The following is a 123,111-nucleotide window of genomic DNA, read 5'->3' on the forward strand; positions in this document are numbered from 1 at the left end:
ACAGTTTTTCATATTCAAGTGACTCCAAAACCAAGGGGAATCTTTAAAACTTAACTTTTTTTCATAGGAAAGTCAATGTGGTCACAGGAGAAATAATCAGAATTCCAGTATTGTGTAGAACAGCAACCTCAGTAGATATTTTCTTACAATTTTACTGCTGACTTCCTCAAAGACTCACATAATTCAATATCAAGCTCAGAGCTTTCCTCCAAATCATAGCACAATTAGCATCCAACTGACACTATTTAAATGACTCCATCATAGCAGAGCCCAAGCAAAACTAACTTCTTTGTACTTCTAAACTTTTTTTCACAGAGATACTCTGCACCTGTGATGTCTGGTCCCTTCTTCCTGAAGTACCACTCATGCTTTGCTCTCACTCCTGGTTACCTACAGTCTCAAAACCACCAAATTTCAGTGCTGCCTGAATTTACACCTTTGTACAGATGTGGGAGGGGATGGAGACAAAAGCAATACTGCTTAAACAGTGGCTCACCTGAGCACAATAAACCCAGCATACACACAGTAGCACTATTTTGGCTATATTTAGGCCCACAGAAATTGCTGTTTCTTTACATACAAGTCCATGAAGAAGGTAAGGCCCCAGGTATGTGATACAGGCATTGGCCCAAATCTTAAACTGGAGAACTGGGGGTCATCTTAGACAACTTGCATTTTCAAAAGCAATAAAAATAATAATGGAAAAATACTGAAAAAAAAGCTAAAAAACCAAAATGCATATTGGGAAAATAAAAAAACAAACCAACCAAACAAACAAACAAAAAAAAAACAACAAAAAAAGAAGAAAAACCTCCAAGCCATTCAGATTTTATATATGCTCTGCAAGGAGCTCCACACCCTTTATGCATTCTCTACCTTCTCTACCTCTTCACAGCCTCAGCGTTCCCATGCACCCTTCATATCTCCCAACCTCCCCAGCTGGCCTGCAGACCTCCCTGTTCCCTCTGCTAGGGCCTCGCATGGCTGTGCCCTGGGGACCATCCCTCTCGGCATCCCTCCCTCCCTTCCACAAACCCCCTGGAGCAGCAGGACCTCTGGCTCACCCACTGGCCCAGGAGGCACTGCTGTCTTCAGAAAGCAGCCCTGCTCCCAGAGCAGCATCTACAAACAGATAATTTTTTAGCCAATTTAAATGTGAAACAAATATTTCATAAAAGAGGGTAATGCAGTTTGTCCATGGGGTCAAACAAGTTGACCAGTCCAATGCAGCTGCAAGACCACAGTCCATTTAGTAACACTCCTGTTGCCCTAACACATAAAAACCCCTTTCAGAGTCATTAAATATTTAAGATATTTGCCAGCAGAAGTGTAAAACTGATTTCCCATAGAGGCCATTCCTGACACTGGAAAAGAAACAAAAAACAAGCTAAGTCACTGGAGCCATAGAAAGAAGGGATCAGTCCCTCGACACCAAGAGCACAGGCACATGCTCCTGAGACAACAGTCAGAATTACTAGCAAAAATTACTTCTGTTGCTCATTCACGCTTTAACCATTTCTGTTTCCTCCTAATATTTAATTAAACTTTAATCTTTCTCTGAGGGGGCTCCCACAGAGCCTGACAAACTGGAGTTTAAAACTCTGTTTCAGGAAATGGAAAAACAGTTTCTGGAACTGGAAAAGTTGCTTGGCAACTGTCAAGAATTAAGCTTCTGAGAAAGCCTTTGAGCAAGACCCATCTATAATTTTTAAAGCGACTTGGTGGCAGGAATAGGATTCCTATGGAGGCACTGAACAGTGAGGAGAAATACTCTGAAGTCTGAAGTGGGATTGTGCTGGGAGAGAAGGTAGTTACATTATACCAAGGAGCATTCAAGGTGTGACTGTGCAGCACCAGCTCCTCTTCATTAACTTCAGTTGCAGATGCTGCTTTTCAGTAGCATAAGGCAGGTAAAAACTGCAGTTTGGCTTTTAGACCAGACTCGGTTTGTATCACTGGCTGTTAACTGTCCCTTAGCTTGTAAACCTCGCTATGTGTATTACTACAGACAGCTGTAGGATAAGAGCTGACATATAGCATGCTATTGCTGCAGGACCAGCAATCACAAGTGACAGATGCAGACTCTTCTCATGTACCAGAACCAGGAGAACCACTAGCTGTGGCTGACACCTGAGCCCCGATACTTCGAGTCCCAGAGCCAGTATGGATTGCTGGTGCTAGGTAATGCAAGGGCTTTTTATGTTTCCAATGGTCAATACGAGCAACTTCCACTCCCACATGAATATAGCTGTATTTTTTCCTAAGGTGTCTCTGATTTTACCTGCAGCCTTGATCAAATACATCCTTCCTTCTGCATAGTACTGACCATGAAAAATTAGGGTAATTCCCACAACAAGCCTTGAAGTTACAGCCAAACCACCAGTACCTTGAAATATCACAGGATCAAACATACTCCTTGCCAATCTGTTCCAAAGGCAAATACCTTTGCTGAAAAAGAATTAAAATTGAACTTCATTGCTAATATCTGGCATTATGTTCCAGCCACTAGACCTCCATTATATTTCCCTCTGATAGATTAAGCAATACTGTAGCAGCAGATTTGTTCATTTTCTACATTTATGGCCCAAGATCAAATTGCTTTTTTGCCTGGGGCTAAAAATAAGGCAGGTATCTTCATTTATCTGAAACACTGATATAACATCTTTTTGGCTGCTTCCCCTTTCCTCTGGGTGTTATTTTACTTTTATCTGGTCAAGCCACTCATCCATAACTCAGCTTCCATTAAACATTCAGTATGTGGCTCACTCACATCAGTGGGGTCAACTGCAGCAAGGAACAATGGCCTGGTGATGCCTTCCAGGACATCTCAGCAAGGAGACACATATTTGCTTTTCTGTACATATCACACAAATGCAGAACATGATTGAATGGTTGGTCACAACAGTAAACTCAATAGAAAACAGAAATAGAAAGATTTTGCAGGAGCATTTACCCAGCAGCAGAGGAAAAGATAATGAATCCACCCTTAGAAAGACTTCAGGTCCAGTTTGTTGTGAAGCAATGTAATCACCCAGGAGTAGATTCAGCAGCTATACCATACATCCAGGTGTGGCCATTCCTGTCTTCAAACACACTCCTATCCCAGCCTTGGAAACAAGAGAAGCTGCTCAATGCCCTGTCCTTTGGCTCATAGCACTCCAGGACTGCATTCTTTTCCAACTGTGCAAAACCAGCCAAATCTTAACTGAATTGTCTGGCCATGTGATTCTGTCATCCCTATGCTTTGACTGGGTGCGCAAACATGACCTTACCAGTCCTGACAGCTAACCCAACCTTGGACATTCAGCTCAATTAACAGCACCAGAGAGAGGATGCAGATCCTCCCCCTTACTGCTCAGCAGCCACTGTGCTTCCTGGAGCACAAAGGATCACTACCCCACCATGTTTCTGTTGGGCGACAAAGCAACAGCCACCAGAAGGATGACTATTCAGAGCAATCCCTCTCAGACACTATGCAAAGTGCTGCTTGTCTAATAGGAAACATTTCAGTTTAATTTTAAACTCTCTGTGAGCAGCTCCCAAATTTCACTCTATCATCAGCTAACCTGGCAACTGTGGAATGCCTCTAAGGCAGCTGAAACCCTTGCCAAATCAAGTTCATATCACTCTATCTCTCAGCTGGACTTGGACACTATGCAGAACTCAGAAGTTCAATTGTTATGAAATTTGAAATAGATTTGAAGAAAATCTATTAAAAAAAAAAAAGCCAACTAAACAAAAACAGTAGAATAAAGACAGTAGAGGAAATTCTGTTTTGAAGAAATGGTGGCCAAACACTCTAGGGCTAAGCAAGCAAGTTTCTGTTGCAAGTTAACCTAGCTTGCGAAGTGCAATCCATTTCCTTAACGCAAACCAAACCCCCACTTTCTGCATCTGGTCATCTGAAGTGAACATCTCCACACACCTGACTTTGAGCTTTTTTTCTTGTTGGTGTCCAGTATATTATCTTGACTGCAGCACTTGTCTTGACTCTTTCCCAAGGCTGCAGTATTGAAGCTCATCATCTGTCCTGTTTATCTGCTCCAACAGCCTTTAAAAACTGCCAGGTAGGATCACTGCCCAAAGGTTTTTCTACAGATGTGGGACAGAGGCTGCCTCTTCTGCACCCTCGCTTAGTGGCTGCAGTGAGCAATGCTTCACTGGGGCTGTGAGGAAAGCACAGCTTCTGAAGCACAGGGGAAGGTGGCAATAGTGTCAGCAGCAGCTCTGTGGTGTGTACATCTGTCCAGCAACTGAAATGAAAGCATCTCAGTTCACATAGACTGACACAAAAACTTCTAGGTAAAATACTGAATTTTAGGACAGCTCAGTTATTCAGATCTTCAGCTCCTTACAGCCTTCAGAACCTGATTCAGTTGTTTTGGTTTCAAATGAGGACAAGGCACAGAGGACAAGAAGACATGCTGCCTGTGTCTGTTGCCAAAATATAGGTACAGAGTTTTAAAATAAATCTTCATGTAAGAAAACCGTAAGAGAGAATTCCAAGATTCTTCAGCCAATGAAAACAACACAGATAATACAATTTGTTGGCTGGGCTTGAAAACTGTAATGCTGATGTGCTCTAATGAAATAAAACAGAGAGAGTATTTGATCTGCCAGCTGAGCGGGCCAACTCCAGCTCGGTTTCTGGAGGCAGCTCTGTCCTCAGGGGCTGTGTTGTCCAATTACTTGTATGCTGACGGCCTGATGATTTTCTGGTTCTGCTTTACCTTAGGGAAAGTCTGGAATCCAAGGCGTGGCAAAGAAATAAACCATCTAAACCTGCTCGTGTTTTCACAGGGTACAACAACAGGGCAAAGAAGAGAGATGAAGCTTTACCAATTCCAGGCATTCACACATCAGTTGAGCAAAAGTTTGGAAATAAGAGTGCATTTCTAAGAACATTATTAGCAATACAAAAGTCAGAGAAGTGACTTGCCAACTGGCTGTAATAACAGCTGTATATATTTTATCCCTGCTCATTCCCAGCATCATCTGCTTTTTCAATTACTTGAAATTACTTTCCCAAACCAATTTGGTGGTTTGTTTTTTTTTCCCTGTTTTGGTGATGTACATAATTCAACTCCTTTGGATGTATCTTTCTATCACAGCTTTTTATATAGAGCCTGTACCAAGCAGAATTCAAGTGAAGAGGAAGAAGTTTGGCATAAGAACAAAGAATACCTTTGATCATTTTTTCTTGAAATACAAGTGGAGTAAGATATGGATAATCTCCTAGTGATGGAAGCTCCTAACTGTTGTACCAGTTCAGGTGCAGGGTGGCTGAGCACATGCACATGTTCTGCTAAAGCAAATTAAATGGAAATTTAGCCATGACACATGGTGATTGTATTAAGAACCCTTAGACCTGCTACAGCACAGGAAACAACTTCTGGACTCCAAATCAGATTAGTATAAATGACAGATAAGTGATAAAATTTAGTTGACGTGGGTATCTTAAGGCCATAAAGGACTTGGAAGTGCTGTATTAGACGGTAAGAAATAATTGCAGGAAACAAAAGCAAGCATAAAATTTCTTGGAGAAAATGGTATGTTGCCTTCAATTCTGCTGCTTTGAACTTCTAACAATGAGGAGTTCTACATTTATGCTAACTGAAAGGTCTTTCAATTCATCTACAGCTAATTTTTCCAGGTATTAGATAAAAATGAACATACCACCTGTATTTTCATCCTACTTTCTATGGCCCCTAGCAGTTTAGTTCTAAAATATTTGCATGTAGTTATTTCCAACTGCATGATTTCCAATTCCTATTATGTCTATGAATAAATGGTGAATTGAAGCTCTACAGTGTAAGATGCAGTGATTCTTGTTTTCCAGTTGTTATGCTATGATGCTAATGCCACCTGCAGCATCTCTGTATACCCTCTAATCTTCTCATCGCCCCAGGTAAAGCTTAGACTTGCCAACTTTTCAATCTCAGAGAACAAACTCAGGCAGAGAAAAGAGGCTCAGCAATAGAAAAGCTGCTGCCTTTAATTAAATCACAATGAAGTCTCTAATTGTAGCCCAGGGAAGAGTCTTTTAAATAAACTCATGTGTTCTATCAAACACTTGAGAAGCGAGGTGGAAGTCAGTCACTAGTGTTCCAAATCAGCACATCTTTAAATCAATTTCTACAAATAACAAAGAAACCATCATTAAAAAACTTTCACCTGCCTTGAGCAAAAAAAGCCCAGAGACTCCTTCCGCCCCCTCTAAGGCAATCAGCACAGCCTCCTGAGCCTTTCTGTAATACCCTAGTAAAGCTGCAGTGAAGTTTCAGTATCTTTCAGAGCACCTGCTTTTTAGAAGAGAAACTGACGCGGGCTCTGGGTGCTTCTTTTCCTTAATGACGCTTTTCTCAAAATGTACTAACTCAAGTCTAGTTTACCTCAATCAGAGATGGCAGCAGCAGCAGCCATACTATGTGCAAGCATTTCCACTTGAGCAAGTCTCTTCTAAGACATGTACATGGCAGCTTTGTATCAAGGAAAAGTATTGTCCCTGTCTCCCTTTATAATATACCATCTGGCTCCTTCCTGTATGTGGTGAGTTGACCCTGGCTGGACACCACGTGCCCACCAAAGTTGCTCTGTCACTCCTTTTCCTCAGCTGGACAGGGTGAGAAAATATGTTGAAAGGCTCATGGGCTGATTTAAGGACAGTGAGAGATCACTCACTGGTTACTGCCACAGGCAAAATAGACTTGAACTGGGGAAGTAAATTTATTACCAATCAAATCAGAGTAGGATTATGAGAAATACAATAAAATCTTAAAAAAATAACAACCAACCAACAAAACCACAAAAAAACCCAGAACAAATGAAAAACAAAACCCAAACATCTTCCCCTTACCCTTCTCTTCTTCCTGGGCTTAAGTTCATTCCCAATTTTCTCTACCTCCTCCCTACAAGGAGAGCAGGGAGACAGAGAATGGAGGTTGCAGTCAGTTCATCACATGCTGCTTCTGCCACTCCTTCCTCCTCAGGGGGAGGACTGCTCACACTCTTTGCCTTGGCCAGCAATGGATCCACTCTGTAGCCAGCTGGTACTATCTCTGGCAGACATGGGGGAAGCTTCTAGCAGCTTCTCACAGAAGCCACACCTATAGGCCCCCTGTACCAAAATGTTGCACACAAACCCAATACGCTGTCTCATTTGAGAAAATGCCTCATCCAAAGTTTCACGGGTTTTGCGTTCTCCCTTTTTTAAGAAGGATTGGAACTATAACACTATCATACTGTCACCACAGGAAAACCAAAGAGCCCAGTAGTTTTGGGAAAAAAAAAAAAAGCAGGATAGAATATTCAGCTATCAGCTTGATATTTACCAAAAGCACTGGGGTGCTTTCAGTATGGATTTACCACATCTTACTAACAGATCACATTGTTCTGAAGTATCATTTGTATGTGAGTGGAAATTATCACCACCAAGAATGATGCAAGTTCTGTAAAAACACCAAATAGGAGCAGACTATTATACCTGAACTAAAATTCAAGGTCACACTGTAAACACACGCTAGTGTGCAACATACAAACCAGTATTTGGGCAGAAAATGTGGAGTCCTCATGTTTATACATTCTGCTTCAAATGCCACAGTAATGACACAGCAGCCCTAGAAATGCTCAACAGGCCAAGTCTGTTTTAATTACAATTACAGATTAGGTGTCTAATTTCTAGTCTTTCCTGTCACATCCTTTTATTCCAATGTCAAAGAAAATAGTATCGAGGCATTTATGTTTGTATATACTATCCTTCTGACTACACGTCCAGCCTAATAAAGTCATCAGCTAGACAAGTTCTACGTATGTTGTCTCTGCATCTCTTTCATAAAAGCTCACTATGTCCTTTAATTCCTTACTTGATGTTGCTGTGTCAGAATGCATTCAATGTTTCTACTGTTTTCCGCCATCAACAGAACAGTGTGCTGGACCTTTGCACAAGAGCTGACAGCCAGGAACACCACTGACACCCTGCCCACACATTCTTCCTGAGCAGGAAAATAAGGTTAATGGATAGTCCAAATGCTCCATACAGCCAGCACAGGGCAGGATGGATGGAAGAAAGCCAGCATGGGGCTTCTTCAGCTAAACAAAGCCAGTGGAAACCATCCAATATGTGCAAATGTATGTGCATTTCAAATTTGTAAAATAGCTTAGAAGAGGTAAGCTACTTTTTCAGAAGTGAGGAATGGGAAGAGGAGGGGAAGAAAGGCATGTCTGAACTTTAGTAAGGAAAAGAAAAAAAAATCTGTGTAAAAGCAGAATGGCAGATAACTATAATCTAAGTTCCAGCCTAAATACAACTGTGCATTTGCTTTGCTATAAATTGTGTTCAGCCACTTTTCTCACAGAGGGAAAGGGGTTTGTGGATCATGCCACAGGTCCATTTTCAGCAAAGAAAGACCTACCTGTGTAAAGATCAAAGGTGAAGAAGTCAAAGCTATAAAATGAAATTGTTACCCACCCCTGTAGCCTAATCGCTTCAGTATGACGCAGACATCAGTATGGCATCTGCACTGCTGGACACAAAGACAGAAAAAGATAAAATCACTCAAAAGTTAAGGAACTTATGATTTGGCTGCTTCTTTTCCTGGACTCTTTGGAAAATGTTGCTGCAGAACGCTGCAGCATAATCCTCCTTAGAGATCTGCAAGACTCCCTGGGACAAAGCCCAAGAAACCCAGCCAAAGTTTAGTGTGAATCCTGTTGTAAGTGGGAGGTTCAGTTAGATGACCTTCCAGCCTCAGTGATCTATGATTTTTGTTAATTGCCTTTCTACAGGCTTGAATAGTCTTTAACATTACCTTCAAAACCCAGAAATCCTATTATTCATTAGAAAATAAGCACTTCATAAAGTTGCAACTGTGCCTATGCAATTAGTACTTCCCCAGCTACCAAACGTGCCATTGTAATGGGTGATGCTGTTCTATACGGTGCCAACTCCACATTCACTTCTTCACTACTTTGGAAGCATAAGCTGCCTTATTTCAAACTAGTTAAATTACAAGTATCATTTAACCCAATTCAGTTAAGTTGTATACTGATTAAAATTATTTATTTCAGTTAAGTTTAATGGGCTGATGGGTAATTTTTATGTTTATGGCAGAGCAAACCTCTCAAACACAAATGGGAATGTGCCTACATATATCATACCCAAGCAGCAATCAATCCATTTCAGGTGACTCCCCCCAGCTTCTTTACTGAGCATGACATGCTGTGGTATGGAATACCCCTTTGGCTAGTTTGGGTCAGGTCTTTGCTTTCTCCCGGCTTCTTATGCCCCTCCCCACTGGCAGAGTGTGAGAGACTGAAAAGTCCTTGATCAGGGTAAGCATAATTTAGCAACAACTAAAACAGGAGTGTGTTCCCAGCATTGTTCTCAGACTAAAGCCAAAACACAGCACTGCAGCAGCTAACAGGAAGAAAATTAACTTTATCCCAGCTGAAACCAGGACAATATACATACATTAAGCCAGTTTAACTGAATAAAAAATTATAAATGTATGATTAAATATCAATTTATGTGTACAGAAGGCTGTGGCTTAGCCCTCTGGAATCTTACCTTCACCTTCTATTAACCTTTTACCACATGGGGATGTGGTAAAAGGTTAATGTACTGATGTATGAATCTGTAAATACTGTCAACATTTCATTTTCTACAAAGTATCTATAAAACACATCAAGTCAGGACAGCTCTGGGCAGACACAGCAAGTCACTGAAGTAAGCAACATGTACTTTAAAAATAATCCCCATTTATTCCAGAAAGAATACATCAAAGAAACACTTGACCTGTGTTTCCACAGACTCCATAAATAGCTTGATAAGCAATTAATACAGTGCAACCAACCCACACCACCCACAGGTTTAGAAGTGCTTAGCAATGTAACAGAACATCGCTGTTCCTATTTTACAGCTGGAAGAGCTGAAACAGGAAACTTGCATGGCTTGTCTGAGGTGAATGAGGAAAAATGCACACAACTCCCAACTCTCAAACCCAATCTTCAGCCACAGATGACCATGACTAAATTTATGAATGAAAACTGAGCCTGAGACCAAAAAGTTACTTGGTTCTTCTAACTCAAACAAGAAACAAAGGTGTGAGAAATCGTTGTTACTGCACAAATTGATGAATCGATAAGACCAGATTCCCAGAGTTATTAATGGAAAGAGGCCCCTTAATAAAACCCAGATGGGTACAAAGTGGACAGTGGCACAGAGCAAGCTGTAACCCAGGGACCACTGGGAACACTGAAACCAAATATGTGGCACAGCAACATCCCAAAGAAACTTCCAAAATGCCAAGGGGCATTTCTGAGCGGCAAGGGTTTCTACAGAGACCCCTGCACTAACAAACATTTCCCTCACACTGTAGCATGGGGAGTCCAGCTGCATGGAGTCTCCTGGGTTGCTCCATTACCAGGAGGCCTGGCAGAGCCATGGGAAGCAGAGGCTGTTGGAGGCCGGCTGCTCTACAGCTGAACCAGGGCCTGCTCAGCAACCTGTCAGCCTGGGTTTCTGGTGGTGGCCATGAGACTTGAATAGCAAGACACTGCTAGAAAGGGTCTTCATTTCTGCAATACGGCTATTCTTATGCTTACCGTCTAACTTCGCATGCTTTGCATTTTAACCCAGCAACAATTAGAAATATCACTTGTTAACCACTGTGTGTAGACATACTGTCTCAAGAAGACTACCCTGGATTTGGAGAAGTTCTTCATGACTTCTTTGCCTCAGTCTTCACTGGCAAATGCTCTGACCACACCACCCAAGTCTTGGAAGGCAGACGCAGGGACTGGGAGAATGAAGACCTTGGGTCCACTGTAGGAGAGGATCTGGTTCAAGACCATCTTTAGAACCTAATCGTACACAAGTCCATGGGACCTGATGAAATCCATCTGTGGGTCCTGAAGGAGCTGGTGAATGAAGTTGCTAAGCCACTGGCCATCATATTGGAAAAACTATGGCAGTCAGGTGAAGTTCCCGATGACTGGGAAAAGGGAAATATAACCCCCATTTTCAAGAAGGGGGAAATGGATGACCCAGGGAATTACAGACCAGTCAGTCTCACCTCTGTGCCTGACAAAATGTTGGAGCAGATTCTCCTGGAAGGCATGCTAAGGCACATGAAAAACAACAAGGTGCTTGGTGACAGCCAGCATGGCTTCACTAAGGGGAAATCCTGCCTGACCAATTTGGTGACCTTCTATGATGGAGCTACAGAACTGATGGCCAGGGGTAGAGCAGTTGATGTCATCTACCTGGACTTGTGTAAAGTGTTCAACACTGTCCCACACGACATCCTTGTCTCTAAACTGGAGAGACATCAATTTGATGGATGGACCACTCGGTGGATAAAGAACTGGCTGGATGGCTGCACACAAAGAGTTGTGGTCAATGGCTCAATGTCCAGCTGGAGACCAGTAACGAGTGGTGTCCCTCAGGGATCGGTGTTGGGACCAGTCTTGTTCAACATCTTCGTCGGTGATGTGGACAGTGGGATTGAGTGCACCCTCAGCAAGTTTGCCGATGACACCAAGCTGTGTGGTTCGGTTGATAGGCTGGAGGGAAGGAATGCCATCCAGAGGGACCTCAACACGCTTGTGAGGTGGGCTGATGCCAACCTTATGAAGTTTAACCATGCCAAGTGCAAGGTCCTACACCTGGGTGGGAGCAATCCCAGGCACAGCTACAGCTTGGGCAGAGAAGAGATTCAGAGCAGCCCTGCGGAGAAGGACTTGGGGTGTTGGTCAATGAGAAACTGAACATGAGCCAGCTGCAGTGTGCACTCGCAGCCCAGAAAGCCAACCGTATCCTGGGCTGCATCAAAAGGAGCGTGACCAGCAGGTCAAAGGAGGTGATCCTGCCCCTCTACTCTGCTCTCGTGAGACCTCACTTGGAGTAGCGTGTGCAGTTCTGGTGTCCTCAACATAAAAAGGACATGGAGGTGTTGGAACAAGTCCAGAGGAGGGCCATGAGGATGATCAGGGGACTGGAGCACCTCCTGTATGAAGACAGGCTAAGAAAGTTGGGGCTGTTCAGCCTGGAGAAGAGAAGGGTGCGTGGAGACCTCATCGCAGCCTTCCAGTATCTGAAGGGGGCCTGTAAGGATGCTGGGCAGGGACTCTTCATTAGGGACTCTTAACTGTAGTGATAGGACAAGGGATAACGTGTTAAAACTTAAACAGGGGAAGTTTAGATTGGATATAAGGAACAAGTTCTTTACTGTGAGGGTGGTGAGGCACTGGAATGGGTTGCCCAAGGAAGTTGTGAATTCTCCATCCCTGGTGGTGTTCAAGGCCAGGTTGGGCAGAGCCTTGGGTGATGTGGTTCAGTGTGAGGTGTCCCTGCCCATGGCAGGGGGGTTGGAACTAGGTGATCTTAAGGTCCTTTCCAACCCTAACTATTCTATGATTCTATGACTGGGATTTCACAGGAGGCTATTTCTATGGGCAAAGATAGAAATGAAGATTGACCTCCTTTGGGCATGGTTATCTACTCTATGGAGATGCAGTGACTGCCCTTAGGGCACGCTTGTAAAAGCCTTTGAAGAATAAGAGCACATAATTCTGTTTCAACCACCACCAGTTTCATAGGCAAGGCATAGCACCCAAGCACGTGCTTCACAGAAGGAAAAGCAATGCACAAATGCGCTGGGATAACAACACTATGGACACTGTGGTATCTAAGGATCTTTCCCTTATATTGTCCAGTCATATTCACATTGCAAAGATCTTTGTTAGCTCCCACAGATGGGAAGTTTGGGACTTCAGATAAGGGCACATGGCTCATTTGGTGTCATGCTGACCTCTTGGTTTTGTCCATGAGGTGGGCACTTCCAGTTTTCCTGAGGTAGCAGATAGAGAGGTCTTTGTTTCATACCTTTAGGAAAAACAAAAGTGAAGAAAAATGAACCAGGCAGGCAGATGTGTTGGAGTTTCCCAGAAAAACACAAACACACTTGATGCAAAACACGTCTCTGAAATATTCTACTGGGACAGACAGCACCAGAGCCTCCAAAAGCAAACCTCACCCTCTCAGAATCACCCTGAAGAACAGTTACAGAACTATTGTGGCAATCTACAACACAGTTAATCAGAGAGGCATGACTTTTTATAAATAAATGGCCAGGCGCCTTTCTCTCCAGGGCCCTGAACTTCAGGCAGAACAGATGTCGCTTGTCCATAATCTGCAGCAGGTCAAGGCAGAGGAACTTCATGTGCTGTGCCATAACAGCACACAGTACTGACAGCAGGGAAGACAGTGCTGCTTATAGAGAGGCATTCATAGAATTCATGTGCAGAAAGTATTTATCAGACGACAAATATACCCACTCTTTCTGTTGTTCTGCCAGCTTTTCTGCCAAGCATTTTACCAGGACAGGGTCCACTTTGGAGTCAAACTTGTTGGCAAACCAGTGTCCATATTTCAGAAGCCATCTTAATTCTGCAGCCCCATAGATGCAGACACTGCGAAGGTGGGTACCAGTGCAGGGGGGATACAAATGTTCTTCGAGATAATTCCATTTCACCAGACGAGTTTTGCTTTGTAGGTCTGTTATGTCCTGGGCCGACCTTGGAACTTCCCCAGGGACCCCAGGAACACGTACAAGAGTGGCCCAGAAATGTTCATCTGGAGAGTATGTATCCCTTGACCACTCAAAAAAATCCTTTGCAAGAGAGCTTCTAAGAGTATATTGAATAAATTCTCTGCTTAAAACAAAATAAGCACTGCCTACAAATACCTCGATATTATGAGGTGGCAGATCCTTGGAAATGTTGGTTTTTACAGGCATCTGCACATATTCATAAGGCACTTTCATAAGTTCATAGTGATAAGTAAATCGTTCTTTTTTGCTACTACTCGGCTTTATAGTTTCCAGCATGTTTCCTCCACGGAGTTTCTTCAGTTCAACCACCAACTCAAAATTTGACCTCAAAGGGAAATCTTGGCCACACAAATTAATAACATACTTCCAGGGAACTGGAGAATCCATCAAATCAGACAAACAATTGAAGTCAGCTTGCAGCCGTGAAATATGTGCATAGTCCACTGTCTCCAATTTCGATGCAATGAAAATATTGGGGAAACATTTAGCTAGATTGTTCACAGCAGATTTGAAACTTTTTGCTGCTTTTTGGTCATAATGGATGCAGTAAATATTTTGATGACTGTACAGTGAATGTATGAGTCTTTCTACCATTACTGCATCTTTGTGAACAACCAAAGAGTAGGCAATTGGAAAACTCTCCTCCTCTGGAGAAACAGGTTTTAGGTCATATTTCCTAAGAGAACGATACACATGGCAAGCACTTGTCATTGCGACAACATCTTCATCAGTTAAATCTATTATCTCCTTTCTTCTTATCTCTAAACTCTTGCCAATTTCATGGGGATCTTGTTCAAATATAGACGAGCAATTAATTTCATACTGGAACTCATTTCTTAGGTAGGAATACCTGTTCCTAACATAAGAAGAAGTGCTTAAGAAGGGCTCAACCAAATAAATGCCCTTAAAAGGAAGAAAGTGTCTTTCAACATGGAGGAGTTTCAGCAGTGCTATCAGCCACCCCGTAACACACAGGATCAGGATCTTCCTTCGTGAGGGACATTTGCAGGGACACTTGTGTCTCTTCATCCTGCAAGTAAACACAGACGTGATGGTATTTTAAATCAGAAGCAAAGCATCAGAGGTAGTTCCAGGTTCTAACAAAGCCATGTGCACTCTGGTCTGTCTACGGGATAAACAACATCCTAGCAGGACAGGCCACTGGAAATACACAGTTTCTTCTTAATCATCATGTTAATTGAGAGTCAGACTTTACCATAGTAATAGTCAAAGATTTCATTTGCCTGAATTAGCTGACTGAAGGCAATAAACCAACTTGGATTTCAGATAATTTCCAGCTAAACAACAGTGTTGGAACAAGACTCCCACTGTTTATTTTCCAAACCTTTTTTTTTCATTTCTTATGAGTCACGAACTGAAGTACAACAACCCCTGCATTGGCAGAAACATGACTGTCCTCCAAGTGAGTAGGAAGGATTGTTTACTTTCCCGAGTAACTCCAGGGGATTCAATGGGAGCAGCAAGGGGAGCTCTTGTGAGTCTGCAAAGAATGCATGCTTAAGGATAGATATTAGTATTTTAAACAGAAAACTTTAGAATTCAGTTAGAGCATCCTCATTGTCTCCAACACTGGAGCTGGCCTGTGAAGATGTCCAAGGGGAAATCAGTTTCCTTCCTGTCCTCTCCCCAAAGGGTCTGACAAGCCCAACATCCTCCCTCTGTCCAGATTTGTTCTGGAAAACATTGCTAACCTACCCTGAACAGAGAGATGGATGAAGACTTCCATACACTGGAATCACTACATAGTGTAACCTTTGAGGGCAGGAAGGGTAGTAATGAGAAATAGCACAGCCATCCTGTTCTCTCCCGTGTGACACATTCTCAGATTCAACTGCAAAAACGCACACAGCCCTTTTTTATGCAGCAGTGTATTTAGTTACATTTCTGTATAGCAACTTAGCAGTTGAGGTGTTACCACAATAAAAACTAAACACAGTGATCATCTTTCCATATAGCTTTACCAGCTGAGTGCAAGCAGCACTGTAGCGATTCTCAAATTAAAATTAGACCGGAGCCCACACTCATGTGCAGCACTAAACTTAGCTCTGATTAGCTTAAACTAACTCTACTTTGCCTCTAGATTGAACAGCTCACAGTATTTTCTCTTGAGAAGAAGTTGTTCCGGAATGCTTCAGAGTGAATAAAATGGTGGGGTCACCAGAAGTTGCTCAGATGTCTGCAGATCCCATTGTAAAATTAAGTATAGAGATGCACATGCAACACTTGCTGCAAGACTAACTCAGGCATCTTTACCATTCCCACCAATGTCAGGTCTCGCAAGCTGTAGCTTCAGTTAAAATGCAGCCTGTTAAGGTACAGCTGCTTCATTATTATGTTCTCCTTGACTTTCCCTGCGCATCTTTCTCTTTGATATTTCTCTTCTGGGGGCAACAGAAAGGATAAGGAAATGCCACATCCCTATCTCACCTGGGGGCACCAGGTGTAGACCAGGAAAGGAAGCAGGGTAAGCCAACACCTACCTATGTTGCAGAAGACAGCTCAGCAGGTCTCTACAGGTTTTACAAGCAACCTCCAGGTACAAACAAAGAGAAAAACAGACCTATCCCCCCACAAAGCCAAGAAATCCCACCTTCTCCCTTGGCCAGCAGGTGTTTTCCTTCACTTCTTTTCCAAACTAATCCCAGCTCGATGTCTAATCCAGGTGTCCCCTTTACGTGTATCCTTCCTGTACCTATGTTCCTGGAGAAAAGTCACTCTCAGAAGCTGCCTCTAACCAAATCCAGGCTTCCAGCCATGTGCTGGAAGCCCTGCAGAGAGAAACACAGCTAATCTGCCCCTGTTTTTTCTTTGGAGTGAGAAGACCTGTGCGGTAAGACCTCCTTGTGAAGCCCACTCTGTGCCTTTGTCTGGTGGTCTCCCTAGTTACCAAGGACAAACCTTACCACTCCTGGCTGAACAGGGCTCACCTCATTCAGGGACCAAATCTTCCTTTTCCCTCTGCCTTCTTCCCAAAGGCAAAAAGAGAGCCAGGACAAACAAAAGGGAGTGCAAAGGGAAAGCACATCCTCCACTGCTCCAAACCGCTCTATCTATGGTAGCCCTGGCCAGCTTCCACCCAGTGCCAAATATTCTGTTGCTAGGCAAAACAACAAAAACGCTATAGCGCCACACCTCCCTGCCTGAAACTAGTAATCCAGACTGCTGGAGCCCAGTGTGGTCTGGACTTGGACCAGGATGTGCAAGAAATCACCTGCACAGCACTGAGGACTTGCTCTTTGCAGGTGATGAGCAAAGGATCCACACTGAGTTACCAGAACATTCCTAAGGTTGTTGGCACTGCCAACCAAAAGACACTATTATGCCATAAAAGGAGGTCAAGAAATCCAGAAAATTTGAACATGGCTCAAATTCCCTGTGGAGGAAGGAATTAAGGATCATCGGTGAGAAATGTCAGCTCCTCCACCAAATCCCATGTTTAGGGAGGATCTCCCACTGATCTGGGCCAGTGTCCGGTCAGATGAGAGGATCAGGAGCCAGCAATTACATCCCCCACTCCATCCGTTTGCTTTGTTGTGGTTTGGTTTTGGTTTGGTTTTTCATAACACACATTATATCACCATCACCAGCAGTGGTCCACACAGAATCAGGCCACGTGTGATCCCAACCACTCCTAGGCACACCTTAAGGAACATCTGTCCAGAAGCGTAGTTAACCACTACCTATATCCTGCTGTTGCTCCTGCTCCATCTGTATTAAATTCATACTTTCTTGTTGTAACTGCCAATGCAATCCACAGCCAGGCTTGGTACATTAATACGAGGGCAACAGCCTTGCTCTTTAGGCACAGGTCATTTGCCTTTAAACAGTATAAAGTTAGCCCCTACAAAAGACTGAGGTTTCATGAGGTACAATATAAGACCAGGGAATAAAATCCTGTGGGACATAAGAGCCACCACAAATCTCATCAGGTTTTGATTCAAGCACCAAACTCTTATTTCTTACCACATGCAGCATTCAAAGCCCCTCCTAGGCATAGCAATGTACTGTACTTGCAGTCTTCTTTGGAGGAGGAAATGAATGACATGTGGCAGACAGCAACAGGCACCTAGAATCACCTGAAACACCCACCTAGGTAGCACTGACCAGATGCCACCTCTGGTTATCTTGCTCATGAGTATTCTTTTTCTCCAGTGCTACCATAGTATAGACAGAACCGAGGTTCCATTTTTTTGCACAAAGACTTTATACTAGGAAGGAAGCTTGGCATTGCCATTGTGCCTGGTTTTGTAAATTGTTTGCATTTTCTCTTTTACATGCAAGAAGACTCCTGAGAAAATTAATGGAAATTGATCTCATCTTGCAACCAACACATACTACACAGCTGGGCTATACAGACACATACACAGCATTTAACCTGGTCAGGGTGCTTACTGGCTGGCATACAAAGTACTGAATGATTCAGAAAAAGTAAATGGGTGTTTTTATTTATCCTTTGCTTCTGTAAAGCAAGGGATGTTCTGATTAAAAAGACATGCAACAAATAGAAGGGAAACACATTTGTGTTGTGTAAGAAAACACGTTATTACACAACACAATTGTAGTTTGTAATAAGGTACCTTAAAGACCTTGAGCTCAGCAAGATTCAAAAAGAAATTAGGCAATCAGCTGGTTATTGAGAGTTTCCAGAGTTGCCTTTGCCGATACATAAATATGGACAGAAAGCTGAATTCCCTGGAATCACAACATCAGGAAATTACCAGCTGCCAAGACTTCTGACAGGAAATTTTTACCAATAAAAATGTTTCTTGTGACCTTCGCTCTGTTCTCTGAATCTGCTTTTATCTACTGCTGGACCAGAAGAGGGATTGCTAGTTAGATCCATGACAGCAACACTTGTATCCCACCCAGAAAACAGCTGGGGTTTCCACTGATGTATTTCACTGCCTGTTTTTCATAGTTTTCTCCCTGCAAGAAGAGCTGTTTTGGGCAGTTTTACACCTTCAAACACTTAGCATAGTTTGCTTTTGGCAACTCAGCAAGCTGAGCAATGACGCAAAAGAAGGAACAAGGTGGTGGGAGAATTTCACACCCTTCTAAAAAGTTGAGCCGCAGATCAAGTCGTCCTTCCGCTGAACTCTGTGCTGCATTAGCCAGCAGGACAAACCCTCCCAGGAGAACAGGGCAGAGGCTGACCTGTGTCACTCTCAAATTGAGGTTCTCAGACCTCACCTCCAAGGCAGTCTTCAGCCAGGCTCTGCTGTTTGTGTGATGTTGCACTTGCAGGAGGACCAGAAAATAACATGGCACTCTTCAAATGGGCAGCGGAGCTCCACTCCTTGCTCTGTGCTTCAACCCAGTGTGCATGTCTTGTCTATAAGGAGGCTGCAGAAGAATTCTGCAGCTCTCCTGTGGCTCACATAGCACTCATAAAACCCTACAAAACCCACAGAATCAGAGGATAAGCTTTCTCCCTTGTGTACTCAAAGTGTTGAAAGTTATGAACCAAGCTATGGCCAGCTAAAGGAAGCACTAGAAAAGAAGACCAAGCTGAAGGAAAAAATGTGCTAGAAAATGCATGTAAGGATATATACTATAATTACCCATTGGTTTCTATTGACTTGAGGCAACTGGGGAAGAGAGAGAGAATAGAGAAATAAGAACAGAGGAAATAACACATATCTGACTATGGACATTTGTATATGTATTATGAGTAACACAGCAAAAGTTCGGGGAAGTGAAGTATGGTCTGATCACAGGGAATACCTGTGAAGACTGCTGCCTCAATGGTCACTTCCAGCTGCTATCAGCCAGATGTGCAGAACTTTATCTTCCTGAGAAAAGCTGCTGCTCCTGTTGGCAATCTATAAAGATAAATCAACAGCCAGCGAAGCTGCAGAGTACCCAAAAGTGTACAAACCCCTACAGTGGGCACATTACAGGCATGAAAAGCAGTGTTTGCACCTGTACACTATCCATAGGCAACATGCTTGGACAAATCATCTGAGCTCATACTGTCACGGAATTAAAAGTAAAGTGTACCTATAATGGCCAGAGAAGCAATTTGAACCAGTAGATATTTCCCTTGGCTTTTACAATACAGATTACAACAACACAGAAATGTTGAATTCCTACTGAAAGGCTGTAATTGCTTGAAATGTTAAATCTTGCAAGGTGAAACCAAAGGAAAGGCTCATTAAGGCTCATTAATTAAAGCCTGGTTCTAGGGCTTCTTTTGGGAGGGTGGGAAAAAACCCGAAAAACAATTCTAATTATAGCTCCACTGACTGAAATAATTTCTACAAACCACCAGGCACTTACCCTGTGGACTTCCCCAAGCGTATCCTTGAAGCATTGCTAGTCTGGAGTTTTTGCGAGCAGACTGCAGCATGTCATACTTGTATTCAACTAGGCACCTCTCTATTGGAAGGAAGCAACACCCACAGCACCCCATTCCTTCTCCTCTCCTTCCCACATGGACCCCAGTGCAGCCTGGGCTGTGGGACTTTGCTGTTGGGTGTTGAGAGGGGAATGGGGCAGATCCATCATGAGAGCCTGGGACTTTCTCCCATGCCTGCCCTTCCCCTTCCCACCCCTCTGGGAGTCACCCCAGCTCCTGCAAACAGGAATCAAGGTGAGTTTTCACAGCCAAGGAAGGCAGGAGCCCTAGATCTTCACCGTGCATAGGTCTTCTGTCCAGATCCTCCCTGAGTTATACAGCCCCTGCATAAACCCTGGCTCTCAGGGATATCCTCCTCTCCTTTCTCTGCACTGAAGAAGAGTAATTGTGATGGGTGACTCCCTTCTGAGGGGCACAGAAGGGCCCATTTGTCGACCTGATCCATGCCACAGGGAAGTCTGCTGCCTACCTGGGGCTCAGATTAGAGATGTTAAAAGGAAACTCTCTGATCTGGTGCAGCCTCTGACTACTATTCACTGCTGTTTTTTCAGGTTGGCAGTGATGAAATTATTACAAGGAGGGCAAGGGCAATGAAGAGAGACTTCAGGGCCCTGGGACAGCTGGTTAGAGGGTCTAGAGAGCAAGTGGTGTTTGCCTCCATACCTGTTAGAAGCAAGGGTGAAGAGATAAATAGGAAGAGTCTGCAGATTAATGTATGGCTACGGGACTGGTGCCAAAGGCAGGGGTTTGGGTTTTTCAATCATAGGCTGCTATATGAGACACCTGGTTTGCTGGTGGCAGGTGGGATACACTAGTCCCAGAGGGGGAAAAGGTTTTTGGGGCAGGAGTTAGCTGGGCTCATTGACAGGGCTTTAAACAAGATATGAAGGGGGAAGGGGAGATAACTGGGCCTGTTAGGGACAAGCCCAAGAGAAACATGGTAGGGCTTGAAGGATGGCGGACTAGGGAGGACTCTCAATCTATTGTTCCATCTGAGGGAAAGGGTAGTTGTATAGGCCCTGTCCCTAACCCTAACCCTAAAAGGTACCAGGGCAAGAGTTAGCAGAGCTCACTCACAGAGCTTCAGGTTAGATTCAAAGTGCAAGGGGGTTGTAGCTGGGTTTGAACTAGTGGGGCATTGTTCTAGTATTAATGAAGACCAGAAGACCTCCCGCCTCCCAAGGGTGCCAGTAGCGTGCTCTGCTCGCTCCCTGAAATGCCTGTACACCAATGCACGCAGCATGGGGAATAAACAGGAGGAGTTAGAAATCTGTGTGCGGTCTAAAGGTTATGATCTGGTGGCAATTACAGAGACATGGTGGGACAGCTCACGTGACTGGAATGTGGTCATGGATGGCTATGTCCTTTTTGGGAAAGATAGGTCAGCAAAGCGAGGTGCTGGAGTTGCTCTTTATGTGAGAGAGAGACTACAACGTATTGAGTTCTGTCCAGGGGCAGATGAGGAGCAAGTGGAAAGTCTGTGGGTGCGAATTAAGAGACAGGCTGGTACGGGTGATACAGTTGTGGGGGTCTATTATAGACCTCCTGATCAGGATGAAGGAGTTGATGAGGCTTTCTACAGGCAACTGGAAGCAGCCTCACGACTACATGCCTTGGTCCTCATGGGGGATTTTAGCTACCCCGATATTTGCTGGAAGACTTACACAGCCAGTCATTCACAGTCTAGGAGGTTCCTCCAGTGCACTGCTGATAAATTCTTAATGCAAATGGTGGACAAACCAACTAGGAGAGGAGCGCTGCTGGATCACCAACAAGGAGGGTCTGTTCGAAGCGGTGATGGTCAATGGCAGCCTGGGCTGCAGTGACCATGAGATGGTGGAGTTTAGGATCTTGTGTGGGAGGAATAGAATACCTAGCAAGGCCACAATTCTGGATTTCCAAAGGGCCAACTTTGGCCTCTTCAATCAATTGCTAAGGGAAGTCTCATGGGAAAGGGAACTAGGTGGTAAAGGGGCTCAAGATAGTTGGTCAGCATTCAAGGACCACTTCTTCAAAGCTCAGGATCAGAGTGTCCCAATGAGTGGGAAGTCAAGTAGGGGAGCCAGGAGACCAGCATGGTTAAACAAGGAACTGCTGGGCAAACTCATATGGAAAAAGAGAATCTATGGATTATGGAAGGAGGGGCTGGGCACTTGGGAGGAATATAGGACAGCTGTTAGAGGATGTAGGGAAGCAATTAGGACAGCTAAGGCCTCCTTGGAACTTAATCTTGCAAGTCGGGTCAAGGACAATAGAAAGGGCTTCTTCAAATACCTAGCGAGTAAAACTAACACAAGAAGCAGTATAGGCCCACTGCTGAACGAGGTGGGTGCCCTGGAGACAGAGGATATAAACAAGGCAGAGGTGCTGAATGCCTTCTTTGCCTCTGTCTTTACTCCTGCAGACTCTCCCTGGGGGACCCAGATTCCTATAGCCCCAGAAGGAGTCAGGATAAAGCAGGAGTTTGCTTTGGTGGATGAGGATTGGGTTAGGGATCAGTTAAGTAATCTGGACATCTATAAATCGATGGGTCCGGATGGAATACACCTGTGGGTGCTGAGGGAGCTGGCGGAGGTCATTGCTGGGCCACTCTCCATCATCTTTGGTAAGTCGTGGGAAACAGGAGAGGTGCCTGAGGATTGGAGGATAGCAAATGTCACACCAGTCTATAAGAAGGGCAAGAAGGAGGACCCGGGTAATTATAGACCAGTCAGCCTTACCTCCATCCCTGGAAAGGTGATGGAACAACTTATTCTTGACACCATCTCTAGACATATCAAGGATGAGGGGGTCATTAAGAGCAGCCAACATGGCTTTACCAAGGGGAAGTCATGTTTGACCAACCTTACAGCCTTCTATGAGCAAGTAACTAGGTGGATGGATGATGGTAGAGCGGTAGATGTGGTTTTTCTTGATTTCAGTAAGGCATCTGATACTGTCTCCCACAGCATCCTCATAGATAAGCTAAGGAAGTGTGGGCTTGATGATCAGGTAGTGAGGTGGATCAAGAACTGGTTGAAAGGAAGAAGGCAGAAAGTTGTGGTCAATGGGGCAGAATCTAGCTGGAGGTCTGTGACTAGTGGAGTCCCTCAAGGGTCGGTGCTGGGACCAGTGATGTTTAGTATTTTCATCAACGACCTGGATGAGGGAACTGAGTGTACCCTCAGCAAGTTTGCTGATGATGCTAAACTGGGAGGAGTGGCTGACACACCAGAGGGCTGTGTTGCCATTCAGCGAGACCTGGACAGGCTGGAGAGTTGGGCCCAGAGGAACTTGATGAAATTCAACAAGGGCAAGTGTAGAGTCTTGCATGTGGGGAAGAACAACCCCATGTACCAGTACAGGTTGGGGGCTGACCTGCTGGACAGTAGTGAAGGGGAAAGGGACCTGGGGGTCCTGGTGGATAGGAGGATGACCATGAGCCAACAATGTGCCCTTGTGGCCAAGAAGGCCAATGGCATCCTAGGGTGCATTAGAAAGGGTGTGGTTAGTAGGTCAAGAGAGGTTCTCCTCCCCCTCTACTCTGCCTTGGTGAGGCCGCATCTGGAATATTGTGTCCAGTTCTGGGCCCCACAGTTCAAGACGGACAGGGACCTGCTGGAGAGAGTCCAGTGCAGAGCTACAAAGATGATTAAGTGAATGGAACATCTCTCTTATGAGGAGAGGCTGAGGGAGCTGGGTCTCTTTAGCTTGGAGAAGAGGAGACTGAGGGGTGACCTCATCAATATCTACAAATATGTAAAGGGTGAGTGTCAGGATGATGGAGCTGGGTTTTTTTCAGTGATGCCCAGTGATAGGACAAGGGGCAATGGGTGTAAACTGGAGCATAGGAGGTTCCATGTGAACATCAGGAAAAATTTCTTTACTGTGAGAGTGACAGATCACTGGAACAGGTTGCCCAGGGGGGTTGTGGGGTCTCCTACATTGGAGATATTCAAGGCCCACCTGGACAAGTTCCTGTGTGGTGTACTCTAGGTTACCCTGCTCTTGCAGGGGGGTTGGACTAGATGATCTTTTGAGGTCCCTTCCAACCCTTGGGATTCTGTGATTCTGTAATTTTGCTTAAAAAAAAACGTGGATTTTACCCTCTCCATGTTGGCCAAGAATAAACACCTGCATCAGTCTGATTAACAGACCCATTATCTATTTGTCACATTAGAGTCTAAGTCACAGCTAGACTGTGAAGATTTCCATTGGAGAAATCTGCATTTCGCTTAGTTCGCCAGACTAAATTATCTGAGGCCTCTCCACAGCTGGTGGAAAGACATAAGGAACTGCAAAGGGCCATCAGTTTGTCCCAGAGCACAGGGTGCAAGATGGGCTGGATGAAGCATTCCCCAGGAAGTCACTGCCCCAACAAACAGGAGCCAGGACAAAAGCCCAGCATCGTGAGCTCTGCCAGCTCCGCTTGCAATGATGTAGCCTTGGTGATGTGAAGCTTTTGGTGGGTAGCAGCATTGCACCTGACCCTGATCCTCTGCCAGCAGCACCGACTATCTCCTCCCTGCCAGAGAGGTGCTCGGGAGCAGTGGAGAAAAGCCAGCCTGGAAGCTGCTCTGGTCAGCACAAGCCTGATCCCGCCCAGAGAAACAAGCTCTTGCTCAGGCTGACCTCCAGTGGCTCATATCCACCAGGGTTACAGTGGATTCAGCTCTCTTTTAGGATGCCCCTTTATAAAGGGTTAAGGAAGGATTTGAGCAACCCAGAGAAACAAACAGGTTTCCTTCAGCAGTGCAGAGAAATTGGCAGGCTTTGGGCTCATGCTGCCGCTCTGAAGGCATGTTTCCACTTTACTAAGACCCTAATGAATTACATATGGAGAGCCCTGGATCCTTACAGAGCCCAGGGCTTTACTGCTGCTGCTCACATATTTATTTCTGCTGTTTGCATAAACCCAATGTATCTGGACTAACAGCAGCTCCCAGTCTGCGCAACATAGTGATGCCAATGTCAGGAATATGCAGCTACTTTCACCCTCAGCAAACCAAACTACCAACTCTCACACTTCTCTTGCTCTGCACAGCAAGTCTTACCTGCAGTCCACATAGTCAACAACCTCTTGCACCGCTGTTACCAGCAGTATAAATCACCTATCATGAAAGCTGACTGCCTTGGGGCAAAATAGATAGTGGATCCCCCTGGCACTGAAGAATCAGCCCCAACCCCTCCAGAAGACTGTTCTTATTTCTCAAATGACTAATCTATGGCTATGGGAAACAGCCTTCTTGGGAATAAAGCAATTTCCAAAAAGCTGTCTTTTAAAGTAATAGCTGCATTATTCAAGGTTATTTTTCTGTAACTCTAAAGTCAAAGACCTATGGGTATTTACATTTTAACATCTACTCTTTTTTCCTTCTTCCCACTTAGCAAAAGCTCCCATAGGGTAAACTCAACCATGAAGAATAGTGAAGGCTCAGACAAGATACTTTTAATAGAGACCATCTGTAACTAAAAAGTACCCAAGTAAGAGTTTGCTGTAACTGGTCCAAAAAGGGGCAAATGTGCCATTGGCCTCATCAAAATCTATGGTCTTCTTTCAACCTTTCCTATGCACTGCAGAGGTGTTCCCAGTTTGTTTTCAGATCACACTGATTTATTAACAGCTTGTCAACCACTTTGAGACTACAAAGGCTTTTGCAGCTCCCAGTACTTCATTCCCTTTCCTTTGTGTCTTTTCTGATGTAGCTTGTGCTCTGCTAAACATGAGCACTTGAGTGATTAAAGGCAGAAGCTGCCAGGTGGATCTACAGAGCCTGTGAGCTCCCCAGATGCTGCCTGAAGGGTGGAGCTGTCATGAACCAGCCTGGTCCATCACAGGAAGACCAGAGCCTGGTGGAGCCAAGATGCATCAGAAGCCTTCCTGAAGGTGTAAGTATGAAAATCCCACTTTGAAGGTTGGGTTTTATCAAGGGACGCAGGAGGGATCTTTGCTCAGAGCAGGCTGATCTGACCCGTTAAGATGGAAAGGCACTCCAGGCAGCACTGAAAGCAACAGGTTCAGCAGCAGGACATGCAGGCAGGGGTACCTGAGTAAGCTTGTACCCTGCCTGCAACAGCAACAGCAAACATTGCAACTTCCCTGAGGAACACAAGGTATGTACCAGGCAATGTCCACTGGCCCCTCTCGTCTGCCCTCTGCCAGCCCTCCCTGAAGGACCTGTTGAGTAGATAGCAAAAGCTCAAGCTCAACCACTAACTACATTGAGCTACAGAAATACGAAAGCTGTGATCTCCCTTATGTGTAGCCCTATTGAATTTATACTACTTTTCTACTTTAGTATTACCCATCAAAGAGGTCTGTGACTCTCAACAGTTGCCATAAATGATTTTGGTGTCCTGCACAGATGGCCAGCTGGTGGGAATCATCTCATTCTCTGTCATCACACCTGCTTGTCACACCACACAACCAGCCTGAGAGTGGGTAACCTGAAGTGGGAAGTGACAAGACACACTGGCTGCTATCCGAATAAGGATTCTTGGAAAATTCAGGCTGTGAGTAGGCAGTACTCCCTCCCAGTGGACTGGAAATATATAGTACTCTATATGAATGCTGTCGTGGAGCAACCTGCTTGTGTGCTTGCCATAGAGCAAGAGTTCGATGAGAAGGACAAGTCTGAATGCAAGTCTGTGGAAGGAGAGAAAACAGAGAGAGCAGGTGCAGAGGAGCAGGAGTGCTTCTGCCCTACTATGTTGTTCTCTCCCCTATGGAGAAACCCTTCTGCTGATACACAGCACAAACCAGGCTCCTTGCATATCACTTAGGTTAAAAAAATAAAAAGGGAATAGGTCCTGAGAATAGGAGCAGCAGAACTGAGGCTGGAAAATAATGAAAGAGAAGAATGGAGAGAGGGATCAATGCATGTAAGTGCTTTCATGTCAGCAGCTTTAACAACAACCAAAAAAAAAAAAAATCAAAGAGAGCAGTAAAACAGGGGCTTTCTCTCACTTGTTACTTACTTCCCTCAGAGGCATTGGAGGCAAAAACAGTGTCTATGCCTTTCCTTGGAAACCAGGTCATGGTGTATTTGCAACCAACACTATTACCATATGATAGCAGGAGCTATGGGAACAATTCCCTCTCCTCCAGGCAAAAACACTCTGGGAAAAGTTCTCCCTGATAAAGTATCTTTGCCTAATACACACCCGCTCACACAGCAATGCAAATTTGATCGAGTTGTTTGCAGGACCAACTCTGCAAACACAGTTAATTCCTTCTGGTTTTCTCTCTACTCTACACAAATCAAGTCAGTTCGTGGATCTCTAGGGAAGGTAGAGGGGACGGTGTTCCTGGGAAGCTAAGGAAGGAGAAAAGTAATGAAGTGATTGAGTTTTTTTGTCTGTCTGAATTAAACTTTAAACTACTTGTTTATTCAATGCTGCTAGCTGGGAAAGTTAATTTATTCATGTGCTAGTGTTTACTGCTGATAGCTGGTTAGTTCCATTGCAAAATTATCTACTGATAGGGATCATGCAGCTTCTGTAGGAGTAATTTTTATTGGCATTAAAGCTAGATCAGTTGATCCTATCGAGTTTGTCTGGTTTTCCACCCACTTTCCCTACACTGGAGCCTCAGCCCATGCCCCTGCAACAGAGCAGCACCCACTACCAGCCTCAGTCCACACAGCTCGCTCTCTTGTTTTGGCCTGCCTAATGTAATACTTAGATTTCCTCTAAATGATGGGCAACTAAAGAGCTAAGTAACTACAATTACTTACATGCTGCCTTATGGACCTCTAATTAAAACATGTGGAAAAATACGTCATTACTTCTAGACCCAAGCCTAATTAAATTATAAGCCTGCCAATTTTAAGACTCTGAAGACTTAACACAGTGCCCTAAGGAAAAACAACAAAAATCTACAGTTTACCACAGCCTGTTTTGTGCTTCTGCAAGAGGAAAGGCAGCTTCTCACCACATTCATGGGAAACACAGGCTCTGCAAAGATTTGGCAATTATGGTTATCACATATGACTTTGTCCCAGTGCTTAACATGACTCCTCATTGCCTGGGATACATAGATCTGTGTTTCCTAACAGAACCTGCTCTGCTGACTGCAAGTTGTTTTGTTTGCCTGCCACTCAGTCCCAACTCTATCTTTAGAGAAGGCTGGATGCCTTTTTCTAGTTGCCTTCGGTACATCAGTGATCCCCACAACTGCAGTAAAATATCTGACATTAAATCCTGCATATCTATGTCCCACAGACAGATATGTTGAGGTAAAGGAAGTCTATCTCTCTGATCTCTGGACAGGAAAAGAGGCAGGTGACTTCTGCAGGGTCACACAAGAAGACAGCAGCACATGAGAGAAGTGAACCTGGCTCCTCTGCATCCCTGACTAAACCTAACTGCTTTACAATAACTTTTGATGGAAGCTGTTCTGGTGGAGGCCTGGAAAGAAAAATCTCTCAGAAAATCCCTTGGTACATCCCAAACTATTTTGTCCTGCTAGTCAGAGGATCTGCAGCTCTGTTAAAGCAGGAACTTTGTGGAAAGTCCAGGGATAGTCGGCCATGAAAATTCTCAAGCCCAATTGCTTGTATGTTGAATGTTTAAATTCTCTGACTTCAAGAGATGGGAGTATCAATGTTTGGAAAGGACATAATGTACCATAAAGGCATAAGTCAAGACAAAAACAATGTAAATAAAAATATATAGTAAATTATTAAAAAAATAATTAAGAAAACCCAGCAAACACAACCAAACAAAACCAACCAGTAAACAGAGTTTACTCTCTTCTAATATGGAGCCATCTAGAGTTTAACAGCTTCATTCCAACTGATATGAGAGTTTGAAATAATACAACTACCACGGTGGAGAGAGGGTTAACCTTTACCCCCAGACTACCGCAAAACGTAAATATCAGCCCTGAAGGGCCAGCAGTTGTGTACATTGGCAAGGAGCAGCACTGTAAAATGGGGTGGAAGTTTCCTGTTAGACAGGGAGGCAGGAAAGACTGCACAGCGCTGCAGAAAAGCTCCCATTAACAGCTCAGAATATTCCTCCATTTCCTTCACCTCTCCACCACACTGTCTGCAGACTCCTGCCTGCAAGCCCCTACTGTAAATTACCCCCTTCCAGTCAAAGTCTTCACTGCCAAAGTCACCTTGTGAAATGATGATCAACAAGACCATTTCAAGTGGAGCTACAAACATACCTCCTGGGCTTTGCTGTGGTCTCTTCTCCTTGCAGAGCTCTTCAAGATGCTCTGTCCAAGATCAACCCAGGCACAACCAGCTTGATGGCCAAACAAAGTCCTGGTGACTGCTGCATCCTGCTGGGGTGCCCACAGTCTTCACCTTTACGGGTGCTTCAAGATCATATGGAGTCAGCTGTACAGAAGTGGCAGGGACAACGTTACTCCTTGCACAGATTACAAAAGAAAAGAGGAAAATGTTAGCTGAAAAACAGGAAGCAGCTTGTGTGATAAGCTGCAGAAGCCATTATCTGTATAATAAACCTATACCTTTGTCTACTTGCATAGCATTTCAAAGTGCCATGATGGGGAGAAGAAAACATCATAAAAAGAAGAGATTACATCAAAGCAACCTAATTTCCTTCTACAGCAGACCTGGGGAGAGACAGAAAAGTGCCCAAATACAAGGAGTCTCTCTCAAAAGCCTCACCAAGTTCAAAACTCACACAGTACTTCAGGTACTGAGGCTTCAGGTCTGGGAGGCTTTGTTCCCTTCACAGGTAAAATAGCTCTGCCAGAGAGCCAAGGCCCAAAATTTGGACTGCTGGTGTGACTCCCGTGGTCCTGGTGACGCTTTCTGAAACTCTGTTGAGACATGACACTCCGCATTGCAAGTTCACCTGTATGTAACTATCTCATGTAGTATACGATGTCTCTTATACAGCAAGAAATATATTTTGGTGCTATTTTACCTAAGCCTCCTGTGTGTGACGGTTACAAGGAAATTTGGGGAACTAAACAATGTACTGTTTGGCATATGTAGCATTCTCCTCCTCTCCACCTGCATTTTGACCACAGTGCTGTGCACACCAACCTCCTCCTCATCATCAACCTTCCAGCTCATATGGATTTATAAACCACACATCTCTGTACTATGGAGCTTGTTATCTGTGGTCTCTCCTCCAGTGTGGCAGGAGCAAGCTGATTTCATAGGCTCCAAAGAGAGGTCTGAGTGCTACAGATCCATGGGATCCTCCAGTCCTGCCTTAGCTCAATGTGCCCAGCACATCATTTTCATACAGTGGAAACAGTTTCTGAATTCCCTCAATATTTGGCACTCCCTGTATGCACACGATGCAATGTAGCATGAGAGTAGCTGAGTTCACTTCACCCCTTTTCAGGGTGGTGGGAGGGGTACAGTGGTAGAAAATGTTAATTGGTAAAATTATGTTGCAGAAATGAGCTTTTTGTGACTCATCTGCTGCTTCTCTTAGTTCCTTTACATATTTCCTGGGAGAATTCAAAAGCTGGAGTCACTGTATGACTCCAGATGCCTTCGTGTAGCTGTAACAGCTACACAAATGCCATAAGCTCCTGCTAGAGTTCTCTTAAGCATCATTTGTTGGTGAGACAAAACTCACTTCCTCAGCATGCATCAGGACAGCTCATGCTCCCTACCCACTTCCTACATGAAGTCACTTTGTCACGTAGGTACACAGTAACCCCCAAGACTAATGGCCAAGCAGGTACATCAGCACCCCTCTGGTGCTCCACTCCCTGCTTTGATCAACAGCTAATGTGCTTACAAAATCCCCACATCGCCCTCTCCTGAAGTCTTTCTGCTGATCTCTGAAAATGCTATGCTCTGCTCTGCCCCGTTGGTGGACACAAAGCCTCTTGAAATCATACTGTACATTGTGGATGCCTGCTGAGGCCCCCATCCATATCTGGCCAGGCTAAGAGCTGCCAGGCTGACAAGATCCATGTGAGAAAGAATCTCTAAATTTACCTGTTTGCTCTCAACCAACGTTTCAACATGTTCTGGGATTCCCTGAATCCTGTGCATCAGCACTCAGTGTTTTCTTTTACCTAATGATGGCACACGACGGGACAAAGCTTCGACTCTGTGCTTTTTAATTTTAACTTTGGTTAATTCTTCCCAGCTTACCTGAACTGCTTCGGAAGAATTTCAGGGATCTGCTCTCAGCCACTAGGGCATTTTATGATCATCATAGACAGCCTATTGGCTGACTAGAATAATTTGCATATTAGGCCAGAAAATAGCATGCTCAGTATAGGCTGTCATCCACAAAATGTATACAGCCCAGTACACAAACATGTTTAGTGCCTAGTCCCTTTCCTGCGTTCCCAGTGTAATCCCAGCACAAGGGTTATGTCAGTACAAGCAATTCAAACCGGAATGTACCCCCTATCACACCATTGCTGCTTTCCAAAAAGTTACAGACCTTAGGAATTGTTCATTTATAAGACTCACGTCAGAAAGCATTAGCCAGGGCTCTTAGTGATCTTCAAATGCTTTTACAGCTGGGTAGCATATAGAGGATACACAGGAACTGGAACAAAACCCATCAATATCAGATGTATAGGACCAAAACCCCCAGGTGCACAAATGCAGCACAATTTCACTTCCCTTTCTACAACCATCTCAGAAAAGCTATCTGCATGGAAGAACAGACACATCAAACCCATCGGGCCCATGCAGTCCAGGAATTTGTCTCAAAGTACCTGAAAGCAGGTGGTTGGAAAGAGGAGGAAAAACATAACAAGTATCCTCCACCATCTTCTCCACGTTCTTTCTTTTTCTATTCTCTCACAGCTCAGCAGCACCCAAAGCAGGTGGTTACAACTTTCTACTTCTCTTGAAATTTCGATTTCTTCCACCCGGTTGCTTTTGAACCCACATGAGTTTTATGGCATCCAGTAGAGTAGGGGCAGAGCCAAAACACTCTACAGCTGACCTGAGTATGATGCACAAAACCCCACTTTCACTTGTTTCATTTTTTTGCCTTTCAGTATCACTTGACTGTTGTAGTTCTTGCCTGAAAGAGTGCAAGAAGCTCTTTCTGTTCACCATGTCCGCTCCAATCACAAGTCTATCTACCATATCTACCCTTCAGCTGTTTCTCTCTCAGGCTATCAAATGCAAAAATATTATCATTAAGGAAACGTATTTATTTTGAAAGGTTGTTATGAGGGAAATTTGCCTAAGACAAAATGAAACAAGCTGGTTTGTGAACTAGATCTCTGGAATAACTCAGAGGGTGTTAGTGGAGCAGATCCTCAAGTGGGACACAGTAAGTTAACCTCAAGGGAAGCTCACCTTAAGGTCTCCTTCCATAAGCCTCGCTCTAACACTATGAGCCTGTTCACTCTGTAATGAGAGAGAAGCTGCCACTGCCTCTCCTCGAGGAAAAAAAAAATAAGTTTCTGACAGATCTTTGCTGTTCTGTGACTTTTTGTTTCCTCACAAGGAAAAAAGCCTCTTTCTTTCCATACTGAAGAAATAAGTAAATACACTTGGCACATTAAAACACGACTCCAGACTAACGGGTATGGTTTCAGCAATTTACTCAGAGACAAAAAACACCAACCAAAACACGACAGAGTTCAGCCAGCTCCACAACCACCTGGTTCCTGTTACCAAACCGCACGGTAAGTTGGTGTAACTGCTGCTCCCCAGGAAAAGCTCTTGGGGTTGCAGCAGCGGGGCACACCTTCTGCGAGCCGGGCTGTGGCCAGGCTGTGAGCCTTCACTTCCAACGCCGGTAGCCTCGTACCCGACCTACGGCCGCCAGTTTCTGCTCCCGACACGTAAAATTCCCCCGTCATTAACTTTCAAAGCGCACGGAGCGTTCTTACCGGAGCTCCCGCCAGCACCCACCTTCCTTGTACTCCGGCCGCCGCTAGCTCCGCGCCCGGCCCGGCCCGGCCCCGCTCAGCGCCGCCCCGCACACCCACCGCCCCTTCCTCCTCCTCCTTCTCATCTCCTCCCCTCCAAACTCCGCCGCGGCTGCCGAGCCCCCAAGTTTGCGCCTATGGCAGAGCCGCCGGGAGGAGGCGGGAGCTGCTGCGGCCCCAGCGCGCAGCTACGAGTGGAAAGTTGCAGCCGTGCTCTGCGGCGTGGCCGCGCTCCCACCGCCCTGTCCCGGGACGTCCCCGTCGGCACCGCACTCACCGGAGCGGGGTGGAACGGAACGGAGCGGAGCGGTGAGGGGACTGCGCGGAGCTGCCGTTCCGGGCGCGCTCGTCTGATTGGAGACGCGTGTGCGTACGTGTGTGTACAGTGTGGGTGTACGGGGTGTGTGTACAGTGTGGGTGTACGATGGGTGTATACAGTGTGGATGCCCGGTGTGTTTGTACGATGTGTGCAATGTGTGTGCAGGGGCATGTGTGCGATACCGCACACTGTGACGTGAAGGAAAAAGGAGGAGCCGCCGCCCGCCCCGCAACCTGGCGGGCAGGAGGAGGAGGATGGGGAGCCAGGGGGACCCGCAGCGAGGTGCCCGGGAGCGGAGCCGGCACCTGGGCTCGGAGAAGTCCCGGGATGGCAAGGCGAGGAGAAGGAGGCGGGAGCGCAGGTCCACGCTGCGGCTTTGCCGTCACTGTGGCGCGGAGGGAGCCCGCTCGGCCGGAGGAAGCGACGGGGCTCGGACGCGCCCCGGTGCCGCCGGCCTGGCTGCCGGAGCGGCCCTAATGGATGGGCTTCTGCCTCCCTGGAAGGGCCCGCCCGCGGCCCGGGCTCCTGCGGAGCTCCTCGCCCTCCTCTCGGGGCGGCCGCGGCCTCTGCTCGGCAGCCCGCGGAACGCACAGACGTGCCAAGGGCCGGGGCGAGCGGCGGGTGGGCGCGGGGCAACCGCCTTGAACCTCTGCCAACAGCGAATGACCTGCCCTCGTACTCGGATACCGCGGTCCCCCTGCGACGTGCCGGCAAAGACTGGTGTTTTAAGGTCAGGTTGAGAGGCTGGGCTCTGCTCTCCGAGGCACCGCTCGCCTGCTGCACCGGTTCGGTCGGCAATTTAGAAGACGCCGCCAGAGCGGAAAGCATGTCTGCTCCCGCAGCGCAGACCTCGCAGCTGGGCACTGTTGTGACAGCTCCGGCTGAAGGCTGCTAATTGCTTAAGCCACTGTAACCGAGTTGTATGTAACCGTATGCCTCGGCTCCTTTCACAGAAACACAAGTGAAATCAGGACACTACTGCTGGACAACTCACCTGCAGGTTAATCTGCTGTATAATGCTGGTGTAAGTGGTAGAACTTTCTCCGAGAGACAGTCAAAGCCTCAGCAACACCATCACCTTCCAACACCAGAAAAAAAAATAATAGAAAACTTGTGTTTGAATCCTGTTCTACCTTTGAAAGGTTATGCTCCCTTCCCGAGTCGCATTCTTTTCTTGATAGCCTGCAAATGTAGTCATTCGAATTCCAAATCAACTGGTTACTTGACTACTGGTGGCCAGAAGAAAAGCCTGAATCTGATGTATGTGAATGTTCATTCTCTTGATAATTTAAACGTGTTTTCTCCAGTTAACATCAAGGTTTGAAAAACAAGTCTTTGCCTCTGTGCATAATGACAAAACACTTGCCAACTGCAACTGCTCCAATAATTTATACAAATTCTTAAGGCAACATGATTCTAGTATCACGTCAGTGTGCCCTTTCCCACCCCACAGCTGCATTTCCCCATCAAAGCCCCAGGGAGTATTTGTGCCTCGCAGTACGTCAAATCCCTTTCCAAAGCTGGCCTTCATTCGTATGTTTCTCTTACCTTAACTGCTGTTACTGGTTATAGTTCAGTTTGCCTGCAAGAAGGTGCAATGTTTTGTGCTGATCCTCTGCCTAGAGTGAATTTAGCTGTATCTTTGCCTTTATTTCTTTTCCCTGTGTCTCCCTTGCTTATACCTTCTCATAACCTCTGGCCTGTGTTATTCAGGAGGTCAGCTTATCACACTGGACCTTGCTGGCCTTAAAACTTATGAATCGCGCGTTGCACTGTCTGCCTCCCGGCTGCTTATCATCCTTCCCACTCTCATTATTTTGTTTTCTGCCTCGCATTCTTTCTCACTGGTATTAATCTTCCTACCGATTTTTTTAAACTCCATCTCAGCAATAAATAAATAAATCAATCCATGCAAATATGAATCTGAATTCATGGCTTTTGTTCACTGCATCACCTCTTTCTCCTCTTACTCCCCATCTGAATATAAATAGCAGCCAGAATGCCAGGAGTTTTGTATTCTTTGCATTTTATGTCCTTTCTACTTTAACCTTCACCACAGAAAGTATGTGCTAACTCACGGCCTAGGAGTGAAGAAGGGCTTTACTAAATGAAAGACCTGAACAATCAAAGGAGCAGGAGGGGCTGCTGTTTGTGAGTAGAAGCTTTATCACTCTGCTGTAGTTAGGAACACCAACAGCTGCCTGTCCTTGACATGCGATAACAGCTTATATTTTTATGCACAAGTACACTTAGCAGAAATTTAAGCAGAGAAAACAAAACACCCTCTTCAAGACTTTCAGCCACCTCTTAATGGATCTTTACATTAAGATTCCAGAAGGGAGAACAGAGAAAGTTCAGCTGTGAGAAGACTTGGGAAGCAGAATTCTACATTTGTTAGTCATATTAAAACATATGCTGTCAAACTAACACCTTTCTCAACATGCTTATATACAATATTGGGAAAAAAAGCACCCCAAACTGGTAGCTTATTTTTACATATAGCATCAGCAAGAGACGGTGGTTTTCTTGTAACACTTTGCACTTTTACCTCTTTGCCCAGCTTGAATCAGATTTACTGTCCCTGTATTTTAGGGCTGCCTTAGGTCATGTGATCACGTTAATATAATGGACTACAAGCATTAATGTCAAATCTTCCCAGTTTTTATACATTAATTTTATTAGACATCTTGTAACAAAGAAAACACATCAAACAAAAGACTAATTCAGTAATTAACAGTCAAAAGTCTTTCACTTTTCAGTGAAAGTGGAATTTGAATTAACACTTCCTTCAAACCAGTATGCCTTTAGGTTTGTTTTGCTGCTGCAGCTGTGAGACTGCTCAATTTTCTCTGTGTGCAAAGTGACCTTTATGAAATACCTGCCACTCAGTAGCCTTTAACTTCTTTTTTGACTTCCAGGCAACCTGCATTTCTTTATCCTTGCAGCCCATCAAGCTGTGTTTGCTTATGCATTCCAGGGCACAGTATTAGCTCTCTGCACATCAGACCCCTCTCCCTTACCTAGAACACCTTCTGTTTAAAGCACTAATCAAATCTCCCCTGAACAGCTCTTCAAACTCCAGCTAGTGAGCTCAGATGGTTATGTAGTGACAGGAGATACTTCTCATCCCATACACTTTAGTTAGTGTATGCAGGTGCTATTAGCACCTGCTAGAGTAGCAGGTGCTATTATTTCATCTCTTCTTTTAATTCAGAGAATGAAAGAGCAAGAATGCAGATATCTCTCGTGGCTGTCAGATGTGTTATAAATACACTACTGAGGCAGTCACACATTGTAAAATTAAAGCAACTAGAAATCCTCCAGAGATCCGTGTGAGTAGCTAAGATATTGTTAGATGGAAAGAACCGTGTTTCGCAAACAGGCTGACTGTATTTCCTGCCATATGCCAGCACATTTTCTATCAGAAAGACTTGGCTGGAACATGAATGGAATTTCCCTGAGCACTTCTAATGGCTAGGACTCCTCTTTTAACCTCTCTCAGCACCCACCCCCTTCTCAAACATTTGTATTCATCCACACCACATAAAGCAAAGCTGCTGGTGATTTTCAAAGCTGTCCATCCTGATTTTTCACCTAACCTAACAGCTTATGCTATTACACAAACAGGTGCAAACATTTCTGACAGCACATTCTCAAGCAGAGGGGTTCCAAGTTTAGGTGTAGGAAGTGACTATCAGTACTGATACCCATCTGGTTCTGTACAGCCCCATCAAGCATGGGCAGCTGCTGAAATCAGTGGATTTTCATACAGAGATATCAAGTTGTAATATAAATCACAATGAGCACCACTACATAACAGTCCCTGTCTACTTCCCCATTTCTTAATCTTACAGGACAAAATTTAACATTGACAGTTATCCTCATCTGCTACAAAGTACTCCCTTGTTCCTCATTTACCCAAACAACCTTTCAGTTAATTCCAAGCGCTGGTCAAATTATTTATCAACATGACAATAACAAAGCACTTAGTTTTAAAACCTCAAATGTTTACTTTCAACTGACAGTGAAGAAAAAAAATGCTAGCACTGAAGAAGTCTTCAGAATCCAAAATCTTTACATCCTTTGTAGAAATTCCAGTACTTTTCCATTGCAGTGCATGGTAGAAATTCCTCTTTGGGTACCATTATTATGTCATGGAATTGAAGAAAATGTGCCAGACTTTCCACTGAGTTGAACTGGACAGAAGAGCCTATTGAAAATGAATGCAAATGATTACAGACTGTATATTAAAGTAATGGAAAGCAATCAATCACTGGCCCTATTATCTAGAAAGGTGTTCATATCTTGTTAGAACCACTTAAGCATTAGCCATCTGCAATGGAATCTGTAATGTGTCCTAGGAATCTTGTAGTGTTAAGACCCCGGCCATCTTATCAGTATCTCTCACTTGCACTCAGACTTCAGTGAGATAGCGGCCATACTACATGGTGCTCAGGATGAGAATTCAACCATCTTGGTCATTTTCACCTATGTATCAGGAAAATGCAGTTGTTCTTCAGCATTGCTTGAAATTCACGTATTACATCCACAACAGGTAAGTTTAGTCTACTTTCCCAAAATTAAGGAATCATTCTAACAGGGAATGCACTTGTACAGTCTCCAAAAGACTATATATAAAGGAAGGTGTACATCTGTATGCAAGAAATTGCAGGACTGAACAATGGTTATCTGCAATATTTAAATATCTGCTGGACTGAAACAACTATTGCAATGCACAAACTTAAAGCCCTTGTGTCAGTGCAGGAAAAGCTGAACTTTTACTTTTCATTGTTAAAATCAGTAACAAAGTGACCACTGTAAAGATCCAGCCGGAAGAAATTTTACTAGACATTTTCTCCTTTTCTCATTTGAAACTTTTCTTCATTTTCTCAAATGAAAAATTTCTCATTTACTAGACATAACAGCACCGACTCCAAAAGACACTGGACTGTAGTTTTCAGTTACTTGCTTTTCTTTCATCATTCATCCACACTTTCTCCCCTTGGTACCCTTGCACAAAATATCAGAGCTCCTGAGCTGCCATAACCAGCCTAACACAGAAACCGCCAGTCAGGGTAGAATGTAGATGTAGCAGATGTTATCAAGAGAGGAAAGGCTGTCATGAAAGTAAGGACAGGTTCTGATTGTTGTGTTAGTTTTGGTTTGTTGTTTGGGTGTTTTTTTCAAACACAACAGTGTTCAGATGCCAGACTGTAAGCAGTGGAGAAAGGCCTCATTGTAGTGCCTTGGTTTACAGAAGTAAATTTAGTAAGGTAAGGAGCACACAGGAAGGGTCTTTCTCTGCTTTCCTACCCTTGCTGTCTTCTTAGGTGCTCTCAGTTTTCTGCCATCTTCATGAACTACAAGATCAGGTATCAATCAGTACCAATAACTGAATGAGCTTTTTTCCCATAAATCTGGGAAAAACACATGTCACCTCTTAGTACTTTTTCCATGATGCTTGTCAAGGCTTTTCTGTCTCTGTTGGCATCTATTTTAGCATTATAGTTTTGAAACTATCCTAAACTGTGTTTCCATTTTGTTACAGTCTTACAAGACCTTGTCTCTGTGGCTGCTAAGAGCCTGAAAATTGTATTTACAAAGAATTCCTGTTAGTGGTGAAACTTTATAAATGTCAGACCAAAATCTCCAGTTGCACTAAGGTTAGTCACCAGAAGTCACACTTCTGTGCAGAGTCACCATTTTATGATCATTAAAATAGCCCTTTAAAGATCACTTTTTAAAAATAGCTTTCCTCCATGTTTTTCCAAGCAAGAAAGTGCTGGAACTACACAGAAATTAAGCATTTTATAACTATTTTACTTGTATAAAATGAATTTAAATGCTTTTGCAGTTTAAGCAACATATTTGAGTCAATTTACAGGTATGAGTTAATCCAGTTTCAATATTTCTGTGAAACAAGAATATTATATCTGAGGGAAAGAAGAACTGATTTGCAGTATCAGTTTGTATCAGCAAAGTCAGAGTAGTATCGGCAAAGTCAGAGGAGATTTTATTCTGACTCAAATGGATCTGGTTCAGTGCAGGTAGTCTAGACGTGGGCTACAGATGAGTAAGCAAAGAGAATGACACACTTAAAGGTAACAGCATTTGATCTAGAGTAAAATACAAGGGAGTATTTAGAACAAAAAGCTACCTTAAGAGTTTTCAAGTTTCTTGGAAATTATCCACCCTCCTCTCAAGAACTTACAAACAAAGATTAGTCACAATCCAGACTCTCAATAGTCCTTATCCATTCAAACCAAGTAAGGTCTTGTAAACGACAGCCAGTGTCTCGCATGAATATTTTTGGATCCTCTCATTCGTTAAAAACCTGCTGCTGAATTGAAGCACATGAGTTCTGCCCATGCTGGTGGTAATTTTGAAAATAACTTTTCTGTCAGCTGATCAGGACCTGGTACCTTGGAAAAAGAGATGTCTGTGGACAGACTGGTACTGTAAGTCTAGGTTCTGACAAAGTACTATGCTTTCCTGTCTTGTTTTAGTTTTTTATTTCTCCCTGCTCCCCTCCTCCCTCCAAAATGCCTTTATTTTTCTCTGGGTCTCTCCACAGTTTTTGATTCACTTCATGTGATACAGATCTTTATTCTTTTTCCTCCTCTTGGAGGAATATGTTGGAGGACAAGGTCTCTGCCTTTACAAAACCAATCAGTATGGAGTGCTCTTTTTCTAATACTCACACATATCATGTCAGTCAAACACCTGAAGTTAAGGTGTCCATCCCCTGAAAAATACAAGCCAGCAGGGATTTTGGCTAATTGCTTTGTGATCATCTGTGTCCACCTCTATCCGATTTCAAAAGCACTTTTTTCCCCCTGAGAATTAATTTATCAAGTGATCCTAAATTATGCATGATGCATATTTTTTGCACTGAAAAAAATCAAAGGTTATTTATAACATCTTACTAAATAAATAAATCATTTGAGTTTGGAAGCTACCTAATGGACTATAATGACCAGATACTTCATAGCACAGCTGTAATAGTGCCAGAAGAATTTAGAGCACCTTCTGATAGTACCTTAGCATACAGTTCATTCCTTCACATATCAGACACGAGTCACCATGAAAGATCTGTAGGCTTAGTTGATCATTTGCTTGCAACTAGAGCTTGCATAGCAATAATGCGGAACTTAATTCCAATTTCTACAATTCACTATTCTGTTGCTTCTAGATAACATGCTAGATTTGAAAAAGTAACATGTATATAGTGGAGGAAGAATAGTATTCCTCAGAAGTTCATTCTGCTGTCCTTCAGTGAGACTGGCAAAACCGACGTCATAAAGCAGAAAAAAAGATTAGGTATATAGACTCATTCTTTGAAAGTATTTAATAACAATGGCCTTTCTTGTTAAACTCTGTATCTGCATGGAAAAAGGACTTGTGGGTATGATTAAAGATTAAGAATTTATGCATTTTATTCTAAAGCATCAGTTTCAAGGTTTATGCTGAAATATCTGATTATTTTATGTTTCATGTATCAGAAAGTATTGTTCCCACAACACAGATCTGAAGATCTTATACTTTTGTGAGAGACAGGGTTAGGAAATCTTTGATTCTAAATGTCTGAAAAACTAACAATATTAATAATGCTTTATAGCTTTCTTGCAAGCGTTGCCTACATAAGTGATATAAATACAATATATTATTCCCCATTAAAATGTACAGATACATAATAATTTTATACAGTAACTGTTTTGTCTCTTCTCCTAGATACATCTGGTATATGCCTGTTAGACAGTAATAAATACGTTATATAATAGAATACGTTCTGAATTATTCTTCTTCAGGGTCCTTGAATCAGTGTATTAAGATGTGGTTAAGTTTTTTATTTAGCAATGTGGGGAACTCAAAACTTCCAGTCTCTTACAGAAATCCATCAATGTTGCAGTATTCTATCAGCAAACATGAGAACAATTTAAATCTCAGTGACTCCTACTTTCCTCAGTATAGCTGTAACATGATTTTTCCTTAGAAGGTGAGAGAGGTATGATTGACGTATATGTAAAATACCAATCAGGAAATGTATACATCCTCCCACAAAAGAATCTACATTCAACACTGAATTTATACAGAAATAAAATATTATAAGTACTTTTAAAAAGCCCCATAGTAGCTTATTCCATTTTTCTCACACAAATATTTTTATACAGCTTTTTGAGAAGCCTTTCAGTTTCTCAATGAAGTCAGTCACTCTATTTAAATATCAAATACAGAGTTGGAATTCAACAACAACAAATGCATACACTAGTAGCCTTTATTAAAAGGCACTAAGATTGCTTTAAAATGATTCATAGGAGATTATTTCCTGGTATGACTAGCAGGGTGCACATTCACACCATACATATAACTTATTATTTTGAGTTATTATTGTATACTTGATACACTTGTACAATCTTTGGAAGTAAAATGCCTGGGTCTCTGAAATTATTTCTAACCATTTTATAAAACATGAACTTAATGTGCCAAAATAGTGGATAAAAAGCAATTCCAGGGCCAACCTGGAGTAATTAAAACCAGAACAGTTTAAATTTTTTGCAGTTTATAGCACACTGGCATGCAGACTGGAAGAAACAGAAGACAAAGTCTAAATTAAGTTTCAGCTCAGGTCAGAACAGCTATTTGATAGAAAAAACAATAGCTCATGTTTTTCATGCACTGATAAAATCTACAGGAGCTGTGACTCATTCAGTGGGTTTTATGTACAGCTTCAGAAAAACTTCTAGAGCTTTCTCCTAGACTGTTATCATGTGTTGAATTAAAGACAGAATTGTTTTGTTTAGAAGATTTGTCCCAACTTTGCTGTAAGTCACTCCTGAAAAAAATCCCCCAAAGATGTGTAACATAATCTGAATGCTCACCAAGGAAGATCATCAGGTAACCTCTTAAATGCTTTCATTTGACATGACATTACCAGTGTGGTGTCAAAAAAGTCTCTCTTCTCTGTTTCAACTGAAGCAGTAGCTGAAGCCACTGCCTCTGAAGCTTGCTGCTCATCACACTGCCTTTCTTTTATTGCTTTCGTAAGTCAGATAAGAAAAGATAGATGTATTCTAGGAAGATTATCTACAACAGTTCTGTTTGTCTTAGTCTTCTCTTGGTCTCCATGGGAACAGCAAAGCAGATAAAAAATGTTACAGTGCAGCTGATGAGTTAGGAAGATGGGTCAGTTATAAAAATGTTTCTTTTACAACTTGCTCCACAAAGTAAAAAGCCCAGAAAGCCAGTGTTTAAGGTTCTTGACTAGGAGTTGGTTTACTTTTAGCCAGGCTTCTTCAGGAAACATGGTTTCTGTGTGCAACAAAAAGAAGCAATGGTTACAAGTTTTAACAAGTAAGATTCCAACTAGATATGTGGGAAAAAAAATCACCATGATCATGCTTAAGCACACGTATACCTTGTATGGACATGTTAAGGAATGTCCACCCTTGAAGATACTCAGATCTTGACTGGACAAGGCACTTAAGCAACCCTATCGAACTTGGAAGTTTGTCTACTTCCAAACAGAGGTTGGACTAAAGACCTTCAAAGGCCCCACCTAACCTACATTAGTCTACGGTTCAGTACAGTCACACTGTCATTTTTCAAGTAGTTCCCCAGTTTCACAGAAACCTGACTGATAGATAAGAAACTGAAATGAAATTCTTAGAACTGGCTTCCATGGCATGTAGTCCTCAAGAGCTGCTCTTTTTTTCTTTTTTTTTAAACTTTTTTGCCTCCTAAAAAGTGAATTTTATGTGGCTGTTACTGGCCACATAGCTGAACTCTGAATCAGTCATGCATCATTCTACCTCATACCTTGCTGACAGTCAAATAAGAGTAGGTGAAAGAGTTTGGAAAGGAAAAGTGTGCAGATGGAGGAAGCCTATACTTCAGTTATGGCATTCAGAGTTACTGGAAAATACATCTTCATAAATTCTGCTGACAAACTATGTGTTGCTTTTTAAAGTATGTAAGTACCTAAAGGTAATGCCTGGAACTTTGAAGTCCTGGAAGATACTTACAAATATTTTGTCTGCAAGACATGAAGGTGGGAAAACAGTATAACAGCTGCTGCAATTTGAGATACCTCAGAGAAGGAGAAAGATTACGGATTGAGTCTTTGCCTACAATCTCACTTTGCTTCCAAAGTGAAAATACAAGGAAAATGCAGGTCATCTCTGTCTTCTACAGTCACATAAATGGGGGCATTGTGTAGCTGATGAGTATTCTGCTAAAGGTAACAGGGAAAACATTATTAGATGCCAGTGCTTTGGTTTTGTGCTCTTTGTTGTTGTTGGTTTGTTGTTTGCTTGGTTTGGTTTGTTGGGGGTTTGTGTGGCTTGTATGATGTTTTGTTTTGTTTGTTTTTTAACATGTCCAAGTAATTCTCCCATATTATTACCACCATTATTGATGGTGATGATGTAATTCTCAAAAAAAGAAAAAAATCAGATATACAGAATCGAGCTCTTTTAAGGCATCCCATTTCGTTAGAGAAAAAGAAAATAAAATTAACCTTGGTGTTCTTAGTTTGAATCTTGCTTTTCAATCTCTAAACTACATTAATCATATTTTCCAACATGAAAGTAAGAATAGTAAAGATTTCTAGTGAAAGTAGTTTCTTACATAATGTCTGAGCCTGAGCAGAATCTGGGGCTCTGAATTGAAGTACTATACATATCACAAAATATATTGCAAGTTTTCAAGAACAGGTAATATTTCTTTGCGTTGCAATTACATGGAGTTTTATACATATTGCAGGAAAAATATACTACAATGGGTTAGGTTTGTTGCTTGGACTAGTACCAAAGTAATATCTTCATCCAGTTCAAAGATACACATGAGATCCCTCTTCTGAGGAGTTTACAATTCGAAGTCTAATGGCAGATTCTTGCAAATACATACACGTGATGCTTGCTAGTGGCCCAATTTTACACCTATCTAGGAGGTATTGAAATACTGAATAGCTTGGTTTCATTCTACTGAAGCAATTCATTTGGATTTAAATATTCTCCTGCCAAGTCAGAAGTTTCAGCATCACAACTTTGTACTGGTGCGCAAGATGAGAAGTTAAGACTGATTGGCAAGAAAGCTGAAATTTAATTACTCTTGTAACATTTTCAGGACTAGTGAAGGCCAGAAAGTAAAGTAGTTAAAAGCCAATTTATATACCTGAGTTTTATAGTCAGAATTTATTTAGTGTGAAGTAAAGCGGCAATGCCATTGTGTATCTGACTGGTTCTTTGGAAACAATTGTAGAAGGCAAACAAATACAGCAAACCCATTTATGGGCTATGGGGCTTCTCATAGCATTTCCAAAGCTTCATTTAGAAGATTTCACTTTCTTCACTTCATTAAGGACACTCAATGAAATAATCACCCTGAGGCACTTACTTTAACAGGAATTCCCTTCTTAAGTAGGAGTTTGCTTTTCAGAGTTTGCTTTCAAAAATATTTTGGTCAGACTGTGAAACCTGAAAAGCTTCTCCTCAGAACTGAATGAGAAAGGTTTAGGATCTGTAAGACAGAGATGTAGAAACTGGACTGGTGGTTTTTAAAGGTTATACAGCATGTTTAGCTCTTCCTTCCTTCAATTAACAGGGTAATTGTAATAGTATAAACGAAAATGTATATATGGAAAAACATTCGTGTATATTTCCAATGTACTAATTTTTGTCTTATTATGAATCTCTAATTTTGCATAATCCCCGCTGTCAGTGGTTACCTTTGCTACAAAATGGATTTGCTATACAGGCTTATGATAGCAAGGGCCATATGTCTACAAAACCGTTACCTTGGTAAGCAGAACTAAACCTAGTAACTATTTTAGAAAACATGAATGTGGCTGTTCATCTCTTCAGCAGAGAAACACAATTCCTATGAGTTTTAATCTTTCCAATTCATTTAAATCTGGGTTGATACATAGATTTGAACATCATCTACTATACGATCTATTTTTTGTAACTCCAAATACCACCTCCCTCCAAATATTCTGCCCTGGCATTTAAGACACTAAGTCTACTTGCTTCTATTATAAAAAAAAAAAAGAACAAAAAAAAAAAAACCCAAACAAAACAACCAACCACAAAAAAAAAACAACCAAAAGTGGCATAACAAAGTATTTTTTGCAGAGGATTCACAGATTCAGAGTTTACTTAAGTTTACTTAATCCTTTGTACTGTAGCTGCAGGGATAGACATACAGAAGCATAAAGAGTTGCCTTATAGCGTGGCTACACTTCCAGTTTGCAATGGCTGACACCATTACTGTCTCCCACAGCAGATCCAACTCAGCACTTGTTAGCCACTTCAGTGTAGAGTGTTACCCAACACTGGGCACAGTGGGGGTTTGAGCTGACTCCTCTGATTTTGCAAAGTGGTCAAACAGGTCATCCCTCTGCGATGTAATTAAAGGTGGTAGAGGCAAAAATCCTGGGTCGTAGTGCAGTAAGCATGGTTCACATTGTACAAATATTACAGATAGGGTTTAACGTGCAATCAACATAAAAATGTAACACTGAAACCACAAAGTTACAAGCTCAGTCAACTCCAAAAAGATCACAGCATCTTCAGGAATGGTTTCACTCTTCCCTTTAAATTAGATTACATGATATTATTCAGCAATGCTTTTGTATCATATTTCTCCATCTAAATCCAGAAGACATTTGTCTATGCTATTATTTTGTGGAGATATTTAACCAAGTATTTAAAATAATATGCAGTCATTTTGTTGACTACATCAAAACAACAAAATGTTTCTCGTTTGGACACAGGAGAGTTGAACATATTAAGCTCTGAAAAATGTAATTCAGATGACCCATGAGCAGAGTTGTAATTTCTCCCCAGCTCTCTTTCTCTCCCACACACAAATCAATTCCACACCACCTACTTTCTTTTTCCTTCTGTATCTCTCACATAGCCCTTGCACCCACCATTAGGATTTTTAGGCAGATAAAAACAGCCTTAAATTCCCTGGTAACAGCTGCTTCTCTTTCAGTGCATGTTTGCGCAACTTCTGCTTGTGGTAAAGATGGGGGTTTTGGCTGCGTATTGCTTAGGTCAAAAGTCCCAAGAGGCTGAGCAATGGAGACAGTACCAGGACCCTGATGGTGCTGGTTGTGGTTGCTGGGATCCTTCGTGATAAAATTCTTTCCTGAGAGCATAAGAAGATCAAGACAAATTTGTTCTAAGAACAAACAGTACTGTTTAACGCTGATGGTTTCATGGCTTAATACAGAGAGGAGTTTGGGGTTTTATTTTTCTTAAAGGTAAATACTTACGTTTTCGCTTAGATTTATGCCACCTAACACATGTAAAGGCAGACTTTCTTCTGTTCCTTTACCAGTCCAGCCATAGCTGCTATAAGATGACTGCTTCTCTCTTTTTTTAAAATATATGTCATCATTGATAAAATTACATTAGATGCCACAAAAAATGAACTTGAAAAGTAGCCTACTAAATATATGTGTTTCGCTGCTTGTCTCAAGGAAAACAGAAACATATAATAACACATATGATCACAGCAAAACTATTCGTACTTGCTTTCATGCAACCTTATTGAGTTCAGCTACGCACTTTATCCGATACCTGAAAAAACATTAACATAAACCTTCTGAAACAGGCCCCGTAGTTCAGCCATTAAGAAATCATCTGGATTCCCTTGAAAACACTCTTTATTCCACGTAACTTTGGGGTCTTCCATGAAATAAAGGTGAGCAAGAGTTGTTCTAATCTTTACAGGTGGCTAACAATTACTAAAGGCAGCAAGAGACTGCCAGAGCACAAGAATTGCACTAGTTATGCTGTTTCCCAAAGACCATCTTCCTGAAATAGCAATGTGCAAAACGAATGTACAGATTACACTTTTTGTAACAACTGGATGTGGTTTTAGTTCAAGTAACTTTGCTGGAATTTCAATATGAAATATCTAATGCCAATATCTGCTCTGCAACTTACAACTGTTTTTCAGCTGACATCCGCATATTAACATGGCTTGTTATTCTTGGTCCTTTTTAGCAAACATTACGTCATCATTACATGTACCAGAAAGCACAGAGGAATAAATTCCAAGCCACATAATCACTGTTTCTTCTTCTTTTCTATATACAGATAGTCTAAAAGTATGTTTACTTTCTTAATGTTTAGTTCTCTCTCGGGCTTGAATGCAGTAATTCCTGCTTTCTGCTAGTGTGATCCTAGAAGAGACTAAAGGCTCAGACTCAAACATGGGGCATAAAGTGAAATTTAGTTAGGATTTAGGTGACTAATTCCAAAACTGCAATCTTTAAAGCTTCAGTTACATACCTGCATTTGTCTGGGACTACTTTACTTAATGTGCTCTTCAAGTTTTTTGTGTTAACGTTCCTCAGGTATCTAAAAATCTGCTGCTACACTAACCTTGAAGCACCTTAATCTCAACCAAGCTGAAAAGCTAGGACTAGGACACTTCTTATGCTGGCAGCCACAGAAGAGCAATTCCTTAACCTGTTTTTGCCTAGGGACCTTGATTTGGTCAAGGTTCTTAAAACATGCTTCCTAAACTGGGCTCTATACAAAGTTCAGTGGTAGCTGCTTCTTTTTTGAAAAAGATCACTGGACACAGCCGCTGCCTGTATCATTTTCTTACCTCTTCATACAGCAGCTCAATGAACACTAAGTTAAGATATGGGAAACTGGAAAGAATGTGTGAAAGGGGTATTTAAAATAATAGGTTATTTAAAATAATAGCATTCTCCTCCAAAAATGCTCAAATTATCAGGCCCCAGTCTTCTTTTTAAATGATGTTCTGGGATACATAGAAAAATTTCAATTCAACAACACAGTAAAAAATAAAAATAAAAATTGATTTTCCACAAAAGGAGGATGAATAAAATACACACACATTTTAAGTACATTATAGAGATAAAAGAGTGCCTCAGAATGTCCCCAGGCAAGTGGAACAGAATAGCTCACATCCACACCAGCAAATTTTCCTGTGCTTTCAAGCAGAATGGCTATAGGCAAAGTGCCTGTTGGGAACTGCCCCTGGAACAATCTAACTCCTGAACAGGGCCTGGAAGCCATCTGGGAGCTACCTGATTCCTGTAACTGTTCTCACAATACAACAGTGCAGGTTAATCTTCTTCTGGAATGACTTAAGGCACTGTTTGATTTATCTGTCCACACAGTACCTGGAACAGAACTGAAACTGAGAAAAGAGAAACTTTGGCTTTCTCTCCCTCATTTTCTCACCTAGGGCTAATGGTTAGGCATTACTGTGATCTTAAATTACATCTGACAAAAAAAAAACTTCTTTAACTACTTTTCCCAGATTACACTGGACTGTTTGTGAAAAGCAGGAAAAAAACCCCACCAACTTACTGATATTCAGGCTGATTTTTGTCTGTCAAGAGTATTTTTTGAATAAATGAATTTCTGTGTTTTAGAAGTTACAGTATTTATCGTAAATTTTCCACTATAAGAATAATTTTCAAGAACTAGTGGAGTACTCAAAAACCTATTAAGCAGTTAAAAGACTAAATACATTTTAAGTCACTTACAACTGGTATAAACTTAGGTTATGAAGCAGGGCAAGGTAAACTCATCATCTGGATGCTCTTAGCCTGAAGCAAATTCCAGTCGAACATGGTACTTTGAATACCAAATCAGTTATTTTAAATTATTATTTTTTAATATTTCAATTTATTTCAATTTATTTTAATTTATTTCTAGCATGATAACAACAAATCAAGCCTGGTATTCCAGTTCATGTGAGTGAGGTGCAGTGTCCCAGCAGTTAAAGGACCCAACCACAAAAGCCCAAAAACTTTTCAGATTTGAAACGCAACAAGCAGTCAAAGGGACTCGAGTTTCCCTGGAAACACATGACATATCAAAATTAGGCTGAAGTTCTAAAGTCTGCTGGGCCATTCTAAAGAAAATGTTCAACATAATTTTGTCATATCAATGCACTCTGCTTCTTATGGCTGTTTGTTTTTGGAGAATAAACCCCCTAGTTATTCCTGTTGCTTGGGCATACCAGGATCTCCACCAACAAAGAATATTTAATATGATTTTAAGATGTACATATAATTAAAACTTACACTAGTGTATATGAGTTTTCAACACAATAAAAGAAGTATTAAATTAGCTTATTAAAACGTCAGCATACATAAAATATTTATAATGTAAATTGCTACCTAAATATTATTTACATAGCAACTGAGTCGTTAGTATTTATTTTCTTCACACAACCAATTTATGGAGGAAAAGAAACATTCTTCTTTAGAAACCATGTGTAAGTTCTGGCATTATCTATATTTCAAACTCAAGATCTGTGATAAGCACATAGCTCAGGAAAAAAAAAAAAATCAGGAGGCAACTGAGGAATTTTTGAATTTAAGCTCTTTAGAAATCACTTTCTGATGCTTCTGTCATGGTGAATAGTAGATTTTAAGTGGTACATACCCAAAGGCATTCTTTCTTGTGATGGTAATTCTGCGTCTTCAGAAACTGATACTCCTTCATCAAGAAATTTTGACAACTGTGTCCCAAGATATTTAACCTGTAAAAATATACCTAAATGGATGCCTGGTGATTTTAATTAGTGCATTTTTGTCTGATAGGTGTAAAAATTCCACTTTTCTTATAAAACTGAGTTTATGCACTTAACAGTTTAATCTGTGTCTGTCAAGGTCAAGCAGAAATTCTGCTAATTTGAATTCTGAATGAAAAAAAGCATAATACAACACATCTGCAAAGCCCTCTTAAACTCCACCAGCATTTTTGCAACATTTGTCCCTGACACACTGACATTTCTGTAAATTTGGTCCTTTCCATTCTAACTACCTTTTAGCTTTTTCTGTAAATTTGGTCCTTTCCATTCTAACTACCTTTTAGCTTTTTCTGTCAGCCTCTTAATCATCTTTAAAACTACTCTTTCAAAGCACTGATAGCTTACAGAGTGGGCATTCCACATTCTCTCAGCGTTTGTGCTAGTTCATCACTGTACAGCTACAGCTATGTAGCTTTTTCTTTGCTGCTTATTCATTAAGAGTAAAAAGATGTTTTAAAAATTGAGGCTTGTATCCTCTTTTGAGAGATCCAGATTAGTGATGTATTGCTATTTTTGGAGTAAATTCAGGCCTACCTTATTCCATGCATACTTCCATGTCACATAAATATCATTTCCTAGTAGGTCTTTAACCCAATGAACTGGATTCTGCATTACTTGTCCCTTACTGGTTCTGATCTTGCCATTGTTTAAGAGCGCAGCTTTATGACTAAATTCCTAAAAAATGAAAGTCAGGAAGTAGTTTTCAATTTATAAATCAACAAATCTGAATTAATATCCTTAAAACATGAAAAAAAAAACTGAAGAACAATATAGCTGAAAATAGCTAATTCTGTTTCTCTCTGAAAAATAAAGAAAAAAAAAGCCACTATCAAAAACTGTAAATGTAAAATAACGTGATTTATTTCACCAGAATAAGATGTTTTAGCCACACTAATACCACTGCTGGAGGACAAATCTCCCTACTTGTCTTTATCAGAACTGTATTTGCATCTTAGATCCTCTTAGAGAAAATATGGCTGTGAATAAATTAATTTGCAACAGTGAACCCAGGAATTGACAAGAGGCAATTCTGTGCAACCAGAAACTGTTACACAAATGCAATCTTCCTTACACTTGTGGAACATGTCACAGTGAAATTCCAGCAATGATTCAAAAATGAAATATATTTGCATATAAACTTATGTCAAGGGACAACAATTACATGTTTTAGGAGGAACCTGATAGCCTTATCTTATGCAAAATAAAGTATAATATGTATTTATTGTTGTTGCCTCTTTGATAGTGCTAACACAGCCCAACTCTGCAAACATACAAGCATGGCTTATACTATTTATAGTTCAGTATATTATGATTATGATATGATATGATATGATATGATATGATATGATATGATATATTATATGATGTTAACCTAACTGGTCTCAGTTAAGCTAACACAGCTAAATAATGCAAAAAATTAGTTGTTGATAAACTAAGCTACAACGTAGTAAGGTTGCTTAACCTGCCTAAGGTTAAACAATCAGAGTAAGAGGAAATGATCCACCAGTAAACACTGACTGGCCTCCTATGATATCCACTGGCTTGGAGTGTCTATAAGAATCTAAATTAAGATGTCTGATGAACACTCCAAACACTATTTTGATGAACACTCAATCCAGTTCATTGTTTCACAGCTTAGGTGAAACATTCAAAAACTGCATTATGCCTGCCAAAAGCTAACCTTAAGTAAGGACTGTGTACCAGCTCTATGCTGTTATTTAGTACATCTCTACAATGATAAAGAAGGAAACTTTACTGGTCATCTCTTTGCAACACAACAGACACTGGCTTCTAAACTTCTATCTTATAGCACTGTTTTCCAAGACATAAATGAGGGTCATTTTCATTCTTGTAAAAATTGTTGACTTCTCCATACTCCAAAACATCAACATTTCAATATAGGGTTGTAATTCTTTAAGATCCACATGCATCATGCCAGTATCACAGATAACAGCCTTGATAAATCACAGTAAACATACTGAATTCTTCATCCTTTCACTTAATCATCTTGAGGTTCAGAGGAATATTACATGTCCTTTAAAGAAAAGAAGCATGTGTATATACCTATGACACAGCCCAATGTAGAAGCTTGTGACTTACTCAGCTGCCTTGTATTACAAAACACAAGACCACAAGAAATGGCCACTCTTAGCAGAAAAGCATTCCTGAGCAGATTATAGGTGCAGAAAACAGAGTCTTTTCCACATTAACTACACCTGGTGCTTTGGCTGAAAAGACCCCTTCATATTTTAATCAATATGTTGCCCTGGAAATTAACAAGCTCATAGCTGGGAATTCAGTAAATAATTCTATCATTTGCTCAATACTAAGCCAGTCCCTTGGCAGCTGTCTCACAAATCTTCTCTGTATTTGCAGGCACAGGGATGTACTTTTGTAGCAAAAGAAAAAGAGGTATTTTTTTGGTTGTGGGGTTTTTTTACATATGCTTTATACCAGACTGTAAACTATGGAACCAGCTGGCATGTAAGGAATTTTGCATATATTTGTGTCTAACGCAGCGCTATGAAATCCTTGATGTAACATTTCTTTATTTGAGGGACTTGACAGTTGCTTCCAAGAATCGCATTAAGTCATAAAAACCTTAATGTTCCTGCTACTTCCAATATGAAAATCAGGTATTACGCAATGTAGACCAACCACTCTGGTTTTAGCAACAGGAAACGTTAAGAAGCTGGTAATGCAAAGTTAAGAAATAAACTCTACATATGCAATATTCTGGGTGTTAAAATTATAGGCTAACAGAAGATGCCATTCATAGCATTTCCCTTCCAAACTCATAACAAGTTATATGTAACCAATGAGTAAAAATTTTCAATACTAAGTGCTGAAGATGCAGACTAAAACATGAGAACTGCTCTTTCCCCATTTCAGTGTTTTGCTTTGTTTGTTATTGTGGTTTTTTTCATTATATGCTAATATTAACATTATTATATTAACATTATTATATCTCAGTAATTACCTGCAGTTTGAATTCTAAAACATTTTCTCCTGGCTTAATCTTTCCCAATTCAAGTAGATCTATCAGCTGAAGCTTCTTCTTATTTCTTCGTCTACACCTCACTTGGATTTGTTCACGTTCTTGATTACTATAGCTCTGGGAAGCTTTCTCACTGAGATTTACTGGATAATCTGTATTTGAGGTATGATTTGAAAGTACCAAGTTGGCATTAAACGAGTTCTCAGCACTCTGGAAGATCATTTGCTGCAAAGTATTAGGGAAGTTCTTTGTAGATTTTGACAAAATTATTCGCTGTTGCTGCTGGTGGAAAGCTTCTTTCTCATTTATGTATCTCTGTAGACCCTCAACTGTAAGAACCTGCTGGCAGTCACTGCCTGGCTGACAGACATTGTTATTGACAACAGTGCTTCGGGGTTCTACAATATTGAATACCTTTGTCACTGAAGTGGGATTTAAAGACTTGTTTCCTTGTTCTGCAATTGCCACACAATCAATGTCTGTCTGCTGTAAGTACTTTGATTTAGCAGTGGAAATAGTAGGTTCTGAAGGCAATGTCACCACTTCTAGAGCATTTGTCAGTTTTGACTTGTTGTCGAAGGGATATTCTCTTACTCTGCTTTCATATGCCAAAGCATGATCAAAAGCCTCTTTGCTTCTAATTGCTTCTTTATTTGCTCCTGTCTCATTCAAGCAGATGTGTGGATGTTGGCTGCAGTCCTGAGCTGGAAATCTATATCCTAAAGGGAGATGGGCTTCTACTCTGTTTCCATCAGGCATGCTGGCACCAAGCCCCATGCTAAATGTAACTACATCAGGACACACGATTTCATCAGCAGTTAAACTTTGTCTTTCATCATTTCCACAGGAAATAACAGAGTTTGAGATCTGCTTCTCTGAACATGGTGCACTGAACACTTGCTTTGTTTTTCTGTAATTCTGTATTTTCTGGACTAATTTTTCCTGGTTTTGGGCAACAGTCAACAGACTCTTTTGCCTAGAAGCAAGGTTAACTAATTGTTTCCTCAGTGCTCCTTTTTTAAAAGATTCTACTGAAGCCCTGTAGAAATTGAAAACAGAAACAGCTTAACACATGTAATCCATTAAGAACAGGAATATGTTTCAGAGGATTCTGCCAACACCTGAAATTTGAACAATCTCTTTATCATGCATGAAGTTTACAGTTCCAATCCCAGGCTTATGCCCAACAAACTGCAGAATCCTGCCTAGAAGCAGGATGCAAAGCATCAGAAGTTCAGTGATAGCCTTGTCCTTCTATACCACCATTCATTCACAGAATCAAAATTGTCCGTTCACACCGGCTGCTCTTTTACCACTACAAATCACAACAGTTCATTGAATTCAATGCCTTTGCAGCTCTCATTTCGAGCCTTTTAAAATGAACTCAGGATGAGCTACTGAAGGATGACACTACCACGAAGTTTTTATGAGGTACACAACAAAACATTTTATGAAGCCGCAACTGTAACACCCCATGATCCTGCTCTCTACCTGAGCTCATCTGCCTCTGAGACTCCTTCACCACAGGACCTCCCCCCTTTCCTGCTGGAAGGGAATTCTTTATTTTCCTCACTTCCTTTGGCATAACAGCCACCAGAACAGTATAATACTATTTCCTCCTAACTTCCCCTGAGATAAGTGATTGCATCACCACTCTGGCACCACGCTGGAAAGACAGAGGAGTACCACATGGTGTGGGAAAAGGGATAGCAGCATGGTTTGCTTTTAACTTCACTCACAGCAGAAGTGCCATGCAAGTAACACCATCCTAGTGAGAGAGAGGTACAGCAAGACTAATCAGTGCAGAACAAGGACACCCAAACCATAGTGTGACAGTATTGGTGTCTATGTTGTGATATTGCTTACTATCACATGTGTTTAGAATCTGTGATATGATCAACATATCAGCATATAGTTTATCAATGATATGCAACTATGGACTCCTACACAGGCCAGTTAGGCTCCACAGTTTTCTAGCATTGTTTCTTCAGGAAATTATTGTCGCTTTATTCCTATACAGATACAGAAGAACCTGCTACTGAAAAGGCAAAGATAGTGTGACTAAAATGATAAAGGCAAAGTAACTTAATAGCCACTGACAAATAGGATGCTTTTTTCCCCATTTTTCTTAGGTGAGAGATACAACTTAATATCTTCAAATGAATGAACAGAAATGGAAAAGTGTTAGCAGGCTAACTAACTGAGCAACAGAAAGATGGAAAATGTTATGATGGCTCCTGATTTTCTGTACATTTATGTATTGTGTGACAAAAGCTTAGATGCTAGTTAGTTAAGAAAATGTTCAAGATATAATGAAAAGGAAATTTAATGTAATTTGGCATGTACCTCATTGCTGTTAAATAGATGTTGCATTAGCTGCAAGGTACCTGCAATACCAAGAAATATTTATCATTTTGCTCTGGAACGGTTTCACTTTCAATATCAGAAGGCAGGTAAGTTTGTGTAGGCATTAGTTTTACTATTCTTGTTTCTTAATTTAGTCACTCGTTTGTTCACAAGGATGATGTGGAACCCTAACTTCTCTTCTTTTTTTTTTATTATCTGTGTAACCTATGTATCTTACATTTTATAGTTGGCAAAATGGTCTGTGACTGAAACATTTCAGACTCTTTGCTCAACCAGCCTATATGTTTTGTCATGTAACTACCTGAAAGCTGTGAACTGTTGCTTTTACATGACCAAATGAATACTGCTTGCACAAACAACATGCAGACATGCTCATCAGAGGGCTTCAAAGCATCCACTGAATACAATGCTACATTGTTAGCTGAGCACTCACCACATGACCAGCATTTAGGCAGTCTCCCTTAGAAGGAAGTATAAAGAGGCTTTGTGAGAGCCGGCAGCAGGAACGTGAAAATTCACAGTCCATGCTCACACTGAGGTGAGCATGCCCAGCTCACATTTGAGGTGTCCTTACAGAAAAGGAACATCTGCAAGCACGCTTTAAGCCATTGCTTTACACGGCTCTTGGGGGCTCTTGGTTGATCACTCCCAGTGTAAGGGTGCTAAAGAAACAAAACCGGAGGCAGGGATGCTACAAGTAGTGCTACGGCTTTCCTCCATGATGTTACAAATGTACTCCAATTGCTCAGTACTTCCATTTCCTCATTTCTGCTTAGGAATTTTCCACACCTTTTTTATGTTTACTACCTAATTTCAGTTTTCATTGTATGGACAGCCACTGATTAGTATACATGAGCTCTTCCTTGATGTAAACTCTTAATGGGGATAAGAGAAGCCAATACACATCATGCTTCCACAAAATGTGAATGAGAACCACATAGTTTTACTTGCATGCTACTGTATGCTCACCTTCTAACAATTTCTATCACTACTGCTGTTAAGAATAGCTTCCTTTAAATACAGTCCTTTTATTTTAATTACCTGTATTTTTTAGCAAGGGTATCCCTTTCTGCTTTCTGTTTTGCAAGCATTTCATTCAAAGTATCTTGCAACTGAGACAGCCTTTGGATATATGTATCTGTCCAACAATTTGATACAATCAAAATTATGACAATAAGAGGTGGAAAATAATTACATTAATAACATTTTTAATGTAGCTATATTTTTCTAAAATGACAGAAGCAATTACAGATTCTTCTTCATATGCCCTGTCTCTTAGCCATGTAACATATGGGAGAGAGAGTTCAGAAGTCATGACCAGTGAATGCCACTAGGATAACATGCTAGACATTTAATCTAATTCCTGAAACTCTAAACCAGGAAAACCAAGCTTTCCATAATAATGAAAAATGGGAAATTACAGGATTAAAAATGTCATTCATAAAATGTTTCCCCAGACTTGTTTCATAGTATGTACAAGTATTTATTTACTTAGTAAATTACAAAAGTATAAAAATATCACTTTTATTAAGGCAGCTTAATAGGGAATTTTAATCTACTATTTACAATAGGTTTTACCGCGTGCAAATACCTTCAGTATTTTATTCTACATTCTAAGTTCGTCAATGTACTTCTATGTTCTTGTTCAGTCTTGTGCTTCTTCACAAGTAATAACTATAATTTAGTTTAAGAGGTGCCTTTGTCAGTAGTGGTAACAGTCATCATGCTCATTTCTCTTACTCCCCTAACAGGGGAAGTTTGATAGTTCTGTTTTGCTTATTTGTGAAATTGTACTGATCTCTGCCTATAGGCTTATCTATTGTATCATCTAAACCACAATTTTCAAGAAAACACATCAATTTTAATTAACAGTTCATAAACACAAATTTCAGTTGGAAGACATAAATCAGCATTAAGTCTGCATTTATTTTTAAAATTAACTAGTTTAAGTACAGTTTGAAAGCTCCAACCTATATTCAGGAAAATAAATTTAAAACCCCCTTCCTTTCTGTGAGTAAGGAAACCTGTTCCATGGGCATGAGATGCTAGGCATGCGTAAACAGCCCTGCCTGGATAGCAAGGGCAGCTTCGGTCAAAGGTATTCTTGCAGCAAGCTTTGCCACTTGAACAGTCACAGCACAGACACAATAGACTTAAACTGCTATGCAGCACCAGCATCGAGATCTCCAAGAAAGTCACTGTCACTTAGTAAACTCTTGAGATTAATCTGAACTGAGATTTGATAGCCTAAAACAATCATAGGGATATAGAATGGTTTGGGTTGGAAAGGACCTTAAGATCATCTAGTTCCAAACCCCCCTACCATGGGCAGGGACACATCCCACTAAACCAGGTCACTCAAAGCTCTGTCCAACCTGGCCTTGAGCACCACCAGGGATGAAGCATTCATAACTTCTTTGGGCAACCCATTCCAGTGCCTCACCCCCCTCACAGTAAAGAACTTCTTCCTTATATCCAATGTAAACTTCCCCTGTTTAAGTTTTAACCAGTTACCCCTCGTCCTATCACTACAGTTAAGAGTCCCTCCCCAGCATCCTTATAGGCCCCCTTCAGATAACTGGAAGGCTGCTATGAGGTCTTCACAAAGCCTTCTCTTCTCCAGGATGAACAGCCCCAACCTTCTCAGCCTGTCTTCATATGGGAGGTGCTCCAGTCCCCTCATGGCCCTCCTCTGGACTTGTTCCAACAGTTCCATGTCCTTTTTACGTTGAGGACATAGACCTGTACACAATACTCCAAGTGAGGTCTCACAAGAGCAGAGTAGAGGGGCAGGATCACCTCCTTTGACCTGCTGGTCACGCTCCTTTTCATGCAGCCTAGGATACAGTTGGCCTTCTGGCCTGCAAGCACATACTGCAGCTGGCTCATGTTCAGTTTCTCTTAGACCAATAGCCCCAAGTCCTTCTCTGCAGGGCTGCTCTGAATCTCTTCTCTGCCCAACCTGTAGCTGAGCCTGGGATTGCTCTGACCCAGGTGTAGGACCTTGCACTTGGCATGGTTAAACTTCATAAGGTAGGCATCAGCCCACCTTACAAGCATGTCAAGGTCCTTCTGGATGGAATCCCTTCCCTTCAGCATATCAAACGAACCACACAGCTTGGTGTCATCAAACTTGCTGAGGGTGCACTCAATCCCACTGTCCATGCCACCGACAAAGATACTGAATGAGACTGATCCCCACATTGATCTCTGAGAGTCATCACTCGTTACTGGTCTCCAACTGGACACTGAGCCATTGACCACAATTCTTTGCATGCAGCCATCCAGCCAGTTCTTTATCCACCAAGTGGTCCACCTATCAAATTGATGTCTCTCCAATTTAGAGACAAGGATGTCATGTGGGACAGTGTTGAACACTGCGCAATTCCAGGCAGGTGATGTAAACTGCTCTGTCCCTGTCCACCAGTTCTGTATCCCCATCATAGAAGGTCACCAAATTGGTCTGGCAGGATTTCCCCTTAGTGAAGCCATGCTGGCTGTCACCAACCACCTTGTTGTCTTTAATGCACCTTAGGATGCTTTCCAGGAGAATCTGCTCCACAATTTTGCCAGGCACAGAGGTGAGACTGACTGGTCTGTAGTTCCCTGGGTTGTATATTTTCCCCTTCTTGAATATGGGGGTTATATTTCCCTTCTTCCAGTCATCAGCAAGTTCACCTGACTGCCAATCATCATATTTGAAAAATCATGGCAGTCAGGTGAATTTCCCGACAAGGTGGTTGGTGACAGCCAGCATGGCTTCACTAAGGGGCCCTGCAGACAAGTATTTAGGGGTGTTGGTTGATAAGAAACTTAAATAATGAGCCAGCTGCAGTGTGTGCTTGCAGGCCACTGTATCCTGGGCTGCAACAAAAGGAGCATGACCAGCAGGTCAAAGGAGGTGATCCTGCCCCTCTACTCTGCTCTTGTGAGACCTCACTTGGAGTATTGTGTGCAGTTCTGGTGTCCTCAACATAAAAAGGACATGGAACTGTTGGAACAAGTCCAGAGAAGGGCCACGAGGATGATCAGGGGACTGGAGCATCTCCCATATGAAGACAGGCTGAGAAGGTTGGGGCTGTTCAGCCTGGAGAAGAGAAGGCTTTGTGAAGACCTCATAGCAGCCTTCCAGTTATCTGAAGGGGGCCTATAAGGATGCTGGGGAGGGACTCTTAACTGTAGTGATAGGACAAGGGGTAACTGGTTAAAACTTAAACAGGGGAAGTTTACATTGGATATAAGGAAGAAGTTCTTTACTGTGAGGGGGGTGAGGCACTGGAATGGGTTGCCCAAGGAAGTTGTGAATTCTCCATCCCTGGTGGTGTTCAAGGCCAGGTTGGACAGAGCCTTGGGTGACATGGTTTAGTGTGAGGTGTCCCTGCCCACATCAGGGGGGTTGGAACTAGATGATCTTAAGGTCCTTTCCAACCCTAACTATTCTATGATTCTATGGACAGTGGCTTAGCAACTTCATTTGCCAGCTCCTTCAGGACCTGCGGATAGATTTCATCAGGTCCCAGGGACTTACACATGTTCAGGTTCTTAAGGTGCTCTCAAACCAGATCCTCTCCTACAGTGGGCCCAAGATCTTCATTCTCACAGTCCCTGCATCTGCCTTCTGAGACTTGGGTGGTGTGATCTGAGCATTTGCCAGTGAAGACTGAGTCAAAGAATTCATTAAGAACCTCAGCCTTCTCCAAATCCAGGGTAGCCAGTTATCCTGTTTCCTTCCAGAGAAAGCCCACATTGTCCCTAGTCTGTATTTTATTCGCAACATACCTACAGAATCCCTTCCTGTTATCTTCCACATCCCTAGCCAAGTTTAATTCTAACTGGGCCTTAGCTTTTCTAACTTGGTCCCTAGCTTCCTGGACAACATCCTTGTTTTCTTCCCAGGCCACCTGTCCTTGCTTCCACCAAATTACACCTCTGGACAACAATACTTCTGAAACTGCCCATCATCCACAGTGCCTGCCTTAAAGTTTTCTCTTTTTTTCCCTTATAGATTATTTTAGGATCTTGAAAGTCCAGCCACATTAGAATCAAAATGATGCATATGTTACTTTACATATAGGCAGAGTATTCTTCACCATGAAGGGGCTCATGTATTTATCACTGAATAATGTTGCTAACAGTGTGCATTCTTATCTATTATACATCTAATATACCTAATATATCTAATATATATCAACTATACTACAACCAATATTATTTTTAAAATAATTATATTACCAATGATAATTATTCGTGACTTCCCGCCCTGAAAAAAAAAAAAAAGTGAAAAAACTGAAATTTATGTCTACCCGCATCTTTGGAAGTTCTCAATTCAAGCAGCAACAGTTCTTTTTGCCTCTTTTCTGCATCTTGTATGGCAGCAACAGGCTCCTGTTGATAAATATAGAAATGATGTTAAGAAATAGAGCCAAATGCACCATACAAAACATGCCATGACGAATGGCCTGTAGGTTAAGTACTGATGGACTCAAGTAATACCAGGCAGGGGATAGCAGTAATGGGAGCACTGGTAACATAGACATATGTATTACCCAATGTATGCTCTGCAAGGGGCTGTCACATCCTGGTTTTGCCTAGGCATTCAAACTAGTCCATGTTCAGGGTCCCACCCCTGAGCACACTACAGGGATTAGACAGTGAATCTCACCATGATAGCATCACCTAGACAATGTAGACAGACTACAGATACCAGCAAGAGCTGTCTTAACATACAACTTATGCAAAAATATTCCTGTCTGTTTTGAATTAAGATTAAACAATTTCTAAATACCTTAATTATCATGAAGAAAAATCATTACTCTTTCAAAGAGCCATTTTGGAAATGTGATGAAAAGCCTCAGGATTCCTGACCTTTTTTCTATTCATATAGGCAATAAGAAATATATATAAGTATTACCACTGTTTGCACAACAAATAGAAGTGCAAAGGAATCATGAACAGAGAGAAGTGATAACATACACACTTGCACACTGTAAACCACAGTTTATATACTGTAAGCCTCTGCATGATGATGTTTTCTACATACATTCTAAAGGGTTAATTATTTAAATTATATTTTCATGTTATTCAGTCAGCAAATAACACTGCAATAATACACTGTAAAGCAGCTTAACAAAATTCTGTTATCTATACTTACCACACTGTATTTCTCACATTGTGGCTCCAAATCTGCATTATCATTTTCACAGTTGCTGTAACAAGGATATTTTGATCTTCTTGATCTAGAAGGATCTCTCATTCCTATGCAATTAAGAAAAAATAAATAGAATTTAAAATGATTTTGCATGAGCATAATAGGTTAGATTAGCTAATGTAGGTTACAAAGACACAATGGCAGATAACATCATTAAAAATATCTTGTAGATGCAAATGAGATTGAATTTAGGTAGCACAAGGAAATAAGTCTTTAAAGCTACTCCATTCTAAAACACAACACTCCTGTGAAGGGAAACATGGCTAATAACAAAAATCTGAAGAGATAAGTATGTATGTCATTGTATATCATTCTCTCAGGAAATAAAAAAAAAACAAAGCAAACCAAACTCATGTATCCTATTTTCTGAAAATAAATAAAATTCAGTAGTTAACTGAATTAAAAGTATCAGTGTTGGGCAATATGCCATGAATCAGCAGCATTCTAATGTACTGATTTTCCTTAAGACTCAGGGTAATCCTATGATTTACATTATAAACCCAACATACCTGTCACTTCAATAGTGTCAACAGGAGGTAGCGAGTCCATAGCACAGAAGGACCTCAGCAGTTCACTCATTCCATCATCATGAGCTTCATCCAAAGCACTTTTCCCTGAATTACTTCTCTCACAGGGATTTGCTCCATGCTGTAGGAGAACCCTGACGGCCTGTTACAGATTATTATGATGTGTATTGTGGTAATTCTTGTTGTAAACTTATAATACAACTATATGTGTTGTATGTATCATAAATCATAACTAATAAAGGTACAAATAAGATACTCTAAAACCTGTTACAGTTGCAATCCCAATTAAACAAACAAGCTCAATTGGCTATTATCAACCGACTTGTACTTTAACAGTTCTAATTTTCCATTAAAATACACAAATAATTCACAACTTGTCATTAAACCTATCATGTTTATGGTATTGTTATAGAGAGCAACCAAAAACCTTCATATATCTAAAATAAAAGGAACCAGTCAATTGCGTTAAGATTGAAGGGCAGAAAAGAAGCTGATTTTTTTCCTTTAAGTATTTAATAGTGGGTTTGTTTTTTGGTTACATGCACTGACTATTTTTTTCCAAATTCCAAGTCTCTTGCAAGTCTTTATTGTAAAATGTGGAAATGAGATTAGTGGCATCAGTGGAATCATCTACCCCCCTAAAATTCAGATCACACAGAAGTGTTGACAAACTCAGCTTTGATAGTAAAGAATTTTCATATATATGAAATTTCTAAGAATATATTAAAGAATTTATAAAAATATTAAAGAATTTTCATATATATGAAATTTAGCATTTCTTCTTTTTTTCTCATATTCAGAGTGCTGTTAAGTATCAAAAAGTATTTGTCAGTTTCTCTCCACAGTACTGAATAATAGCTTACATGTGTGCAAGAACCATACTGATATTTTGGCACAAGGACTGTGAATAACCCCTTTCATTGTCTTTGCTCACAGAAAATATAAATGTAATGAAATATCAGCTCTTCTTACAGGAATAGCAGTTGTATGTTTGAACCAATCTGGCATCACCATTTTACGCTCAGTTCCCTGGAACACACTGCGCCAAACCATTTTATTTATTTTTGCGCAGTTATGTGCCCCACAATCTAAAAAGGATGTGAAAGTCCTTGAATGCATCCAGAGCAGGGCAACAACCCTGGTGAAAGGCCTGAAAGGCATTTCCTGCAACATATCCATGCTAAGGACTCTGGGCTTGTTTAGTTTAGAGAAAAGGAGGCTGAAAGGGCAACCTCACTGTTATCTGCAGCTTCCTGAGGAAGACAAGCGGAGAGGGAGGTGCTGAGGTCTTCTCCAGGGTATCCAGTAATACGATGTGTGGAAATGGTTCAAAGCTGCACCAGGGGAGGTTTAGGGTAGACAGACATGAGGAAGCATTTCTTTACTGAGAGGGTGGTCAAACCCTGGAACAGCCTTCCTAGAGATGGTCAATACCCCAGGTCTGTAAGTATTGAAGAGGCATTTGGACAATGCCCTTAATAACATGCTTTAACTTTTGGTCAGCCCTGAATTGGTCAGGCAGTTAGACTAGATGATTATTTTCGGTTCCCTCCAACTGAAACAGGCTAGTCTATTCTATAGAAGCATAGAATGGTTTGGGTTGGAAGGGACCAGACAGTGAAAAATGACTGTTGAGTTTTAACCAGCAGCCCTAGAGTTTTTTTCTTTACAAAAAAACCAATCTTTTACAATGAGGGTGGTGAGAGATTGGAACAGGCTGCCCAGAAAGTTGAGGATGCCCCATCACTGGAAGTGTTCAGTGTCAGACTGGATGGGACTTTGGGCAACTTGGCCTAACGAACGATGTCCCTGCCTGTGGCAGGAGAGCTGGACTAGATGATCAAACTGATAATGCTCTATTTGATTGTTATTTTTTAAAAGCCCAATATGTGGGAAACAACCATGGGGAGCTTCTGAATTTTTCTGATTTGTCTGCTAGACTGAAAAAGTCAACTAACTGTACAATTTGAACTGTCACTACTGCAGAAAATTTCTTTCTCTAATTTTGGTAGTTTTAAATAATATTAGTTTATTTCTTAAATGCAAATCTACATTAAAATTGTATTAGTAACTTTGACTTTCCTTATTTAAACAAAGATTTTGCTTTGCTGACCCTCTGCTGGAAATCAGTCACAGGAAATCTAATGTAAATGTACCTCCAAATAATTGCCAGAAACAGCATAATGTATTGGCAAAATACCATCCAGACTTCTGCTGTTAACATTCGCACCGGCTTTCAGTAATTCTAAGATCACTTCAGTAAATCCCCTATTGGAAGCTTCATGAATTGCTGTCCAACCTAATAAAAGCAAGATGACACATACAGCATGCACCTGATTTGGAAAACTCCACATAGATCACTAATTAATGATTACACATTTTGCTGCATGTGCTGTACTGTAAGCAACAGACTACTCTTTTTAGGACAAATATTATACAACCATCTTCAAATGCCAAGGTAAATTTGTAATTCTGTTTACTTTAGAGAAAAATGCATCCAATATTAAGCAGAAAAATACTGTTTACTTTTCTACTACACTGCTAAAAATAATGAAAAAGCCCAACAGAGTAGAAGATTCCAAAAATTCAGAAGCATAGTATTAATAGTCTGATTTCTAATGCCACTGCAATTTTACAACATCAAGTCAGCCAGGCATCCAGAATAGAATACCATCCATTCTGAGACTATAAAACCAGAAAGGCATTATACATGCAGGTAGAAAAAAGAAGAAATGATCTTGTAATCTGATTTTTGTCCTTGTTTCCTAAGGAAGTAAAACTTGTATGAATGTGCTTCACACATGTATATATTCATGTATGTCAGCATTAATTCTCCCGCCAAACTTTCAAGTTCACTTTCCACATACATCTCTGAAGATATGGTCTTCAGCAGAGGAGGAAGACACGATTAATGCCCCTGCTGAGAAAAAGGCTGCATTACCTGCATGCTAAGACACAAAATCCAGGGATTCACTTACTTTGCTTGCACTTGCTGAATGACTTCCTTTCCTCCTCACAATTATATTTTAAATCAAGAGTCCATAATTATATTAAAATTACACAAATTATGTAAAACCATATATACTATAAATTATATAGAATTGTACCATAAAACAAGCCCATCAGAATTTTCAAACCTGCGGAGTCCTGTTCATTGACAGAAATTCCAGATGATATTAGCGTTTTCACCAAAGACAAATTTCCTCTCCTAGCAGCAACATGCAGCTGAGTTTCCCCTTTTGCAGTTCTCTTATTTGTTAACTTTCTCCCAGCTCCTATAATTTCATAATGTAAAATTATATATTCTTTTCTGGTAGATAGGGAGGATTCTAAACACATACTGGGTGTTCATTAAGAACAACAAAAAACATTTCATTATAAACAAACAATTAAGCTTCATAACTCATATGAATGAATGTAAATGTGTGCAGTACAGTTGCCTTAGTTATTCAACATTAATTCACTATAACAAAAGGTTAGAAGACACTGCTTAACAGTACATTGTCAACTGCTTCAGATAACAAACAGACCCTATGCGAAAGCATTTACAGTTCAGTTCTAGGTGACTTAACAGGGATCCAGTGAATTAGGGATCAACCAAAAAGGTAACAAGGATGAACTTTTATATTGTATAGAGGTAGGGAGTATGATACATTTCTCCATGGGCTGCTTTAAAGTTACCAGACATGGCTGCTAAATATATAAAACGCTTTCATGAAGCTATTTAAGAAACTATATAAAAGTGAAGATTTGACCATTGCCTCTTTTCCGTTCCTAAGTCTGTATCAGGGAAGAAACAGGTTTCTAGATAAGGTATTTTTACACTTGTGAGTGCAAATGTCCTATAAACTAATTACAAATCTTTGTTAATGCCTAGTGACACAGCTGAAGTGCCTTTTAATAACACATGTGCAGCATTGGACACATAAGTCCAAATAACCTTGATTTAATTCTTTTCCTGTTGGTTTACAAATCAAACAACATGCACGTTATATTTTCACATGTGATCATCAGACACATCCTAAAGCTGAGGCTCCTGATAACAGACATATTGAATGGGAAGAGATACAAAGAAAAAAACAGGTTTTAAAAGTTCTGATTCTGCATATAAACACAAGCTCCTCCCTGAACTGCTACCAAAAAGACAGTGTGTGTGAATCTTCCAAAGCTATAGCATGCATGTTAGCTTTTTTAAAATTCCTATTCCTGCTGTTGCAATACTGTGCTATCAGATTATTGTAAAAGTTCATGGTGTTCTTTTGCCAATTTCTTGAAAATCTGTAATTTGTCCAAAAAAAGGAAAAGTGTAAGGTTTCAAATAAGCATTTTGCAACTCTTGTACATGTTTTCTTAATTATTCCTATGAACAATTAGTGCTGTATTCCAAGCATTTCCTCTTCTTATCAGACAAGCTGTCTTCTCAAAAATTTTCAGTTATCATTATCTATTGCTATCAAATATCTTCCATGATTTGACAGCTGCTTTTCTTCAGGCTCCTCCTGCCTTCTGGAAAATTTGATTTTCCAAGGTTTCCTTTAAGGTAAACTACTGAACTTGTAATCCAAGTCTGTTTGGAAAAACATGAAAGACATACTGCAACTACAGTGAAGACAGATACATAGCGTGGATATATGCATACCAGTTTTAAACTAGATTGTTCAGCCAATGTGGCAGACATACTATGGCAGAAAAGGAGCTCAACATAGGGTATTTTAACCTGTCAGAAAGCATTCAGGAAGTCCTTTGTGCACTGGGGATGCTTGGCTCACAGAGCCTGGCAACCAGAAGAGCTAAAGTGCTTCATTTTTTCTAAATGAAAACTGAGATTCTAGAGCACATAGAAGTGTCACATTACTGTAATACTCCTCCAATCTGAGACCTACTTTTCTGTAAAATAAGGTATTGTGTTTTGTCTAAAAGCTTCTGGGTATGAACTCCCAAAGCAATCGTCTGCTTTCTGGTTCTTCCTTTTCTTCCCCTTTGATTCATAGGAGTATGTCCTAGGGACTTTTTAGAGATGAAGGAAATAAAAAAAGGTGCACAACAGACCATTAAGCTAATGACCCTTAGCAATATTGGCTGCAAGTGAACAGAAATAATTGCAAAGTTTTCCAGTTAAGTTGTCATGCACAACTTTTTTTTGTGGTTGCTATGAAACATTTGCAAAAGTATAATGGGACATTGGTATGTGAATCACAAAATACTGGTTCTCCATGGAATGCATTGTCAGGTGGGTCATAAGCAGGAAAGATCAGGTACTTGGCAAACACAAAATCCAGTCAGAGCGAGGTATAAAGATTAAATGGAGAGATTACAGTAACCAGCAATCAGATTAGATTAGGCTGCCACACCTCAAAAACTTCAAGGACATCCTCCTTCAAAAAGACATTTGAACTTTGGTCAATGAGCAACTCCTTCCACAAATTGAACTGTCAGATAAGAAGTGAGCTGTTTGTACCTTCCTTCTGTATAAACAGATTAGGAATGTTGGGAGCCTAGTGTGGTTGGGAGCTGAAGTGACTGACTGTAGATGAAATTGACAATGTGTCATTTAGGAAGAAAAGGTTTTTACTGAAGAACAGAATAGTATCAGGAAGACCACTAGGACACAGAAACAATCAGGTAAGATACAAAAGCCACTTAATGAAGGAAAAGCATGAGACAGCAAAAAAATCTGAAAACCCCACAATGTCAGAAAATATCCCATATTCCATTTTTTTTCTGCTGCAATCTGAATGCCATTGTCCCAGTCTCCAAAGCTATTAATGCTTTCAACTGCACAGAGAGCTACGCTTTCTCGCAGCAGCTCTCAAACCACCACATACTCCTGAGATGAAGGAAATAATTCAATTTTACATAAATCTCTTATGAATCTCTCTGGGGGGAAAATTAATCTGTGAAATGAAGTTCCAGAGGTAACCAGAATGTTAGACACATGTATGGAATAAAGCTTTTCAAAATCAAAATTGGAGGCAAAAAATATAAAGGAAAAAATTAAAAACATGTATTAATGCACATGGACCTTAGAAAGATTAAGCAGGAATATAAGAGCTACAAAAAGAATTGCTGAAGGGAAAGGAATCATTTCTATGTTGAATGTTTATTCTTCCAATAATTAGCAGTGGATGATGGAAGGCATCTATACCATGGATTCCCCCCCACCTCCTCCCCAAATGAAATAAAAAGACATTCCTACAATAGGAGGAACCAATCTGGAAATAGGGAAGCCTCATGCCAACACTGCCAGGTATTGGAGAGCACTAGGTAACATGAAGCGCCTACTCCTTTCTTTCTTTTCAAAAAGAAAATACAAGCTTCCAGGCCAAAAACTCAAGATAGCAGTAACTAAAGATGGATTGAAAGTTCACAAATACCTGAGACTGAAAAAGGAAACAGCATTCTGTACAGCTTCATGTGAAAAAGATAAGAAGACTGTGACTATCAAAGAGAAAGAAAAGGATCAGTATGATCCTGAATGTTTCTTCTCATGTATTACATGACATTGCATAGACTGGCTGATGACTCCTTAATTCAATTTATAAGACTCGTGAGGATCCAAAGTCCCCAAAGAGAAGGAGAGTAACTAAGCAAACAACAAAAAGAGATTAACAACTATGTTGACAGTATGTGTGTGGATGTATTCGTCCATGCTCTGTGTGTGTATGGGTGAGCAAGTATATTTGTTACATGTATTAAGTAGGCATGCTGTTACATACTCTGGTTTTAAAAGCATTTTGTGGACATAGGAGCATGAATGCCATTGATTTTCAAAATATATACAATATACTCAATGGTAGCAGTTTCCCACTTAAGACAACTTCAGTTCGACCAACAGACCCCAGCAATACATAACTGCTGTCCAAGGAAGAAAATTATTTTATTATTATTTTATTATTATTTATTATTTGGGAAAAGTAAATCAAATGCTATATCCACACACAAATACACAGGCATTCATACATGCTTCTATAAACCTACAGATATGAAAAAAACCTTTTCCTATGTATGTGTATACAAAGCTTACATTTACACTGACACAGTAGTTATTCGAAAGGCAAAGTTTCACAGAGCTAGAAGTAAGTTTGAAGAAAAAAAAAAAGCCAGCAGAAAAATATGAATAATAGCTAGGAAGTATTTCATAACGTACCACACGTTCAACATGAACACCTGCACTGATTCAAAAACTGACCTGGTGTATGAAGGGAATTAGGAAGCAACAGTAAATGCAAAATTAAAAATGGGAAGTGAATGGTAATAAGAATAAATAAGCAGTTGTAGAAAATGGCTGTGGGAAACAAAAGAATACAGGGAGATAGTCACGGACAGCTAAGATCCTAAGAAGGCAGATTTAAAATCCATCAAACCCAGAAAAAATGATTCCCAAACTCCTAATTACAAGACAGAAACCATAGAATTATCTAAGACAATCAGAAAATAACCGAAGTACACAAGATCACTGCCAGCTTTACTGAAAAAGCAGTATGGGGCTATGAGGAGCCATCAGTTGTAAATGAGCAATCAGGGCCCTATTGTGACAGTAAGGCTACAAGATAAATGCTCATCTTAGACATGAGATGAAACTGCTAAACAGAAAACAACAGGTTGCAGGCAGAAATGAATATAATCACTGGAGGTTGCTAGATCCTTATCCTCACATAAGTAGATTTGTTTCTATACTACAACTAAAACCAATTGTAACAGTACACTTAGCACCTACGCTGATTTGTGCCTGATGAAGGTGTAGTCTATAAAATACAATTTGGTACATATTCCAAATATACAGAGAGCCAGGTTTTCTGCCTTGATCTGTGATATGTACAATAGTTCACTGAGGACCAATTTAGTGTTATTTTAAACTATCGTTTATATAACAGAGTTAAGTAAGGATCAATTTAATGCTATTTTAAAGCTCTTGATTATGAGCCTGCATCCCCTCAACCACAATCCTGAAAGATTGATGAATGTAACAATAAAACAGAATGAATACATGCATTCTATAAAATGAAGGACTGAACTCCCTGAGTATTTGCTTAACATGTTACATAATTTTTCCAAACTTTCCCTTATGTACTACAAAAAGCTTTCTCCATGTAGGTCTGAAAGAAACCTCCACTATTTTTACAAAATGCTATTAACTTTTCACCTGATTTCTTGGATGTCTGCGGTTCTGCTGCTTGACTGAATTGTGATTGCTTAGATGAAAGATTTGTTTTGCTGCTACTGGAATATGAGGCTGCTTTTTTGTTTGTCTCCCGAGGGTCTAATCTTATTCTTTTACTTTGGATTCCTGTTTCAGTAAACTCCAAAAGCATGCTGATCTTTGCGTTTACTTTGTCTCCATTCTTTTCAGAGCCTTTTGTCCCACTCATTTGAGCAAACACTTCATCTGTTGGTTTAACAAAAGAATTTACAAGTAACTATGGCATAACACTCATCAATTTCAGAAATTTAACTGATATTAAAATGAATGTCAAAATTATCATCTAGTAGTAGATTAAAAATGCCTGCAATAACTCACTCCATTTTGAAAATACTTCAACATAATAAATCCTTTATCCACTAGTCATCATAGTCATTAACGTACTGAGACTGAATACAAAACAATTCAAAGATCTTTTTTTGTGAAAATATGACTTTTACTGATTCTTAGATAGTAAAAGAAGAAGGTATTTTAGAATTTCCTCTTAGTTATTCTAATGACCATTGTGCTCACATTTTAGTAAATACAATAAGGACTTGGATATAAAACAATCAAGAAAATTCAAAGCAAAAATTGCTAACTAGTTAATCTGGCATAACTGTACCACAAGACATTCCATGTGTCTGCTATTTATTAATGGCAAAACAAAGTCTCTGGGGACCAACAGCTAGGTTTTTATAATAAAATACACAGAATGCTCACAGCAAACTCATAAAAAAATTATTTTAAAATAAAACATTGTACCTGTTTTCTGGGAGGTTTCTTTCTGCATGTTTTCCACAATCTGAACTGAGTAAGAAGACCTGCTATCTGCATTAACACCAAAATGCAAATCTGCTTTTGAACTGGTCTCATGAGGTCTCTTTTGAATAATTTGAAGTGTGTCCTTTTCAAGGAGTTGTAAAACTATAGGCTCAATCTCTAAAGTACTAACATTTTCAGTATCAATGCGGCATCCTTCAACACTTTCTTCTGCATTAAACAGGATCCTTCCTCCTCCCTCTGATTGTGAAGCCTTCAGTTCAGCATTGCTTAGTACACTACTGGTAGAATTATAAGAATTTCCAGAAACACTTCCTCCATTAGTAGCTGCTAAACACTCTTGAGCTAACAGTGTTTCATGATTTGCTTGAACTGTCTGTTCAGTACAGCTGGTTCCATCTCCAGATATATCAGTATAAATGTTTTGAACCTCATTTACAATAGTCTGTTGCAGTATGTCCCTGCTGTCCGAATGCAGACAATTTGCACACGCTGGTTCTGACTCATCTGTCTGTAAGGAAATTTTCTCAAACAAAGGCAAGGAGAGTTTTAAATTTAGAGCTTATCCATTAATTTTGTTTCCATCAACATCAGAATTAACTTGATTGTCAAGTTTTGCAAAGAAATAAACCATTCTGAAATTACACATTCACAAGAAGTTGCAAGTTGCTCAGTTTAAAAAAAACAACAAACAAACAACTGCTATAAAACAGTGGTTGAGCAGCACAAGTTTATTCACAAGTCTTTGGCAAGATAAATTATCTAAGTAATCTAAATTTATTTGGTAAAATTAAGAAATTTAAAAAAGAAAGAATGGAAATTTTATCAAAAGCAATATAGCATTAGCTCTGGTTCTAAATTGAGGGGGTTTTGTCTGTGTATTGAAGGAAATTAAGAACAGGTTGGATGGGGCTTTGACCAACCTCGTCAGTGGACTGGAAGGCGTCCCAGCCCATGGCAGGGGGGGGTGAGAACTAGATGATCTTTAAGGTCCCTTCCAACCCAAACCATTCTATGATTCTATTATCAGATCGGTATTTAGATTCCTGTCACTCAAACTACTACTGTTACTCTGCTTGAGACTAGGTTTATCACTGTCATAACTCTTGACTACCTGCAGTAACTTTAGAACAGGTACATTGTGAGAGGAAGTCAAAGCAAGTTTTGACTGAAAATCAAGTTCTGCTAAATCAGCAGTCTGAGAATGCTGTTCAGACACTTTTTCTCCAGAAACCACTGATGTGGGGCAGTGTAACCTGATAATCTCCTCCCCTGTTACAACAGAAGTCACTGAACCTTCACCAGTTCTACCCTGTTCTTCTGTAAAGAGATGTTCATTGTCACCAGTATTGAATTCGTGTTCCTGTTGCAATTTTGTCTCACTTAGCTCATTTTTCCTACAAATTAACGGGGATACAACAGTTATGATGAGAAATGTCAAGACTGTGGCCTGTTTCATTATGTCCAGCATCAGGGAAATATATTTTCTGCAATTTAACTGTTCCTTGGTTTGTACTTGGATACATGAGGTCCCTCTAACATGAGACACTATTTGTGAATAGTTTAACGCTTGGCTGTAGTCTCTGCTGTAACAATAGCAGATCTGCCCTTTTTAAACTTTTTTTTTTTTTCCCATTTGGTTTCTACCTTCAGAATCCTAAAGAACTTTATTGGTTTTATATTTCACCAAATTTGTTTTTCTGCTTTGCTCATTTTTAGCAGAACTTCCTTTGATGCTTTAGTATTATCATAGAATCACAGAATAGTTAAGGTTGGAAAGGACCTTAAGATCACCTAGTTCCAACCCCCCTGCCATGGGCAGGGACACCTCACACTAAACCGCGTCACCCAAGGCTCTGCCCAACCTGGCCTTGAACACCACCAGGGATAGAGCATTCACAATTTCCTTGGGCAACCCATTCCAGTGCCTCACCACCCTCACAGTAAAGAACTTCTTTCTTATATCCAATGTAAACTTCCCCTGTTTAAGTTTTAACCAGTTACCCCTTGTCCTATCACTACAGTCCCTAATGAAGAATCCCTCCATCACGTTGAATCTGTATTTAATTCTATCTACAAAACAGGCCATATACTTAATTTCATTTTCTAATAAATTGCTTTATTATATTCTAAAACTGTGCTATTATAAAATTAACTGATTTCCTCTGTCTATGTAACTTCCTAAGACAGCAGGACAAGGAAATTAAGCAACTAAGAAATATGAGTATAAAAGGGTAAAAATTAATGTGTGAAATCCAATAATAAATGTTACTGAAGTGCTTTACACTTCTATTTATTTCTGAAAACTGGACCAATTTCAAATTAATGCTCTGCCTTTAAAGAATTAAAACGACGTTGCCTCTCTGGTCGTACACCAGGGTCATATTGCTGGCAAACCTACCTACAATATTTCTAGGAAATCATAAAGAAAGTGAAATAACACAGCAAAACCCTGCAGAATTAACTCATGGCAATCTCAGAAGAAAACTGCTCCAAAGGCCAATGACTACATAGAATTATCCTGTTGATTACTTCGTATCTGGAGATAGAACCAGAACATAAACACTGCAACAGCTCACAGAACTACTGAAATCATTAGTTACACAGCCACAGCAATAGGACTCCCAATTAAATGTTTACAACACCTTCTTCATCAATCAACTAATGTTTCAAATTGTAATCTAAGTCTATACACCAGGAATAATCTTACAACATTTCTAAAGACACTGTAGGCTGCATTACTAAGAATAACAAGGACAGTTTTCATCACTACATAAAATTTCAGAAAGCAAGAATTATGTGACTGTGCACACTTGCACACTACATTATATGTTTCAGATATTACCAGGTATCATTGTTCAAAGAAGAGAAAATGAGAAGAGTACAGCTTTTAATGCAAAAAACTGTTGTGCTATATGCAAACAAACGATGACTCATGTGACTGATCATAGTGTCTTGTCTTCCTGTGAGGCACTAGCTCACACACAGGTCTCATGGCGTAACTGTGAAACCCCTCTGCAAGAACAGTGGCTCCCTAATCTTTTCCTGTTGAAATCCAACACAACCTACTACACAGAGACAAGCTGCAGCTATACTACTGCTTCAAGACAGGCAACATCTTGCAGTTTCAGTCAGGTTTCTGCAAGTACCAGGAGACACTGACATACCATGCTTACTGTAAATTACCTCTGCAGCACCCTCAAAAACTCAGCAAGAACCACTGTCCATGAGAGGCAGCTTATGGTCTCTGCTTTGCATTTTCATAAGGCTGCAGCTTATCCCAAATACAAGTGAGGATCACCAACTGCTTGCCAAATAATTCATGTAGCACTGAATATCACTCTGTTTCAGCCCCGCTGGGTATGAAGCATCTAGTACATTATGTACTAATTTCAAAACACATTTGAGAAACAGTCATCTCCTTTAGTTTACTGAAGACTGCTAGCAAGCCACTAACAGTTCAGCTGTTCAAATTGACAGTTCAACAGTTCAAACTGACATCAGGATTCTTTGTAAAGATGTACCTGATGCAGGTTTATATCCTCTACACTTTCAGCATTTAACATATTCTTTGGATCATCTCCACCTGAAATGAAATATGGAAAGAAACCAGAATTGAAAAGACTAATTCTTTACTTTACATATGTACCATCTTCTGTCCACAGTCCTGTGTGTAACTTAGCACATTTAGCTATCAAAAAAAAAAAAAAAATCAAGCTGTAAAGGTTCTATTAGAACCTAAAAGGTCAGGGAAAGGTACAAAGAAGTGCCACAAGATGAGTCTTGATTAGAGAAGACTGTTGGACACCAGTGGGTCAGTGTGGGCTGTGACAGGTTTAAGTCTAAAAGGAATCCCCAGCCCTCAGACTATTACACACTATTGCTCATCCATGTGGGTGGTTATGAAGCTGCAATGTATCATACCAGGGCCCTGGGACAGTTGGTAGGGGAACTTGGTGCACAGGTAGATTTCCCCTTTATCCTTCCAGTTGTGGGCAGTGACACTGGAAGAAACAGATGAACTCAGTTCATTAATACATGGCCCTGTCACTGGTGTCACTGCCACAGTTTTAGGTTTTTTGATAATGGGATGGTCTGCATGGCAGCAGGCCTGCCAGTGTCAGATGGACCTTTGTCAAAGCAGTACGGGGGTCTTTGCTCATGAGCTAGTGGGGCTCACTGACAACTTTAAATTAGACTTGATAGGGGAGTGGGATAGTATCAGATTTGCCCATGAGAAGCTGTACGATGTCACACCAAGATTAGAGGGATGGGCCTCCCCCTGCTGCTCTGACATGTGCTGAATACAATGGAGCACACCTGAAGTCTTACAGAGATGAGCCAGGGGCTCCTGAGGTAATAGGAGCTAACAGGGAAACACTGGGGAAATACCTTAGGGGAATTAAAGTGTGTTCCTCTAAAAAGGTTACACAGCCTTCAGCAGCTGAAGTGCCTCTATACAAAGCGCAAGCAACAAAAAGGTGGAGTTGAAACCTACTGTGCTGCCAGAAAGCTATGACCTAGTTGCCATTACTGAAACTTGGTGGTATAAATCCTACAACTGGAGTGTGGCTACTGATGGCTACAGGTTGTTCAGAATGAACAGGTGGGGAATGAGGGGTGGAGGGGATGCCCTGGGTTCTGAAGAATAGCCAGAAGCAGGTTGAAAGTTTATGGGTAAGAATTCAAGTCCAATGAAACAAATGGAACCTTGTGTATGTTGTTTATGCCACAAAATCAAGGGGAGCCTATTGACAAAGCCTTTGTATTCCAGCTACAGGAGGGATAACACTCACAAGCCCTCATCCTGCTGGAGGACTTCAGACACCCTGGCATCTGCTGAAAAAGCAGAGTAGCGAGCTGTAGGCAATCCAGTAGATTCCTGGAGTGCACTGAGGATAACTTCCTCAGCCAAGTAATAGGTCTACCACGGAGCATGCAGTACTGCATCTGATGGTCATCAACACAAGTGAGCTAATCAGTAATGTCAAGATTGGAGGCAGCCTGGGTTGCAGAGTTGGAGTGACCATGTACTGGCAGAGTTTGCAGTCCTGGGGAATAAGGGTCAAGAGAAGTGTAAAGTCAGGACTCTTACATTTTATGAAAGAAAAATTCTAGCTGTTCAAGGAGTTAGTCAGTAGGACTAACCTCAGGAAACTGCCTTCGGGGACAAAGGAGCAGAACACAGCTGGCAGATCTTTAAGTATGCTTTCCATAGTGCACAAGAGCTCACAATTCCCAGGTGTAAGAAATCAAGGAGGGATGGCAAGAGACCGGCATGGATAAGTCAAGACCTGCTGGTCAAACTAGAAGGCAAAAAGGAGATGCACAGGCAGCAGATGAAATGACAGGTATTCTCGGAAGAGCACAGGGACACTGCCTGGTTGTGTAGGCGGTCTCTTCTGAACCTTCTTCTCAACTTAGTTCCTAAGACTGTACAAAATCAAACTCTCTCCTTAACCAAAATGTTCACCTACCAACCCCTCACAAAATCATTAGCTATTACCTACAGCAATATTACTCTTGTCCCAGTCCCAAGACTAGCACTTAAGGATAAGCAGTTAAGGCTTGGCAACACCCAAGATCTTGATCTAATCCTATATCCATTTTTTACTTTATGGATCCTTCAAAATTCAGCCTCTATAACAGTTTAGAACCAAATTTTATCTCTACCTGTAAAGCCATACCTCAACAATCAACAAGTCACCATTTTACATTTAGATAGATAACAGCTATTTTGCTTGATATCTTCATTTCAAATTTTAAGGTAGCTCCAGCCCAAGAAAAAGCTCTACCTCTTTATCTGTTTTACTTTGCCAATGTACAGCAACTGTTCTGGGTAACGAGCGCTCACCGGTACTCAGGCATGAGACAGTAAAGCCCATGAAACTACTAGAAGTAATTAAGGAAATACAGTGCAACAGTTGTTCTGAATTTCTCCATTTAGAATGTGGTATGTGAGAATAACTCTATCCTACCTGCTACTGAATTTATTCTGTATTTTGCTACACAGCTTTTAAGCAGTTTCCTCATAGCTGGGTCAGAAGCTTCTTCCAATGCACATTTTCCCACCTCATTTTTTAATAAGGGATCAGCTCCATAAAAAAGTAATAACTTTGCCATCTGGAAAAGGATTTTTTTCAGGTTGTTTATTTTCTGACAGTATTTTCCATACTTCTTCCTTATAAGGGCTTATCTCTCTTGTTGCTCGACAACATGAGCAACTAAAACCAAATCTAAGGCCTAGGACAAATAATGCCTCCCTATTCTAGTTAACAGACCCCCAAGCATTCCCCTAGATGCACCATTATCTTATCATCTTACTATTTTCATGTTTAAAAATTCATTCCAGTTTTTAATATGAAGTTTTCGCAATACATACATGCTAAGAACAGATCAAATAAAAAAGTGTTCAATCCACAGCAAAATCCCTATTAGGCTTCACAGGTTGTCTCAAATCTCGATTTTTTTCAATAAGTAATGTTGAGAACTCTTCCTCCTTAATGAGATCTTTAGCTACACATCACACTTATATGCTCTCCCCCTTAACTATACTATTAGAAAGTCTCTCATACACTTACGATTTTTCTGAAATAAGAAATTAATTTTGCCATATTGTAGGTGCAGAAACAAATAAAGCAGTCAAAAGGTGTATTTCCAGTATACAGTAATAACTTTACTCATAGAAGGCAGCATTGAAAAAAACAGTTCCAAATACCATGTTACCAAAAGCTGTATTAATGAATCACTATCACTATTTTGTTGCTAGTCAGAAGCAATAAAAATTAAGTCTGACAGACCACTGCAGTGATACAGCTATACTGGTTCTGAGGAAATATAGTGCCACCATGTACTACCATTCCCTGTGGATATACCAGCTCATATAACTGTAACACAGCTCTGTGTTGAATGATGTTGGTGCACCCCAAGTGACACAGCTGAGACCAGTGCAAGGACAAAACTTACTACACCCCATCAAAAAAAAAAAAAACCTAACAAAAAGAAAAACCTAAAAAATCTTGGAAATTGGTAAGTATTAGGCAGCATATGAGCACTTCTAGTGCAAGAAACAGCAAGCAGGTGAAAGGGACATGCAGAACTCCTACATAAATCTAGGCCACCTGAGGAACCTCCACAAACAGGCAGAAGCAAACAGTTACAGTCTGAAAGAGGATCCACAATGCAGACACAGGCTTATGAAACCACAGCATTTGGCAACAAAACTCATACTTAATTCAAATTGACTACTCAGTTGACTTCATGTTTAAGACCATACAAAATACAAAGTCATGCCTTCATAACTCTCCATACTATGTGATAATAGACAAAACATGTCTGTGCATGGCTGTGGCTGCATACCATACATGCATGTTTATCAAATAATGAAAAAGTAATTAAAACTTCAGAGGACTGCTCAGGTCATAAATTATTCTGTAAGGTGATTACAGAACAAGTGAAATATTATTAAACAGGAACAATCTATTCCTCAGTGCTTCACCTGTTGTCCCAGACAGTTAGAAAACCAATTGATTTCAGCTTTTGGACAAATCTTGTAAAGCACAGAATGATTTGAACAGAAATTGGGCAGAAAGGACTTGCAAGCTCCTGAATTTATCCATAATCTGAAAAGATCAGCTACGTGTAAAAGGATTACGTGACCTTTTAAGCCCAACAACAATAATTTATACCCCTAAACCATAATTCATGTTCAGTTTGGAATATACCTCATAATGGCCTTCCTTAGCTGCATCTTGCAATGGTGTTACTTGTTCATATCCTCTAGCATCAACATCAGCTCCTGCTTTCAAAAGCTCATTTGCAATCCTGTAGGAGCCTTCCACACTTGCTGTATGTAGTGCAGTCCAGCCTACAAAAAAGAAAAACCTGTATTTCATATTTGTGTGAAATAATTTATAAAAATTTATGTCAGTTTTAGGTTGTCTATTTGATAAATATTTGAGAGAGTATACTGAAAAGGTAAAAACTGTTGTAGGACGACGTGTTTATGAAAAAGTCACAAGGTTTGGTAGATCTCATTCTTTTGTTAAAATTTGCACTTACTGAAGAACCACATGCTGCTGTAACAATATTAGTTTTAGATTTGACAGTTTTGTTATGAAAGAAGAGAATAAAAATTATTTCACCCACATCTTAGTAATTTCTCCCCCAATAAAACATAAGTTCTAAGAAAAGGGAATTTTTTTTTGATAGCACCCTTTTATTTACATAGCCATGCTGAAGAGGGTAAGTGAGACAAAATAATGACCTGGACTCTTTACTGTCAAACAAAAATGTTTTCTAAGTCTACCCAAGAACAGTATGAGTGCCCAAAGAAAGCAATGAAAAATCCTTACTGAAATTCCATATCCATTCCCAGCTATATATAATAAGCCAAGGTATGAGCTTCATGACACACACAACAATTCTATTCCATGAAGGATGGAGTGGATGGATGGATAAAAGATGTAATGTAAGTCTCTGAACTGGGTTATCATAGCCTTGCATCAGCTCCTTAAACATTCACTATGTGACAGTTTTTTGTATGGTGAGAAAAGTAAGGGGAAAAGACAGAAAATTTTCTACGTCCTACCTTCCAGCTCTCAAACCACCATGCCCTCCAGAAGACCATTTTGATTGGCGGACTTACTCTTCAATCATCTCCCATCATCAGAAGGTTGTCTGGGCCTAATTCACATACTAAATATGTTAATTAGTACGTGAATCTGGCTTATTAAGACTGTTTTGCTCCCACTGTGCAAAATTATCTTAATTTCAAACTCCTGAGGATTTTTTATACACCACCCAACTCAGAATATTGTATATATGTATAGAATTGCATTTGTTATGGCCACAGGATGTTGCACCAAGTTGTTAAAAAATCTTGTGCTTTTAGGCTTTGTTCCCAAATGCTTGAAACTCGACGACTAAATTTTAACTACATTGCCTAATGCTGACAGTGCTTCAAGATGAATGGTTTTATAACCGTATAATCTGTAAAACACTTAACTTCCATTTTACAGAGTCTATTTCATTAAAAAACTCTACCAACTCTATGCTCCAGAGCAAAAGCTTGATATGTGTTAAGCAAAGAATAAAAAAGTTTCACTTAGAAGAAAGTACCTATTTCTTCTTCAGTAAAAAAACTATCCTATGTCTGAGATAATAAACGGAAAAATTGAACCTGCAACATGTACAACTGATAGAGTTTAGCAACATCATTCTCTGAGGATACTTTGCGTGCTCCAGACAAAGGCAAAACACAAGTTTCATTGCGACTGTTTTTCAGCTCCCTTAAGTCACTGTGAATTACAACTCAAACTGAGAGCACAGACAGTATGTCCTCCATGTTGTCCATATCCTATGCGCTGATGTCTAGGAAATAAAACAGAGGGAAAAAAACCAACCCAACCCAAAACACAAAAGAACCCAAGAACTCAGTAAGTTACTGTAGCACAAGAATAAGGAAAAATACGAGGCTAAGATATGCACAATCACTGGTGGAGTACTTTCAAGGAAGAGAAAAGGCACAGAAGCAGAATATAATGATCAGAACAATGATTCACAAAGAGCCCAAGATGAAAGTACATTTCAAAGTGGCACAGGTCTGGCAACTCCTGAAGGTATACAAGTTCATGAGACCTGACAAGATGCCTCCATGGGTCTTGTGGGAACCGATGGATGTAGTCGCCAAGCCATCTTCTATCATATTTGAGAAACTGTGGCAGTCTGGTGAAGTTCCTGCTGATTGGAAAAGGGGAAATATAACCCCCATTTTGAAAAAAAAAGTTAAAAATGAACACTCAGGGAACTACAGGCTGGTCAGTCTCACCTCAGTGCCCAGCAAGATCATGGAGTAGATCCTCATGGAAACTACATTAAGGTTTATGGACAATAAGAGGGCAATCGGTGACAGTCAACATGGTTCTACTAAGAGCAAATCATACCTGAACATTTGGTGGCATTCTATGGAATTACTGGATAAGGAAAGAGAGACTGACATCATCTACCTGGATGTGCAAGGCATTTCACACTGTCCTGCACAGCATCCTTGTCTCTAAATTGGAGAGGCATGGATTTGATGGATGGAGCACCCAGTAGATAAAGAATTGGCTGGATGGTCGCACTCAAAGAGTTATGGTCAACAGCTCAATGTCCAAGTGGAGATCAGTGATGAGTGGTATTCCTCAGGGGTAGGTACTGAACTGGTGCTTTTCAGCATCTTTGTTGGTAACATGGACAGTGGGATTGAGTGCACCCTCAGCCAGCTTGCCGATGACACCAAGCCGTGTGGTTCAGTTGATACACTGAAGGGAAGTGATGGGATACAGAGGGACCCTGACAGGCTTAAGAAATGGGCCAATGCCAACCTCATGAAGTTCAACAAGGCCAAGTGAATGGTCCTGCACCTGCGTTGGGAAAATCCCAGGCACAACTTCAGACTGGGCGTGGACTGGATTGACAGCAGCCCTGAGGAGATGGACTTGGGGGTGCTGGTTGACAAGAAGCTCAACACGACCCAGCAACATGCACTTGCAGCCCAGAAAGCCAACCATGTGTTGGGCTGCAGCAAAAGGATCGTGACATTAGGGAGAAATGAGGGTGGTGAAACACCAAAACAGGTTGCCTAGAAAAGCTGCGGCTGCCCTATCCCTGGCAGTGTTCAAAGCCAGGCTTGATGGTACTTTGACCAACCTAGTCTAGTGGAAGGTGTCCCCTGCCTGTGGCAGAAGGGTTGGAAGCAGATGAGCTTTAAGGTCCTTTCCAACACAAACCATTCTATGATTCTGTGGTTCTGTACTTCTTTCTGACTACACCTTCTATACTAACAAAAGAAGTTGGGCTAGGTCAGCCTCTCACCTTTTCAAGGAGTTCAACTAAAACAAATTTTGCACAGTTGTGCTCCTTTTGCACCAAAAAGTAACTGCCAGAGTCTGGGCAATGAAGAAAAAGTGGCCTGGCAAAATGTGCAAAGGCAAAAAAGGAAGTATCTGTGAGGCCAAAAACTGAAACCAGTGCACTTTAGTACACTTGACCACAGAGGCTGCAACTTAACCCACACTAGCAACGCTTCTCTGACATCAGCAGGTGGCTTTGAAACCATTACAAAAATACTTTCTTATCTACATTCTAGCACAAGTTAACACACATTACCAGTCACTTTTAGCTTTAATGCCTGAGACCTATGCTGCTACCCAATCCATCTCAATATTTTCCAAAAGACAAAGATTTTCTATCTTAATTTTGGTCTGTTATATGCCCACATTATGCAACAGCATTCAACTGCAGAACACTTTTTTGTTGTTGCTGTTCCCACAGAACAGTTGTGAAATCCTAGCCACTGCACTAGATGGAAACATTCTCAGAATGACTCAAAAGTTTTCTACCAAATGAGCCAACTGTCTGTGAATCCATTTTCTCTATTGTTATGGAAGTTTAGAGAGCATAAAGGATGAGACATGGAACTGCAAAAGAAGGAACAACAGTTTTACATTTGAAACAATCAGTTGATACTTTAGGGTCTGGCAATGTCTTTGACAGAGTATCACAAGTGAAGCCAGATAAAGTGAACTGCTTCAACCAAATGTTCACAGCTGGCCACTACTTGTCATTCTTTTTTTTCTTTTTTGTGCCAAAGATGAAGTAAAAATGCAAAATTCCAACTACTCAGAACTTTACAAGATCAAAGCAGTGTGAAATTCTGAAGCTACAACTTCCTTTAAGATCCAAGGAACAAAATCACAGACTCTGAAAAAGTAAACTGGAAAACTAAAATCTTGGCATTTCAAGTTGCCACTGAAAAGGACAAAAAAAAATTAAAAACATTACACTGATTATTTAACTAAGGGACTGTTTTGTGATAAAAATGAACAGGATTGTTGAATGAAGGCTATATAAACTCAACTGCATCACTTTGTAATTTTTTTAAGTGCTTACTTTCTCCATGAACTTTTTTTTAAATATACTTTTATACATAGGTCAATTACCAAGTTAAACTAATAAAAATTTAATAATCTACTGACTAGCCACAAACCTAGTGTCTTGTCTGCTGCAAAGATTCATAATACGCACTTTTTACTGGTAGGTACTTGTTTTGAAATAGTATTTTGACACAACTGCAACTTACCAGCATAATCCTGAATGTTTACATTTCCACCGGCTTTTATTATGTTATGTACAAGGTCTACATCCTGATGAAAAACAGCCCTATGCAGTAAGGTTTCACCATATAGATTCCTCCTATGGATGACTGAAAGTGATGTGGGGCAAACTGGATTTACAGAATTCCTACCAAAGGCTTCTTGTCCTGAAAAATAATGCAAAAGATCTGTGAAACAGAAAAATATCTTTCCTCTCTTGTTTTCAGCTTGCATTAAAGTTAGTAAATGAGCCTTCTGGAGAAAAAAATGGTCCCTCAATCTAGTAGAAACAAGTATCTCAAAAAAATATTATCAGTTAAATAGTAATACTATTCAATAAAAGATGTCATAGTGAATTTCACAACAAAACAACTGAAATTCAATGCACAGAAATATGACTTTGTAGAAGTGTGTCCCTTTTAATGACATTTTCTCAAAGTGCATTGTTTCCCACTGGATAATAAAATTGCTATTCTAGGTTACAATTAATTACAAGACATGTATTTCAATAGCTAGTAAGTTATTCAGTATTTCTTCTTTTCTTAAATACAATTTTTATCAGCCATTTTTTGGTATTCATTTCTATTTCAAAACCTCCACTTTGCGAGCAAGGAATATTTACACTATGATAGTGATTGAGATTAGCTTCCTCGGATTATTTTTACCCATTACTGAACAACCAGTTCAGCCATTTCTGCAATGAGCAAAAGCAACAGTTGTTTGGGAATATGAGGTCTAAATGCAAAAAAACCAAAATGTAGAAAGATACTATTTTTAATTTTCAGCTTATTGTTTTACAAACAAATATGATTTCCCATTATGCACTCATTACAGTTTTTTAGCTTGGGTTAAATTATTTCCAATACATATATGAGCTGTTCTCTATTGCACCAGCAGTGCTATCCCAGCATACCCTCATGCTGTGGAGAAGAGCATCCTGGCTACTTCCTCTTCTGAAAAATAGAGAGGGAAGAAAGAAGGGAGGAAAGAAAGAACAATGCATAGTCTAGGCCATTAATTCATTTACTAATGAAAAAACTTGGGACAGTAGGCTATATATACTGCTTCTCTCCACTTCTGTAGATCTGGCTCACTAGCCCTAATACTCCATCTTCTGGGTGTCAGAAACAGCCGTCTTAAGTATGACCTTACAAACTCACAGTTTTCCTTGAGCTGTAACTCAGAAAGCCTGATGTCTCTGCTGGTTTGCACATCGTCATATACTGTGAGCTCAGATTAAGTTCTTGTCTCTGTGTAGATTTTTAGATTCTAATAGGTATGAGTTTATCGAGGACCTTTCCTCAGTTAACCACATGGACAGTCCTCCTCTCCTCTACCTGTCCAGCTTTGCACGACCTTAATCATTTAAGATACTGCATTCCCTAGTCAAAGCTGGTCAAAACCTGCCAAGCAGCTCAGGAGGCATTAAACCACAGGCATATTCAGAACAAGGCAGAGTTGTGTGTTACACTCAATCTAATTTAACCTGTTACTTTGCCAGGACCTATTTCCCATCACTTCTGCCCTGCCTTCCTGATGTCTGACTGTGCAAAACAAGTGGAGCTTGCTGATCCAAACTGACCTTTTTCATGGGGTTGGTTTTTCCTCAGTGAATGACCAAATTAAGACGACTCACAAACTTGACTGCTAGATCTGATGTGAAAGGAAGGTAAACTTGCTAGACTGGATTAGTATGAAGCTACCTCTACAGGCAGTGCAACTCCTTTTGTAGAAATCATGCTAAAAACCCAACAGCTTGTTTTCTGAGTGGGAATTAGTAAGTCAATTTGAAATAGATGAGCAGTTAGTCATACAACTTTAAATCTCATAAAAACAGTGCTTCCACTGGGAGTAATTAACACCCTGTAAAAGAAAAGGTTTGTCAATTTGAGGTAGAATTACTCATATGCTGTAAGATCCAAGATGTAGCTGTTACGGTTCAAATACTTCCAAACTTTGCAAGCTGTTTAAATGATTGCAGGTGCACAGACAAATCTAGACTGAGTGGGCTTAAAAAAAAAACAAACACCTTCTAAGACCCCAGTCTTAAAGGCTCTGGAATGAGCACTTAAGTGAGAAAATTCTGTATTCTGCTACACACTTCCTCTCTGAGGCAATGAATTTCTCTGCATGCATCTTCAAAGGATGAAAAATTGCAATCTTTCTCTCTGAGAAAGCACACTGTAAGGAAAAATACTTCAAAAGAGTGCTCCGTGATTGTTGTAGTGAAGTCCTTATAATGCTATATTTGAAACAGACAACGTAACATCAGGCATTCAAAATAGGAAGAATTGGTTTGAATAGGTCAGTTCTTGAGTATGGCAATGCCCTCAGAATGATGTCGCACACAGAACACTAGATTTCAGAAGGATTTATAAACGTATATTAGGATCTACATTTTCACTCTGCATGAAAACATTTCTCCTCTGCTTTTCAGAATACATCATTTTTTTTCATATAAAAAGCTGTGATAAAAACTGCATCCTGAAAAAGACTCATGATTCTTAAGGAGTTTAATAATAAACTCCTTAAGAAAAAACTGTTAGGTTGCCAATATGTAGATTTAAATGACAGAGAGAAATTATCAATAATTTTAATTATTAAAATGAATTTTTATACCATCCTTTTAAAATAAACCCATGTCCCAATATATTGGAAATTTTATGAATTATATTTGATTCAGTATAGTTGTTCAAATAAAAAATCAACAGATATCTTACTCAGTTTGTTTTCGATTCTCTTGCTCCTTCTTCTCTGCTTAACTTCACTATCCTCATTCAGAGTTATTTCTCGGTATACGTTTGTTTCTAGATCCTGCTTATCTTCAGTAGATTCATGAATTTCACTGACAAGAGATTTGCTTAGAATCAACAAAAACATATAATTCTCCATACAAATCTATATTCTCTATATAAATCTATATATGAGAGATAAAAACATCAATATATTTGATTTTTAAAGGAAGTCTGTAATAGCATGCAAGTGTACAGGCTAACCTAGGTACTACTGAAAAAAGGAGAAAGAAAAGAACTTCCAGATCTCCAAATAAAAAGGTACCTTTTACCTTTTCATCATTTATAGTCACTTACATGAGGAATGAGTACTCTGTATGTTACATTAATTTAAAAAACGAATTTAAGAATATTATGCACAATTTTGTCATACTCAAAATCCTTAGCTTTGTTTCTTCTGATACTGCCACTGTGAGACATTCTCTGCTGAGTTTCTTCAAGCATTTGGCAGTGACTGGAAATAGGAGCTCTGCACTCTCTTGAGGAGGTCTCGCCCAACTGTATTGCTTTCCTTGATGTTGTTTGGGCTGCTTCTGCACATGCGGCAGCATTCGCAGAATGTGCACTTCCCTGAACAGTTTGCTTTTCACTAGAGGTGGCACCCCAGTAATTTGAAGTTACTTCTTTCTCTCTTTGCTGATCACCCACAGGCTATAACAAAAAGTAAACGTTACAAGGAACTGGTAGCACGCAGTTAGAGCAAGGGTGGTATATACAGGAGCTCCAAGAACATTGTCTTATACATATACTCACAAAACCCAGAGGGGTTGCTTAACCAAATAACTGGAATTCTACAGAGACAACAGAGAGAGGCTGCCAAAGGAGAAGCACTCCTAAAGTAGTATGTGCCCCTGGCAGAATTAGGCAAGAAAATCTGGATACTCAGAATGAAAACTTGAGCAACAAATCTAGACTGGCTGACAGTAAACAAAAGCTGTTACTATCTGAAAGATATTTGGTTGGACGTATGAAATGACTTAACAGATTCATTTCACCTTCCTACGGACATGAGCTCCTGTCCTAAAAAATAAAGTGATATTTAAGATGTCTTAAACTAGCCCATTTTATCTCACTCTTGCACAAACCTAGATATGTGCACAAGATCAGGAACTATGTCTCACTTAAGGTTCAGTAACTTCCACCTAAGATGTTACTTCTAAAGTCATACCATACCTGAGCGACAGCCACCACAGATGAGATTCACTTCACTTACCTTCAGCCTTCTAAAAGCCAGGTATCTAGACAACACTAACATCCTTGTTACCCCTACCACTAGTGAAGAGGAAGAGTTACTTTCAGATATGATGGTAATTCACATTGTCCTTAGTTGTGCAAAGGGGAGCCTAAATGACTGGTATACACCAGAGGCTTATCTTTAATAGTCAGGAAGAGAAAGCCCACCCTGAAGATCACATGGCAGCTAATTTGAGTATATTCACTGTTTTAGTCAGCAGAGTGTGACGTGCTGCAAAGTATCACTCAAGCTGCTGAAACCTGTGTACTCATTAGCTCATTACACACTTCAGTAATGCTGAAAGCTCTTAGCACACACCCTCAGCAAACATGCATACTAGCTCTTTCACGTGATGTGGGAGAACTTGTTAGTCCTTTCTTGAGACATAGATGAAAATGGAGGATTTGATGATTAATTCTTTTAAATGACACATTCTACAGATGTGGTCCCTCCAGGTCCAGAGATGATATGGGTCTTTGGAACTTTCCTTCTAGAGAACATGAGATACGGAACAGGTACAGAGGCACCAGGAGGTTTTGAAACTTTTATGCTGATTATAGATTTCCACATCAGTCACTGAATTAACTTTTCTGGGATTTCCCATCCCAGCAAGCTCAGACATTTTTGTAACATCAATATCAAAACAAGAAAAATGCTACTGGATTTTTAAACAAAAAAAAAATTCAAATGTATTTAACATGTAAATTACTGATGCTAGTTTATTCTTTACTGATTCACAACCCCAAGTAATCTGGCTGTTCTATATTTCATGATAAACATGTTTTTTCAAGCATTAATTAAACTGTGTATATACTTGCTCATTTGTTGTCCTCTGCAAGTCAGATCCTCTTACGGCTTTTATTTCTTCCATCTGAATTTTAGCAAGTTGAGGCTCAGTCCTGTTTGTTATTTGCGTACAGTCATCACCTAATTGGAGAATACTAGGTTCTGAATTTAACTGCTCTTCCTCTGTGTTAAGCTGTGTCTCATTTGGCAGTACAGGAGATCCTGACATGGCATTCAGAGCCATTACAAGTTCTACTGGCAGTGCACCACTGCTCTCATCTGGTGATGAATCAATGGAACAGAAATGACCTAAATCGTCAGGCAATGGGTTTATCATTTTAAGATTCTCAGAATCACTGAGGGATCCCAACAAATCAGTAATTTCAAGATCACTAGTGTCTATATTCAGTTCAGTGAATGCTTCCATGAAAATCTTCCCTACAGATGTCAATGAAAGATGTGTATCATCATCATGGGAATGTTCTTTTACTGTGTTATCCATGTCAGAAGTGGTCATGGAGGTTCCCTGGCAATCTTCTGAAATATATGGAAATGTATGTTGTGATGTCTGCTCGTTTGGAACCCTTATCATATCCTCCAGGACATCTAGACAAACGCTTACTTCTGGAGGGAGATCTTCATTTAATTTCTGTGAAATCTAAACATTTAAAAAAATGTTTATAAAAAGCAATGGAACAAATCTTTCTGAAAAGCATGTCATTAACATTCACTTGAGAAGTAATCCATATAAATACATGTATTTTGTTTGCAATTTTTGTGCAAACTACAAGACTTATAGCCTTCCTCAGAATTCATACAATTTCTCAACAAGGGTCAGAATGAGGTCTCAGTTTCAAAAGTAGAGCACCTTAGCTGTTTACTTCCCTAGCAGTGAAAATCCAGAGTAAGAGAGACTAAATCTTTCATAAAACCAAAGATATTATGTCATTGCCAATGACCCGAGGGTATTAAAGGGCTTCAAAAAAAGGCATTATGTGTCACCCAGAAATAATGAAAGTTAACATATTCACAATAATATAAAAAGCATGGTTAGTAAAACACAATGTATGAGTTTTGAGTATGTGATTATGTGGATCCCACACAGGTATGGAGCATTTCTGCTTCACAAGCTTGAGTTCAAAACTTTAGGTATATGTTTGGAGGCTGCACATTTGAGTTTCCACAATACAGAATTGTGAAATACAATTACAGAATACAGAACCACAAAACCATACCTGCTCTTGGAAAAGTAATACCACTACTGTTTTTCTTAATACTCTGAGCTGCTTTCAACAGGTTCATCCATTTTTAAACCAATTAGTAGCTTTTTTGACTTTTTCTTATCCCTGGTCCAAATACTTCTGCAGAAAATCAGATGCCTCAGCAGAACTAAACTGTATTTTTTTCTAGATAACATTTGTATATAATAGTGCTGTTGTTTAGTAATATTTGATCTTAAGGAAATCTATTTCAATACATTTTTAGACTCTTGCTGCCAGCAAGTGGCAATACTGGTCACTGCAAGAATCCTTTAACCACTGATAATGTAATTTTGATAAAGCTCACACACAGTAGAACAGAAAGGGCAGAAATCTGACAGCACTAACTCACATTCAGTTTGTAAGCCATTGTAAACTCCTGACTCTTGTTGAAAATTATTTCCTAGTTTTCTATTTCCTAACTTGCACCTGTGCAGCTAATTGTTCTTTTTTTAAGTACTGATTACTTCTTACTTCATTGTATTGAATTATAGTCTTTTTGGACTACATCTCTAATTTGTGCAGGCTTTAGACAACTGGGAAAAAAAAACAACCCACTGGCATGACTTTCTGTACTTGGAGAACCATGGTATAAACAGCATGTATGTACATCACAAATCTCCTAAGAAAAGGGTTCAACACATTTGCTGAAGGGCAGGTGAAACATACATTTATATTAATGCAGAAGTATCACACAGGCATAAATGAAATCCAACACTTAAAATGTGACTGGCGTTCACAAAACCCCCGCTATCCTCACATGTTAATTATTCCCTTAATCCAGGCACAGATCCTACTGACCTTCTGGCATCGGTCCAGAATCTCTTATTTCTTCATCTTACCCAGTTAGCATACACTGGTAACAGCTGAGCATGGCCACAGTCAATGCCAGCCTCAGCTGATGCAGAATAACACACTAGACGAAGCATGTGGACAGAGAAGTCAAACACAGCTTTCATAAAAAAAAAAAAAATTTTACTTGTCTGTGAATATAAAAAGTGTGTGTTAATAAACTCACTGCAACGAAGGCCAGCGAGCAAGCCAGGCTTACCCAAGCCTTAGATATCCACCTCTCCTTGCGCACTGCAGGAGCAAGCTTCAATGTGGCCTGTCAGTTCCAGCAGATGTCACTGTATTCACATCAATGCAAGGAACTTTTTTTCCATGTGTTTTGAGAACAATTAAAAAGTTAATCGAGAAATCAGTGGCTGTTTAGCGTCACAGACTGTGGCTTTCAAATGTTACTGGACTGACTAATACTGAAGCATAAATAATAAGGATGTAGTGGAAATGTTAAGTGGACTCTATCTGCCAGCTTGGAGTCAAAACAGCAGAGGAATTTAGCCTTTCAATACACAGATGTAAGAGAATCAGTGTAAGAGTTAAGGTGTCAGAAAGATCAACATTATCATCTGAGCTGAAGATTACTTCTATATAGTGGGACATGAGGGATGCACAGAGAACCACAGAACTGTTAAGGCTGGAAAGGACCTCTTGAGATCATCTAGTCCAGCCCTGCTGCCCAAGCAGTGCCAGCTGCAGCAGGTTGCATAGGACCACATCCAGTCAGGTTCTGAGTATCTATGGAAGATGGAAATGCACAAGGTTTCTGTGCAACCTGTTTCAGTGTCTGGCTACCCTCACAATTAAAAAGTGGGTTTTTTTTGGTTTGGGTTTTTTTTTTTTTTTCAGATGGTATTTCTTTCTTTTTTGTTTCCATTGATTGTTCTCTCTGGGCAGTACTGAGAAGTCCAGCTCTCTCATCTTCATTCTTTCCTGTCAGGTGTTCATACATATTGGCAAGATCTCCTTGAGCCCACTCTCTTCCAGCATGAACAGTTCTAGCTTTCTTGGCCTGTCCTCATACAAAAGATCATAGAATGGTTTGGGTTAGAAGAGACCTTCAAAGGTCATCTAGTCCAAACCCTCTGCAATGATCAGGAACGTCTTCAACTAGAGCAGACTGCTCAGAGCCCTGTCCAATCTGACCTTCAGTGTTTTCAGGGATGAGGCATCAGCCAGTTCTCTGGGCAATCTGTTCCAATGTTTCATCACCTTCATTGTAAAAAACATCTTCATTATATCTAGTCTGGATCTACTTTCCTTTCGTTTAAAACTGGACCCTGCAACAGGCCCTACTAAAAACTCTGTCCCATCTTTCCTATCAGCCCCCTTCGAATACTCTGTAACATGCTCCTGGAGCCTTCTCTTCTGCCGGCTGAACAATCCCAGCTTCCTCAGCCTGCCTTCACAGGAGAGCTGTTCCACCCCTCTTCATCTCTGTGGCCCTCCTCTGGACTCAGTCCAACAGGTCCATGTCTTTCCTGGGCTGAGGACTCCAGAATTGAACACAGCACTCCAGGTGAGGTCTTACAAGTACTAGTACTCCCAAGCCCTCCTCCCCAGGGCTGCTCTAAATCCCTTCATCCCCCAGCCTGTACTGGTGCCAGAGGTCACCTCAAGCATCACGCAGGACCTTGCACCTGGCCTTGTTAAACCTCATGGAGGTCACATGGATTCACTTCTCAAGGTTGTCCAAGTCCCTCTGGATGGCGTCCTATCCCTCAGATCCCAACCTCACCACTTAGCTTGGTGTCATCTGCAAACTTGCTGAGGGTCCGCTCAATTCCACTGTCCATGTCACTGATAAAGGTATTAAACAGTACTGCTCCCAGTACAGAGCCCTGAGTCTCTACTGATCTCCATCTGGACATGAAGGCATTGATCACCACCTTCTGGATGTGACCACTCAACCAATTTCTCATCCACCAAACAGTCCACCCATCAAACCCATACCTCTCCGATTTAAAGAGAAGGATGTTGTTGGGAACCCTGTCAAAGGCCTTAGAGAACCAGATGCACCAGTCTTTTAATTCTCTTCATAGTTCTGCACTGTATGCAGTCCAGTGTGTCTGTATCTTTCTTGTACTGAGGACCCAGAACTAGACATATTTTGCTGCGGATGGCCTTACCAGTTCTGAGGAGATAATCACCTCCCTCGACTTGCTGGCAACACTCTTCCTTATGCAGTCCAGGATATTATTCACCTTTGCTACACCAGTGTGTCACTGGCTCATGGTCTGCTTATTTTCCCCCCTTATTTTCTTCCTCTGCAGAGCTGCTTTCCAGCCAATTGGTCCACAGCACATACTCATGTCCAAGGTTATTCCTCCCCAGATGTAGAACTTCGTGTTTTCCCTTGAGGAATTTCATGAGATTTCTCTCTGCTCAGTTCTCCACCCTGTTCCAAGTCTCTTTGAGTAGCAACACAACTACCTGGTATATCAGTCACTCAGTACCATCTCTGAACTTGAAGAAGGTGCATTCTGTTCCTTTTTCCAGACCATTAATGAAGATATTGAACAGTACTGGACCTACTAGTAACAGACTAACCACAACACATATCAGAGCTGATACATTGCCAAAATCAAGACAAGTCCTGCTGTCAGGACTTCTATGTAGAGATTATTAGTTTATTAAATTCTCTTGTAAGTACACAAAACTAACATGCAGGGACTCACTGCCTGGTTGTCGAGGCGGCTGTCTTGTCCCTTCTTCAAATTAGGATACACAAACCTATGATAGCCATTAGTTCCTCTCACAAGATGTCTTCCTGCAGCACTTAGATCTTGCCAACATCAACCAATATGCAAAAAGAATAATTCACTGCAGTGATCATTTCCAACCTTTTTAGTCCAGGCTCCTAACATATCCCCTCTGGAGGATGCACCTAATCTGCCTGTTCTACAGAGGCTGTTAACTGTAGATAATCTTTGCTCTAAGGCATTTTGATATTGTTCTATTTAACTAATTCTGTACAATGAATGTTTGATTTAATAAACTTGGTATTATAGTTGTATACTTGTAGTGTAATTTTCAAAAAAGGAATAGCCTAGAGGATTTCATTTTTGTCCTTTGCTCCAAGACAAGGGATACTCAACCACGTAATCAATCATATTTGCTACAAGACAGGGACAATTAGCCATAGTGGTCTTAAATTTCTCTTTAGTGAATTTTAGCAAGTACTGTTTTTCCCACAAACTTAACCAGACTGCCTGAAAAAAAGGAAAGTAAATTAGATTTATATACAATTCTAACTTTTTATTTTTAGATACAAAACTATGGGACTAGCCAGAACAGTCATAATGCTATGATTTCAGCAGAAAATTACACTGCATATTGTAAATTGCTTCACGCTGGAATGTCAAAGAAAACATAATGGAACTGGTATCCTCTCTAAGTTAATGGGAGGTTTCCTAAGAAGCTGCAGATAGCAGCATTACATGTACCCAGTAAGATCCCCTCGTTTCTCTAGCACCCATGCAGCTGATGCCACTAGTGGTCAGAAATTCTCAAAACTGCCCATGACACTGCAGTAGGACTTGGTAATAGCAGTTACTTTTTGCTGCAAAAATAGCAACAAAGTAAATTTCAACTATTTTCTCTGTCCATCACAAATAGAGCTGAAAGCAATGAACCGGTCAGAGTGAACTGAGACTAGAAATCAAAAAGCACAGAGAGCATTGAGTCTCAGAGGAGCAACAGGAGGTAACAATGCAGAGGTTGCAAAGCAGATACAAGTAACATCACAGAGTTGAAAAATGAGGGAAAAGATAGATTCAAAGCTATTCCCTCACTTTTACCTTATCAGCAGTGAAATCCGTCACTCATGAGCAGCTTTAGTGTTACCAAAGAGGTGTATGAAATAGACTGGTACCACCTGTTTTTGGCCACAAGTGATCACTCCCTAAAAGAAGGACAGTTACAGATAATCTGTTCCTCCTCAAAGACTTTCCTAATATCTCTCCCATAACTTTCATTGATGGAAAATATGGTTTTAGTGACTAAAAGTCTTCATTACTTTAGTTTCCTTATAGATTCTGGGTCATGGTGATGTCTTTCCTACTTCCCTGTCACTGCTATGCTTCTATCCTTGTGCCCTGCAAACTTAATAACTGCAATTCCTACCCAAAAAGCAGGAAATAAAAATTAGCTCTCAAGTTGTTTTCACCCAGTACACTCGGTGTCAGTTTCTACAGCTGTGTGCTTGCTTTTTAAAATGAAAGAACCAGGATTTTTTCAGTAAAATATGGTCTATATTAATTCAGTAAATTATGGCCTAAATAAACTGATTAAGCTAAATGGTATTTTATATACATTTAGTTGTAAAAATACACTAACCTTTTCTTCTGAATCTTTCTGACATCCATTCAATTCAATATCTAAATTTAGGAGAGTAAAATATTTCAGTTGTATTTTCCACATCTGAAAGTTATCATCTCTAATAAAGCAGCCTCATTTCCTGACTGAGGCTGAAGTTCTAAACTTTAAAAATTAATACAGTCATGTTCCCTAACTGAATTGACAACAAGGTTTCTAGTTAGGCTCTGTTAGCCAGCAGAATACATTCTAGGGCTCTTTTGTCATGTATCTTCACCGCAGCTTAGAGGCCCATGTTTCCAAAAACAGTCAGCAGATGGAATTGCTGTCCATTCCCCAAGATGAGACCTATTCCCTGCTCTCTGTAATTACAATGCAATTAGACAATAAAACTAAAACAACCCAATAATTTACTGCCTCTGAAAAGGGCTGATCCCAATCCCTGTGCTTCAATCACCATGTTTTGACATACATGTAACTCCCTGGGAATTTCCTAATCAGAAATGAAGTGAATGATTTTCTACTGGGTTTCCAAAATTAGCTCAAACAGGGAGACTACAAAACAGATAGGTCAATCTTGCACTGTTGGGAGCATAGAGGAACAAACAGAAGTACAACTGAAGTAGCAGCAGGTGACAGACAGATCAGGGGAATCACCATTAGTTTTTTTGTTTCTCCTTTCTTACAGATGCCTTTGATTTTGGATATGTCAGTAAGAAGCATGTAAGAACCTTAATGACTGTTACATCCATGTTTACCTTACATATCCATAGAGCATTTGAGTACCATGTGGCTTGTAACTTCAGTCAGAAAAGCAACAAAATAGTTTTAAACTGAAAATATACCACTGGCTTGGAAAAAACATTTATTTCTTCAAACAATCCCAACAGAATACTTACAAGTGTGCAACTTGTAGTCCAAGACAAGAGTGAAAACTAAACAACTGCTGTAAAGGCCATATATAGTCAGATCGTAAATAAACCTACAGGGTTAGGGTTCAGCTTCTCAAATTATTTTGTCACAGCTAGAGCAACTTTCAGTTTTGTGCAAAACACAACATACCTACAGAATTATTTTGGTGTCCCTCTACTGCAGCATTCAGTGAAAAACGAGACTTAGAAATATTTTCAGTAAGTGATGGATACTTTATCCAACCCCTGGAATTATATAATAAAAAGTTTTTCTTCAGAAATAATTGTAATCTGTTCAGTTTAGGACAATTTTTACAATACTTTAGAGTTTATGCAGTTTTGTACTTACAATTACTTGTGGAAACTACTGCAATTATTTTAAAGGCATACTTCTCTTTACAAGCACATATAGCAACTAAGACTTTCAGATTTCCTAAAAGGCGCTAACTATGTTTGTACATAAGTGAAAAAATGGTCATTCCTATTTTTATTACTTCTTCCTGCATTTCTATTTTAAATTTATCTGCTGCTGAAATCATTCCATAGCTTCTAAGAGTGAAAGTTCTAATTTATTTGTTGCAATTTTTTTGTTTATTTGTCTAACGTCTAATCCCCGAGTAGTTCACAGTCATTCCTGCTGCTTACACCCCTATATCTTTGAAGGAAATATCACCAATGAAAACAAGTACAGTTTGACCCATATTGGAAACAGAATTGCCACTGACATAAATATAGATGTTTCACTAAGCAAACAAGGAAACTACTTTACAATAGAGTATTTATAATAGAGTAATGTAAAAGGTAATTAGAATTTAATTGTTTAATTATAGTCCACCTGACTGGACTTCCTGTGTGACCTATAATACTCACTGCAGGAGAGACTGAGACTGGTCAGATGTGTATGCCTCTTGAAATATCTGAATGAAAAAAAAAAATTAGCAACTTAGTAAACAAAGTACTTCATTATTTATTTTCTCAGCTTCATTACATGCTTATACTTCTGTAATTGAGTTGGAAAATGGAAATTTTTGATCCAGTCTTTACATACATACTTATAAGATAAAAATCCACTTAAATCTTTCTTTTTTTCTTTGTGCTGTTTGAGAAAAATGCTGAAAAATAGATCAAGACTGTGAAAGACAGCACTCACCCAGAAGGAAAACATACCTACGCAAGTACAACATGAATGCTTTAAATGTTGGGTGTTTCATACATCAAAAGACCAAAAAACAAGGTATTTTTATTTCAACTCCCAGTTTTAATCCTCTTTTTGTAACAATTGCCTTTTTTCATTAAGACAGGATGCTACTTGAGAGACTGTGGAGTTTCAGTATATAACTCTCAATATCCGTGGAAAAACCAGAATTAAAGAACTTAGCTGACAACTTGTCCCATCAGCAAGCTGTGACAGAGGTGCCACATGCAGAGGCATGAAAGGTCATGTGGGTAAGGTGAGTGCGAATATCACAGCAAGAACCGAATTGGAACTCTTCAGTAAAAGGAACTCGGATCTTTTTTTTTGTCTCTGTACATAATGGCAAGTTCTCCCCTAGCCTGGGACAAGAAGTAAAGATGTAAAGTCTAAGGCAACCAAGGAATGATTAAGACAGGCAAGTGAACTGCAGAACACTTCTGATCCAGATGAGCCGAAGACTGGGTATTACTAGTGGACTATCAGCTTAACAGCTGCAATTTTAAACACATCACTGACATACAATGGAGAATATTCACAGCACCAGGAAACCTCTGGGAAAGAATCTGTTAGTGTGGACACAAAATGATGACTTATTTGGCTTGCACAAGATATTAGCAACACAGCAAGAACAACTATCTTAGCAATGACATGAAGAGCAACAGGAGGAGTTAGCCCAGTAAGGACTGCTAAAAGGCTCAGATTCTGGTACAGGACAGATTCTGTAGAAACAGCCTGTGCAACAATTACAGACTGATCTAGTTTAAAAATACTGCAATAGTAGAGTTGGCAGAAAGTTACCGACTTTGCTAAATACACCCTTTGTACAAATCAGCCCTGGTATTTACACAGAACATTATCCAGAGATCAAGCAAGGTCAGCAGGTTAGCTGACTAAATCTCTTTGACTAGCTAACACTGCTCAGTCAGACACTTAAAGCTCAATGGTATACCTCAGAAGAAGTAGGAGCTATTTTGTCTGCTAAAAAATTAGGTTCTAAGCAAAATCAGTGCATTGTTGGTATGTTGCGAGGCCTTTTCACATCATGAAAGTTACACAAATAGAATTTGTGGCCATGGACTGCAAGTACTTGGAACAGCCTTTTGTCCTGTTCTCTTGCTTTTGGCAAGAAAATCCATGCAAAACTCAAACTATTTTTCTCATTTTAACACTTACTAATAGGGCCAACTATCTGAGGGGACTCCAGATGTGCTCCAAAAAAGACTGACTCCTAAAAGCTCTAAGTGCCGCCAAACAACTTCCGGTGCACTTGGCCAAACTGGGCAATAAAAAAAAAGGCCCCGAAAAACATGAAAAGCACAAACCTGCATCATGGGGCCTGCCTGAACAAGCCATGGAATAGGGGGTTAGTAGATAACAGCAACAATCTGTCAGCTGGAAAGAACCTGAATCCTAGAAAATCTGTCTGCATATCTACTGCATCTCTGGTGGAAGAGAAGTCTTACTTACAATCTCTTACATAGAATCACAGAATAATTTAGGCTGGAAAAGACCTTTATGATCACTGAGTTCAACCATAAACATAACACAGCCAAGTCCACCACGGAACCATGTCCCTAAATGCCACATCTACATGTCTTTTAAATACCTTCAGGGATAGTCACTCAACCACTTCCCTGGGCATCCTGTTCCAGAGCTTGACAACCCTTTTAGTGAAGAAATTTTTTCCTAATATCCAATCTAAACCTCCCCTGGCACAACTTGAGGCCATTTCCTCTTATCCTTTGCTTGGGGGAAGAGACTGATTCCCACATCACTATATCCTCCTTTCAGGTAGTTGTAGAGTGGGTGAGGTTCCCCCTGAGCTTCCTTTTTTCCAGGCTAACCCACTCCAGTTCCCTCAAGCCATTCCTCATCAGACTTGTGCTCAGCATTCACCAGCTTCACTGCCCTTTTCTGGACCCACTCCAGCAACTCAATGTCTCTCGTGTAGTGAGGGGCCCAGAACACAGGATTTCAGGTGCGGGCACAATCACTTCCCTGGCCCTTCTGGCCACACTATTTCTGATACAGGCCAGGATGACATTGGCCTTCTTGGCTGCCTGGGTACAAGCTGGCTCATGTTCAGCCAGTTGTCAACCAGCACCCCCGGGTCCTTTCCTGTGAAGAGCCACACTGGTGCAATCTATGCATGCAAGTATCAGGGATGAAAGGCTAATATGGTTCCTTACAACATTCAGTGAAGATTTAAATTTTATATTGTCCCCATGCTGTGCATAACCAAGCTGCTAGTGGCATGCTATATAGCTCTCCCAGGAAAAAAAAAAACAAAACCAAAACAAATAAAACTGTGAGTTTCCCAAACTATTCGGTGAAAAGTACAAGGTTTCTTTGCTTTTATGACTTTTCCTTTGGCAGACAGGGGATTTATCCTTAGACTTGGAAGAATCCCTTTCTGGGATTGCAAACTGACTACTCCGGTGAGACACATAAAGCCAAAGACTTAGGTCAGGCAGCAGGTAGTCATCCCTGCTCTCAGAGGAGAAAGGGAGAGCATAAATGGGCACTTCCCTCACTCCCTCTGTCCTTAGAAAACCATGATAAATTTCAGTCAAGACAATCCTGGGACATGCAAGCAGCAAAACAGACTTACAGAAAAAAAGTCTTTGAAATAATAGCTTCTTTTTTCTTTCTATTTCCCATGCTGTCACTTGAGAGAAATTTATTTGTAATTCTATAATGCCCTGTAAAAACATTTACTTCAGTAGGAGTGTCTTTATTCAATGTAGTTTCTATTCTCTAGAAAGCAGTTTAGTTCTTCTAAAAACTCTTCTCATAATGGATACATAGTGGTCTTTGGACTGGTGAATCCACAACACTAAAGACAGTCTAACAGTTACAGGTTTTAAAATAATCTCAGTTAGAGAGTAGAAACCTGTTTGTTTCTAATTGTTTCATGAGTGTGTCCTATGCAGATGGCAAACTGATTGCTCAACTGAACAACAGTTTATTGATTAGATACCAAATGTGGCAAACATATTGAAAGGCAGGCTAATTAGCAGAATAGGGAATGCAAAATTATCCATAGAGTAGAATAATTAGCCCACCATTATGCAAGCATTCTATTCTGCATTTGACATTATTATCTTTTTTAAAGAAACAATTGTCCAATCAATGGATCACAGCTAATCTCATAATGAGTAACTGAAGGGTGTATTCTCGTATGGTTAACCCTGATAGTTGTCCTTCAGCTTCTGAAGGGAACATATTAAAAACTCTGTCCTCCACAGCTTCTTTATCTTTGTCATGGTCTTGTTCCTCACATACACCCTCATGAAATACCAGGGAAGAGACCCTGATACATTCCTGGAGAGAACGTGCTACCCATGTGACAACTGTCATGACGTAAAATTCATTTCAGCTACAAACCACCAGGTTCCTTTGCACATAAAGAATGTGAGCCCCAGTGAGTTTATTAACAATTATTAGCTATGTATGTATAGCAGGGTACACACAATTTCTATGCTTACTGGATTTATCTGTTGTTGCTTCTGCCTATACGTGTGATCACAAAATTTCGGTATAAAACAGATTTCTGGAGAAGCAATTCCTAGGAAAACAAACAAACAAACAAGAAAATTACAGTAATTGTAGGAATGAGACTGTGCCATATGTGGTGAAGGGATTATACTTAAAGGAAGTTTTGATTGCCTTAATTCCTATATAACATTCCATAACTCCACAAATTTCTACATAATCCAGTAACTGAGGTATAAGCATCAAAGCTTCTGATATGCAATGGACTTAAGTGGATTAAGTAGATTTTAAAACTACAATATAGGAGAGGTCAGAAATTAATAAAACCAGCTGGGGAGGAATTTATTTCAGTTAGTGTTCTGGCACCCTCCCTGAGTGTGTATTGGAGTGTGTACCTTTCCTAATTTTTTTTTTTTTAAACTAAAAACTGTAATTTTGGTGAGCTGCCTGATCCACTTGACTAAGAAATATTTGTAGTCCTCTATGGAATACTTTAATGACTATGCAAAGGAAGAACTTCTCTATGGAAATGAAAAAAAAAAAGAAAACCCCTAGGTTTCCAAACTAAAATGTTGCTACTGAGATTAACAAAATATACAGAAAATTAATCTTTGTTATGTGTCTCATCACCCAATTGCTACTATAGGAGTATGCACAAATATATGAGCAATGAATATTAATTCCAATTTACTGAATGTAAATTGCCACAGGCAGAATGCTAAAAATATCATAATCTATTACATTTACAGAGACCAAAAAAACCCACCCAGCCCTCAGACAAATCCCCAGTACAAAACCTGAACACTGAGTCAAATAAACATGCCTTAAACCACGCGTGTTGAATGTTGCAAGGTTTTAATTCCAGTGAATAACCACAGACAAATTCAAAATGGGATGATGCGTCTTTCCTCAGACAAAACTACTGAGCAACTATGAAAGGTTCAGCATCAGGAAATCACAGTGATGTGAAAAGTTTCTGTGGATTTCAATGGGCTTTATGTAAGACTTATATTAACTCAGAGCAGGCTGATTAAAAAAAACAATAGCCTGCCCAGGTCTTCAACCTGACAAAAAGACAACCCAAAAAAAGAAATCTGGGGGAATACTAAGTACACCTTGCGCCACTTACAGAATGGGTAGTCACTGTATTGCTGCAATAAAATGTACAGGATACAAGTCAAATGGATTACATGAAAATGCTGAGGAGGTACCCATAAAACTATTATGTAACTGCAACATGATTGCTTATGCAACCTGCTCTAAGGGAGTTACTAGGGAGAATTTTAAGACTTTAAATTAGTGTGCACATATTCATGTTAAAAGTAATAATACACTTAAAATAATGCACTTAAATATTCCTACCCAAATTTGTGTTAAAAAGAATGGATATATTAACAATATTAAAGCTTTTTTAAAAAATTACCATGTGCAACTATAGTAACGACAACTATTATATGTATAGTAACTACAAGTATTGTATGTATAGATTCCATTTATAAACCTTCTATGTGTTTAGATTCCATTTATTCTATTCTGCTCAAACACAATACACATACCCAAATAAAAAAGGATATCCCTACACATAGTTCAAGCACTTCTCAAGCCAGATATTCTCAGTTATTAGTACCTACAAAAAATGGAGAAATGAAGAGCAAGCCTTTTTTTTCATATATTGAAAATGTGCTGAACAGTCTTCTAGAACGAGAGTTAAATCCATGAATATAATTAGGGAGCACATACAGTTCATGAAAATGAACTCCATGTAACGCTTATGTTGAAGTAACACGGACTTGGGCAACACTCACAGCAGCAATTCACTGGAAAAAACAACACAGGCTGAAAGAACCTGTCTTACCTTTATGAAATCTTGTTTCTGCTCTTAAATGCACATCCTCACTAAGAAAAGGCAACCTTTGCAAAATAAAATAAAACACCATTAAACAGTTGCATGCTCTGCTTTTCACTCCTACAAACTCCAAGGAGAGTTGAGGCAACCAAGGGCATCATCTTGGCCTCCCCTGGGGACACTGCTAACAGCATATTGGCTGAGTGCACCTCTCAAGCTAACACCAACAGTAAAGAACCCCCAGACTGTGAAGATACACCTGATACTCTGCACAGAAAACCTGCGGTAGGGAGGCGCATCACTGGTTTACAGATTTCCAAGCAATACTGGGTCGCGAGGACAGCACAAAGTGCAACCACTTGGTAACTTCAACTCTGCCATGTCTTAAGACGATATAAGAGAGAATGTCATGAAAATAGTATCAAGTTAAAGTTGTGGAGAAGTTAACATCAGTAGCAAAATCAGTAGCAAACATATTCAGTAATGTGTTTTTTATTTTCTCTGAGTTGGGTTCTGATACATTTCACGTCTGCTAACTAAAATGTTACCTGGGAGGTCTGGAGGTTACAAACTCGGAGGCCCACAAGGTGTGTTGTGGAAAATGCACAGGGCCATTTGCAGAGGTGAGAACTACGGTGACTAGGGGCATAAAAAAAAAACAGAGGGAAAAAAAACAAACCATAAACCAAAACTAAACAAAATATATTAAATATTCGAGAAGAGCCTCCCGTGAGGCTCAGGAGGGAGGGTTCAAGTGTCTGGCTGTTCCTTGCCAGGGTGAAGCGCGGCGCGGGGGAGCCAGAGGTCAGCAGTCCGCTTCTCCTCATGGCTGCGCGGGAGCGGACCCTCAGCCCGCCGCCACACCTGCCGTCTCGCTCTCACAGGTACTTGCGGTGCAGAGCAAGACCGCGTTACCTCCTCCTCCAGAGGAGCTCCTCTTCATCCACATCGCTTTCCGGCACGGAAGCCTCCACGATGGTCTCGTCGCTGCTGCTGTCCTCACCGCTGCCGCCGCTCATGCCTGCTCCGCTTCCTGCTGCTCTCCCTGGCTGCCGTCTCTGGCCCCTGCGTGCCGCGCTGCTCCCCTCAGCGCAGGAGGCGGCCTCCATCTTGTGCAGCCTTAGCCCCGCGTTGCATCAGACTAGCCGAGAGCGGGCTGGGAGAGGCAGAGCTGGAGGGGAGAGCCTGGCCGCGACCAGCGCTGCCTACTGCGCGGGCAGGACCAGAGGGGCTGGCGGCGGGAGATAAAAGCAGGTCTCCCTGCTGAGAGATGATCTGAGTCTCCTTCAGCAGCACCAGCCTTGGCCTGCTTGGGGCGGCCCTTTGGCGGGGTTTGCACCTCCTTGCTAGCATTGGGCCGCTGATCCAGGGCCTGTTGTACACAGCTTTTCAGCAAAGCCACAAAGTGCTCAACATTCTCATACACGTGTCATCGAAAATTGCTCTCTTTTCCTAATTTTTGTATTTCCATGGCCACATTTTAAGCAGCTAACTTAATCTGCTGCCCTGAGCAGCGTGAGTGGGCAGTGGTTGAGCTTGAAGGCCTTAAAAGGTCTTTTCCAACCTAGCTGATGCTGTGATTTGGTGTTTTAAGTGTAGGAACGTATCTGAGAGAACCAAATTACATCCTGCCAGTACTGTCACAGTATTCGCAGTAGCGTTCTTATACATAACCCAGCAATCACCTGTTACCCACAGCAATGTTTATCCTCAAGCAGACAGATTCTGCCCCAGCTCTGCCTTCTGCAGCTGCACCCAGGACCCGTGTGGAGCCCAACTGTGGACAGGCCACTGCAAGAGCTGCAGGCATAAAAGCTTGGTGGTAGAAAATGTGTTTTCATCATGCAAATTTCAAATCATCATCATGACTCCTGCTCCTGGTGAACTTGATGATAAAATTGGCCTTTTGGTACTTGCCAAATCATATTCATCACCTACTGCTATGGGAAAAGTGGGGGACACAGAACAAGATGCTGAAGGATATTTAAACTTTGTATCAATTGCTCGTAATTATTGCAGCTGTGTACAAGTTGCTGTTTTGCTTGGAGTTACCCATATCTACATGCCATTATAGCAATTGCTGTGCATATTATCAAATGACTCCAGAAATCTCACTGGCCATACTTCACTCTTTTCAGGTAATACAGGTGAGGTATTCAAGAAAACATGAGTGTTAAGAGAGAAACTGGCAGAGACAATGGACGCTGTGGGAAGTTAGTAGGATTTGTAAGCGTCACATTGAAGATGAGAATGAAAAGTGTATTTACGCATTGAAAGACTGAGCTGACAGCAGCTGCTTTGGGTGGAGTTCCCAGGAAACCTTTCCATTGGCATGTGAGATTTTTTGAGGATCCCATTAATGCTGGAGCTACCAAAAATACTTCCAAATGAAACAGCTCGTGTAAGAAGTGGGTTTGTAGACTCTGGGCTGTATATCACCCACAGCAAAATCGTTGTGGATTGTATTTTGGGTTGTATTTGAACACATTAACCTGCAAGCTCAGACGCAGCAGCACAGAGGACGGGCGGAATGGGAGCAACGTATTGCTGTTACCGAGGGCGCGTTACACCTAACTAGGTGCGCTAAGAGAGTAAGGGGGGGCCTTCTGTATTTCGTGAGCCAAACCCAGTACTGCCCCTTGGGCAGCGGGCGACCAGCGGGCACAGATGGAGTCTTCCTCTGAATGCCGGGCACCGCCGCTCCCCACAAGCGCGACGGCACCGCGGCCCAGCGCGCCGGGCTCCCACGGGCGGCACCGCGGGAAGGGTGGGTTGGGCCAAGGCCGTCGGTCGATCGCCATATGTAAACGAGTCGCCTCCTGCCGCCCAATCAGGACTCACAGAGCGACCAGCGCGGCGGCCCATTGGCGGGCAGCCCGTGGCGAGATGGCGTGTTCCCCACTCCTGATCGAGTCTGGGGCTGTGCGGCGTTCGCCTGGATGTTGCCCCGGCGACGCAGGGAGTGACGCGGCACGGGCTGGGCGTACCGGGCGCACGCCATTGGCTGCTCGATCGGGCGATGGCGGCGGCTGGCGTGCCGCGCCCCGGGTGTCCTTGCTCGGGGAGGAGCAGCAGGCTCAGTCCGCGGCGCGGCGGAAGCGTGGGGAGCGTTGCTGGGTACGGTGGTGCGGCGCTGGCGCCAGGGCGGTGAGCAGCGAGCAGTGGCAGGGGTGGCAGGAGTGGCAGGAGGGCCACGTTTAGTCAGGAGCGGTGCGGGGCAGCGGCAGGGGTCCTCGTGGTCTAGGGACGGGCCGCGGCTCCGGGCGGCCACTCGGGGATCAGCCGTCTGGATAACCGCGGGGCAGGGCGCTGCCGTCACCGGTGCCGCACCGGAGCGGCGGCCATCCAGCGTCACAGCTCCGGGTGGCGAGCGAGGGAGGCCAGAACCGCTGTTGCGGTGCCTCCTTGACGCCGGAGGGTGCGGCCCCGCGGCGTGGGCCCCGGAAGGCTTACCGCGGCACCGGCTTTCGCAGCGTTGCTGTTGCGCGGAGCCTCCGCGGCTGCAGGGAAAAAGCCCGTCGTTTTCCGTGCAGACCGAGCCTCGGTCACAGTGCACAGCTGTGCTTTGGCACGGGGCTGGTGGGGGGCGTGCGGGAGGGTGATGGCCCTCACTGAAAAAAAGCCTCTGCGTCTGTGGGGTGTCATGTGCTGTGCAGGTGAGCTCTGCGCAGGCTTTCGCTCAGCTGTTTTTGCCACTCGCTACCTTTATAACGCCGTAGCTATTGCTGCATCAGCCAGCGAGAGGTGGGAGATTTGTGCTGATCTAATAGATGGTGTTGCAGATGATTGCTCTGAGGTTAGTGAGAACTGTGTGTCAGACCGAAGGTATTTCATTCAGTTACGTGGCACATAAATTATGTAAATTATTCATGTAAACATACAGCCAGTCTAGTTTGCAATTTACGGTTTTGTACCTTTTAAAGAAGTTGCAGTTATTTTTTGCTTCTGTTTTGTTTTGATTCCCAGAATGGATTGCTTTGCATTATAGTCTGGAAATTTTTGGTTGAAAACAAAGGGAAATAGGAAATTGTGAAATCATAGCATTATTTGCGTTCGAAAGGACCTTAAAGATACCTAGTTACGTGTCCGTCCCCGTCCGTCCGTCCGTCCGTCCGTCCGTCCCCCCAGTGGATAGGGATTTTTGAAGCATACTTTGAATCACCATTTGAAATTAATAAAATTATATTAATGTTAAATATTAATTTATATTTAACATTGTCTTGCTAATGTCAAGCTATGAGTCATTGTAACTATAGAAATAATTTTAAACAGAATTAGAAATATAAGCTGATCATTTTACAGCACTCAGTAATGTAGGATCAGTGTATGAAATCTTGATTGATATTTTCTAGAATGGTAACTGCATAGCAAAAAGCCCCGTGCACTTCAGGCGGGTTAAATAAACATGAAGGCTTTAAAGAATCTTTTCTAGGTTGAGAGTTACTAAACCCCAAGATCAGCAGTGAGGCATCCCGTATTTTGTAGCAGCAGTTAATGATAAAAGGTTGTCTAGTGATAGGTATTATGAATAATTATTTTCATAATCAAATTAATGCAGCTTTTCCTAATTGATTTATGCAAAGCCATTTCACACTTACTGGTTTTGCTTAGAAATGTGGAAAATAATAGCTGAAGAAATACTTTAAAATCGTTGTAGCTCTACTTGTTCATTGACAAGGTAGTAATTCCAACTAATTTAAGAGTTGTAGCTTTAGGACTAGTAGGACACTATGTTATATAGTCATGTAGTCAGTACTAATTTTATTTGTTCTGAAACAGTGTGCTATTCAGAAGTATTTGTATTTTCATAGGCCATTGCTATGCCTTTCTTATTCTTGGCCTTGCTTCAGAATCTGTGGTACCAAGATATATTCCTCTCGCTATGTCTTATTTTAGTTTTCCTGATTAAAAGATACCTTGTGTTCTGCTGAAGAAAATCGACAATGCCCCTTTGGAATAGCTTTGCAAGAACATAAATTTACAAAACCATACATAGATTATATTACACAGGGAAAAACAAATTACGATGTTGACTTTGAAAGGAGTGGTTATGCTGTATTTGTTTTTTAATAAAAGCTTTCTGTCAGGAAAAAGTCTATTTACAATGAAAGCAGTCCTTGGTGAGTGGTTCCATGAGCCAAAAAGTCCTGCTATGTCTTCACTGTGAAGGGTAGAGAGAAACAGACTGGTGTTGTTAGTGCTCCCATGATTGAGATTGGCTTCAGTAGGAAACCAATATGATTCTGGTATCTTCAGAAACACTAAGCAGATAAATTTGCCCTCTCTGTTATTTTCTCCATTGAACAACAGCTTCATTTTTGATGTCCAAGAAAAAAAAAAAAAAGAAAATTAATAGAAGACTCCATTCCCAGAAGCCTGATGGAGGGATTGTTACTTTTAAGGCAACATGATGAGGTTTTTAATCGACTTTGAAATGTCACTGTGTAGAGCCCTCAATCCTGTATGGAAATCTAGTTGGAAATCAGTGCTAGGTTTGTACATGTAAATAGTGAATTACAGATTGTCTCTGCTAGCCAGGCTACTATTTAAGCATCTTCTGAACTTTATCATATAGTTACGTAATTTTTCATCACACGAGTTTTATAAGATGTTGATCGTGTGTGGTAAGTCCCAGTACTAATGTATTTGAAAGAATTTTTTGGCATTTTGTTCCTGTGTTAAAAGCCATAAGGAAACATTCTTGATGAACTTGTCTAAAGGCACATCACAGAGCAAATTGACCAGGATGCAGTTTTTGTAACTGAAGGTTGTACCATCCACGTTCTCAGTTATGTGAAAGAGGTGTGAGAATTTCTGTTGGATATTTGTTACCTGTTGAAAGGGGATGATGAAATGGAGCAGTAACCTGGGAATTAGTTATGGGTAAAAGAGCAGTGTCACAAAATACTGAATGTGAGAAGGACTTGGGCTTGAGGTGAAGAAGGAACCATTTTGAATGTGATTAACTTGAATCACTGCAGAGTATTGAGCAGAAAATACAGAAGACAGAGATAAAATTACAGTTCCTGCTGTTGAAGTCAAGCATTACCAACAATGGTTAGTTGGTAATTTTATATAGTTAAAATGAAGTTAGTATTTTAACTAAAGAAGAGTGAGTAGAAAAGGAAGAGTGAGTAGAAAAAAGTTACAGAATTTAGTAAGTACTTATGTAGGTGGGAAAAACAAGAAGTTTGAGCCAAAGTGAATCAAAACTGTATGACAGAGATGTGAGTGGTGGAGACATATTAGCAAGACCTTGAAGAAACAAGGTAGATGTGTATTAAAAAAAAAAAAAGATATTGAGAAGGCAAGAGCAGATCATCTTACATTTCAGAGGTTTATATATAAATGTGTTTTACATGAAAGGTTGAAAGCCAGAGATTCTTACTTATCTGTTAATAAACTGGTTTTGCGGGTATTTGGGGGGGGGGGGGGGGACGGGGGAGAGTGTTCATTTCAGTTTGGTTTTGGTTTGGCTCTTCTGAGAGATGACTTTCAGAAATTTTTAGATCTCTATTTTTTCCATGAATCCTATACTTGCTTATATGAAATACTCTTTTGTTGCAGGTTTGCTAAGGGTAGAAAGAGACTCTTGAAAATGTTGTCCAGACTCTTTCGAATGCATGGGCTTTTTGTGGCCTCCCATCCGTGGGAAGTCATTGTGGGGACCGTGACTCTCACCATCTGTATGATGTCCATGAAGATGTTCACTGGGAATGATAAGATCTGTGGCTGGAATTATGAGTGCCCGAAACTTGAAGAAGTAAAGATTTAAATTCATGTTATAATACTTACTGTCAATCAGTAGATCCAGGGTTTTCAGTAGAACAACATCAGATAGTGATATATTAGGAGGAATGTAGCTATGCAGAAATTTCTTTATTGCCTTCTTTTCCTGTTATGGATATTAAAGCTGTATGCAAGCAGTGATGTGTTACAGGTGGTTTTCATTAAATCTGGTTTTCAGTTGCACAGTATCTAGTGAACAAGGAGTTTATATTGTTTGCAATATTTTAATTTTTTAAGACTGACAAGCAATGATACCAGCAGTGAAACTTCCTTTTTAGTGCAGGTTCACAATGGACTTTTTTTATTACTGAAACTTAAGAAGTTACTACTTTATGAGCTAACAAAATTGCTTTGTATTTCAAACAGGATGTTCTGAGCAGTGACATCATCATCCTGACAATCACACGCTGTATAGCAATCCTTTATATATATTTCCAGTTCCAGAACCTAAGGCAGCTTGGATCAAAATATATTTTGGGTACTGTATGTGAATTTTGTATTTGCTGTATGCATTTTAATTGGGTTTGAGTGTAAACTGGTAACAGATATTCAAGTTCAAATACTTACACAGGGGGTTATTTCAGTTACTTGCTTGATAGCAGAATTTTTGGCATGTATCAAAGTGCAATTTTTTAAAGGATTTTGTGTAGGTATATGAACAATGGGAATGTAATTCTTGAAATAGTTATTGTGTGAAACACTTAAAAATACAGAGCTGTTTATAAGCCAGTTTTCAGTTTTGCTGATAATGAATGAGAAGGATCGTGGTTTTTTTTTTTCTTAGAGTCTTACTTTGAATACATTACAGATTTTAGATTTAAATATCTGCATAAAAATAGCACCCACTTCAGTTTGTATCTTACCTGCTATTACTGCAGTCTGAGAGATGAGAATTGTCATTTGGTTGCTTCAGGACTAATCTAAAGGTATAGATTTTGTATTTTCCTCATATATAAAACAAAATCTTTAAATTCTCTTCTCTCTTTTTTTTTTTTTTTTTAAGGTATTGCTGGCCTCTTCACAATATTCTCAAGTTTTGTTTTTAGTACAGTGGTAATTCACTTCTTGGATAAAGAGCTGACAGGTCTGAAGTAAGTAATGAATTGTCTTTCCTGATTTCTTGCTTGAATTTTTGTTCCTCTACAATAGACCTTGAATTTTAACGTATGCCTCTCTTTTTTCAGTGAAGCTTTACCCTTCTTCCTGCTTCTGATTGATCTGTCAAGAGCAAGCGCATTAGCCAAATTTGCGCTCAGTTCCAACTCACAGGTTAGGGGGGGGTTGTTGTTTTTTTTTTTCCGGCAGTTTGGCTGTGTTTTTCTGGATTTGGGTTTTTTTATTTTGCAATGGAGCTCTTGAATTTAATGTTCAAATAGGTACATAATCCTATTGCAGGGGAGGGGGTGGGACTAGATGCAAACCATTCTATGATTCCACCAATGAAATAGCTGCAACAGACCACCTAGAGTTTGCCATGCTTGACTTCTGGAGGAAATACCTCTGCCCCTATTGGAAAGGCTTAATGTCTTTTACGTCTTCTTTCTGTCATCTAAGTCTAGAGAGTTAAATAATGGAATAATAAAAATTAGGGTATACAGCCATAGGCAGCAGTGGTTGCAAGAACTTTTGAAATGCCATGACACAAGTAGCTTTTATTTTATGTCTTAAGGTGTAGAAGTCCTGTAATTAAAGTCTGTGCCCATTAGTGTTTTAGGAGCTTAGAACAGTGGTGAACCAATGGTGGAGAAATTAATAAAAATTAAATCATTTTATGTAAATAAAGACTGTCAAACTTATGGGAACTAAAGCAATTAAAGAATATATGGTCTCGTAGTAGTTCATTTGCAATATATGCTTTGTAAGGACTTAATCACCATGCTACTACTCAATTTACTAATCAGGTACTAATCATGTTATGTGTACTCCCTTAATTTGATTTCTGTCTTTATATTAATGTACAGAAATTTTTCTTTTTAGGATGAAGTTAGAGAAAATATTTCACGTGGAATGGCAATTTTAGGCCCTACGTTTACACTGGATGCACTTGTGGAGTGTCTTGTGATTGGTGTTGGTACTATGTCAGGTGAGCGATACAATCTTTCAGTCTAAATCTTGAAAGGCCTTGGGATATTGAGAGTTTCAAGTGATAGTTGTTACCCACCAGGGTGGAGCGACTTAATCTATTTTTTTGCCTTCCTGGTTAGCCTATATTACTAGTTTCGTGCACTTATGGATAATATGCTGAAGAGAAGTTTGAAATACAGATAACCATAGGAATGGACTTCTTAAAAGACTTGCTAACATTTTCTCTTGGGCATTCTTAAAAATGAGTTACACTTCCAGCACATGTATACCTATTTCGTATTTTTGCAGAAATGGAGCATTTCTAAAAATTACACCAAGCAAAACTAAATAACCAGTCTTTTAAGTGGTTGGGTGTTGTTTTTTTTCCCTTCCAGTCTTCTGATCTTCCATGAGTTCTGTGTGCAGTAGCAGTTGAATTTCCTTAAAAAGAGAACAGTTAAATGTAATAAATGAAGGATTTGCAAGTGTAAATAACTGATTTCTTTGTAAAATCAATCAAAGTGCCATAGTTATGGCTAAAGAAGGTTTTTGTTTGCAATTTTGGTTTTTGTCTCTTGCTTGGGGATTTTTCTTGAAGGTAAGGTTGATGTTTAAGCTGTCTCGCATACCTTAAAGGCATCTTTCAATGCACTTGCTTTTCAAACTGGTTTGGACCTGTTGCCCTGTTTACATCTAGGAAAAAAAAACCCTTGCTTTGGTGTAGCGTATAGTTGTTTCTTTTTTAATTATTTATACTGTTAGCTCTTTCATCTTCACTAAGGAAGTTCTATAATGTGTGTGTGACATGGCTAACTGACTTTTCTGAATACCACACTTTTGAAGAGTAGGTGAGGTATAAAGTGTTTCTTACTACCTTCAGAAGGGATTTCAGTACATAATGACAGCTAACTGTTCTTTGCTTAGGTACGTGAGGAGTTTCAAGCTTTCAATGTGAAGCTTTAAAATCTTGAACTGTAATTATTTGTATGTACTTAGACTTCAAAAGTTTTCTGTAAATACTATACCGTAAATACATACTGTGCTTAGAATAAGCTAATGCACAATGGCTAGGGCTTATTGTGCTCGTTTTTCATTAGTCTAAATAGCTCACCCTGTAATTTGCAGTGTCAGTTTCATGGTTTCTTTCGTACTTCTGCAACACTTCTTGGAGTATACAGAAAGCTTGTTGCATATACAAATGTAAGAAATGTCTTTTTTTTTTTTTTATGTAGGTGTACGACAACTTGAAATTATGTGCTGCTTTGGCTGTATGTCTGTCCTTGCCAACTACTTTGTCTTCATGACCTTCTTTCCAGCTTGTGTGTCCTTGGTATTAGAGGTAGGACCAGTGTCAAGACAAGATCGAGCTTAACATTTAGACCTTGTGCTTCCTGTAGGCTTTACATTTCTCCATGGAATCACACACCAGCATGTTTAACTTTTCAAAGCAAACAGAGGGAATGCCCAAAGAGAGTTATGGTGACCCAGCTGATAACGGTAACTTGTTAGTGCCACTGTAAATGAGGCACACTCAGTGGTGAGTTTTGACATAAAGCAAGTAAATTAATTATAGCGTAAAGTATTGGTTGTGCAGGGTTTTTCACAGTTTGCAGCCTAACATAGGCTAAACAGTAGACTGTAGGTTAACTCCTTGTTTATAATTTGTTAGTGATCAAATAAAAACAGTGTCAAAGCTTGCTTGCTCGTTCTTCTAGTATGTACTAAATATGACCTATTTTAAATTTTGTTATTTTTGCAGCTTTCGAGAGAGAGTCGTGAAGGGCGTCCTATATGGCAGCTTAGCCATTTTGCTCGTGTTCTGGAAGAAGAAGAAAATAAACCAAATCCTGTAACACAGAGAGTCAAAATGATTATGGTTTGTGGCTCTTTTTCACCTGTGGTTATACAGTCAGTAAGGTGTCTTAGTGCAATGAATCAAGCTTTTGCTTTCTGTAGATTTGTATTCTGCATCCCATTAGTCTAGTTTACCATGGTAATTTAATAGCACCCCCTGTATGTACACCTAAAGTCTTCCTGCATATGCCATCTCTGTGTACACATTCCATGTGTACTAATTCCCTCCTTATTACACTGAGGGTGGCAGAGCACTGAAACAGGCTGCCTGTAGGAGTTGTGGAGTTTCCCACTCTGGAGACATTCCTGGATACATTCCTGTGTAACCTGCTGTAGGTGCCCCTGCCTTGGCAGAGGGCTTGGACTAGATGATCTCCAGAGGTTCCTACAACCCTAAAGATTCTGTGATTCTTACCCCTGCAGTACCCTCAGCTTCCCTTGCTTATTGAGCAACTGAAAGGATATGGAGGGACAGGTTCAAAGCTGAGTGTTACTGTGATAGGTCAAAATGGGTGTTAGATGAGAGGTGTGGGAAATCAGCCTTTAGCTTTAGACTTTTGAGGAATGCAAAACACACAAAAAACCCTCCCACAAAACGAACTGAACAAAAACAGAGAATGTTTAATCTTAGTGTGTCAGATACCTAGTTAGTCTTGAAAAATTAATACTTGTTTTATGTTTTTACTACAGTCGCTGGGTTTGGTTCTTGTTCATGCCCACAGTCGTTGGATAGCAGAACCAGCTGCTCAAAACAGTACTGTAGAAAATTCAGTGGAATTGGATGAGAATGCACCAAAGAGAATTGAACCTAATGTTTCATTATGGCAGTTCTACCTTTCTCGGTAGGTGACTTCGCAGAAGAGATGTGTTTCCTTCATTAAGCTGTGTTCTCCAGCTGCTAAGCTTTGTAAACTTGCTTTACAAGTACTTTACACTTGTAAACTAAGATCCAGGATTTCTTGGAACCATAGGTGACATTTTATAAGAAATATTTCAATATTATGTTGTTTGTCCAATCTTCTGGAAGTAATCAAGGAATGATCAGGAGCCAGTTGTCCTGTATGCATCAAAATGCTACTTTTTCCCACTAGCCCTGACACCTTTCAGAGCACACTGGAAAATAAATTTTGTGACTGCACTAGGGTGATTATTTATGTGGAGCTTTTCCACACAAGTGGAAAAAGCACAGAAGCTGTGTCACATTGCTTTTCCTTCAGCTCAGCTGAAGTTAGTGGCAGTGGTGGTTCTATCTTACTTCTGGAAGTTCAGAATTGTCTGGCCTCATAGCAGTTCAGCTTGGATCATAAGTAGTCATTCTTGGTAGAGGATGATGATTGAAACTCTGTCACTGGGAGAAAGGCTGTTAATGAATATCTTACAGTCCTTTCTGTTATTGGGATTGCTTTTTAGCTAAGAGTAACTGTTTAAAGACATCTTAAAATTCTGAGGTTGTTAATGATGCACAGAATGATTTGTGTACCCTAACCTAGCATATTTGAATGTCCTGGTAGAAGATGCCTTTTTACTGGGATTTCTGTAACAGTATAAATTATGATGAAACTCTTGCCCTTTCTAAACCAAAGGGATGTCAGAATGCTGTTTATAAACTACAAATTGTATGTATCATGTATTTGCTTTTTGTTTGTCTTTGTACTTTTTGTCTGTTTCAGAATGGCCAGTATGAATATTGAACAAGTAATCACTCTTGGATTAGCCCTGCTCCTTGCTGTCAAATACATCTTCTTTGAGCAAGCAGAGACTGAATCCACACTCTCACTGAAGAATCCCATAACATCTCCAGTGATGGTCCAGAAAAAGGTCCCGGAGAATTGTTGCAGGAAGCAACAATCCAGACTTCTGAAAAACAATCAGAAATCTAACACATTAGAAGAAGCTTTAGTTCCCAAAGACGGAAATGGTAATTTTTAGCATTTTAAAGTCTGAACCTATTCCTGAGTATTTGTAACAAATACTGAAATCTGTGTTTATGTGTTGCATTTGGAAGCAAAACTTAAGAATTTTGTGAACCAAAGTTAATTTTGTCTTTTTGCAGCTGAAGTCATAAAACCTGTATTAGCAGAGTCATCAACTAAGGCTACATTTGTAGTTGGCAGTTGCAATCCTGTGGAAACATCTCCATGTCCTCATGGAAAAGAGGAAGAAATTCAGTTACCAAAAGAGCCTCGTTCTATTGAGGAATGTGTTAGTATACTTGGAAATGCAGAGGTATGGAAAAATAAAGGTTGTGGGTTTTTAATAACTCGGGTGAGGTATTACAACAGTACAAAATGCTTTCGTAAGCCAATTCTCCAGTCAGTCAGGGCAGGGTAGTTCAGAGAGCAGCTTCATCATTCATGACATACCAAGTCATTGAAGCTTCATCATTTACATGTGCAAGTGGGTGACAGAGTAAAAAGTTCTTGATAATATCCTGGCCTACTGTAAAACCTGATATTGGCAGTTGGTTCTTTTAGATGTACTCTGATAATGTCAAAGTAAACTTGTTACTAGTTTTCATTTGGAAATACCTAAAAGGATTTTCACCAAGAGAAACTGTTCTTTCTTTCCCCCTTCATGTTTCCAGAAAGGAGCAAAATTCCTTACTGATGCTGAGGTCATCAGTCTAGTGAATGCTAAGCATATTCCTGCATACAAACTGGAAACCCTGATGGAAACTCAAGAGCGAGGTGTGTCCATTCGCAGACAGATGTTATCTAAGAAACTCCCTGAACCTTCATCTTTGCAGTATCTTCCATATAGGAATTATAATTATTCTTTGGTAAGTAAAAAGCAGAAAAGCAAAATTCACTCTAAAACCGTTTTCCGAATAGATGAGATAGATGCTTGGCTGCATCAAAAGGAGCATGACCAGCAGGTTAAAGGAGGTGATCCTGCCCCTCTACTCTGCTCTTGCGAGACCTCACTTGAAGTATTGTGTGCAGTTCTGGTGTCCTCAACATAAAAAGGACATGGAACTGTTGGAACAAGTCCAGAGGAGGGCCACGAGGATGATCAGGGAACTGGAGCACCTCCTGTATGAAGACAGGCTGAGAAAGTTGGGGCTGTTCAGCCTGGAGAAGAGAAGGGTGCGTGGAGACCTCATCGCAGCCTTCCAGTATCTGAAGGGGGCCTATAAGGATGCTGGGCAGGGACTCTTCATTAGGGACTGTAGTGATAGGACAAGGGTTAATGGGTTAAAACTTAAACAGGGGAAGTTTAGTTTGGATTTAAGGAAGAAGTTCTTTACTGTGAGGGTGGTGAGGCACTGGAATGGGTTGCTCAGGAAAGTTGTGTATGCTCCATTGCTGGGGATGTTCAAGGCCAGGTTGGACAGAACCTTGGATGACATGGTCTAGTGTGAGGTGTCTCTGCCCATGGCAGGGGGGTTGGAACTTGATGATCTTAAGGTCTTTTCGAACCCTAACTATTCTGTGATTCTGTGTACATAAATTAAAAAATGAGCTTGGTGAAAACTGATACAGAAGATAAAAAAGGCATATGTAAGACACTACCTTTTACTGTTCTACACTTTTTTTAAGCCAGGGGAGGTGGTAGGGGAGGTGGTGGGTGAGGTTTCCTCACTCAGAAGCTTACTCAAAATATATCTGACTGAAGTGTGCAGCTGCCTTATCTCAGAAATGCAGAATTCCACTAGTACTGAGCCTGAGTTTAGCTAACGGTAAAACTGCCTGGGGCTCAAGTTAAAATGGAAGTTTATTTAAAATTCATTTAACAGTATGAGAGTCTTTTTAATTGTGTTTAAGACTTAATAAATTTCAATACATCCGTGAAATACTAGACTTGAACAGTATTAGCTGTTGATAGCTGTACTATTCGTTTTTTGAGGTAGGGAATTGGTTGCTTCATGGATAGGGTTGTGGGTTTTTGCTAAGATACCACAGGCATTGCATGTAATGTGCTGTGCCATATGACTGTAGTGAAACCTTAGTGATACCTTTTGTATTCTTTTTGTAAGGTAATGGGAGCTTGCTGTGAAAATGTGATTGGATATATGCCTATTCCTGTAGGCGTAGCAGGACCACTGTTTCTGGATAACAAAGAGTTTCAGGTGCCAATGGCAACAACAGAAGGTTGTCTTGTAGCAAGCACTAACAGAGGATGCAGAGCAATATGTGTAAGTATAGCTTGACTAGCTTGAAAACTTCATGTATTATAAAACATATTTGGGGTGATAATAAGGCATGTTTCTGGCTTCCTAAAAACTGAAATTCACTGTCAGTAATCTCTGTTTCCCTTCTGCTTTGATTTTTAGCTTGGTGGCGGAGCACGTAGCCGCATTCTGGCAGATGGGATGACTCGAGGACCTGTTGTAAGGCTACCCAGTGCTTGCCAGGCTGCAGAAGTGAAAGTCTGGCTTGAAAGCCCTGAAGGCTTTAAAATAATGAAGGAAGCTTTTGACAGCACAAGTAGGCAAGTACAATAGCTATTCCAGACTTTTTTCCTGACACAGGACTTCTGTGGCTCCTAACTGTTTTTTGGGTGTTTTTTTTTTTTTTGTGTTTTGGTTTGTTGTTTTTTTTTTTTGGCATACTGCAATGCAGGAAATTAGATCTTTATTTTGGCTATCCCATGTAATGTGAGTCTGTGAGAATAAAAGTCAATCTGGGTATGGACCAAGGTTTTTCCAATGATAAGTGGTAAACAACTGTATCTTGGCAACAGTCATTTGCATCACAAAATAAATTATTTATTTTATTTAAGCACTTAAAAGCTTTTTTGAATTTCTAGTAGTACTATGCAAAAAGTAATTCAAAGCCTTTCAGATGGTATTATTAATGTTAAGAATTAATTTGTGAGGTTCCAGAGAATACAGGATAAACTAATGCTAGAACTGAAATGCAAAAAAATGTAAATCAGTATTAAGAACAAGTCTGTTTGAAGCCCTACATTTTTTTCTGAGATTTATGATTACATGCTCATAGAGAGATTTCCTTATCAGATTTCCTTCCTATGAATGTTACAAGTGTCAGCCAAGTTCATATGCGTATTTTGGCCAGAATCAAGTCATGCTGTTAATAAATGCAATATTTCCCAGTTTTTGTTTCACCTGTGGAGCTTGTACTGTAGTTGAAGATAGCATGCATTTTGCCTTGCTGTAAAACTGACAGAAGAATTTCTTAAGACCTCATTTTTAGTTTATACCTGGTAGTCAGATGTTTTAAGGAATGGAAATGAATTAACTTTACATCAGCACTTGAGGATATTCTATTTCATGAAGTCCAGGGATAGAAAACATAAAAAGGAAGCAAACACTTTTGCAGTGAATATTTTTACAATATTTATTTGAGAGGATTGTGAGCATGGTAGCTGAAGGCTTTTTCCTGTGCCTCTATGAGGGAGGAGGAACACAGTGTTGTTAGCAGTGCTGTCTGCAATGATTTACTGTCATTTTGCCGCTTAAAACTAATTTAATCTTTTCCCTTGAGGACTGTAAGTAATACTTAAATTTTCTTCCAGGTTTGCCCGCCTACAAAAACTTCTCATCAGTTTGGCTGGTCGTAACCTTTATATCCGTTTTCAGTCTGGAACAGGGGATGCAATGGGAATGAATATGATTTCAAAAGTAAGGACCAGTCCCCTGAAGTCTCTTTAGTAAATGTGCCTTTCAAGAATAAATAAGCTGTAGCCTACCAATCTGTGACTACTTGGCGTGTGAAGACAGAAAGATAAGACAGCACTGTTTGCAGTGCTACAAAATAGTAGAAGTGTTCAACCTTATCAAGTATAAACAAGAATAGGATGAGAATGATGAAAAAGTAACTTCATATTTTATGTTTTTTTATTATTATTTAGAGAAAGTATTCTTCATAAATGAAGCTGGTTGCTCTGTTGCTTTGGGGCAAAGATTGTATCCCACAATAATTAATCTGTTGCTGCTAAGTGATGTGTTTATCACTTCCTTGTAAATAAAGTTTTAGGTATCTGGTGAATGGCAGTGGAGAGATGTCCTCTAGGGTATTTTTTATTTGTTTTTATGCAAATGTGGAAGAACTTGAGACATGACCCATAGATTGTTGGAATGCTTTGTGCTGCTTGAGATTGATACTCCTTGCCTATTCTATATTAAATTTAAGTCTGTCAGAACTTCAATTATGTAATAAATGAATCTGATCATACACAGGTACCAAATATAGCAGACCTTCTTTCTGATTTTCTAGTTTAGAGAAGCTCTTTCCACTACATGCAAAATGCATTTGTTTCATGCCCATAGTCTTTGTCTTAGTTCATGTTATATCTTCAGCATGGTAAACACATTACCATGCACCTAGAATGCATCCAGAGAGTCCATATGCACAGAGAAAAACAGTTATTCCCTATATAATTCCAAAAGTAGTTAGAAAAAAGATAGTGATAATTGGATTTTTCTTCTCTGGGTCCAGGTTCCTTCCTGAAACTATGTTCATTTCTCCAACTGTAACTGATGTTTTGATTAGACTTAATCTGATCTTGCTGCCCCGCTGTCCTTGAGTAGCTAATTTCACAACTGTAATGATATTGTTGCCTTTTATCCTTTTCTCTTCTAACAGGGTACTGAAAAGGCACTGGTAAGGTTGAATGAAGAGTTTCCTGATCTCCACGTCATAGCTATTAGTGGTAACTATTGTACGGACAAAAAACCTGCTGCTATAAACTGGATAGAAGGAAGAGGGAAGTCTGTTGTCTGTGAAGCAGTCATTCCAGCCAAGGTTGTTAGAGAAGTAAGTGTTCGCTTTCTTTTACTTCTTTAATAAAAATGTGTACATTTTACAAAACTGATACCTGCCCTGGATCATAAATATTAACTTTAAGTTGTTTTCCAGGTGAGAATGATTCCTACATGTATTTTCAGGTACTGCTGTAAATAAGCCTTTTTCCCTGAGACAATAAGTGTTTTTCTTTCATTGTCCCTTCTGACATAGGGTGCATATATATAACATGCATATACATAATGATAAAGTTGAATGCATTAGGATTTTAACTTCTTACTTTTGAAAAAAATTGCCAGTTTGTCAGATCTTTATACAGAGGGCTTTGCCTGTTATTAAACCCCATGTTTTCGATCATTTCACTGTTGTCTCCCACACAAACCTGGCATTCTCATTAAGGTTTATATGTCTCTACTGCAATGAAAACAGATAATCAGGTGCTTCACATAATTCCAAAGCTGCCTTAGTGTCTTGTATGACGAAGGGTAATCTCTATAAGCAGTGCCATTTCTAGCCTCTGGAAAACTTGTCCTGCATCATAAGCACAATCTTAGATTCACTTCCACTTGAGCTCAGGTTACTGGCTGTGTGCATCAGACCAAATCCATTGCCTGTTACCTGGTCAAGAGGGACAATAGCCAGGGAAGAATTTACTGCACTGTAGTCAGAATAGTATTCCATCAACTTGTTCAAGATTTTCTGAATTTGTGGTTTCAGATTTGATGGATTTAGTTTATTGTTTGTTTTCCCCAGTAATTTGTCCAGTTCCTTTTTGAAAACTATGTAAACTGTTCCACACTGCAGCTACATCTGGTGTAAGAACTACCTCCTTGTTGCTGTTGAAGAATGAGTAAAAAAACTGTTCCAGTGTGTCTCTGAACATACTTATCTCTAGACTTTTTTCAGTTCTGTAATTTGTAAATGCTGAGTACAGAGGTGGACACAGTATTCCTAGAGTGTATGAGCTTTTAAAGGCCTGTGCAAGTCCAAACCTTTTGAACTGCCCTTTCCATTGTTACTTGGACAATGCAGTCTGCATTTGAAAGAACTCCTTGTGAGCAAAACTAAAAGCAGGTATCTAGGACAAGGACTGAGTTGAATTCCATATGGAAGTAAACAAGGGGCAAGGGCTTACTAATTGTAAATAATGCATTCTACTCCTGCCTAAGGAATGGTGTAGTAAAAATGTACCACTTTGTCTAGGTATTGAAGACAACTACAGATGATATAGTTGAAGTCAATATCAACAAGAATTTGGTGGGTTCTGCGATGGCTGGTAGCATAGGTGGCTACAATGCACATGCAGCAAACATTGTGACAGCTATCTACATTGCCTGTGGTCAGGTAGGTTTATTTTACTCCGATTAACTTAGGTTTTCTTTCATAGTAAATCTTATCCAAATGCTTAGTTAACTGAGTGTTTTGGTTTTGTTTTGCTTCTCCTTCCTGATCTGAAGGATGCTGCGCAGAATGTGGGCAGCTCTAATTGCATCACTCTGATGGAGAGAACTGGTTCCACCAACGACGACCTGTACATCAGCTGCACAATGCCTTCTATTGAAATAGGAACTGTTGGCGGAGGCACGAACTTGCTCCCACAGCAAGCCTGTTTGCAGGTATAAATCGGAAAGTTTAAAGCAACTTAGCTATTTCAGTCAAATCTCACTTTCATGTTGCGTACATTGTGTCTTGAGTAATGTTGTGGGAGAACATAATTATTAATTATCTTGAAACTTGGAGGATTTGACATTAAAATTTTAGAATTATCTAATGAACTGTTTTCATGTATTGAGTTTCTAAAGCTTAAGATATTTAATATTAAAGTTATTTAAAGCTAGCTGATGAGATAATTTGCAAAGACTTCAGTACTAAATTTAGCTTAAGTTGATCTTAGATTTCATAGCATAATATTGCATATTTTTCTCCCCAGATGTTAGGTGTTCAAGGTGCAAGCCAAGATAACCCTGGTGAAAATGCCCGTCAGCTTGCTAAAATTGTTTGTGCCACAGTGATGGCAGGGGAGTTATCACTGATGGCAGCTCTTGCAGCTGGGCACCTTGTCAGGAGCCACATGATCCACAACAGGTAAGAAACAGAGAAATTCTTGGTTTTGCTGGTTTTCCCTTCTTCCACATACACAAGATTCAGTAATAATTAAGTGAATAATAGAAACATGTAATAGCAGTGGAGCATTTTAACTATCTAATGTGATTATCTTACTGTTTTTATTAGGTCAAAAATAAATCTACAAGATCTTCAAGGAACCTGCACTAAGAAGGCAGCTTGAATACTAAAACAGCTTTGAAATGAAGAGTTGCTCTAGCAACTGACCAGATGTATGGGGATAAAAAACCAACCAAAATCTGTGAAGTTTAAAATGCAAATCACCTTTAACATGATAATGTCTGTGTAAGATGAAGTGAGAGATCACCGGACTTGGGTGACACTACTTACGCCTTTGACTTTCTTCAGTGGTTAGAGATGACTTCATAAAGGAAGTCCTGTCAGATGTCTTGAGCGTGGCTTTGGAATTCTTGATCTTACACATCATTTTCTAAAGGGGCAGTCTTTTGTTTTTACTGGCTGAGATTATTTTGATTTGTAGGTGCCTGGTGGCTACCAAAAAGTAATATAATGTACTTTGTACATTAAAATACATAGTTCGGTCTACACTTGGCTTGGATGTGCACGTTGTTGCCATCCTTATGTTCTGGTTAGAAAAGCATGTTTTTTAAAGTGATGGCAAGCCCGATCACTTCCCATAAAATCCCAGTTTTGTTCACATGTAAAAGGTTTTAGGCTGCGAGATTTTTATTGAATTGTAGTTTTTATAGAAACCCCCATATACATAGTACTGAATTTGCTGCTGCTTCAGCTAAGCAGCATTCAATGTTTCAAATCCACAGTTTAGGTTATTACTCTATGGAAAACTTGTGACCTATAAAGTTCTGAACTGTTAAATATAATTGGTACTGAAGTAGGGAAAAACAGTGTATCCAACTGTTTTGTTATTTTGTGCAGACAGAAGAAAGAGATTTTGAAACTGGTAACTCCAGAAACCGTTAAGTGTCAGGCAGGTGTTGAAGCAAATGCAGTTTCTCAAACTCCTTTTGATAGGTGTGGATTCAAATAACAGGAGTCATGAACAGATGTTTACATTTCTTTTAAAGGAAGCCTCTCAAGGTATAGTGTGTGTGTGTGTGTATGCTCCTAATTATTATTTTTAAGTGTTTGACACTTATTCCCCAGGAACAGGTGTGTATCCACTGTTTCAGCTGAGATGAAATGAAGCCAGAAAATCACACTGTCCTCTTAAGACATTAGGGGATTTTGTATTTTAATTCCTTTTAAACTTCCTTTTTGAGCGGGGAGTATTTATTTTAAGAAGAAATCTTACCCTTTTCTCAATGGAGAGTACTAATTAAGGGAATTCAATGAAATTTTATGTTAATGCATCAAGCAGTTTTTGTATTAAAGTACTGTACTTGGACCAGTGAAGCAGTCTCAGGTGTTCTTAATGTAATACAGAAACCACAAGTTTATTCTGGTTTGATTCAGTTTTGGGAATATTGCTAAATGTATCACCCTGCCTAGTTAATCGCAAGAAGGAAATTGTTAATATGCTTGATGATGGGGTGTTTTTTATTTGGTTTGGGGTTTTTTGTTTGCTTTTTTTGGGACAGGTTGGTGGATTGGACTGGGTTTCTTGCTGGAATGCAGTGGCATTCCTGCAGGGGTGACTAGCAGATGTGCGCTTCTAATGTGCAAATTTGGTATAAATCATTATTAGTTTTGTAGTACATCAGCAGATTCATACCATTGTAATGAGCTCATACAGCGAATGTGCAAGCATGGAGACGTACTACATGCTAGATGTGTTACGATAGCGTGTAAATATCAAATATCACAAATGCTTATCTTCCTGCAGTATTGTTGCTAATAGCTACCATTTTAAGAAAAGTTGGAACTACTTTGTTTCTATGTTCATTCAGTGACCTTATTTAAAATAACACGGTCCTGGCAATAAATGGTGGTTCAGTGTTCAGTTTGGTGGATTTAACTGACATTCTGTCTTGCAGAATTAACA

The 123,111-nt window shown here is 40.4% G+C and overlaps 3 protein-coding genes across 4 annotated transcripts; 1 reads left to right on the forward strand and 2 right to left on the reverse strand.

Moving 5' to 3' along the window:
- Nucleotides 1-12,568: 12,568 nt before the first annotated feature.
- Nucleotides 12,569-32,849, reverse strand: GCNT4 (glucosaminyl (N-acetyl) transferase 4). Its single transcript, XM_061475785.1, has 3 exons — nucleotides 32,805-32,849; nucleotides 29,144-29,346; nucleotides 12,569-14,640 (listed from the first exon to the last, which is right to left on the reverse strand). Exon 3 carries the CDS (start codon nucleotides 14,637-14,639, stop codon nucleotides 13,272-13,274), a length of 1,368 nt encoding a protein of 455 aa, XP_061331769.1. The 5' UTR covers nucleotide 14,640; nucleotides 29,144-29,346; nucleotides 32,805-32,849; the 3' UTR covers nucleotides 12,569-13,271.
- A 3,888-nt stretch (nucleotides 32,850-36,737) lies between these two features.
- On the reverse strand, nucleotides 36,738-102,259 carry ANKRD31 (ankyrin repeat domain 31). The gene is made up of 26 exons (XM_061475712.1): nucleotides 101,620-102,259; nucleotides 99,758-99,837; nucleotides 95,945-95,991; nucleotides 95,226-95,320; nucleotides 94,185-94,225; nucleotides 87,773-88,402; nucleotides 86,098-86,375; nucleotides 85,653-85,777; nucleotides 82,920-83,099; nucleotides 78,520-78,662; nucleotides 76,774-76,918; nucleotides 74,320-74,381; nucleotides 70,778-71,321; nucleotides 69,977-70,219; nucleotides 64,971-65,108; nucleotides 63,990-64,132; nucleotides 61,816-61,975; nucleotides 61,250-61,353; nucleotides 60,402-60,483; nucleotides 56,140-56,236; nucleotides 52,714-53,770; nucleotides 50,268-50,408; nucleotides 49,586-49,682; nucleotides 46,102-46,292; nucleotide 45,725; nucleotides 36,738-37,350 (listed from the first exon to the last, which is right to left on the reverse strand). Exons 1-26 carry the CDS (start codon nucleotides 101,699-101,701, stop codon nucleotides 37,199-37,201), a joined length of 5,058 nt encoding a protein of 1,685 aa, XP_061331696.1. The 5' UTR covers nucleotides 101,702-102,259; the 3' UTR covers nucleotides 36,738-37,198.
- A 2,334-nt stretch (nucleotides 102,260-104,593) lies between these two features.
- Nucleotides 104,594-121,678, forward strand: HMGCR (3-hydroxy-3-methylglutaryl-CoA reductase). Of its 2 annotated transcripts, none has more exons than XM_061475868.1 (20): nucleotides 104,594-104,757; nucleotides 108,178-108,373; nucleotides 108,766-108,877; nucleotides 109,403-109,490; nucleotides 109,584-109,668; nucleotides 110,377-110,482; nucleotides 111,696-111,802; nucleotides 112,223-112,339; nucleotides 113,008-113,159; nucleotides 113,988-114,235; nucleotides 114,371-114,543; nucleotides 114,902-115,096; nucleotides 116,294-116,452; nucleotides 116,591-116,748; nucleotides 117,796-117,901; nucleotides 118,866-119,036; nucleotides 120,228-120,368; nucleotides 120,482-120,640; nucleotides 120,955-121,109; nucleotides 121,257-121,678. In XM_061475868.1, exons 1-20 carry the CDS (start codon nucleotides 104,630-104,632, stop codon nucleotides 121,309-121,311), a joined length of 2,811 nt encoding a protein of 936 aa, XP_061331852.1. In that variant the 5' UTR covers nucleotides 104,594-104,629; the 3' UTR covers nucleotides 121,312-121,678. The 2 variants fall into 2 exon arrangements, with proteins under 2 accessions (XP_061331852.1, XP_061331853.1); XM_061475869.1 differs by lacking the exon at nucleotides 104,594-104,757 and adding an exon at nucleotides 105,242-105,266.
- The last annotated feature ends 1,433 nt before the right edge of the window (nucleotides 121,679-123,111 follow it).

The sequence above is a fragment of the Pezoporus flaviventris genome, unplaced genomic scaffold (assembly GCF_033815535.1).
Source record: "Pezoporus flaviventris isolate CSIRO_AGI_PZ_B2104156 unplaced genomic scaffold, CSIRO_AGI_Pfla_v1 ptg000090l, whole genome shotgun sequence".
NCBI classification, from domain to species: Eukaryota; Metazoa; Chordata; class Aves; order Psittaciformes; family Psittacidae; genus Pezoporus; species Pezoporus flaviventris.

Coding starts and splice junctions, on each gene's coding strand:
- GCNT4 (XM_061475785.1), bottom strand. CDS start 14,639: ATGAAGAGACACAAGTGTCCCTGCAAATGTCCCTCACGAAGGAAGATC.
- ANKRD31 (XM_061475712.1), bottom strand. CDS start 101,701: ATGGTGTTTTATTTTATTTTGCAAAGGTTGCCTTTTCTTAGTGAGGAT. Junction 78,663..82,919: donor AAACATTCAGGATTATGCTG/GTAAGTTGCAGT, acceptor TCTTTTTTGTAG/GCTGGACTGCACTACATACA. Junction 61,354..61,815: donor TGACACTATTGAAGTGACAG/GTATGTTGGGTT, acceptor TTAATTGCATAG/GAATGAGAGATCCTTCTAGA.
- HMGCR (XM_061475868.1), top strand. CDS start 104,630: ATGGCGGCGGCTGGCGTGCCGCGCCCCGGGTGTCCTTGCTCGGGGAGG. Junction 104,758..108,177: donor GCGGCGCTGGCGCCAGGGCG/GTGAGCAGCGAG, acceptor CTTTTGTTGCAG/GTTTGCTAAGGGTAGAAAGA. Junction 115,097..116,293: donor GGAATTATAATTATTCTTTG/GTAAGTAAAAAG, acceptor TCTTTTTGTAAG/GTAATGGGAGCTTGCTGTGA.